Source organism: Panicum virgatum, chromosome 5K (assembly GCF_016808335.1).
Source record: "Panicum virgatum strain AP13 chromosome 5K, P.virgatum_v5, whole genome shotgun sequence".
Lineage (NCBI taxonomy): Eukaryota > Viridiplantae > Streptophyta > Magnoliopsida > Poales > Poaceae > Panicum > Panicum virgatum.
In genome coordinates this window covers 41,375,933-41,516,288 of record NC_053140.1, presented here as the reverse complement: position 1 = coordinate 41,516,288, position 140,356 = coordinate 41,375,933, and the positions used below count along the sequence as shown (strand labels likewise).

The 140,356-nt window shown below is 47.1% G+C and overlaps 11 protein-coding genes and 2 pseudogenes across 12 annotated transcripts; 7 read left to right on the top strand and 6 right to left on the bottom strand.

The window, feature by feature from the left end:
• Positions 1–17,733: 17,733 nt before the first annotated feature.
• LOC120709971 (indole-3-pyruvate monooxygenase YUCCA1-like) lies at positions 17,734–20,583 on the top strand. The gene is made up of 4 exons (XM_039995596.1): positions 17,734–18,624; positions 18,968–19,216; positions 19,473–19,595; positions 20,279–20,583. The coding sequence occupies exons 1-4, from the start codon at positions 17,974–17,976 to the stop codon at positions 20,504–20,506; spliced, it is 1,251 nt and encodes a 416-aa protein (XP_039851530.1). The 5' UTR covers positions 17,734–17,973; the 3' UTR covers positions 20,507–20,583.
• A 2,545-nt stretch (positions 20,584–23,128) lies between these two features.
• Positions 23,129–24,198, bottom strand: LOC120709972 (formin-like protein 18). The gene has a single exon (XM_039995597.1). It carries the CDS (start codon positions 23,819–23,821, stop codon positions 23,432–23,434), a length of 390 nt encoding a protein of 129 aa, XP_039851531.1. The 5' UTR covers positions 23,822–24,198; the 3' UTR covers positions 23,129–23,431.
• An 8,543-nt stretch (positions 24,199–32,741) lies between these two features.
• LOC120709970 lies at positions 32,742–33,291 on the top strand (annotated as a pseudogene).
• A 2,485-nt stretch (positions 33,292–35,776) lies between these two features.
• On the bottom strand, positions 35,777–39,867 carry LOC120709969 (2-oxoglutarate dehydrogenase, mitochondrial-like). Its single transcript, XM_039995594.1, has 8 exons — positions 38,369–39,867; positions 38,017–38,243; positions 37,503–37,835; positions 37,160–37,406; positions 36,854–36,982; positions 36,533–36,748; positions 36,329–36,452; positions 35,777–36,199 (listed from the first exon to the last, which is right to left on the bottom strand). Exons 1-8 carry the CDS (start codon positions 39,572–39,574, stop codon positions 35,964–35,966), a joined length of 2,718 nt encoding a protein of 905 aa, XP_039851528.1. The 5' UTR covers positions 39,575–39,867; the 3' UTR covers positions 35,777–35,963.
• A 12,061-nt stretch (positions 39,868–51,928) lies between these two features.
• On the top strand, positions 51,929–52,799 carry LOC120709968. The gene has a single exon (XM_039995593.1). It carries the CDS (start codon positions 52,019–52,021, stop codon positions 52,481–52,483), a length of 465 nt encoding a protein of 154 aa, XP_039851527.1. The 5' UTR covers positions 51,929–52,018; the 3' UTR covers positions 52,484–52,799.
• Positions 52,800–61,563: 8,764 nt separating this feature from the next.
• Positions 61,564–67,174, top strand: LOC120709967 (mitogen-activated protein kinase 16-like). Its single transcript, XM_039995592.1, has 10 exons — positions 61,564–62,418; positions 62,522–62,581; positions 62,742–62,891; positions 64,072–64,227; positions 64,314–64,451; positions 64,523–64,596; positions 65,290–65,391; positions 65,675–65,876; positions 66,370–66,454; positions 66,546–67,174. The coding sequence occupies exons 1-9, from the start codon at positions 61,849–61,851 to the stop codon at positions 66,442–66,444; spliced, it is 1,527 nt and encodes a 508-aa protein (XP_039851526.1). The 5' UTR covers positions 61,564–61,848; the 3' UTR covers positions 66,445–66,454; positions 66,546–67,174.
• Positions 67,175–83,916: 16,742 nt separating this feature from the next.
• Positions 83,917–88,039, top strand: LOC120709966 (homeobox-leucine zipper protein HOX3-like). The gene is made up of 4 exons (XM_039995591.1): positions 83,917–84,083; positions 84,348–84,577; positions 85,299–85,378; positions 87,400–88,039. Exons 1-4 carry the CDS (start codon positions 84,011–84,013, stop codon positions 87,704–87,706), a joined length of 690 nt encoding a protein of 229 aa, XP_039851525.1. The 5' UTR covers positions 83,917–84,010; the 3' UTR covers positions 87,707–88,039.
• A 5,311-nt stretch (positions 88,040–93,350) lies between these two features.
• Positions 93,351–97,540, bottom strand: LOC120709965 (auxin efflux carrier component 3a-like). Its single transcript, XM_039995590.1, has 6 exons — positions 96,225–97,540; positions 95,812–96,142; positions 94,665–94,750; positions 94,321–94,478; positions 93,971–94,047; positions 93,351–93,725 (listed from the first exon to the last, which is right to left on the bottom strand). The coding sequence occupies exons 1-6, from the start codon at positions 97,348–97,350 to the stop codon at positions 93,650–93,652; spliced, it is 1,854 nt and encodes a 617-aa protein (XP_039851524.1). The 5' UTR covers positions 97,351–97,540; the 3' UTR covers positions 93,351–93,649.
• A 5,924-nt stretch (positions 97,541–103,464) lies between these two features.
• On the top strand, positions 103,465–106,225 carry LOC120709964 (single-stranded DNA-binding protein, mitochondrial-like). The gene is made up of 4 exons (XM_039995589.1): positions 103,465–103,803; positions 103,908–104,134; positions 104,630–104,730; positions 105,695–106,225. Exons 1-4 carry the CDS (start codon positions 103,540–103,542, stop codon positions 105,766–105,768), a joined length of 666 nt encoding a protein of 221 aa, XP_039851523.1. The 5' UTR covers positions 103,465–103,539; the 3' UTR covers positions 105,769–106,225.
• Positions 106,226–106,433: 208 nt separating this feature from the next.
• On the bottom strand, positions 106,434–107,506 carry LOC120709941 (annotated as a pseudogene).
• Positions 107,507–108,036: 530 nt separating this feature from the next.
• On the bottom strand, positions 108,037–111,341 carry LOC120709963 (G-type lectin S-receptor-like serine/threonine-protein kinase At2g19130). The gene is made up of 2 exons (XM_039995588.1): positions 111,133–111,341; positions 108,037–108,809 (listed from the first exon to the last, which is right to left on the bottom strand). The coding sequence occupies exons 1-2, from the start codon at positions 111,314–111,316 to the stop codon at positions 108,052–108,054; spliced, it is 942 nt and encodes a 313-aa protein (XP_039851522.1). The 5' UTR covers positions 111,317–111,341; the 3' UTR covers positions 108,037–108,051.
• A 2,486-nt stretch (positions 111,342–113,827) lies between these two features.
• Positions 113,828–121,846, bottom strand: LOC120709962 (G-type lectin S-receptor-like serine/threonine-protein kinase At2g19130). 2 transcript variants are annotated; one of them, XM_039995585.1, is made up of 2 exons: positions 121,630–121,846; positions 113,828–116,253 (listed from the first exon to the last, which is right to left on the bottom strand). In XM_039995585.1, the coding sequence occupies exons 1-2, from the start codon at positions 121,817–121,819 to the stop codon at positions 114,041–114,043; spliced, it is 2,403 nt and encodes an 800-aa protein (XP_039851519.1). In that variant the 5' UTR covers positions 121,820–121,846; the 3' UTR covers positions 113,828–114,040. The 2 variants fall into 2 exon arrangements, with proteins under 2 accessions (XP_039851519.1, XP_039851520.1); XM_039995586.1 differs by lacking the exon at positions 121,630–121,846 and adding an exon at positions 117,124–117,283.
• Positions 121,847–137,824: 15,978 nt separating this feature from the next.
• LOC120709961 (protein MIZU-KUSSEI 1-like) lies at positions 137,825–139,430 on the top strand. The gene has a single exon (XM_039995584.1). The coding sequence runs from the start codon at positions 138,060–138,062 to the stop codon at positions 138,945–138,947; it is 888 nt and encodes a 295-aa protein (XP_039851518.1). The 5' UTR covers positions 137,825–138,059; the 3' UTR covers positions 138,948–139,430.
• Positions 139,431–140,356: the final 926 nt, after the last annotated feature.

The window sequence follows — 140,356 nt, the reverse complement described above, 5'->3', positions numbered from 1 at the left end:
AAAACGGACCAAATATCCTGGCCAAAGGTACCAGCTGATGTTGCAACCGGTACTAATGTCACACATCAGTACCGGCTGCTTAGTACCAGCTGCAAAAGCAGCTGGTACCTTTGACCAGCGACGATCAAAGGTAAGAGGTTTGGTACCGGGTTAAAGCATCACCCGGTACCAAAACCCCAGTATAGGCACCGGTTGGTGCCACAAACCGGTATCTATTAGTGCCACCAACCGGTACTAAAAGAACAAGAAGAAATAGGTACCGGTTGGTGGCACCAATCGGTGCCTAAAGAGCGGACAATGGCACCGGGTTTTGCCATGACCCGGTGCCGCCACGTGCCCACCACAAAGGCACTGGTTGGTAACTTCAACCGGTGCCTAAACTTATTATTTGGCACCGGTTGTTGAGCACCAACCGGTGCCTTTGGCCCACGCCTATAAATACCCCAACCCCTCCCCCCTCCAAGCTGCCGTGAACTCACTGTTCATGGCAGCTGAGTGAGGGGAGGGGGCGATTTTTTTGTTTTTTTTTCAAAAAAGGTTAGTTATTTTCAACATAACTTAGCAATTGGTTTTTAGAAGCAGTTATCATTTAATTTAGTTTATATATATGGTAATTATTTTTATTTGTAGCATCTTATTGTAGTTATATGCGTTATCAATTTATTTGATATGTGAATACTATCAGATTATTGTATTTATATGTTTTATCAATTTATTTGATAAATGAATATTATCTATTTATTATAATTATATGCATTATCAATTATATATTTGAATTCAAATTTTGTATGGAAATATTATCAATTACATATGCAAGGGGGCTTTATTTAGTTCCCTTCAAAATTCTAAAACTTTACAAGATTCCACATTTGAGATGCATGATGTGCCAATTCGAGACCTGCAGCTCAGCTAGGCCTACTGCTGTTGCGCTGCAGCGTGCGCGTCTACAAGAAAAAAATATTATCATGCCACTTCCATTAATACAGCCAGAATTACCGTGCCAAAGAGAATCATTGCACAGACGATGATCCCAAATCCTCAAGGCTCTAGGCAAACAAACCAAGGTCCATATATAGAAATAAAGTTTTTTTCCCAGTCATGCAGCTAGAAGGCCACATGCGTCGTTTCTTGTACAAAAATATAAAGTTCCATATAGAGACAAAGGTTTTACACAGTCATGCAGTCAGAAGGTCATATGCATCGTTATAATTTTGTAGTTAAGTTTTATTAATAGCGTATTCAATGTTAGTTATAAATTGGTAGTATGAATGAACTATTTGTACACTACAATGATGTATATAAATGTATTGTGGACCCAGATGAGTCGGCAATGGATGTACATGGCCGACCGGCGTTCAAAGGAGTTTATTGATGGCGTGCATGAATTCATAGAAGCGGCCGAGAAATACAAATATGGCGGTTTCGTTCGTTGTTCATGCAAATTCTGTAAGAATGAGAAGGATTACTCATCATCAAGAACCATCCACAGTCACTTGTTCAATAGTGGTTTCATGCCGAACTACTATGTTTGGACCAAGCATGGAGAAAGAGGAATTCTGCTGGATAATAATGTAGAATAAGAGGACAGGATTCCTGACTTTGCAGCCAATTATAATGTCTTTTTCAATGACACTGCAATGGGTGAGCCTGAAGAAGATACCGAAGGATACGTTGTAGAAGATGATCTTGGTCAGATGCTGCACGAAGCTGAGGAAGTTTGCCAAATAGAAAAGGAATCGAGAGATCTAAAGCGTATGTTGGAGGACTACAGAACATTGTTGTACCCAGATTGCAAACAAGGCCAAAAGAAGTTGGGTACCACATTGGAATTGTTGCAATGGATGGCATCAAATGGCTTGTCTGACAAGGGATTTGAGGAGTTGCTGAAACTTATAAAAAACTTACTCCCTGAGAGTAACACCTTGCCGGAGACAACATACGAGGCAAAAAAAGTTGTTTGTCCTTTAGGATTAGAGGCACAGAAGATACATGCTTGTCCTAATGACTGCATCATATATCGAGGTGAGTATGAAAATTTGGATTCATGCCCTGTATGCAACGCATGCCGGTATAAGATCCCTCGAGATAATCCAGGCGATGTTGAGGGGATGCGTGTCAAGAAGAGGGTGCCTGCCAAGGTGATGTGGTATTTTCCTCTAATACCATGTCTGAAATGTTTGTTCATGAACAAAACGAATGCTAAATTGATGCGATGGCACAAAGAAGAACGTAAGCAAGACAATATGTTGAGACACCCCGCTGATGGGTCGCAGTGGAGAAAAGTGGACAGAACATTCCCAACATTGCAAATGATGCGAGGAATATAAGGTTCGGCTTAAGTACAGATGGCATGAATCTTTTCCGTGAGCAGAGCAGTGGCCATAGTACCTGGCCTGTGACACTCTATATATACAACCTTCCTCCCTGGTTGTGTATGAAGCGGAAATTCAATATGATGCAGGTGCTTATCACCGGCCCGACGCAACACGGTAACGATATAGATGTGTATCTGAAACCACTGATTGAGGATCTTCTATTGTTGTGGAAAGAGGAGGGTGTTCGCATGTGGGATGCGCACACAGAGGAACATTTTAACCTTCGTGCATTGCTTTTCGTAACCACCAATGATTGGCCAGCACTAAGCAACCTCTCCGGACATTCCAATAAGGGTTATAGGGCATGCACCCATTGTTTAGAAGAAACCGACAGCACGTACCTCAAGCACTGTAGGAAGATCGTGTATATGGGTCATCGTCGATTTCTTCCGATCAAGCACCCATTAAGGAGGAGGCATGCTCACTACGATGGAAAGGCAGATCATCGTACCAAACCTAGGCACCGTTGTGGGAAAATGGTGTTTGAAATGGTCAAAGATATAAAAGTAGTATTCAGAAAAGGACCCGGCAGAAGATCAGTGCAGAGTGATGACGGACGTGCACCTATGTTGAAGAAGAAGAGTATTTTTTGGGAGTTACCTTATTGGAAAGTTTTAGATGTCCGCCACGCAATTGGTGTGATGCACCTAACAAAGAATCTTTGTGTGAACCTTCTAGGCTTCCTTGGTGTCTAGAGTAATCCAAAGGATACATTGGAAGCGCGGCAAGATCTTCAATGTATGAAACAACGGGCCGCCCTACATCCAAAAAAAGGGATAAAGGACATCATTACCTAGGTCCTGCGTGCTATACTCTTAGTAAGGAAGAGAAGCAAAGTATGTTCGACTGTTTGAACAGTATCAAGGTCCCATCAGGCTACTCTTCGAATATAAAGAGGTTACTGAACTTGAAAGAGAAGAAATTCGCACACGTAAAGTCCCATGACTGTCACGTGTTGATGACGCAATTGATTCCAGTTGCACTTAGAGGTATTCTACCAGCTAATATTCGAGCAACAATCATAAAGCTATGCGCCTTTCTCAACACAATTTCTCAGAAACGCGTTGAGAAATTGTGTTGAGAAACGCACAAAGCTTTATGATTATTGCTCGAACATTAGCTGGTAGAATACCTCTAAGTGCAACTGGAATCAATTGTGTCATCAACACGTGACAGTCATGGGATTTTACGTGAGCGAATTTCTTCTCCTTCAGGTTTAGTAGCCTCTTTATGTTCGAAGAGTAGCCTGATGGAACCTTGATACTGTTCAAACAATCGAACATATTTGCTTCTCTTCCTTGCTAAGAGTGTAGCATGCAGGACCTAGGTAATGACGTCCTTTATCCCTTTTTTCTGGATGTAGGGCTGCCCGTTGTTTCAATCATTGAAGATCTTGCCGCGCTTCGAGGGTATCCTTAGACTTACCGTAGACTCCAAGGAAGCCTAAAAGGTTCACACAAAGATTCTTTGTTAGGTGCATCACATCAATTGCGTGGTAGACCTCTAATACATCCCAATAAGGTAAATCCTAAAAAAATACTCTTCTTTTTCCACATAGGTGCGCATCCGTCATCACTCTGCACTGATCTGCTGCCAGGTCCTTTTCCGAATACTACTTTTACATCTTTAACCATTTCAAACACCATTTTCCCACAACGGTGCCTAGGTTTCATACGATGATCTGCCTTTCTACCATAGTGATCATGCCTCCTCCTTAATGGGTGCTTGATCGGAAGAAATCGACGATGACCCATGTACACTATCTTCCTACAGTGCTTCAGATACATGCTGTCGGTTTCTTCTAAATAATGGGTGCATGCCCTATAACCCTTATTAGACTGTCCGGACAGGTTGCTTAGTGCGGGCCAATCGTTGGTTGTTATGAAAAGCAATGCACGTAGGTTAAAATGTTCCCCTGCGTGCGCATCCCACATAGCAACCCCCTCCTCTTTCCACAACAATAGAAAATCGTCAACTAGTGATTTCAGATACACATCAATATCAATACTAGGTTGCTTGGGGCCGGGAATAAGCATCGGCATCATATTGAACTTCCGCTTCATACACAACCTAGAAGGAAAGTTGTATATACAGAGTGTCATAGGGCAGGTACTATGGCCACTGCTCTGCTCACCGAAAGGATTCATGCCATCCGTACTTAAGCCAAATCTTATATTTCTCGCATCATTTGCAAATGTTGGGAATGTTCTGTCCACCTTTCTCCACTACGACCCATCAGCGGGGTGTCTCAACATATTGTCTTGCTTACGTTCTTCTTTGTGCCATCGCATCAATTTTGCATTCGTTTTGTTCATGAACAAATGTTTCAGACATGGTATTAGAGGGAAATACCACATCACCTTTGCAGGCACTCTCTTCTTGATACGTATCCCGTCAACGTCGCCTGGATCATCTTGAGGGATCTTATACCAACATGCGTTGCATACAGGGCACGAATCCAAATTTTCATATTCACCACGATATAAGATGCAGTCATTAGGACAAGCATGTATCTTCTGTACTTCTAATCCTAAAGGACAAACAACCTTTTTTGCCTCGTATATTATTTCGAGCAAGGTGTTACCCTCAGGGAGTAAGTTTTTTATAAGTTTCAGCAACTCCTCGAATCTCTTGTCAGACAAACCATTTGATGCCTTCCATTGAAACAATTCTAGTGTGGTACCCAACTTTTTGTGGCCTTGTTTGCAATCTGAGTACAATAATATTCTGTAGTCCTCCAACATACGCTTCAGATCTCTCGATTCCTTTTCTGTTTCGCAAACTTCCTCAGCTTCACGCAACATCTGACAAAGATCATCTTCTACAACGTGTCCTTCAGTAACTTCTTCAGGCTCCCCCATTATAGTGTCATCAAAAAAGACACCGTAATTGGCTGCAAAGTCCGGAATCCTGTCCTCTTCTTCTTCATTATTATCTAGCATAATTTCTCTTTCTCCATACTTGGTCCAAACATAGTAGTTCGGCATGAAACCACTATTGAACAAGTGACTGTGAATGGTTCTTGATGATGAGTAATCACTTTCATTCTTACAGAATTTGCATGGGCAATGAACGAAACCGCCATACTTGTGTTTCTCGGCCGCTTCTATGAACTCATGCACACCATCCGTGAACTCCTTTGAACGCCGGTCGGCCATGTACATCCATTGCCAACTCATCTGGGTTCACAATTCATTTATATACATCATAGATTGCCATAATAATTCATTCATAATATCAGTTTTATTAGTCAATTATTATAAATAGATTTATTAAGAAATTAACAAATTTATTAGGCATTAATCAGATTTATTATTGATTTAACTAATTTATTAGGAAATTAACTGATTTATTAGTCAATTATTTAAATTTATTAGACAATTATTTTAATTATTAGGAAATTAACTGATTTTCTAGGCAAATATCAGATTTATTATGAATTATCAGCCAATTAATAGATTTATAAGAGAACAAGAAATATTATTACAACATGTACAACTATAAACTAAATAACTACATCTAAGTAGAACAATAAACTAATTGCAAGGGTAATTAATATAACAACTATAAACTAAATAACTACATCTAACAATTAATTTCTAAATCATGAAGGAAAAAAATACTAACCTTTCAAAAAAAATTGCAAAAATTTCACTCCCCTCCCCTCACTTGGCTGCCATGAAGGAGCAAAGGCACGGCTATTTATAGCAGCTTGGAGGGGGGAAGGGGGGCTATTTATAGGCACGGCTAAAGGCACCGGTTGGTGCTAATGACCCGGTGCCAAATCATGGGCACCGGGTCATATTACCAACCAGTGCCTAAAGAAGGAGCAACTTCCGGCACCGGGTCGTGGCATCACCCGGTGCCTTTACCTGCACCATAGGCACCGGGTGATGTCAAGTTGTGACATCTCGAAAAATCTACCAAAATAAAACACGCACTAAAAATAATTTTCAAAATTTTTTCATCGTTGAGCTCGATCATCCCTAAACCCCTAATTCCTTCCCAGAAATTTACGCCGTCCCGACACCAAATCCAATCGCCATTCCGTCTCCCTGTTCCGCACGTCACGCCCGATCGGCGCGCGTGCGCGTCCAGCCGCGGTCGCCGCCACGATCAGCACCGGCGAGATCTCCCTCCCTCTCTCTTTCTCTCTCTCTCTCCTTTTCCTTTTCCCCCTTTTCTTTTTTCCTTTTCATTTTCTTTTCTCCCTCCTTCTCCCTTCTCCTCTTTCCTTCTCTTCTCCCCGGCCATGCGCGCGCCTGCCCAGCTCGGCGCCGACCACGCACGCGCGCGCGACAGCTCCCGGCCTCTCCACCTCAGTGCCCTGCTCGCCTGCCCCGCCCGCGCGCCCCGCCTTCCTAGCCGCGCTGAGCACCCCTGGGCCGTGCGCATGCGCGCGCGCACACACGCGCTTGCCGCGCTCGGCGCACCGAGCTGCGCACGCCGCGACGCCTGTGCCACGCCACGACCACTTGCTCACGCGCAGCACGCGCACGCCCTGTGTGCCCATGCGCACCACGCCACCACACCGCTCGCCGCTGCTGGACCGTCGCCTGTGCCGCCTTGGCGCCCGAGCTCGCAGAGCCGCGCACAGTGCCCGCCTTCGCCGCCGGCTGACGCCCTACTCCCGTCCTCTCGCACGCACTGCTCCCACGTGAACCATGCGCCGCGCCGCCCGCCGTCAAGCACAGCACCGCCTGCCCGAGCCATCGTGTCGCTCTGTGCTGACCTCATCGGCCGCGCAGCCGCGCCGCGACACCGAGCGGCATTAAAGCCGCCCCACCGGCGACCACCGGCGCCTCTCTTCCCCACCGCCTTACTCCACCTATAAATAGGCTCCACGTCGCGCTCCACCACCACCACAACCACCTCCGCTACCTCTAGCCTCCTCCCTAGCTCTGCTGCGCCGCCGCCAAGAGCTCCGCCACCCGCCGCCACCGGTCCCCGTGGACAGCTTCGCTCGCTGCGCCCTAGCCCAAGCCGAGGTGGGGGATAGAACCCTCTTGGTCCCCTCTCGCTTCCCCCCCCCTCCTTGATCGCCGCCGCGCCTCTAGGGTGCCGGCCCATGGCCACCGCCGCCCGCCTGACATCGTGGCCAGGCCGCCTCGCTCCACCTCCGCCTGAGCTGCGGCCAGGAATCGAGCCTCCTGACCTCCCTCTCTCTTTTCCCCCTCCCCACGGCCGCCGCCGAACCCCCAGGGCCGCCAGCCTAGGCCGCCGGCGCCGCCCTCTCCTCCTCCCCTGTTTTGGTCGCGGGAGAGAGGAAGGAGAAGGGCAAATATGCCCAAAACCCCCTGCCCTATTTCCTTTTCATTTAAGAATCCACCCCTTTATAACCCTTTTTCAAAAAGGCCCTTCCTATTTCCCTTTTTGCAAACAAACCCTTCCACAAATGAAAATAATTCTAAATAGATCCCTGCTCTTTCCAAGAGTGACCCTGACATTTCTGAATTTTATAAACAAGCCCCTGCCATCCCAAAATTATTTACATATAGGCCCTTGGATCCATGTTTAGACCCTAGACATCCCGTTAACCTATCATTTCATGCACCAAAAATTCTCGGTTTGCCCCGAAACTTTACCACACCTTTTCTAACATAATTTTGGCCATGCCATTAGAAAACCGCCCAAAAATATTACTCTTATCCACATATCTTAATTGTTTCCGATTCGAGCTCATCGATAAAACCTTTATTTCTTTTCTTGATTGTTTGCTTGCTTGTGTGCGTCGTAGATCGCGGTGTGAACGAGGGAGAACCCATCGACGAGTAGTACTGCGAGCATGTGAACGAGGACCAGTACTGCGACCCCGAACCCGAAGGACAGTACCTCGATCAGGACTTCCCGGAAGGATTTGAGAACGGCAAGTTCAATCTCGCCCTTTGATGCATACTTTGTCCCAGTTTTTATAAGCACGACCTATTGGCCTGTTTTATAAAACTGCATATATTTTGTCTGCTGAAAACATGGTTGGATAGCCACCCTTTGATTTGTTATAACCATTCCTTGACCACCTAGATTAATGTCTGAATATGATTTATTCTATTTGGATGTTAATCGCTGCTAGAACGCTTAGGACCTTAAACACGATACAACTTATTTTATAAAGCAAAAATGTGTGAGTGTGTGGGAAGGAAAAAATATGGAATTTTTGAAAGATGAGTTTAGATGGGATGGATGGCACTTCTGTGTGAATTGCCGAATGGTGTGCTCTAACCTGTGTGGTTGGGCAGGGAAGGGAGATATCCATCTTATCACAATTAAGGACCGAGTTGGTGTGTCATCTTGCCTAACTCCACTATCGTGCAAACCACTCGACCGTTGTATGGGCAGCGGCTTAGCATAAACCCCACTAGTTAGTCTAATAGCCATCAGGAGAGCTGAGAGCAACGGGTGACCAAGGAGAAGGGATAAGCTCTGTGTGACTGATGCCCCGGTTAAACCTCGGTGATAGGTCGATGACCCCTTGGTGGATCTCGTGGTGGCTAGTCAGGTCTAGCTAAGGTGGGTAATGGCTTTGTTGCGATCTGCACCGACACTAAGGTGATCGTGCTGTGGTACCCCGCTTGTGGTTAAAGTTGCACACCTCTGCAGAGTTAAAATCTATTCGAATAGCCATGCCCACGGTACTGGGCAAGTTACAGTTTGGTCACACAACTAGTGTTTCTTCCGGGAATGGATGGGTTGGCGTGAGTTATTTTGGAAAAGTGTCCGGCAGCTGTGCCGAGTGCTACAGCGGATGAGGAGTCCAATAGCAACTTGAAACTGGGATCCTGTGTGGATCAACCCTACGTGTTACTCAGTGCAAGATAATGGCTTTTAAAAACCCATTTCTTTCAAATAAACCCCTGCATAAAAATTAGCTTTCCACAAACTAAATCCTAGCTTTATCCTCGATTTATCCAGCACATTATATTCTGTTTACACCCCCTCTGTGGGTGTGGTTAGACTTGCTGAGTACGTTTGTACTCACCCCATTCTTAATTTTTACAGAGGAAGATCCAGACTTCGTTCCCGAAGACGTTGAGTAGAAGTTCCGTCCTGCACCCAACCTTGCCTGTGGATAGGGTCACCTGCAGGAAGTTCCGTATGACGCAAGACTCTGATGACCCACTCTTCGTAGTTAATATCGTTGTGTGGGTGTTAGTTGTTATCCTCGCGATAGTGGCGCTTCACTGCCCACTTCCGCGTAGAGTTGTACGGTGATATACCATCTGATGTAATAAAAGTGTTATCAGCCTTCTGGGACTAATATTGTATCACTTTTAAGTTTTCTCTCATGAGGGGACGCTTCACAAGTGCCAAGAACCGGTGCCTTTGACGCCGTCGTCCTTTGGTACCGGTTGGGGGCACCACCCGATGCCTATGCTCTATTATTGGCACCGGGTCGTGTCATGACCCGGTACTAATATCCCTCTCTTGCGCCCAGTCCAGGCCAAAGGTACTAGCTGCTGTTGCAGCCGATACTGATGCAGTATCGGCTGCAACAGCAGCTGGTACCTTTGGCCTGGACCTTTGTCCCATTTTCCAGTAGTGAACAGTGATTAGATCTAATTTTTCACCATACATGCACCCCCACAACTCAACTCTATGCACCCACAAGGCTATAGTACACCCCCCTTCAATTTTCTCTAGTTTCGCCACTGTTTTTCGGGCTAGGCTGGGGCTTCCCATTCTTTTTCAATAGTAAATAAATAAATGTGATAAAAAGTTCTTAATTAGGTTTACTTGGGAGATTAGAAAGGCCGGGACACAACGCATGCTAGATATTAATTGCCAACAAATCTGCAAATGCACTCCCATGGTTAGCTAATCAACCTGATCTAGGATGACCCATGAGTCGCACATCATATATGTTGAGTGGACGGACAAAAAAGAATTCTTCTGGGTTCGGTACCGTAGCATTTCGTTGTTATTTGATAATTAATTAGGAAGGCCACCCACGCATTTGCGCGGCTAGATATTACCATTTCTAATGTTACATTTTAAATTATTTAATTATTTATATTTATTATTTGTGCGGCTAGATGTAAATATATTTAAGGTTACACTTTTTTAATCGGCTTTAATCAAGATCTATTAAAGCTATTTTGAGGATCAATAATTTGATTTTATTTTCATACTTCTTCTAGGTTTGAATTGGATACCATTTTGAGATAGTTTTATGTTTGTTGTTGTATACATTGATTAAAAAATATTTAGTTTCACTAAAGTGTAAATATTTTATTAGTACTCAAAGTTGTGTTTTGAGGATCGCGTCAATGGCAAACAGATTATTATTCATTTGGAGGTAGTATTATTTCTAACATAAGTAATTTTTTAAGCATTTTTTTAGGTTTATGTGTTACAATTAATGTTGTAGCATAGTATTTTTATTTATTTAATTTGGATTCTAAGTCAATGATTCGCGGCAGCTTCTTGGTGTCTTCCTGGTACTCACCTGCTGGTGCTGCTGCTTCTTGTTTGCTGTTATCTTTGTTGCTCAAGGGGAGAGACAAAAAGGAGGGGTTTACTCTCTCATTCCCAGCTTAATTCATAGAATTGATAGAGCGTGTAAATCCTATTCACCCCAACCATTCATTTCTTTGTTGTTGCCCCTAATCCAATAATAGTTCCTCCACACTTCACACTCTACTCCTCCACGTTGTCCACTCTGTATCCGTGCTGGCTTATGGCCTTTCCTTTTTCTCATTTTCCTTTCCTTTTTTTCTTATTTTTTCTCATCCCCTTATCGTTTCCAACGGAATATGAATTTAGTGCACATTTTTTTCCTCTCTTAGCCTTGGGTACTCATTTAATCAATTCAAATATGTTGCAACTGATTTGACTAAGACAGTGAGATAAACAATGGTTGACATATGGTTGTTTCTGGTTTTTTCAGCGCCATTTATTAGTTTCAACATGACTTTTGACTGAAATGTTAGTAAATAGAACACATATTAAATTTGTCTGTACATGTTTTGATTGTATGCTAAAAAATATTACAATTAATCAACTAAAATGATAGTATTTCTCAGTAAACTATGAGGCTACAACTTTTCTAATTTTTCCAGCATCGTGCTGTGGTGTGCAAATATTTTTTTGAAGCTTGTCCGGAATTTTTTTTATCAATGTTTATGCTTGTAGAAAAAATGAATTAAAAATTATGATAGTAATTTGTAAGAATCTCCTAGCTTACCCAATGCTAGTTGTTTGAAGTCTCATTACTATGTTACATATTGGATTAGTTTCTTTATAATGGCATGATGGGCTATATTTAGTCAAACGCAGTGGTATTTTGGGCCGATTTTTATCGTAATGGTAGTGGTGGGTAATTTCAATTTCTCATATTTTCTCCGATTAACGTGGAAATTTTTAGGCCTCGAGATCCAACGTGGAGGCTCCGTTTGTTGGCCTAATAATAAGATATATCTCAGTATACTATGAGGCTACAACTTTTATACTTTTTCTAGCGTGGTGCTATGGTGTGCAAATATTTTTCTGAAACTTGCCCGAGTTTTTTTATCAATGTTTATGCCCATAAAAAATGAATTAAATATTATTATCGTAATTTTTAAGAATTTCCTAACTTATCCAACGCTAGTTGTTTGGAGTCTCATTACTATGTTAAATATTGGATTAATTTCTTTATAATGGTGTGGTGGGCTATATTTAGTTAGACACAGGGGTACTTTGGGTCGATTTTTATCATAATGACAGCGATTGGATTAATTTCTTTATAATAGCGTGGTGGGCTATATTTAGTCATACACAGGTGTAGCGAAAATGGCCTCTCGTGCCATATTTCAATATAATGTTTTGGCGATTGATGACACACACAACACTTGGACTAATATGATTGTTAAGATGACCATTCTCAGGCTTTTAGGTTCAAGTGATGATAAAGAGAAGATAGGCATAGCTAGACCCGAAGGGCCGCCCCTACCTACGGTGGACGAAGAATTGAAGAGACCGTGAAGAAAACCAAGTCAAAGAAATCAAGACAGAGATACTTTAGTATCACCGGTTAAACCGACGCTGAGAAAATCATATACGTCGGTGCATTGACTTGGAGCAAACCTAGAAGTTTTAGTATCACCGGTTTATCCGACGTTAGGGAAGTTGGATACGTCGGTGCAATGGACCCAGAAGCTGAGGCAAAATCTATACACCGGATGAACCGACGTTAGGGAAGTTGAATACGTCGGTGCAATGGACCCAGAAGCTGAGGCAAGGTCTATACACCGGATGAACCGACGATAGGGTCTTGGTGAACGTCGGTGCAGTTGTCCAGAGAGTTGGTTTTTCAGAGTTCACAGGATAACTACACTCACCGGTTAAACCGACGCAGCATCGGTTGATTGCCCGTGCACATAACGGCTAGTTTTTGAGGCGGGCAGTTTAGTATCACCGGTTGAACCGACGATGGCTATTGGAGGTGCGTCGGATTAACCGGCGTTAAGTGTTTTTCTGGCAGCTTTTCTCCAACGGCTATATTTGCTTGGGCTGCCTATATATACCCCCAAGGCCGGGTCATTTAAGAGTGCTGGAGTTGCTGAAAGTTTACTACACTTGAAGAACACCTCCAACCACCATAGAGCTTCATTGTACATCATATAGGCTTAAGCACACTTGTGAGAGTGCTTAGTGCTTGATTAGGCTTAGTTCTTAAGAGAACTAGCTTGAGTGAAAGTCTTGCTACAGCAAGCATCTTGTGTACTCGTCGTGTGACCCTCCGACTTGGTGTGGAGCGGCAACGACACTTTGTGCGGGGAAGGAGACCCCTCTTGGTGAGAGGCTCCAATAGTGAAGACGGTGCCATTGGTGACGCTTCGAGAGAGACGGTGGCGGTGGCCTTGTCTTGGTGACTTGGGGTCACTTAGCCTTTGCTTGCTGGGAGCCTTGGTGGCGAACGCAAGACGGTGATCATGCGAAGAGACTTGGCATCACACTTGTTCGTGTTGGACAAGTGGCTGTGGACGTAGGGAGGGACTTGGTGTCCTAACCGAACCACGTTAAATCGTTTGTCTTGGTGCCTTCACGGGAGTTTGCATATTCTCTCCCTTACCTCTTTACTTACCGTATTACGTTTCTGTATTTACTCTATCTTGCGTACTTTTACTTTCCTAGTTAGTTTGATTAGGATTGGCTATAGGTTGCAAGTCTTTTAGGGGTAAGTAGAGAGTATCATAGATAAACCTTAGTCATAACTAGCATGTGTAGGACGTGTTAGGTTTATCTCATGCAAATAGATTGAGCCCTAGGATAGAAAGCGATTAGCGACCCTATTCACCCCCTCCCCCTCTAGGGTCGGACACCCCGGTGATCCTTACAACAGGGGTATTTTGGGTCAATTTTTATCATAATGGCAGTGGTGGGTAATTTTAATTTCTCTTATTTTCTTCGATTAACGTGAGAATTTCTAGACCTTGAGAGCGAACATGGAGTCTCTGTTTGTTGGCCAAATAATAAGATAATAGATGTCCAATCATGGACTAATTAGGCTTAAAAGATTCATCTCGTATGAAACAATTATATTGTATAATTAGTTATTTTTCAACTAAATTTAATGCTCCATGCATGTGTCCAAAATTTCAATGTGACGGATACTGTAGAAATTTTTTGAAACTAAACAAGGCCTTAGTTTCAGTCCTGTTTTCTTGCCTATCTCTCTTGACCTTGGTTGGGGTGGGGAGATTGGAAGGGAGGTGAGACTAGCTGTGGCAGCATCTATCGGTGAGGTGGCGGGCACTATCAGACGTGGTGGTGGCCGCTGATGCTGGGTAGAGTAGTGACCGGAAGTCATGCCATACCAATAGAGGTGAAATCGGAATCTCGAAGCAGCGTGGATGTATAGAATGCAAAGCAATGGAAGAAAAGACGGGGGTTAGGGGGAATGTTGTGATATGGGGACTAGAAGAAGATTATGAAGTCCATCGGGTTCTTCATAGGGATGAGAACAAACAAACAAAGACACGTCACGACCACTGAAGTGGGTTGAACCTTGATTTGTGAGGTGATCTGCCTCGAGTTATCGCTATCTGGTTCGGAGGGTCCTTGCTATGTAGTTGGATCCCTTAAAAAAGCCGTTGGCACATAAATGATAAATCTTGTTTGGCAGGGCTTTAGTAGAAGCTGTGTTGAGGGAGCTGAAGTTGGAGCCCGTGCCAAAGGAGACCAAGGCCTTGTTTGGGAGGGATCGGTGGGAGGGTGGAGCCGGAGCTAGAACAGGTGGAGTCACGTTTTGTGGCTCCGCCGGAGCAACCTCACAAAGCGGCTCCGGCTCTCACAAAACTCATCTGGTGGAGCCGCCGATGGAGCACTCTGTTTGGTGCGGCTCCTGCACCGGCAGCCATGAGCCGTACCAAACGGGCCTCAAATCTCCTGCTGCCAACAGGGTGGGGGCTCATTGGATCTCTAGTACGTAGTAGGTACACAACACCTCAAGATTGACAAACCTAGCTACTAGGACGCGCAATTAATCATGAGCGTATTAAACCACTTATTACACGATGGCAGCCCCGGTAACTGTCGTCTTAGTGTCCTACACGAGGTGGACCGGTGTCTAGGTACTAATGTACCTTTGTACGCAGGCTCGTACTTCCTCCATACTAAAAAAGAAAGTCATTTTAAATAAGATTTTGGTCAAACATTAAGAATATAAACCATAAATAACTTTTAAATTATTGAGTTTGAAAATACAAAAACCACATGAATAGATTTGTCTTGAAAAATACTTTCATATAAATATAAATATTTTACTTTGCGATAAATATCTTTATAAAAATTAAAGTTAAGTTTTGAAGACTATATCGCTGTCCAAAATAACTTTTTTTTTTGGAATATGAAGGGAGTACATGTATGTATGTACTCCTTCCGTCCTAGAATGTACGTGTACTCCGACGCCGAGGGCCGAACGAAGCTTTGTATAGCGTGGAGATCGAGCCGAGAGGCGGGCGAGCGAGCGTGACCGATCCCGGAGGACCACGACGACCAGTTGCCCACTTGCCGGGCGTGATTAGGACGACGGCCGGGGGCCCACGGCGCAGTGGGCCGTGCAGCAGAGAATCATCATCATCAATGATTGAGCCGAGTCGAAGAAACGACGACGCGGGGCCACGCCCCACGAAGAACGCACTGGCGCCGGCCGCATGCGGCATGCCCGCGACCCGGGGAACTTGCCGCCAAGGCGTGGCGCACCCAGCGCGCGCGGCCGGGCTCGGGCTAGCGGAAAGGGGTCCGAGCCGCCCGGCCCCAAGCTAGCCTCCTTACCTTACCTTCCAGCGTGCGCTAGCTCTCCTCTAACCCTAGCCGTGGGGGCCATGGCCGATCGAGCTCTAGCTAGCTTCGTGCTGAATGCTCGCAAGAGCGGAGCGGCTTGTCTCTCTGCATGCGCTGCCATGCATGCCGCATTCCTCGGCATGCTCGGTAGCCGCTCCAGCTAGAAAAATTACTCCTGATCGTCGTTGGCACGCACAGTGCCTGACAAACTGATCAGATTCTTCAAATCTTGATCGGATGGCCTCTGCTCTGCGCCTGCGCCGAGCTGCCACTGCAAGGCATGGCGTGCAGCACTGCGCAGGCCATGCATGCAGCGAATCCTCGTCCGGATCAGAGTAGCAACATTGTCACCAGGCTAGGTTCCAATAAATGTTCCCATCAAAGCCCCGACTGTAGCTTGTAGGTGACCGGCAGGCCGGCCACTGCCAGCCGCCCGGACGCACGCATGCAAGCCTGCTGGCTCGAGCTCGACCTCGATCGAGCTAAAGCCGGTCGTCATTTTGAACTCCATCATCAGATCGACTCCGAGTTGACTTGTACCCGTCGATAGGCAATCAACGTATCCGCAGATTGCTCTCACTGCTCGACCAACCGAGCCATTGATGCCTGGCTCACTGCTGCTAGCTGCATGCTATGTGCCTAGAACCCAGCTCGCAACAGCCAGCTGTATGCTGTATCCTGTATGCTCAAGTCTCTGCATGCACCGCTGGCTCTGGCTGCCCGTTCCATTTACTCCCCTCTCTGACCACCCTGATTTTTCGTCTAGAAAACGCCGAGCGATTGACTTGATCGATGGAGCCTTTGATTTTGTTTCGAGTACCCAACATAAGGGTGAGTTTCACCTAAAAAAGAAAATTGAGAGACTATATATATTAGCCGATTTAAAAGTTGAGGGACAAAATGTCTATTTTGCCAAAAAAAAACTGAAACATTGTACAACCGACAGAAACATAGGACGATGATGATGATGTAAGGATGATAACGACAATTGGGGAGGGTGGCATCAAGCGGTAGGGAGAGACTTGTGGGGAGGGTGGGGGAGGATGGCGCAGTCGGCTCGGCGTGAGTGGGATGGGATCATGATATTAATTGGATAGGGATGGAGCAAATCTGGATCATTCAGTTAACCTTGGATGGTTACTAAAAATAACTGATTTTGGCGTTACAAAATAGTGATGTGTTATACATTTATTGGGCCTTTAGTTAGAAAGAATTCTAATTTCTACTGAACATCTTGACATACCATAGCAAAAATTGTATATATGGTTACAATAATATCTAACTTATATGCTCACACAAACGCACTTACGCACTATGAAGACATCAGAGAGACAATCAAACACATCTTATGATTAACGATATCACCTCAAACGCATCGCCATCGGTGTGCACGTCACTTACCTCTAAAAGGATAATAAAGTAAAAATACGAGCACCTGTGCGAGTCAGAAGGAGCACAAATCAATTGAGGTACGCTTCATATGTACAAAAAAAAGCAACTGATGATCAGAGCCTTGCTATGTTGACCTATGTTGACCAAAAAAAGCAGCTGATGTTTGTTGCTTCCTCGTTTGTACCATCTGTTCTATCTTTGCTCCAAGAACCTTTTGTGAAAACGAATAGTACTCCATCTTTGTGTTTACACACAACGCGAACACATCATCCATCTTCGGACCATTTATCCACTCACCATATGGAGTGTCACTTGAAATACAGGCGATAGGGGTGTAGGAATGCTCCCACTCTCCCACACCTCGCAAAGCACCCCCTACATTTGAATCACGCAAACCACTAACAATGATCTTGCATTGGCATGCGCGCGCGAGCCCCCGAGAGTGACAAGTGCTACTCCAAATTTGTAACCGCAGACGACGATGGACCTCAGCTAGTAACACCCACCCACCTACACGGCAATGACTAGCTAGCGTGGAGGACCATGCCTCACCACGAGGCACGGGCATTGGAGCATACACTCACATTTCGTTTTCCAAACGGAAAACCCCATGAACTCGCGTCACACGGCTCCATCCCACTACCATGTACAAGTAGTAGGAGTATTGGAAAACATGCTAGTCCCCTGCTCCTACTAGCTACGAGCTCGCCGGCCGCGGCTGCAAGAGCTAGCTTAGCCTAGCTTACAAGTCTGCAGCCGGGTCGGGTGATGAAGCTAGCGTAGTACTACGTGCTCCTCTACCCGGCAGACGGCCAGACCCCGGCGGCCCTATAAAACCCCTCCCACAGTAAAACCTCAAGCACTCCACACGGTAAAAAAGAGAAGAGAAGCGGCAGCCACCCAGCCCCCAGCCCCCAGGCTAGCAGCTGCAGGCTCCAAGGCGATGGACGACGGCGAGGCGTCGGCGTCGCAGGGACAGGGACGCCGCGGCGCGGCGTGGGTCCCCGGCGCCATCATCGTCGGCGCGGGCCCGTCGGGGCTGGCCGCGGCCGCGTGCCTGGCGGCGCGCGGCGTCCCGGCCACGGTGCTGGAGATGGCCGACTCGCTGGCGTCCACGTGGCGCCACCGCACCTACGACCGCCTGACGCTCCACCTCCCCAAGCGCTTCTGCGAGCTGCCGCTGCTCCCGTTCCCGGCGGGCTACCCGGAGTACCCGTCCAAGGACCAGTTCGTGGCGTACATGGAGGGCTACGCCGCGGCGGCGGGCGTCGCGCCGCGGTTCGGCGCGCGCGTCGAGGAGGCCGCCTTCGACGCGAGCGCCGGCGCGTGGGCGGTGCGCCTGGCGGGCGGCGGGGAGCTGCTCCTGGCGCGGTGGCTCGTGGTGGCCACGGGGGAGAACGCGGTGCCGCGCAGGCCCGACTTCCCCGGCGCGCGCCTGTTCGAGGGCCCCGTCGTGCACACCTGCGACTACAAGTCCGGGGAGGCGTTCGCCGGGAAGAAGGTGCTGGTGGTGGGGTGCGGCAACTCCGGCATGGAGGTCAGCCTGGATTTGTGCCGGCACGGCGCCAAGCCCTCCCTGGTGGTGCGCAACACGGTAACCAACTAACTAACAACGATCCCCAGCAGAGCAGCCTTTAGCTCGCTTTGGGCAGCCAAAGTACAACAAGTGCTGCTGCTGCCATCCTGCCGCTTGAGCGCTTTCCTTTCCCCCTTGGATTGGATGATTGTCTTTGTGCGCGCCGCACTTTGTTTTTCGGGACATGCTTCAATGTGCATGGTCATATTTGGCCACGCTAAGCATAATTAGACCTGCTTTACTTGCTTGCCGTACGTCTCTGTCCTGTCCCGAGCAATGAAGCAAGCAAGTCATTCATTCTCAGCACCAGCAGCTGCCTTTGCATCGACCCGGCCTTACTCTTGTTGGTTTCGTCCACCAGGTCCACGTGCTTCCCAGGGAGATGCTCGGGCTCTCGACGTTCGGCATCGCCATGGCGCTGCTGCGGCTGTTCTCCGTCGCGGCCGTCGACCGGATCCTCCTGGCGGCGGCGCGGCTGGCGCTGGGCGACACGGGCAGGCTCGGCCTGAGGCGGCCCAAGACGGGGCCCATGGAGCTGAAGAACCTCACCGGCCGGACCCCGGTGCTGGACGTCGGGACGCTAGGCCACATCAAAACCGGCAAAATTAAGGTTAGCGCCGGCCCTGCTTTCACTTTCACCAAAGGAGAAATCCAATCACGCGCGACCGGTCAAACCGTGGGGGTTTGGGCCCCGGGCCGGCCGGCCGTGGGCCAGCGGCCGGATTTATGGCTCGCCTCGCCTTGCTGAATCTCAGGCTCAGCCCTGTGTGTGTGTGCTAACCTTTCGTCCTGCAATGCAACCTACCCACACTGCTGAGCTGAGCCTGAGCTTCAGGGTTGCTGATGATGCGAAACATGATCGCCAGGTAGTGGGAGCAGTGAAGGAGGTGACCCAGCGCGGGGTCAGATTCGCGGACGGCAAGGAGGAGCAGTTCGACGCAATAATACTGGCCACGGGGTACAGGAGCAACGTGCCCTCCTGGCTCAAGGTAAATTTCTCCCTTCCTAGTACTGTACTGAAAAAGATGAAAAGGACTCGCTTGTTTGTTGGCCGCGCGCTGGGGCCTGCTGCGCGCGGCTGCCGCATCATGGCGCATCACCCCCTGTCCCTGTGTTCGGCCATCCTGCTGCCCCCGTTGCCCTTCTCGTGTATGCCGGCCGCGCAGGCGCAGCTCCTGCCCCGCGCGTTCCTTTCTCCCGAAGTGCCACCCGCGCCCAAGTGATCGAGTCAGTGAGTCACCAGGCCCGGGGTATGGGCGCGGGCACAGGACGCAGCAGGGCCGGACCCGGGAGACCCCCCCAACGCTAGCTCTGGCTAGCTGCTTGGCTCTGATACGATCCAAGGACGGCGAGGGCAGCCGAGGACGACGCGCGGCCGGCCGGGTATGCGAGCAATGCATACGGACTCGAGAGTTTGGATAGACACTCTTCAGTTTGGGTCCAGCGGACACGTACTTGTCCATAGCTCAATCAAGGTGAACGATCGATTTCCCAAGCTGCTAGTCTATGTGTAGCTAGCTGGTGAGACGACAAAGGCTATCAAGCGCGGCGATGTCGAACAATAGGAGAACTCAGCAGCTTATTAGTAGCCTGCTACATTTGATCATCGCCATCTCTTCCGATCCATTCTGTCTGCTGCTTGCTTTGCTCATGAGCGAGCCTCGTTTTGCAGGACGGAGGCGAGGTGTTCACGAGCCAGGGCATGCCCAGGGTCCCCTTCCCCGACGGCTGGAGGGGGAAGAACGGGCTCTACACCGTCGGCTTCTCGCAGCGCGGGCTGCTGGGCGCGTCGTCGGACGCCCTCAACATCGCCAGGGACATACACGCCCAGTGGAAGGACATGGTGGGCAGACCCGCTTGTTGTAATAACGTGCCGCTTCAGAGTGACGAAACTGTTTGACTCCCCGTGTGAATGTACATACGGTACCCGAGTGGCTGTATTAATGTCTTGGAAAGGTACTAGTACTCTAGCCAGCAGCACTGTGTGCACACGACGGCATGATGATTTTTTGCTAGGTTGCCCAAGAGCCCGACTTTTTTTATAAAAAAAAAGGCCTTTGCACGGAATCAATCGGCGACGCTCAATATAACAGGGCAAAGCCCGTGGTATCATGTTTGAGATGTTACGGACAGATTGATGCCCTGCTCTGCAGACTGTTGTTGCTAGCACCGCAATTCGCAAGCATCGCAGTGCAGGGTAGAACGGCCCAAAGCAGACTGTTGTTGCTAGCCCAGCGGGCCGGTCCAACGCCGCCGAGCGTGGCTAGCTAGCTTCCATTTTATCAAAACTAATGATTGAAAAAAAAGCTAACCAACGACGGGTCACGCTTCCGCGGCAGCGCGCGACCTCGCTCCGGCCCGCTTCTGGCCTATTTTGAATTCGCGGCCCAATAATCACATGTACCAATATTTTAATCTACCTTTGCTACGGCCCAACAACCCATGCATCATGTGTTGTTGAATAACTTGTATCTTATATATGGGGCAACTCATGTGTATAACACGTGCTGTTGTGGGGCAACTTTTTTTTATACATGTGGAAAAAATTTATAAGTGTACGACAACTTACTCTTCTTTTACTACTAAAGTGTATGACTTATTATGTTTGCCACAATTTATGCATATTACTATTCTATTTTTGTGACAACTTATGTTCATAACAAATTATGATTTTGAGCCAATTTTGTTTTTGTAACAACTTATAAATATTATTTGTAACTATTATCTTATATGTGTGGTAACTTATATCTTATACGTATGGCAACTCATGTGCACAAGAAAAATTCTGTTTTTTGGCAACTTTCATTATACGTATGTGACTACTCTTATTTCTATGACAATTTATATATAAATTTATGAATTCGATATTTACTCTCTTTTCTACTACTTATATGCATTACATTTTGTGTTCGTGACAACTTATGCATATGATAGATTTTGTTTGTGGCAACTTATGTTTATAACAGATTAATTTTTTGTGGCAACTTTATTTTTATGATAATTTATAAATACTTTCTTGGAAAACTTTTGTCTTATATGTGTGGCAACTTATATTCAATATGTGTGGCAACTTATGTGTATAAAACCTCCTATTTTTGTGGCAACTTATGTGTATAACATATAGCAACTTACTACCAGTTCAAAACATCTTCAAAATATATGCAAGTGGGATCTAGTTTTGACCGTCTCATCACGTAGAACATAACGATGCAATCGGTATTTCAATCGGAGCTCGTATGAAGGAGATAATATATTTTTTAGAAGAATACTTTATACTAAAAAGGTTGAAAAGAACGCTGAGCTTAGGAGGAAACAAGACATTGATTTGCTAAAATAGTACTGCAAGTACTGTGCGTGAAAGGCAAAAACCCAGAAAAATGGTGTCGCGCGCTATGCTCTTGGCACGACGGGTCGCGCTTTAACCTCGTCCCTAATGATTATACTTTCCACCACTAAAAAAACTAATGATTACTTTCCTCTAAAAAAACTGAAGATTACTTGGATTATTTTCTTTCTTGGGGCTGCCTTCTTCTGAGCCAGACTTGTTTGATTAGATTTTATGCGCCTTCCATTGTTTAATTATTTGATTATTTGTTTAAAGCATATTTAGCAGCGCAAATTATTTTTCCTTAGACTGTTGACTTATTCAATCAAAACCGGGAATAATTGAAAATGTATTGGGGAACATGAACATCTCATTAATACTAGTTCAAAATATGGACTATAAACTAAGAGTATATATAGTCCCTCTATCCTGAAATATAAGATATTTTAGTTTATCCTAAGTCAAGCTATTCTAAGTTTGACCAAGTTTATAGAAAAAATAATAATATTCTAAATATCAAATGGGAACAATTAGATCATTATAAAATAATATTTTCATAATTTACTTATTTGATGTGCTGAATCCATAGATTTGGTCAAACTTAGTCTACTTTCACTTAGGACAAATAAAAATGACTATCTATTACATACGTTGCTATTTTTTTTCTAGTTTTGATTTGTCAATAAAAAATTATGAAGTTTTGAATCTTTTTTCTTTTTATGACTAACTATTACATATGTTTCTATTACATCTGTTGATTTGTTGCATGCTTGCCCTGATTCCGTGCTGAGAGGCATGTGAAGTGTTCGGTTGAAACAGTTGGTGGTGGCGTAATTCTGCCAAACGCTCTTTGTCATTCTGTAACAGAAGGATCATGGGGGAGGATAGATGTAATAATAATTGATCAGATCATGGCATGGCATCTGTACCAGCTGGCGATACATGCTTGCTGCTAAACAGGTCGCAATCCATGGAAACCTGAGCTGTCTGCTACTATACGCAACGCGCGCGATCCTGACCCATGCAGATGAGCCTTAATAATTGATTAAGATTTGGAAAGTGAGCATGGCAGACGGATGCGCCAAGTTGCTCACCGCACCGGCTTGATCGGCCTGATCCCCTCCCCCATGAGCAGAGGCAAGTTGCTCGCAGAATAAGAGGATCACACGATTAATTGACGACGATACACGCCATGAGTTGACCATGAGAAAAGAAACTGAATTCAAGAATGACCTCGTCTGCGTAGCTTTGCGTTCCGTTTCTTACAAGTGATTGTTCTAAAATCATCAGATTTAAAAAAAAAACTAAAGAAAAGAAAACCTTCATACATTTGCAACAACTACAGCCCATGTATAGGATGGCAAGTACAAATTATTATCGAAAAGGAGCATGCGTAAATACACTGGGAAGCCCTTAACTGGAACGCCGGCAGGATCGCCACCGCGCGTCGCCCTACTTACCGGAGGAGCCCGCTGTGTCGAGTGGCACTGCGGTTGCGGATCACAAGAAGGCAGCCCACGCGCCCGCCAGGGCGGCAAGCACGCCGGCCGCGAGCGGCGCGGCGCGGCCGGGCCCGGCGGACGGCATGAACCCGGGGTCCTGCGGGTACAGCGGGCCCTTCCCCGGCGGCGTGCTCCCGATCTGCATGTACGCGCCCGGCGGCGGCGGGCAGCCCGACCCCGGGTAGGGGTAGACCGCCGGCGGCGGCGGGCTGTAGTAGTAGTACGGCGGGGGCGGGGGCGGCGACGGGTACAGCACGGGGCAGTCGGCGCCGACGCACGGCGCGCACCCGCCGCACTTGACGTCCCCCCGGGCCGCGGCGGCCGCCGACGCGAGGGCCGCCACGATCGCCAGCGCCAGGACCGGCGCCACCGGCGGCCTTCTTCCCATGGTTGATCGCGAGGCGAGGCGAGAGCTGCTGGAGCGCTGCGGCTGACTAGGCTATCATTAACACACGCTACGCTACGAGCCTACGGGGAAAAGGAGGGAGGAGGCCGTGGAGCGCGCGTTGGCCCCCCTCAGCCGAGCCGCCCTCTTATGATGGGAGCGTGTCCATCTGCTCCCGTTGTTTGCACTCGCAGGACTCGATGGAATATTAGTTGGGGCTCCTAGCTTGGATCGGAGCAGCGGCAGGTACATACGCTGGCAGTATAACTACCGGAAGGAATAAGCAGAGTTGTGATTCAGAATTCGAGCAGCAGACTAGTAGGGTGTGGTGTTCATTGGGATCGTTGCTTATTGGGAAGGGTGGACGCCCTTGAGGCCGGCTGAGCAGCGAGCGAGGGCGGCCATTCTGGGGCCGGTGGTTGGCTCGCCACCTTCCCCTGCTCCGCTCCAGTACGGCTCGAAAGCGACGGCGCATGTGGCGGCTCCTAAAACGGTGGGTCAAATTGGCCGGCCACATGCCCGGCCGCCGTGCACCCGCATGGCATTATGGGCGACGGGCGGCGCGCACCCAGATAACGCGCGCCGCGCCATGGCCGCGCCGAGGCGAGGGCGCGCGCGTTCCGCTCGGAAGCAGAGCACCGACGACGCGGCCGGCGCATGTGCGCCCTGCCTCCGGCGCCCGACCGCCCATGCGGCGGGCGAGTCCGTGCGCGACGACGCGTCGAGCCCTGGCTACCGTAGCGGCGGCGAGAGATCATGCTCGTGCTCGTGCACATCATTGAGGTTAGGAGCGGGGGTCGCGTAAAGGTGGCTTCACCTGCGTGCGGTGCCAACTGCCAGGTATAATAAAAGCGCTAAGAGAAGCTTCCGATCTGCTCCGGGCTGTCCTGCTTGGGCGCGCCATGTGAGTGACCACTGACTACCGGATCCACTTCACCAGTTCACCTATCCCCTTGCTTGCTGGTTGCCGCCAGTCCCCACGGCATGTTGCGTCTTGACGTGCAAATTCTGCACAGCGCAGCCTTCATCCACGGAAGATTGGAAGTACACGCTACTTCTGTTTAATTTACTATTACAACATACTGCAAGTAGCATGGAGTGGTAAAAGTTTGTGGAAGTTGATCTGCTACATATGCACGAATAATCTTAAAGCATTTCGGTAAGAGAGCTAAGAGTAGCGCTGCAACACATGTGCTGCATGTGCAACTGGTTTTGCATTTCCTTCTTTTCATGATGCTGAGCGTTATTCCAGCTAGGATAGCCCGTGCCATGGCCTCTCAACCGGTGGAATTGGCGCCACCAATTTCCTGTGCGAACAAAGAAGCGAGCAATAATTTAAACGTGCATCAATTGGGAGCAAGAACGACACAAAAGCAGGCGAATATACAACTGTGCTCATGGAAACTGAGTTGGCGCAACTGGGTCTTGTTAATGATCCAATGGTTCGTGCCTTTCTTTAGCGCAAAAGGTTCCAATGATTAGGCATGTGCGGTAGGCAAAAGCTAGCTAATCAATCCGCGAGCCAACAGACGACCGAACCTTCGACTGTTCACGGACTGCTAACTGCGCAAAGACACCGTGCTAAACTGCAGTTCACAACGGTAGACATAAACGATCATCAAACCTGCAAGTAAAATCGGTAAGTCTTGCCTATAGGATTCCTGCAAGTGCGTGAATTCCATTTTTTTTTTGACATGGCACTAGAATTTACACTACCAAAATTTGAAAAAAAAGTACCATTAGCCCCATCTAACAAAAGGAAAAAACAATCGAATTTCAAGCCTTGATCACTACTCCCTCTGTCCCTAAATAACTATTGTTGTTGGTGTACGTGCCATAAATTTGAGTTGATTTGTAGAAAATACGTGCAAATATTTATATATTCAAATAAATTTATTAGAAACTAGATTCAAAAATCTCTCTAATGATACTAATTATGTACCATAAATATTGATATTTTTTAATATATTTAGTCAAAATTGTTTCATGGGAAACAAAAATGACATATATTCAGGGATGGAGGGAAGTAACAAAAAAAAAAAAGACTCATGCACGACACTCATTCCAATCTCATCATTCTTCCATGCAGATGTCTTTTCTTCATTTCCCCCCTTTTCCTAAGACAACGCATGCACGCGGAATTGAGCACAGCTGCCTTGCTAATCAATTTTGCTCACCCGAGCTATCAAGCGCCAGTCACTGTCGAAGTCAGCATCTTTGCTACAATAATCAACTTAGAGAGGTCCGGCGATCAATTCCTCAAACAGCAAGATTGCACAACAGTGCTATAAAAAAATTGTTGGCTTAGCTCACTGCTTTTTCTTTTCTTTTCCCCCTCATTAACGGGAATCTTTCCCCCCTGGTCAAGGCATATTTGGCCAACAAGCAGGTCCCAGTTTTCATTGTGGAAAATCTAGTTCAATTCAATGCTCCGATGCAAGTTGTCTCTTTAAGACGAAATCAGGATCCATGTTGCAGTCTGAAAACTGTTTGGCTAAGAAAGACAAACATCTAATTTTCGTTACGTGCAAAAAATATTTAATTTTCGCTTTTTAAGTTTGTACCCATCATATCTAACCTTGATTTACATGCAAGGCCGAACTGGAAGATGGTTTAAGAATACTCCTCCAAAACATATACTAAATGAGAAAAGTAAAAACATAAAATTATAAAAAAATTCCTTTGAATTTTTTTAATGGAATCCTTTTCTTCTCTTTTTTTTTGGTAAGAATTGCTAGAATCCTTTGAAGTTCGTAGGCGGCAAATGCAAAGGTGGGAGAAATGGATTGCGAGGGGAACCTGCTAGCAGCCCACTTCCCCTAAAACTGGGCCAAAACGACGGCCTTGGGCCTGGCACTAGTTGCACGAGGTTCTAATTTGGGCTGGATCTGCGCTTGCATGCTGATTGGGCCTGAAGCTAAAAAGTTGTGTATCCACTTGGGTTTAAATTTTAGAATCCCAGTATATGTGCTAATGTTAAATATCGCGCGCGTGGGTGGGTGACGGATTTTTTACGGTCCACGCGCGAGGTGTGATGTAACTTTTTGGCCCATTTACTCAGCTTCTACCCTACTACCGTTATGGTTTCGTGATAACGTAAGGCTCGTAAGCGTTGCAGCACGTGCTTGGTACATTTCTACTAAGGGATGAAAATAGATCGGATACGGACGGATATCACTGATATCGTCTTTGTTTTCATATTTATGTTCGAATACGGAGTCGGATACGAATAGTGTTAGTTTTTGTCGAATAAGATTATAATGGATATCAACATCACAAAAATGTAATTTTTGAGCATTCGAATACGGATCGGTTATGGATAATGGATACTCGGAATCGGATACGGACGGATAAAAACCACTACAGATCGGATCGAATCGAATACGGTCGGGAAATATCCGTGTCATTTACATCCCATTTTCTATTTTGCTTTGCTCTTCTTGTTTTTTCTTTTCTTTCTTTTTTACTATTCCTAAAATTAATTTTTTTTTCTTTTCACTTACTGTTGCTTCTATGTCAATATTTTGCCCAAGCCTTTTGTTTCATGTGACATCTATATTTGTTTCACTAGTTAAATATATTTTGGTCCATACTATCAGATCATTCGTTCCACACAATACGAGTCAGTGTTCTACGCATATCTACATTTGTTCCACCATATAAAAATATTTGTTCTACATCTCACATCTTTTGTTCCACCAGATATGAGTTCTTGTTCCATATGACATCTATTCACATATATGTTCTTTTTTTTTGTTTCACGTGAATTTTCAATTTCTGTTCACTAAAAACAAAAATCATATCTTTTTCAATATGGCTCAGTCCTACTCTCACGTTGAATAAAACACGCACTCACATCAACCCCGCTTATGCTTTCATCCTCACTTTGCGTAAAAAGATTAACCAAGAAGTTGAAATGCACTTGGCACTTGAGTTTATATGTTGATGAGACTCACTCTCAACTAACTCCTCCCACATGCCATGTCACTCACACTTGGACTACTAGTGAGCTCAAATTCATCTTTGTTGGGTCGGAATGTCACACACAAGTTCAATAAGTCCCCCCTAATCAAAACTTTTAGTTCCATATCAAGTTGAGAATATTTGTTCCAACAACTTAGAACATTTGTTCTTTGTAATCAGAACTTTTTTTCCATTTATTGATTTTAGGATTTGTAAATGTCATCTATGTTATTTATTTCTACATTTGTTCCGGCAGTTCTAAATATTTGTTCCACCTGTTTAGATCTTTTGTTATATGAGTTAATCATATTTGTTCCAAGTGGTTTGATATTTTATTCCGTGAGTAAATCATATTTGTCTCTTGAAATTGCATATATTATGCAGTCAGCTCTTTTTTCTTTTGCAATTTGTACCAGATAACTTGAACGTTAACGTTTGTTACCATATTTGAATTCTTGCAAAGAATTTGGACTTATACACTCACATTCAACGGAATGCTTGGCTACAAATTTATACCAAAATAAAGTGACCAGTTTTTTATTAGCACCGAGACCATCGCAAAAAATATGGAAAATAATAAATGATTGCCCGGTACGTGCGCATGCGTACCTCTTTTACGCGCTCATCAAGAAGCAAGTTGGGCCTCAGACATCGGCCCAACAAGCCGCTCGCCCGTGATGAATCCAATTCGCAAAGTCTACCTGGCGACGGATTGCACCAGCAACCCAATGCACTACCCCCATGGCCCAATAGGCCGACACGAACCCATGCTTCCTTTCCGGCCTGTTTTGACTGCCCCACGCGAGCCCAGACTTCCTTTGCCGTCACTCCTCGGCTCCTTTTGACGCGAGCCCAACGGGCAACGGTGGCCTCCTGCGGCAGTAGGGCGAGGAGCCGTGCGGGAGCCGATTCCCCGTCGCCGGCGAGGAGCGGTGGCAAAGGACTGGCCGGCGAGGAGCAGCGGCAGAGGACTGGCGAGGAGCGGTGGTAGTGGATCGGTGTCGCTTGCCCCTCGTGCCGCTGCGGATTCAATGTGAGTCGCAACCCCCCTCCTCTCCCCCACCTTCTCACCCCTGCCCTCCTCCCCCGCCATGGTGCCGCAGCCGAGCTCGCGCAGGAGGCGCATGAGGTAGAAGGGGGGCCCGACTGCGCGCTATCATCGTGCCCTCCACCCGTAGTTGGCTTTGCTGTCGAGGTAGAAGGGGGGCTCGACCTGCTGCCCGCCATCGCCGCCTCCACTCGCACCCCCCGTGCTGTACAAGTAAGTGGCGAAGTTGCGGAGGACCCGCGGCGTGCTGTAGAGGTAGAAGGGGCTCCGTGATGCTGCCGCCATCACCGCCTCCACCCACACCCCCCTGCAGTACAGGTATGCGGCAAAGTTGCAGAGAACCCGTAGCGTGATGTAGAGGTAGAAGGGGCTCTGCACTGCCGTCGCCATCGCGTCGTCCACTCGAACCCCCTAGTAGCACAGGCACCCGTCGGCGCCATGGCGTAAGCAGTGCTTCGGCGACGCACCCGTGCCGCTTTTTTGCCGCTGGCTGCGGCGGCGGGGAATCCTGAATTTTTTAGTGTCAACTTATGTTAATTTTTTGCATACAAATAGCGTCTGGATTCAGCTATTAAGAACTGTAATAATGTTCTCCATTAGGAATTTATGAAAACCGTAGCAAATCAATTGTTTTCAGATTTCATTTTGTATGTTTCCTATGTCTGGTGCCCCCATAGAACCTAATTACACGACTTGGAAAAATCTAATGAGTCATTTTGACATCAGTCATATTTTAGTGTCAAGTTGTGTGAAATTTTGTATGCAAATAGTGATGTTTTAGTGTCAAGTCAAACATTCCTGTATCACCAAATTACGAACTCAAATAGCATCTGATATACTCTAACTTTTTTGTGTGCCTGTTTTCTTTAGCATGGCTAAGAAACGGAAACTTGAAATGTAAAGTCTAATAAGCGACTAGTCGCGCCAGCGATGGATCGCGCGACCCTCACGGCCCAAAAGGCCAACATGGGCCTGGAGGAAACAACCAGCCTAGAGAAAAAAGAACAACTATGATAAAATAAAATAGATCCCTCCATTCCTTCCATTTCAAGCAGAAATATTGTCTTGCAGGGGAGGAGGGGGGCGACTTGGGAGGCAATCGCGGCGGTGATCGGCGGCTAGCGCCGCGGAGCGGCAAGCGACGGCGGCGGCGGTACGGGAGGCGACCAGTCATTGATCCCTAATGTGTGAGCCCTCCACCAACATCTCTAGCTCCTCCTCACCAAGGTTCTCTCTGCAGTGCGCACAACAAGCTGCAGCGGCATGGCGGTGCGCGGCATGCAGTGGTCCGCATGGGGGTGCGCACGTGCGGGGACCGCGCGGGGCTTGCTGGGTGTGTGGCTTGTGGGCTTGCTGTGTGTGTGATGTGCTGGGAGGTGCTGCATCTGTATCTGTTGCATTTTTGCTGCTTCTGATCTGTGTGCTGCTGCTGCACATGCCGTTTGTGATGTTTTTTCCTACCTGGCCCTGTGTTGTTTTTCCTTAATTTCTGAACAACATGTGGAATAGCTTTTGATGAATAGCTTGACAGCCACATGATCTGTGGGTATTATGGAATTTTTCGTTAGGTGCCTAGGGTATTACTGGAATACGTACAGGATTAGTTCCTGTTTCTACAAATAATAATTTAGTATCTCGTTATTTGCGATGTCTATTTTAAAAGCAAGTTCTACCGTGAAACTTATTTTTTATGGCAAGTAATATCATGCTAAAAAGTGTCAAATTACTTGTTTCAGTAAAATATAAAGTGTCAATGTTATCATTATACAGTGTCAACTTATATAGTTTAAACTGCCAAGTAAATTTTGTGTCAAGTTATGTAGGCACTTTTTTATCTGCAGTGTCAAATTATGAATACAAAAGTGTAAAGTTGCATATTACTAAGTATTAAGTTATTTTTATTGGAATGTGCTACAATGTATTAGGGAGGATTTTTTAGAATGAGAGTGGCAAGAACAAGTTCAAGAGATATTAAGGGGAACACCAGCATGGGCGATGAAGAAAAGAGAAAATCAAAAGAAAAAGAAACAATGGATGAATGGAACAAAACTAAGAAGCAACCAAATAAGGTAACCTTTTAATTTTTCTCTCAATTTGATGAATAGAGTTCAACGGTTGCCAGCAAAATAAATCAAATGCTAGTCTGTCCATGTATTCATATATTTTGAATAGTTGGTAACTATAATCAGTTTTTTTCGTATACACTATTCTTTTCAGCATGGCAAAGAAGTGGAAATTAAGAAGAGTTTTTTAAAAAAAATAGATTTGAACAATAAGGTTTGTATTTTTTTATCTCAAGTTAAGTTATCTGAGGTATCAAGTTACTATTTTTCTACATGTAGTTATTATGGTATACCTAGGTTTGTGCTTTTTTATACTGCAATTGAGATCTCGAAGTTACGGTACACCTGTATCAACTTAATTATTTTTGTAATCTCAAATTAACTTTTCTGAGATATAAGTTATTTCATATGTCGTGTATCAACTCATGTCAAATATGTCACACCTTTCTTTTTTATCACAACATTTTATTTTTTATCACAACCTACGTGTCTTTTTTCTATAACCAATATATTTCGGCATATTTACTAGTTTTTTTTTTGTTACAGCATGGCAAGAAAGAGAGAACTTAAAATGTCAGAGCTGCCTCCTCTCAGTGGAGGAAGATGAGAGGAATGTGTGGGATGGAAGTTGGAGGAACTCAACAGACCCGACAAGATAAAAAAAACAAAGGCAAGTCATCAAATATAAAACAAATTCAATAAATAAAGATGCAGCAAACTAGTGTAGGACTATCAAAGAAAACCTGGAGATGCCAAACCTTCCTCATCTTCAAGGAGGAAGACAAGTTCAACTTCTATAATTGAAGGAGTGTGTTTTAGAGCTCGGTCATGCCTCTCTCGGTCGCGACGCGATAATACAAAGTAGCAGAAAAATCTTTCTGGGCATAGTTAGACCATTTGCTTGGCGGCCTCCACTTAATTATTTCCAAGCTACTACACGATTACCGTTACTATAAGCCACATGGGCCTGCGCCACGTAGCCGAGATGACCCAAGGAGCACCGAAGAGCGGCAAGCCACAGCCACACCCACACACACAGCTCTTCTGCTGGAGCTGGAGGAATGGAAGTACCAGAAATTTTAATCATCGGGCGCGCGCAGGCACGTGTCGGTTCCAGATTCGTTGGCACCCACCCTCGCGGCGCGTGGCACGCTAGAGCGCTGACGAGTCACCGCAGTCCTTTCAGTCGAACTGGGCAAAAACAAACTTGTGGCGCACCCAAGGTTAACCTAACCGGTGGGAACCGGTCCGGTTTGACCGGTTACCAGTCAAACTGGTCCGGTCCGGTTCCGGTTTCGGCCGGTACCCAACCGGCCAAAATTCAAATTTTAAATTTGAATTTAAAAAATGAAAAATTTTCAAAAAATTCCTAAAAATACTTCAAGGTGTGATGAATCTAATGGTGTCAAATTTTCTCAAAAATTCATTCATTTAGTATAGTTTGTGGGAATTTAAAGTTAAATCAAAAAAGAAAAAGAAAAAAATGGGCCGGCCCATGAAGGCCCACCAATCAAACCGGTCAAATCGGCCGGTAAACCGGTCAAACCGGCCGGTAAACCGGTTGCACGGGAGCTTTTGAATTTCAAACCGGTCAAACCGATTGGTAAACCGGTCGGAACCGGTTGCATGGGAGTTTTTGAATTTATTTGAATTTGGATTTGAATTCAACCGGTTTCCACCGGTTACCAGCCTAACCGGTCCGGTAAACCGGTACCGGAGGGCGGCGGTTAGGCCGGTCCGGTCGGTTTTTAAAACCCTGGGAGCACCATGTACCCTCTCCTTCCGCCCAGCCACGCGTCCCCGACCCGAAGCTTTTATATACGCGCACAGGGCGAGGTGACTTGAGCACCCCACCGCGTGTTAAAATCTTTCCCAAATTCGACCCCCAGCGCGTCCATCCATCAATTCACAATCTTTGGTCGCCTGCTTGGTCCTCTCTGCTAGCAGCAGCAACAAAGGAGGAGGCAGCGATGGCGTTCGTGCCGGTGTGCGTGCAGTGCGGGACGCGGAGCAACCCGTGCCGGTGCAAGGTGCTCGGGCCGACGGTGGGGTTCGTGGCCTTCGTGGTGGCCGGCGTCATCGAGTGGCCGCTGGGCGCCGCATCATGGCGCACCCGGCCACCGTCGTCTACCCGCGGGTCACCAGCGCCATCCCCATCTAATTCCTCATCGGTGCCGTCTCCTTTCTCTTACTCCGTAACTCTTCAGGGTTGTGTCGCCCGCGTATTGAGATGTCAGTCGGTACGGTCCCAATGTGTGAATCCTTTATTTTACATTTTTTTCTCTCAATAAGAGTGTCAAGCGTGTGGTTTCGGTTTGTACATTTGCACTCCGCTTGTAATCATCACCGTGAATGTACGTAACATCGTCAATGTAGCTCCCTGGAGCATACTGTGCTGACGTGCTTGTCTTAACTTGAAAGTTCCAACTCCCTTCCCAGTGAGAAAGGATCATACGATTATTATTATAGATGGTGCTGTTGGGCCGAGTAAATTGACGCTAACAGCACGCATCCTCAAGGCCCAGAAGGCTCAAATACATCCGAAAATAATCTAAAAGAAATAAAACGCGCCAGTCTTCTTAAAGTACATCCATCGTCAAGTTTTTTTTTTAATAAAAGGCCCATATTAGTACGGGCAGGTGCCGAAGCCCATTCGTCAGGCACAAATTTATCGACGCTGCCGTAATTGCGCAAATTCGGAAAGATTTGGTGTTCATGGCAACAGATACTAGAATCACATGTAGGCTCTGTTTAGTTGGTGAAAGTGTTTGGGTTTTGATGCTGTAGCACTTTCGTTATTATTTGACAAATAATATTTAATTATGAACTAATTAGACTTAAAAGATTCATATCGTGCTAATCAATTAGACTGTGTAATTAATTGTTTTTTAACTGTATTTAATGCTACATACACTTGTCTAAATATTCAATGTGACAGATACTGTAGAAATTTTTTTGGGAACTAAACATGGCCGTAGTATAATTGCAGCACCTCCAACAATAACGGCGGGCTCATTTGATGCCTACGAATACGAAGATATATACGCCCCCACGAAATTTCGCCATCCTTATTTCTGCCATCAATTCCACAGTTTGAACTCCGTATCGGAAACTTACTCCGGAGATCCGCCGTGGTCAGCGGGGTCGTACCCGACTCGCCCTGCGCGTACGCGCCCGAACCGCTCGCGGGCTCCGTCGCGGATCGCAACATATAGCCTGCGCGTACGCCTTCCTCCTCCTCCTCCGATCATCACGACGGAGATGGAGCCGCCGCCTCGTCCGGAGAAGCGGGCCAAGAACGAGCCCGAGGCGGAGGCCGCTGAGCCGAGGCAGATGCTCCCCGACGACCTCGTGCTCGAGGTCGTCGCGAGGTGCCCCACCATCGCCGCCGTCATCCGCTGCGCGGCCGCGTCCAAGCCCGTGCGCCGCGGCATCCTCCACGCGTCCTTCCTCCGGCGCCTCCGCGGCTTCCACAACCGCAGCGGTGGCGGATCGGCCCCGCTCCCCGTCCGGAACCTCCTCCTCGGCCTGTACCACCAGAGAGGCGACCCGCGTCGGCAGCCGGCGTTCGTCCCGGCCTCCGACGCCGCCGCGAGCTTACGCTTACCAGCGTCGGTGGCCGCGCTCCCGCCCGCGCCGGGCCGCGACGGCGCCGCCGATGATTGCGAGTTCGGGCCCTATCTGCCTGTGGCCTCCCGCCGCTCCCTCCTGGTCATCCGGCGGCGGTGCAGGAGCCGCACCACGGACCACCTCGTCGCGCGCCACGGCCTGCACCCCGTGGAGCTGTCCGTGTGCAACCCCACCACGGGGGAGCGCCGCGTGCTCCCGCCCCAGGACGTGCTCGACATGTCCCACGCCCTGCTCGACGTCGACCCCATCGTCGCCCCCTCGTCGTCGTTCAAGCTGCTCGTCGCGGAGCTGTCGTACGGCGACCCCTACACGCTCTACGTGCAGATCTTCTCCTCGGAGGCCGGCGACTGGGGCCCTCCGCTGGCCTGCCCCATCACGAGCGGCCGGGGCGACCGGGAGGCCTCGTGCGAGTTCGCCGGCGCCGCCGAGCGCCCCAGGCCCGTCGTCCTGGGCGACACCGTCCACTGGCTGTGCACCACGGATGCCGGGGACCGCATCCTCACGTGGCGGTGGCGCGGAGGCGCGGCGGAAGATGCGTCGATCGTCAAGCTCCCGCGGGGCTACAAGTTCGGGCGGCCGGAGAAGTGCCTCGCCGTGCTGCCGTCGCCGGCGGGCGACGCGGCGGCGTCGCTGAGCTTGATCGTCCTGGAGCGCGGCGAGATTGAGGTGTGGGCGCGGGAGGAAAGCGGCGCCGGGTCCGCCGGGAAGTGGAAGCTGTGGCACCGTGTCCAGGAGGCGAGCATCCCCCGGCCGGCGGATTTTTGTGACGGGTGGTTGTGCGGCGCGGAGCTCGCGTGGTTCTGCGAGGGCAGCGGCACACTCTTGTTGCAGGCGGGAGATGAGACCGTGAGCCCTCTGCTGCTCGACCTGGAAACCATGGTGGTGAGCAAGCTCGAGGCCAGGAAATGGGAACTGAACCCGGAGCCCGAGTTCTGCCCGAATCTGCTCTCGTACATACTGTTCGTCATGAAGCGGTTCTGATGGCACCTTCTTCTTGGTTGTGTATTCTGTTTACCTTTCCACTTTTATTTTATTTAAGGTAAAAAAAGACATGCTACCTTTCCACTCATTTTTATGAACAGCCAACCTTATGAAGGCTGGATGATCTACCAAAATTTTATTTCTCTTTTCAAGAGTAAGAAGACAGATAGGCTGTTATAGCTTCTAACTGTGTTTAAACAAAGCTCAAAATTTTGAATGAAGCTCCACCAAAATCAGAACAAAGTTCAACAGCCACATTAGGGGGAATCATCAGATCAAAAGGAAGAGGAAGTAAAGCCCAGAAAATAGAAAAGTTACACTGTTCAGCTACATGATTAAGGTTTCCATAACTGAACCACAAGATCAACGATGTGAGTTGTTCACGACATTGAAAGTATAAATACCCCCAAATGAAGTGAATTTATACAGTCCACGGCCGGACAAAGTGAGTCAGGATTGTTCACCAGTTCTTGATCGGCTCTGGCTCCAACGCTTTCTTCAGCAGCTCCGACTGTTCTTGCGCATGAACGGACGGGAACCCTGTGGCTGCAGATGCTGAAGGAGCCCTGCCTACATACTTTATGTCTTCAAATGAGCCTCGCCCAAGGGCCCTCATTGTTGTGCGCAGCCGGGGAGAGACGTAGCTGAATGCACCCATGTTCATGGGCTCCTCTTGGCACCACACGATCTCCGCATCTAGGTATCGCAAAGATGATCGTCAGAGCACCTCTAAACATGCTAGGAAACAATGCACCATGAAGCACATGAATAATGAAACAATGGTGTAGAAGCAGAACATCTTATCGAGGAAAAAAAGTTCCATACTTGGATATCGTTTTAGCTCTCTCTGGACAAGATCATATGGGAATGGGCAAAGCTGCTCGACTCTGCAGATCGCGACATCAGTACGGCCTGAGTTTTTACGCTCGTCATCAAGTTCACAGTACACCTGCAAATGCTCAACTGGTTCATGCTGCTCCGAATCGGAATTTCTTAAATCGTTTTGTTAAATATAAGAGTGCTACTTACTTTCCCAGAGCACAATATCAGACGATGGACACTTTCCTCGGTTGAATTATGATTGTTGCAATCCTCTATCAACCGTTTGAAGCGTGTTCCCTGGCTATCAGATCCTGTATGGCCTTCAACCTCATCGAACTCGGCGATATTGGACTTGCAGTCCTTGTGCCAGAGTAAGTTCTTAGGAGCCATGACGATCAGCGGCTTCCGGAACTCCCTGTGTATCTGAATTTTCCCGGCAATAGGCATGCATAGAAACGTTAACTCACATGCTAGCATTAGAGGAGAAGAAAAAAAAACCCAATATAGTCTGATAGCATATGGACTGACCTGACGACGCAACACATGAAAATAATTTGCAGGAGTTGTCACATTAACGACTTGCCAATTACACTCCTGGATCTGCCTGTTGAGCGTTGGTTCCATCTCAGGTATGACGAAGGGATTGTCATCACACATCTGAATATCAAATTTGATAGTCTCATGTAAGCGCAAATGTTCAGGATCCAAACCTGAACTAATGATTGGAGACCACTTGAACTCACTTGAACTAAAGATTGGAGACCAACAAAGTCTCCGTGAAATGGGGTGATTAATTGGTTGATTTTGTGGAAAAAAAGTCCATCTGATAATTACCTGGAGGAAGCGCTCCAAATGGGCCCCAGAATGATCAGGGCCTTGGCCATCATAACCATGTGGCAGTAGAACAACAAGCCCAGTTTGGCGCAACCATCTTGCCTCCGCGCAGCTCAGAAATTGGTCAAAGATCACTTGCGCACAGTTGGCAAAGTCACCAAATTGTGCTTCCCAGAGAACCAGCGAGTTGGGGTTCTCCATGCAGTAACCCATTTCAAACCCAAGAACAGCATATTCTGAAAGTAGACTGCAGAGCAGAAACATAATAACAATAAATTTTGACTTTAAAATTTCATGCTTATAGACCGTAGCTGACAAAATACAAATCCGTAAGCAAACTTACCTGTTGCTAACTTTAAACAGCCCCTCATTCTGATTCATCACAACATGGTCGAACGGGCAGTATCTTGCTCCAGTTTCTTGGTCATGTAGAATCGCATGCCTTTGGTTGAAATTCCCTCTCTCCACATCCTGCCCACTTAGCCTAACATGATTGCCTTCCTCTACTAGTGTCGCAAAGGCAAGCGCTTCCGCAAACGCCCAATCGATTTTCTCACCGGTTTCGATCATCGCGACACGCTGCTTCAGAAGCTTTTCCACTGCTCTATGGGGCTTGAAGTTCACAGGTAGTCTGGTAATCGCCCGTCCAACAAGTTTCAGTCGGTCCTGCTTAACCCTGCAGCAGGGGAAGGCGTTCCATGATGTCAGATGAAAATCGTTGAAATGTATAGAAATACTAAAAAAAGAGCTAGTCTTGGCACGCAGCGGGATCAACCTAAAATGAACGGAACACAATTGCTAGTAACAATTGTTTTTTTCTAGAACTAAAAGGGGAAAATGCTGTATGTTATTGTTACCCTGTATCAAATACGCGAGATATCTGCTCGGGTGGCTTGAAGCCAGTCCAAGAAGCCGAGAGCCAGTCCCTCTTGCTGAGAACAAAATCTTTGCTCTTCTCAAACTCTTCGTCTAAGAATATGTTCACTTTGTCATGGATCTTTTGTACATCTTCATTCGAAACTTCGCCTGTCCCTAGGAGTTTTTGTTCATAAAGGTTCAATGAACTGGGATGGTTCTTAATCACCTGCCACATCATGCATAAACAATGCTAATCAGCAGTGGAGTAATATTAAAATAGCATCAGCAGTATCAAATTCACGTGGAAATGCTCAAAGATATGGTAGAATTTAGCAGTAGCAGTAGAATCACCTGGTACATTTCTGGCAGCGTCAAGGTGGGATCGTCAAGTTCGTTGTGCCCAAACCGGCGGTAGCAGACCAGATCAACCACCACATCCGAGTGGAACGTCTGGCGCCACTCAGCTGCAAGCCTGCACACGCGGACGACCGCTTCCACATCGTCGCCATTGACGTGGAACACCGGGGCACCGAGGGCCCTGGCGACGTCGGTGCAGTGCCGGGAGGACCTGCCGGCGCTCCGGCCGGCCGTGGCGGCGACCCGGTTGTTCAGGACGATGTGGACGGTCCCGCCGGTGGTGTAGTTCTTGAGGGCGCTCAGGTTGAGCGTCTCGTAAACCACGCCCTGGCCGGTGAAGGCGCCGTCGCCGTGGACGAGGACGCCCATGGTCCTCGTCCTGCCGGCGTCGCCGGAGAAGAACTGCTTCGCGCGCGTCTTGCCCATGACGACGGGGTCGACGGCCTCGAGGTGGCAGGGATGGGCGACCAAGGACAGGTGGACGTTCTTGCCACCTTGAGCAGGCCGGTCGCAGGAGACACCCTGCTGTAAGTAGAGTTCGCCGGAGCCGGTGAAGATCCGGCCTTCGCCGTCGGCAACTTGGACAGGCCTCGGCCCGACGGTGAGCTCGCTGATTATCTGCGATACGGGCCTGCCGAGGACGTTGGCCATGAGGTTGAGCCTACCCCTGTGCGACGTCCCTATGACCACGTTCTCGACGCCGAGTTCGGCTGCCCTGTCGAACAACGCCTCCACGCCGGGGATAAGCGCCTCGCCGCCGTCGATGCCGTATCGCTTGGAACTCGGGCACCGGGCGGCGAGGAAGTTCTCAAACAGCGTGGCCCGGATGAGGCTCTCGAGCACGATGAGGCGACGGTTCTTGCCGTCGTCGTCGCGGGGCTTGCCGATCTCGATCCTGTCCCTGAGCCATTGGCGCTTGTCCCTGTCCGGGATGTGCATGTATTCGTAGCCGGCGCCGCCGCAGTAGCACTGCCGGAGCTTCCGGAGGATTTCACGGAGAGTGACGACCGGGCTGTAGTAGTCAGAAAGTAAGCCCGGGGTCGTCGAGAAGCCGAGGAAGAACTTCCTGTCGAGGTCGGCCTCCGTGAAGTGGTAGAGGCTGAGGTCGATGTCATCGGGGACGTCGAGGCCGAGTGGGTCGAGCCTGGCCATGGTGTGGCCGTGGGTCTGGAAATCGGCGACCAGGTGGAGGAGCTGCATCGTCTCTTGGATCGTTTGGCTTGCGGCGACGGCAGAGGTGGAGGTTTTTGCATCCAAGCTGCCGAAGAAGTTGCTCCATAATTCATCAACGGAGGCGGGATCGGCCTGCCAGGCATGCCAGAGCTCCTCGAGGTCATAGGCGACGTCGCTGGCGGTGTACACACTGTGGGGGTGGGAAGGGTGACGCTGACGCCACAGTGGGTGGTTGCCGGACGCCGGGTGGAAGCGGTAGGCGCATCGATTTGTAGCCAGCGGCACCGAATCGACTGTTCCGTCGCGACACCTTGCCCCATGCGAAAACTGGGTAGCAAAGATTAGTCGGCTTGATCAGCAATAATAGCAGCAGTTGTTGGGTCTATAATATTTTCTAAAAGGTCAAAATTCAATTTACACCCTCAAACTATCATAAAATTCGATTTTAACCATTTAACTATAAAATCAGATAACTCGTTTCAAAAATACAAAACTAGATAACGAGAGCTATCCAAATGTCGAAACCTGGCAAGTTTGGTTCTTAAGGTGGTTTCAAAGATGGTTTTTCATTTTGTAAAAAATAAATATGCAAATTTAAACTGAAAGTTCATAAGTAATCCATTTTAAATCAGAAAAATATGGAACTAGTACATAAAAAATTCCAAAAATATAATCTATCAATTGGCACTCTACTTCTCAATTATTTAGATCTATTTTTTATATTCTAGTATTTGTTTGCTTATAGTTATAGCTCTTGTTTTTAATAAATAAGATCTAAATAAATTAATAATAGATATGTTTTTTAGGAAAAACTATGGCACTCGTTTCATATTTTTATAATTTAAAATGAATTAATTCTGATTTTTAGATCTAAATTAGAATCTTACAAATTAAAAAAATATAAAGCCACCTTTGAAACCACTATAAGGGCCAAAATTGTTGAGTTTTGACAATTGGATGGTTCTCGTTATCCAGTTTTGTAGTTGAATATCAAACTTTTGTGATAGTTCTAGGGTGTAAATTAAATTGTTTTCTATCTGAAAAATACTCACCCTGTCATTGTAGAGAGAGAGAGAGGATCGACTTACTACATGTTTCGGACGTGCAGCTTGGCGAATTAACAGGAGGCGACACAATGGTGGCGAACCTCTAAAAGTGTGGGGATACATGTGTGCCCCTCGGTCTCCTTGTTGGCGACTTAGTTGAATCGTCCAAGTCTAGCTAGGCACGTAGTGCTGAGAAAGCTAGGAGCTACTAGTACTCCAAGTTAATTCGTAGTGGTAGCTTTGCTCGTTTCTTGTGCTATATATACACCGCGGTTGCTTGTTAATTTGACCCTAGCAGTATGATGGCGTCGGCAATGATAATAGCTGATACCTACATAGTTTGCTGGTGTGGAGGTGAGATATAAAAAAAGGATTATTTTATACTACGTGTTCCTCTCACGTGTTCTTGGGCTACGTGAAATAGACCAGTTATTTGCTCGTCGCCAGTGACTACTCTCTCTCCTATTTTTTCATTGTCACATCAGATCTAGATAGCTAAATAGCTAACTATTGCGGACACTCCTGAAGGATATAACTAAGTGCACATGTCACCATGCTTTTTTTTACCTAGTGCTCATATTGTTTGTTTATTTGGCAACATGCATATAGCCATTTTATGTTTCTTTCGTAGGGCAGCGAGCCTTTTCCAAACATTATGTGCAGTACTGATTATATGCATGACACAGGCCCACAGGCTCTGACATTCCTAGAGAACTATAAATCAGAATATGTAGTACGTCACCATACAAGTAGTAGCAAAGAGGCGGCCGGATGCAGCCATACAGGCATTATATTAATTTCTCCCTCCACCTAGTCAACAAGATATGATGTGCATCTGGACTGTATTCTTCTATCCAGCTAGCTGGCGTATTTCTGTAAGTTTTTTTACTAAGGCCCCCAAAAATTTTCCTACACTACCTATCACATTGAATCTTCGGACATATACATGTATTATTAAATGCAGTTGGAAAAATAACTAATTACACAGTTTAGCTGTAAACGACAAGACGAATCTTTTTAACCTAATTAGTTCATGATTGAATATTAATTGCCAAATAACAACAAAAGTGCTACAGTTCCAAAATCCAAAAAAATTTCCCAACTAAACAAGACCTAAATATCAAGCATGCGACCACACATCATGTCTTTGTCTTTTGTACGTCCCAAAAGTACCTCGCGAATCTAACTTGCGAGCAACATGGCATGTTCTAATCGATCTAGATCTAGATCCAGATACTAGTTAGATATGCACAACCACATCCTAATCCATAGGTAATAGGATAGGAGTATTGATAAAGACTTGTGATATAGTGGTTTTGTTCAAGCACATAGCTAGCTGGTTCTTTCGTTAACATTAAGTCACTTCAATAAATATAAGGATATTTTTAAACATAGCATCAATAGGGTTAGTAATTTTGCTAGGGTGACGTAGGTGATTTGATCAGCTAGTTACATGTCATCACCCGGATCTTTTTTTTTTGAAGAAAACGGCAAGAGCGCTGCCAAATCATATAAGGAGAAGCAGAATTTTACAGTTCACTAAGGAGAAATCACCCAGATCCATAAGGGCGTGATTGGTTTCCTTCCCAGCTGAGCCGGGCTCGCACCAAACGAACCAGACCACGGTTGGCCAGGGATGCAAGATAAGTCTAATTGGTTGCAAGCTTAATCCAGCCAGGCTACAAGCATAATGTGATTGGTTGCATGGACTCAAACCAACAGCAAGCTTTTTTTTTCAAAAAAAACAAGCAAATTAGACTGGGGTGGCATGCTTCCTACACCCGCACGAGCCAGACGGCACGGAAATGTCGGTTTTCCTCACACCACGTGAGCCAGGCTAAGAGGCGCCGAATGCATCTCGAAAGCCTGGCCTGCAGTGGCGAGCCCCCGTAGACCTCAAAAAACTATGGAGCCCCCCTATTTTTGAGAAGAAAGGAAGAAGAAATCAACCCCACTTCAATCATTTCTGGATCCGCCATTGTTGTCCCGGTACATGATGATTGCATCCGGTGAACCTCGACGAGGCCGAACACAGCCACCCAATCATGGCCTAAGTAACTCACTATTGATAAAGACCTAAGATAGCTAGTTCTTTCATTAAATCACTTCACAAATAAATATAAGGATAATTTTTAATCGGGTCAACTATAGGGTTGGTAATTTTGCTAAGGTGAGGTAAGTGATTCGATCAGCCACTTAAATGTCAGCACTGTGGCAAGTGGCAGCCAATCATCCAGTCATATGACATAACTCGCCCGTGTTCTTTAAACATGTTTTTCACACAATTGGTGGATGGTGATGTACTCATATGATTCAACGCACCAATAATCGAATGCTAGTTTAAACAGGATCTTTCTCCACTATCACATTCGTATGCATTCGATACCTTTGTGCTCGCGACAGCCGACAGGCCGGGCACGGGGTGAGCTGACCCAGTCTATAAAATTATGTAAATGACTCTTTCCATTTTAAATTATTAATCATTTTAACTTTTCTAGATTTATAATTACCCTATTATACCAGCAAATTTGTTGATGTAGCATAATCTTTAATACGAGTACATAAAAAACTTCTTATGAAACCTGCACTGAGACCAGCAAATTGTCGGTCACTTGTGAAAAGAAGTTGAAAAAAGTAACTGCTCTTGTAATAATTATGGACCGATTCCATCTCTTTCAGCGAATTCTGGACGCTTTTCCATTATATAAAGTGGCAAGGATTGGATCAGAACTACTCAAATTCTATCTTGATGAGTTGTATGTATATGTAGGTTGTGTACTGCTCTCATGAAAATGACTTCCAAACTACTCCCCCTGTTAAAAAAGAACGCAACACTAGCTTTAAATTTGAACAACATCGTAGAAATAAGTGTACTATTCAAAATACCTATCCGGTACCATAAGTATTGTCGTATTGATACTTTTATATAGACGCACTTAGGATAAAACTAGAATTGTTTTTTATAGAGGGATTAGTTCCAAACGTAATAACCACAAAAGACAATTATAGGAAAATAAAGCACAAGAAACTTGCTAGTAAATATCTGTTTCATTTCACTCAAATAATTGATATGTGCTCTGTCTGTCTTTTCTTTGCAACCAATGCTCGTGGGCCGAGCGTTGCTTGTTATTTTGTTGGTGTGGGGAGATTCGGCCCGTTAAACTACACCTAATAGTCTTGTGTCCCGCCAAAACAAACTGCCAAATGGACAATTAAACAGGCTAAACGGCGAATCTTATCTTACCCTACGATTCGCGGCCAATTCCGAGGTCAGAGAAGCAGGCCACTTCGCCAGTTTTTTCCGGCTGTCAGATCATCCGGGCGGACGGCCCGGATCTTGCGTTTCCCGACCATTTTGCAAACAAGTCCTTGGACTTTACAGAAATCAACTCGCGGTCCAACCTCCTCTCTCAGAAAATTTTGCAAAAGAACACTAAATATTTTTTAAAATCAACCCACGGTCCAACCTCCTCTCTCAATTCTTTTTGCAAAAAAAACCCCAAACTTTTCAGGAATACAACCCGCCGTCCAAACCTTCTTGGGTTGGCTTGCCACTCGCTCCGTGGGCCTCAGCGGGCCGAATTCAGTCCCATGCTAGTTTGCATTATCTATTATTCTTTTTCAATTACGAATAAATTAGCTCAAACTTTGAAATTACTCAGCAAATAAAAAAATCATAAAATAGAAAATCAAATTGTTTCGGAATATTCATGAATATATCTATGTGTTGGATCCATAATAGAGTATGTTTTACTATAATTTTTTAAACTGTACACTTTTGCCTATGTTTTTAATGGGCAAATGTGAAAGCTTAATACTAACTCCTCTTTCCCACCTTAACACATAGTTACCACTATTCTTCAACCACAACAAACATAGCCAATAAACATAATACATATATCTCAATAAAAAAAATAGTACTTATATAATAAAAGCAAGCCAATTTATCTCTCAAAATATATACAGAACAAAAAAAGAAAAAGAAAAATCCACGATTGACATATATAATCACCGGTAAACGATAATTTCCAATTAATACAAATAAATACCACTAATATAATACATAATGGATAATTTAGATAACATTAGTCGTGCTCATATACCTAACTACAAAGGGAAAAAAAAGAAACACTTTTATGATACACAAAGCAATAGCTCAAACAATGATTTGGAGTATGCAAAATTTACCTTTGGCTGAACTAACCATCAACTTCAGTAATACAACGGGCATGTCCACTGATTTCCAATTAACACAAACAAATACCACTAATATACTACATAAAGAATAATTCAAATAATATTAGTCGTGCTCATATACCTAACTACAAAGGGAAAAACACTTTTATAATACACAAAGCAATAGCTCAAATAATGATTTGGAGTACGCAAAATTTATCTTTGGCTGAACTAACCATCAACTTCAGTAATACAACGGGCATGTCGGCCGTCCGATCGGTTGGACGGATGGCCCAGATCGGGCCAGTCCCGGCCATTTTATAAAAAAACCCTTAAACTTTAGCAAAATATGACCCGCCGTACGGCCTCCTTTCTCAATTCTTTTTTCAAAAAAGACCCCAAACTTTTCAGAAATACAACCCGCCGTCCAAGCCTTCTTGGGCTGGCTTGCCACTCGCTCCGTCGGCCTCAGGGGGCCGAATTCGGCCCGATGCTGGTTTGCCTTATCTATTATTCTTTTCCAATTACGAATAAATTTTCTCAAACTTTGAAATTGTGCAGCAAATCACAAAAAAAATCGTAAATAGAAAATTAAATTGTTTCGAAATCCTCATGAATATATCCATGCGTTGGATCCATAATAGAGTATGGTTTACTATAATTGTTTTAACTGTACACCTTAGTCTATATTTTTAATGGGCAAATATGAAAACTTAATACTAACTCTTCTTTCCCATCTTAACACAGTTACCACCATTCTTCAACCACAACAAACATAGCCAATAAACATAATACATATATCTCAATGCAAAAAAATGGTACTTATATAATAAAGCAAGACAATTTATCCCACAAAATATATAGAGAACAAAAAAAGAAAAATCTACGGTTGACATATATAATCACGGTAAATAATAATTTCCAATTAACACAAACAAATACCACTAATATACTATATAAAGAATAATTCAGATAACATTAGTCGTACTCATATACCTAACTACAAAGGGAAAAAAACACTTTTATGATAAACAAAGCAGTAGCTCAAACAATGATTTGGAGTATGCAAATTTATCTTTGGCTGAACTAACCATCAACTTCAGTAATACAATGGGCATGTCCACTGCCCATAAGCGGCAACACCGCGATTTTTTCTAGTTAAACGGAATACGCATAAACACTGTAGCATTCAATAAGGAAGCAGCTGGCATCATGATACATGAGTTCCGTAAAAATGCTACAACAACAAATTCATATCAGCATTGCCATCAACATGAAGGCCCAATGGACTAAGGATCTTTCATATGGAAGCCTCGACCACCGCAGGAGGGATCAGCAGGTTCGCCGGGGGCGGCATCTCCTTGCCGGTGGATCCGTTCTTCTCCTTTGGGCCCAGCGCCTTCTCCCGGAGCTTCTCCAGCTTCTCCATAGCTTTCTTCTTGTTCTCCAGCCTGGAAGTTCTAGCTTCAGCTGGGCTAGCCACTAGGAATGCAGCCAAGATGGCACATGACATGAATGATAGGGTATCTCTGCGTGTAATTTGGTTTCTCAACCTTGTTCGTCCATGGGCATTGGCTGACTGCATTCATCAGAGCAGAGAACCATAGTGAGATATGGTACAACTAGTGTCAATTACGGACTATTCTCCTTCACAATTTTAGTACGCACAAGCAAGTTTAGTTTTTGACTTTTCGTACTCGTTCTAGGATCAGTATCTGAATCTACATGTTGTAGATGGGAATTCATGGAGGTAGAGGTCATGTAATCAGGGAGTTCGGTTCGTCACTTCATCAACAGTGATCTAACATTGAAGCTTGGATCTGTCAGTACATGGAGGGAAGTTACTCTTGTCAATATCATGTGGATTGGCAAATTAATAGAAGCTTACACGAAGGGAATTAAATCAGCCCGTCCTTGCCTGAAGAGTTCATTCAGCACAACTGCATCCACAGAAGCAAGCTGCTGATTGACCACTCCGCTCATAATTCACTATGATACTAGTGATTTCAAGTTGCTGATTCGGAGTGCAGAGTAATAGATTGATGCTTAAAAAATGCCACGCCTTGCTTGCTGACAATAACGTCCTTGTGGCAAGTTTAAGCAGCAGACCATCCAATCATACAAAAAGTAGATCTAACTCTAAAAGTTCTTATGGTTTATGAACTCGATTCCCCAATCTATCAACCTATCCCTGGCTCCTCTGCCCGCTCGGAGGTTTTTATTCTTTCTTGGCTGGTCGTAGATGCCATAGAGAGTGGAAATACTAGATCCGTAGCGAAATTGTAGTCAGGGATTCGGGTCGATACCAGTTAGCGAAAGTAGTCCGTACCTGATTGTATCTGCAGGTCAAGGCGCCCAACCGCGCGCCTTGTGCTGGCGCAGCCATTTCTCGCCGGAAGGAGAGGAGGGAGTGAGGGCACCCAGAGACGCCATGGCCATGGTCGATTGGTCGTTGCTAGAATCCTGCTCCTCGCTGGTTAGCTGGGGAAGGTGGTAGAGCCGTAGAAGAGAGGCACTTCCTCGCTTTCTTGACCCTTCTGAATAGTTGCGCTCTTGGACAAAAGCAGTGGGACAAGATGTCAAGCAAGGATTCGTTGGAGCACGGGAAGCCTTTCGAGAGTTGTGCATCTGTACTCTGGCGGAAACATCAAACGGACTGCACTCCTCCTTGCTAAAAAAATTGCGCTCCTTGAGTTTTTGTTTTATAAATTATGTAGCTTATTTTTTGAAGAAACAAAATTGTATTTTTCAAACGGGCCAAGAAATTATTTCTGTTAGTGGAGCCAAGAAATTGTATGACCTCGGCAAGCAAGTCAGCAAACACCCTGGCCAGGCCAGGATAACGAAAAGTCTAAGTCCTCCTCTCGGCCCTTAAATCCCCCCACTCATCATATCCACTCCATCTTATTTGATGGGCCCTAGGCCGGCACACTCGCCTCCCTGGGCCAGAGCCGGGCCTGAAAGAACCTTAACCCAAACATTTCCACTTACAATTAAAGGTGACTGATCGTCCTTATCTTCACAGCGTGCTGGCAGACATTCTGAGTGATATTTTCTTTCTGCTTTTGGAATGTACGTTGTTTGGCGACAATGGTTAACACATTCAGATGAAAATTAGCTAGCCTACGAGTCACTTCTCCTACATGTGACGTTCAAAGCGGGCTCAACTTATTTACAAGGGCGGATCCAGGAATAAAGTATAGGGGGGCTGAAGCTTCTTCTTCCTCGAGCTCTTGAAGTCCTGAGCACCCCTTCCTCTGTTGATGGCGCAAAAAAATCTTGGGTGGGGGGGCTCCACAGGGGCGCCATGGTGTCCCAGGCGGTAGGGGGAGGGCCTAGAGCCCCCTTAAGATCCGCCACTGCTTATTTATTTTTTTTTTCTGATAATGTCTGCTTATTTATACCCACTCGGACGCACCAGAAAGAAAACCCCAACACACAAAATGACTAAATTTCTTGAAAAATCCCAACATCAAACGAACTGCACTCCTTACTTAAAAAAATTGCGCTCCTTGAGTTTTTGGTTTAAATTGTGTAGCTTTTTTTAAAGGAAACTAAATTATATTTTTTCAGATAGGACAAGAAATTATTTCTGTTAGTGGGGCCAAGAAATTATATGACCCCGGCAAGCAAGTCAGCAAACACCCTGGCCAGGCCCGGGGCTCCTATCTATCTTGTGGAAGATAGATAAGGCATCCATCTTTAAAACCCACTTTGGCTCAATTATGTGCTGCAAACATGATTAACATTATGGTAGAATTAACTCAACATTTTGCTAAACATGTTCAATATTTGGCTTTCGAAATGTCGAAACTGTAAAGACAAAATGTTGAAATTGGAAATATTAAATGTTAAAAATATTAAAACAGAAATATTAAAGATTTCTTCTTCGGCGTGCTGGGCTTTTCTTCTCCGGCAACGTCGTGAGCGGCGCGGCGCCAGCAGCAACGCGCGGCGCAGCAACGCTGGCGACAGCGCAGCGCAGTGGCCGCCGGCAGCTGCTGGGGCAGAAGAGCAGCAGGCGGGCAGGCGAGGCGGCGGCGCAGCAGCAGCCGCAGGAGCGCGACAGGCGGGCGGGCGGGGCGGCGGAGCAGCAGGCGGAGCAGAGGGCGGCGGCGATGCATGGTCAGGAAGGGGGCAGGAGGATGGAGGAGGAAGAAGATAGTGTTGAGGAGATCCAACGGATGAGATGATTTGCACGAATCTCAGACACTAGAAGATGTGGAAGAAAAAAATCTTCCAGAAGATGTATAGGATTTTCGGGCCAGGCCAAGCTGGTGAAAAGCCCAGACAGGCTGGTGAAAAGCCCAGATCCTCCTCTCGGCCCTTGAATAACTAGCCCACCAAACTTATTTGGGCTTGTAGATTTCGGACCGGGTCAAGCCCAGTTTAGGTTGGGCTTGTAAGGAACATGACCCCATTAGGCTATTGTTTGTGATTTTGGTGATTATATGACAATGCAATAAATGGGACTAACAAATTTGTCAAGTGAATTTTTATAGGTCCCAAAAATATAGTAAAAATCAGACAAGCATCGGTTTAACCGACGCCCAAAATTTGTTCAAATGAGATGGACTTCAGCAGAATCTTGTAGAGAATTTCACAAGCTTTCCATAGAGTACAAGATCATCGAAATCGAAGTTTAGGGTAAAAAAGTTATGGTCAAAACACGAAGAAGCTGATTTCAGTGTGGCACCGGTTAAACCGATGCCTATCACCGGTTATTCCGATGCTCAAAAGTTAGTCAAATGAGATGAACTTTAGCAGAATCTTGTAGAGAATTTCACAAGCTTTCCAAAGAGTCAAAGATCATCCAAATCGGAGTTCGAAGTAAAAAATTATGGCCAAAATATGAAGCACCTTGAAGTTGATTCCTATAAGCACCGGATATTCCGATGCTACAAAAAAAAATCGGTGAAATGTACCGTACTATTGTCCAGAGAGCATGTTTTTTACTCCAGAAAGTTTCTTTAGCACCGGTTAAACCGATGCTACCACCAGATATTCTGATGGTGCCATATTTCAGCTGCAGAACTCGTAAGAAAGGGCCAACTGCTAGTTCAAACTATTAGTGACCGGTTAAACCGATGACTAGGCACCAGTTAGACCAACGCAAAAATGTCCCCAACGGCTACATCGAATTTGTGGGCTATATATGGCTTCTCCCGGCCATTTGAGGCTTGCTGGAGTTCCTAGAAGTCTCGTACACACCCAAAAATACCTCCAAGCCATCCAAAGAGCTTAATGATTAAATCTTTAGTCCTTAGCACATATTTATGAGTGTTAGTGCTATATTAGCTCCTTTAGAGAGTGTGAGAGCAAAGTGTTGTGCCTTGTGGCTGGTTTTAGAGTAAACCAAACAAGCATTTCGGTGTGTCGGCCCCTTGGAGCATTTGGTGGCTCGCCGGCACGTCATCGACCTTCCGGTTTGGTGTGGAGCGGCGACGACAACCTTGTACGGGGGACGTGGAGACCCCCTCTCCTTTATGGGCAAGCTCCTTAGTGGAAAGCGGGATCAATGTGACCGTGATTGTATTCACGGAAGAGACTTGATTGTCGGAAGCAATACTCTTCGTGAGTGCTTCAACAACGTGAATGTAGGGGTAGCGCCTTTGTGGCAATCCGAACCACGGGATAAATCTTCGTGTCGAGAGTTTGCCTCCTCTCATTCGTCCTTTAAGCTTCCGCATTTCATATTGCAATATTTGTGTCTTTACTTTTTTAGTGCAGTTCTATGCTAGGATTGGCTATAGGTTGCAAAATTCTTTTGGGATGAGGGTTTGACACTAGATAAACCATAGTTGCACATCTAGTTAGTATGATCTAGTTTATGTTTTGTGCAAAAGTAGTTGGAGCCATAGGTTAAGATTTTTAGAGTGCCTAGTTCATTCTCTTCCCCTCTTAGGTTAGAGCACCCGATCACTTTCAGGACTTCCAACATGTTGGTGTTCTCAAGAGTGTCATATGTGATATGAAAGCATTTAATTTATGATTACGATAGTCTTAAATGCATAGGCAGTGCTTCTGCCTTGTTGTTCAAAAAAAATTACGATAATCTTAATACATTTTTTTTCATTTTTCATGTCCTTTGGATCTTTCTCTCCTGCAACGTTTGCATTCGTCCCCTAGTTTCTTAATCAGATTTTTTGCGATATTTTATTAATTAGAAAATTCTCTCCATTTGCCCCTGGAAAAAAAATGAGACTATTTACACTCGCTCGTTAACAAAGGTGAACGACTGAACCTCAACCAACGAGGTGGTTAGGATGCCATTGTCCACAAACTTGGCAAAGAATGAGCGGAAGTGGCAAACCTGATAAGCGATGTAGGTAGCGTAGGTGGTAGTAGGAGCAAAGAGGACATCAGCTGAAGTCGGGGGAGTCATGTTAGCGTCAGGGCGTTCACCTATCCATATGATATTATTATACTCTTTGAATTTGTATTTAGATTTATATTTTTGAATTGCGGGGTTTTTTTTTACTTGAAGCCTTATGCTTCTACTTGTCTGCTACTACCACCCCATGCAAGCATAGGAACTTCACAAGAACAAACTATGAATAATGGATTCTTTCTGGCACCATTTTCATATAGGACCCTACTAGTCTATATTTAAAAGTTCAAATAATATTGTACCGTGGCATTTTCATTCTGTGACACTTCCTCCATTTGAAACTGCAAGGGATACTTTGTTCCATAAAAGCAAACTTTTGACCAAAACTACTTTATTAATATATAAATTTTGCACAAATTTAATTCTATTATTATATTAGTATATTAAGGCATTATCATGATTTGTGTAACATAAATGATAAATTAATAGAGTAATTTGCAATCAAAGTCTTGTATAATAGAACAAAATATACCTCATAATTTGAAACTGAGGGAATATTGCACGTCCTGTTCGTTGGACTCATTTATTGGGCTAGTATTTTCTTACTGTTCTTATTTTAATTTTCTTTTGAAATGTGACCATCAGCACAAATTAGTTTTCCAACGGTACAGATTACTTAATTCCTGTAAGTGTGGTCAGCACTTTCAAATCCATGACACTAATGCGTAATTGACTTGTTAATTTCATCTAGCCAGGTGCCAAACGGTCCACCAAACAACTGCCAACTGGGCGGTCGCTCCCCCATTTATTATAGCCTCCCCAATTCTCGTCCCACACTACTCCAAGAAGCCATCACTCCATTGAGCTCGAGCTGCTCTTGCACCCGACCGGGCCTTGAGCCCTTGACGGCTTGACGCCATGTTCAGCGCCATGTCCGCCCTCCTCTCCTCCCTCGCCCGGCGGCTGGTGCCGCTCCGGCGCCGGAAGAGCATCGCGTCCTCCGGCTTCGCCGCCAGGCGGCCCTTCTTCCCGTGCGGCGCGGGCCGCCGCGACGTCAGCGACGACGGCAGCCCCTTCGTCGTCAAGCGCGGCAGGACGGCGAGGAAGGCGGTGAAGCCCAGAAGTGTCGGCGAGCGGAAGCGCGGGCGAGGCGGCGGGCATCACCTCCTGGACGGCGGCGACGACGGGGCGCCGTGCGTGTGGCGGCGGGCGATACTGCTGGGACGGAGGTGTCAGCCGCTGGAGTTCACGGGGGCGATACACTACGACTGCGAGGGGCAGCGGCTGTGGCAGCCCCGCACGCCGCCGCAGTCCTCGCCGCTGCTGATGAGCCCCGTCCGTCTTCTCCACCCTTCCGAGCTCGGCTACATGGATCGCGCCTAGGACGATCGTCGGCACGTTGGCACACGTCGCATATGTATGTGTATGACTACGGATGGATGACAGACAAAGTACGTAGTTTGTGTTTCCGTTTGGTGACTTCATTTTTCTTTCGTCCTGTATTTACTATACTACTACTGTGTGGTCGATCGAGTCCATCATGTTCGATCTCGATCTGTTCTCTTGCGGAACAGAGGAACGGGCATGACTAGCTGTTTCAGTGAAACTGTGAAAGTGTAGTCTAAGAGTTTGGTCAGTCTCCTGCGTCGTGTCAGATTTTGGCAGATGAATGACGAACCCGTTTCGAAAAGAGATTTGGTAGATGAGGGTCGTTCAACTATTTGTCGCTCACATTTTGGACGCACGCACACTTGCGGCCCTCTCACTTTCGCTATCGTTGCTACTGCCTACCATTCTGTTTTTTTTTTTGAAAGGAACATTCTGCTGTTTCCCTTCTGCTAAAAAGTTCAGAGAATAGTACCCCCACAAGGCACAAGGGTCCAACCAAACTCGGGCGAGGTCCGGGACCCTCGTAGGGTTCAGAGCATAGTACGTCCGGTGAACTGAACTAACTGTCGCCGCCGCATGCTACAAGAATTCCAGAGCCATTCCATTTTTTAATAAAAAGCCATTCGAATTTCCATGTCCAAATAGCCTGGCCCAAACCAGAACGCTTGCACTGAACACGGCTGCTACAACGACACATATGAACACGCGCGCAAAGCTGCCCGAGACCGTGCTCCGGCCGGCGCGCGCACGGCCTACGCCCCGGGGGAGGCGTCCTTGACCCGGGCGTGCGGGGGGCGCGGGAACCCGCCGTCCTCGCGCGCGTACGCGTCGTAGTACCCCCCACACGCGGCTCGCCACCTCCGCGACCGCCGCCGCGCCGCTGGACGGCTCCGCCACGGGCTCCGCCACCGGGAGGCGGCGCGCGGGCCGGGCGTCGGCCGGTCTGCCATGGCTAGGCAGGACGACGGGGCTGGTGGAAGGGGAATCGGTTGGCCGCTAGCGCTAGGGGATGGCGGCCTGGCGGGGGTCCATTCAGGGGTTAAGTGCGAGCGCTCGGAGGTCGGAGCGACGTGTGGCGGCGCTCGCTGTGCTGCGTGGCATGCCTGGCGACATGTGGCGCCGAGCGGCGCTTTACAAGTGTGGCAGACGACTTGTTTCTCGCCACGGAAGAAGGTCAGCAACACGTACAACAAAACACTCGCGTCACGGGAGGAGGTAAACAGAAAGGAAACGAGATAAAACCAGGGTATGTGCAGTTACCGTGTTCTTTTGGTAACACACGACACGAGTTGTTTGCTTTCCTATCAAAATCTGGTAATGTACAGATTCTAAACTAAACTGAAACTCCATTAAGTTACAGGTTATTAGTTTGTTTTTGTTCCATCACTCCATCAGTGTGACGTCTTCTTAGCTCACCAAAAGCATCCAAGCTATCAGCAGTGAATCCTCCTGCAAACTGAGATCGAGAGAAACTGCTTGCTTAACTGCATTTCACCATGAACATGAACTACCTCTGTCTGTGAGGAAGAGGGACGAGGGGACAAGTTTCTCTGTACCTGATACTGGCGGAGCTTAGCGCATTTGAAAGGGGGCCATGGCCCCACTGACTTCTGAAAATCTACACTAAATGAACAGTAAATCAGCTACTGTTCATTGATTTTCAAGATAAAGTATCATAGCTCCCCCTGATTACTTGCACAAGCTCCGCCACTATTACCTGATGAACCCGGAAGGCGAACCTGACGCCCTGATGGAGCAAGACCTCCCTGTTCTGCTCTTTCAGACGCTTGAAAAGTGCGGTTTCCCTATTCTGCTCGTCGTTTTTGCTTCCCAGACCGTCAATCTCGGACACCACCCTCATGTAGTGTGTCAGCTCAGCCGAATCGTGATTTCTAGGCGGAGCCGAGGAGAGGGAGGCACTCCGGGCTGCCGTCCGATCTGCTAGGCAGACAGATGGCTGGCATCGGGATAGGGCTGCACAGGCCACGCTTTGCAGCCCTGCTGCACCGAAATTTTTTTTCTCATGTACTGCTTCGCAAGGTTGACGCATGCCAGCTTGATCTGCCACACAGTCACATAGAGGCGCGCAGGGCGAGAATTGAGACCGAGATGCAGATGCAGCAGCTGCGACAGAGACACTGTCTCAGATGAGAGCTTGCACTGTGTTCCCGACGCGCACCTTGACGATTACACCCGTGTCCGACATCCAGCCTACCGGGATGTCTTGCTCCTTGTACCGCGACACGAGATTGGTCTTGGCAGTTGGCATCTGCAGCATCGCGTTCCTGCATGAACCTGTACACGCTCTTCTTTGTTCTGCAAAGAAACAGAGGAACGCGGCCGGTCAGTGCTCGCATCGGATTCAGGCATTCAGCACCAGCCAGCCATGAGGAGAACTCGCACTTTTCGAAGAGGGAGAACATCTTGCCGAGGGCCGCGTCGCGGTGGAGCGCGCGATCATCGACGAACGACGAGATCTGCTTCTCCAGCTGCTGCAGCCCCTGGTACCTTGCCGCCGCGTCCCGTAGCGCATCCGCTCGTTTCTCCGAGTCCGGCCGTGCCAGCCTGCTCATGGAGAACTTGCTCCACTGACCTCGGTGCTTCCGGCGCCCAAATAGTTTCTATGATTTCCCCGGATCCTGGCCACCATACTCTTGCCTAGCTTGCCGTGTTGGTCAACTGTCAAGACGCGGGATAGCTTTGACTTTGTGCCATAACATGGTCAACTCTACCTGGAGCCACTTGATTCCGTTGATAAATATGTTCCGGAGTAAGAATTAAATATAGGAAATAGTATGAGGTGCTTGCTCGCTAAGGAAACAAATAATGGCATTGGAACAGGTTTACATGAAATTGCTCCGATGAAAATGATTGCATTCAAGAAACATAGCTTTTTCTCTCCTTTTGACAGTAATGAATACAGTGTTCTCTTAAAGGACAGCCGACATTGTGGGTTTTCTATACGAGGAATAGGGTAGTTCATCAACTTACCGTTTCTTCTTTTTGTTTGGTTAGTAAAATAAAATAAGCTGATTCATCAACACCTCATCTAACAAGATAATAATTAGTATAAGACTGTTCACACTCATTCTTCCCTAAAACAATATTCTCATCCTGATCATCGAGATTCTCTCTTCTATCCTCATTTCTCCCACACTCGTCATCCTCTAAATCAATTCACTATACCAACTACCATTTAGCGGGCCCACACGTCATATTATTTTTCTCTTTTTCCTCCCTCCCTCCCCACTCTCTCTCCTCCCTCCCTCCTCTCTCTCCCACCCACGGCGCCCCCCTCCCCTGCTCCAACCAAGCGGCCGGGCGAGGTGAGGTGGAGGCACGGCGGCTCCCCTTCTTCTCCTACTCCGGCGAGCCGGCCCGCGACCCCGCTGCGCACCCTCCAGCCCCATGCGGTCGTCGTCCAGGCCCACTCCCTCCCATTCTCTCTCTCCCCACCGCTCTTCCCCGCGGTCCCCGCCGGCCCGCCCGCCCCCTTCCTCCTCCCCGCCGGCGCCCCCAACATCCTCCCTCTCCGGCAGCGCGGTGGTGGCACGCCATGGCTGCGGCGCGCGGCCGTCCTCCCTCTCCCCCCCTCTCTCTCTCTCCCTGCTCCCACCCCCGCTCGCTCCGCCGGCCTCCCTCCCTCCCCGCGCGGCCGCCGGCCCTAGCATCCTCCCTCCTACCGGGCCGAGCTGGGCCATGGCGGCGGTCGGATCTCCGCTCGCCGCCGCGTCCCTGGCCGCCGGCGCCGGACTCAAGAAGGGACGGCACGAGCCCCGCCACCCCTCCCCTGGATCTCACGGCCTCCACGAGGCGGCGGCCACCACGGGACGGCGGCGCGAACGAACGCGCGGTGGCGGCTTCCCTTCCCCCTCCCCTGCTGCGCCGACACGGGGGCGGACCAAGGCCACGATGGCCGGCCGTGGCGACGTGGCGAGCAGGGCCGGGTGCCGACGGCGTGGCGGGGCGGCCTCGGCGGGGCGGTCTCAGCGGGGCGGCCATGGCGGGATGGACCGGGCCCCGCGGGGCAGCTCGGCCCCCTCCTCCCGAGCCGGGATGGGGTGCGCGGGCCATGGAGCTCGCCGCCTCCCCCTGGACTCGGTCGCGGCGGAGCAGGGCCCCTGCGGCGGCGGCACGGAGGCCGGTCTGCGGCATCCATGGCGGGGCAGAGCGGAGCGGCGGGGCGGAGGGCGCCGAGCAGTTGGGGTGCGGCGCGAGCGGTGGCTCGGTGGGGCCTACGCGGGCGTAGAGGACGTCCCTAGGAATGGAGGATCCCCCATCATCCCGGACGGCAGGGGAAGCCGTAGGGGACGCCGCTGCAACCCCATCTTCCCGTATCCGCATCCTCCAGGACCTCGTTGAGGACGCCAGTGCGAACAGCCTAAGCATAAGGGGTTGAGTGAGTTCATCCGAAAACACGGATAGACTATAGACTGAAAGCGGTTACACAAACCAGATGTCCAGATCATCAAACCCCCCCCCCCCCCCCCCCCCCCCCCCTTTCCGGCAAGATGCCGCTATACTATTCAAACTCTAACAAAGAACTATAGCTCGAGACCATCATAACGGGGAAACAAAATCACTGCTGATTTTTTTCCTTAAAAAATATCTATTAAATTTAATAGACTTTGGGGGTTATGTATGGAAAATCCAAGCATATCAAATCAAAATACTCCTAAAGTAGATATGCTTGAACAAAAAATGGCGGGGCCTTGCGCCCTTGCCCCAACCCAATGGGAATGGGCCAAATGGCTGATTTCCGATGGATGTAGGCTCATTGTGTGGGCTAGAATATAGCCCTCTGGACGCACTCCATGTCGTTATTTGTAAAAAACGAAAAAGGCATATGCTGAGAAAACCAGCCCATGCCAGGGCCTGTCCTGTCACAGAAGCATGATTAAATTTTGGTGAGCCGCTAATTTTTCTTGAGCCTGCCGGCTCCCAGCCTCCTCATGATAGAACAAATTATTTTACTAAAACAAATACGGAACAAATTAAATTATTCCACTAGAAAGAATTGTTTCGTTAAAATAAAAAGGTTTTATTGGAATAAAAATTAAAATTCATTCAGTTGGATCCAATTTTACTACTGGAATGAAAAATATTCCACCAAAATAAATTATTCAACAACAACAACATAGCCTTTTTTCCCAAGCAAGTTGGGATAGGCTAGAGATGAAACCCGAAAGAAAAAAGTTCAAGGTTCAGGCACATTGATAGCTAGTCTCCAAGCGCTCCTATCCAAAGTTATCTATTTAGAGATATTCCAATCCTTAAGGTCTCTTTTAACCAACTCATCCCACGTCAGTTTAGGTCTACCTCTACCCCTCTTTACATTATCGACCCGCTCAAGAACCCCATTACGCACCGGCGCCTCAGGAGGCCTTCGTTGGACATGTCCAAACCATCTCAGCCGATGCTGAGTAAGTTTCTCCTCAATTGGTGCCACCCCGACCCTATCCCGAATAACTTCGTTCCGGACTCTATCCCTCCTTGTGTGCCCGCAAAACCACCGCAACATCCACATCTCTGCTACACTCAGTTGCTGCACATGTCGTCTTTTTGTAGGCCAACATTCAGCACCGTATAACATCGCCGGACGAATTGCTGTCCTATAGAATTTGCCTTTTAGCTTTTGTGGCACCTTCTTGTCACAAAGGATGCCAGAAGCTTGCCGCCATTTCAACCAGCCAGCTGAAATTCTATGCCTAACATCTTCATCAATGTCACCATCCTTTTGTAGCACCGATCCTAAATACCGAAAAGTATCCTTCTGGACCACCACTTGCCCATCTAGACTAACGTCTCCCCCCTCATGCCTAGTCGCGCTGAAATCGCACATCATGTACTCGGTCTTGGTCCTACTAAGTCTGAACCCTTTCGACTCTAACGTGCGTCTCCACAGCTCTAACTTCCTATTAACCCCTGCCCTACTCTCGTCAACTAGCACTACATCATCAGCAAAGAGCATACACCAAGGGATCTCACCTTGGATATCCCTTGTTACCTCATCCATCACTAAAGCAAATAAATAAGGGCTCAATGCTGACCCCTGGTGTAGGCCTATGTTAATAGGAAAGTCAGTGGTGTTGCCATCACATGTTCGGACAAACGTCGTCGCATCCTTGTACATATCCTTAATGAGGGTAATGTACTTAGTTGGGACTTTGTGCTTCTCCAAAACCCACCACATGACATTTCTCGGTACCTTGTCATATGCCTTCTCAAGGTCAATGAAGACCATGTGCAAGTCCTTCTTCTGCTCCCTATATCTCTCCATCAATTGTCGTATTAAGAAAATCGCCTCCATGGTTGACCTTCCAGGCATGAACCCAAATTGGTTTTGGGTCACACTTGTCACTCTTCTTAGGCGATGCTCGATAACCCTCTCCCAAAGCTTCATCGTATGGCTCATCAGCTTAATCCCACGGTAGTTAGTACAACTTTGAACATCGCCCTTGTTTTTGAAGATAGGTACTAATATACTTCTCCTCCATTCTTCAGGCATCTTGTTTGACCGAAAAATGAGATTAAAAAGCTTAGTTAACCATACTATTGCTCTATCTCCTAGGCATCTCCACACCTCAATGGGAATACCATCAGGGCCCATCGCTTTACCTCTCTTCATCCTCTTCAAAGCCTCCCCGATCTCTGCCTCCTGAATTCTCCTCACAAAACGTCTGTTGGTATCGTCAAAAGAGTCATCTAACTCAAGGGTAGGGCTCTCACTCTCCCCATTAAACAACTTGTCAAAGTACTCTCTCCATCTATCCATGATCTCCTCATCCTTCGCTAGCAGTCGATCTGTCCCATCCTTAATGCATTTGATTTGGTTGATGTCCCTTGTCTTCCGCTCGCGGATCCTAGCCATCCTATAAATGTCCTTCTCCCCTTCTTTCGTGCCTAGCCGCTGATACAGGTCATCATACGCCTTCCCCTTTGCTACACTCACAGCTCGCTTTGCAACCCTCTTCGCTAATTTATAGCCCTCGATGTTGGCTGCACTCTTGTCAAGATGGAGGCGCTTGAAACACTCCTTCTTCTCCTTAATAGCCCTTTGCACCTCGTCGTTCCACCACCAGGTGTCTTTCCCCTCCTGTTTGCCTCCCCTACTCACGCCAAACACCTCTGAGTCCACCTTCCGAACACATGTTGCCATCTTTAGCCACATGTCATCTGCGTCTTCTCCTTCTTCCCAAGGCCCCTCACCTAGCATCCTTTCCTTAAACGCTTGTGCCGCTTCCCCTCTAAGCTTCCACCACTTTGTTCTCGCAATCCTGGCACATTTGTCCCGGTGGACACGTACCCGAAGACGAAAATCCGCCACCACAAGCTTGTGTTGAGGGACAACACACTCCCCAGGTATCACCTTACAATCTAAGCAATCACGTCTATCCTCCCTCCTAGTAAGGATAAAGTCGATCTGGCTCGAGTGTTGTCCACTACGAAACGTCACAAGATGGGATTCCCTCTTCTTAAACACGGTATTCGCTATCAACAAGTCGTAGGCTAATGCGAAGTTCAACACATCCTCCCCCTCTTGACTCCTGCTACCATACCCAAAATCCCCGTGCACTCGCTCGAACCCTACATTAGTCGCACCCACATGGCCGTTGAGATCTCCTCCTATGAAGAGTTTCTCGCTGGTAGGCACGGTACTAACCATGCTATCTAGATCTTCCCAGAATTGCATCTTGGTGCTCTCACTAAGGCCTACCTGAGGGGCATAGGCACTGATCACATTCAAAACCGAATCTCCAACTACCAACCGGATTAGGATAATCCGGTCGCCTTGCCTTCTAACCTCTACGACTCCATCCTTAAGGCTCCTATCAATCAAGATGCCTACACCATTCCTACCCGGAGTTGCTCCCGTGTACCAAAGCTTGAAGCCAGTATCCTCAACCTCCTTCGCCTTCTGGCCCTTCCATTTAGTCTCCTGAACGCATAGAATATTTACACGCCTCCTAATTGCTACATCAACTAGCTCTCGCAACCAAAATAAATTATTCAATTAGAAAAAATGAGAAAAATATTCCATCGCAACTTCCAGAAGGAGAAGAAAAAGAAAAGAAAGAAAAAATTAGCAAAGCTGAACCTTAATGACTGATGGGCTGGCAAAAAAAAACCGAGTGGACCGTGCACCCGCGCGCGTGACTGATACTATTTGCGCCAGCACCGCCACCATGCGTCCATGCAGTCCATGCTCTGCCCGCAATCCACCATGTACCCCCCCCCCCCCCGGCTTACCACCTTCATCTATCACATGAAGACATAATTTGTTCACTTTTCAGAATAATTTGTTCATGATGTGGTACATTTGTTCTCCGTGGCTGTTCGAGCCTGGATCCATCAACTTATGCATACTAATTTCCTTGTAACATTAAATTCTTTTACTAGATATAATAATTTGTTTGCATATGCAATAGACGAAATTGTGGTGCTCAAACTATACTATTTGTCCTATTTTAAAAACTATTTTCAATGTTTGTATTTTATTTGCAATATAATATTATTTGTTCACTATGTTTAATATTTTAGTTCAAAGAAATTAATAACTTGTTCTCATTGCTTAAGTATTTGTCCGCAATGATAAAAATATGTAACGTGATGTAAAAATGTGTTAACAAAAGTATTATTGAAAATATAGTCATGTATGGTCTTGTTTTAAAGGTCTTGTCACAGTAAACATGATGGTGCAATCATAATTTAATTTAGATGCATGGTTTAAGAGTTATAAATTTTTTTTGCTTGAAATGCTCATTTGCATGTGGATGATGTCATCAATATTATCTTCTTTTACATGTATACATGCACCACATGAATTTTCTTCATAGAGTTTATGATTTGTGCGGTGCAGGTGCACTTTAGCTAGCAAGGTCCAATAATTAATTTTAGCCCATATGGAAAAGAATCTTCCACACCTCTTCTGTTGATGATTTGGAAATCTATCACCTCAAAGTGACATGTCACCCACGCTCATCCTCCCGTCCGTGCTCACCGCCCACTTCCGCTACCAGCGCCACATGCGCCCGCAGTGATCGGGCGTCCGCTGCTCCCTCGCGGGCTTCCCCGACGCTCCCTCGCCACACGTAAAATGTCTCGCACTGGCTTCCCCGGTGCCTTCCTCTCTTCCTCCTCCCTCATCGTCACCGTACCCTCCAACCATCATTTCTGGCAGTAGCATGGTTCCCGCGCGAGGGTGACACCACCGAGGATCCTTGTCCGAGGGGGGTAGGTAGCACGGCGTGCGGCCCCATGGACGCGAAGAAGGTGCGGCCTAGTATCGAAATCTCCCCCTTAATCGCAAATATGTGCTTCGATTGACGCCTACTCGGATTCCCTGGAGCGTGGATTTGATGGGCCCAGCCCCGTCGTCGTGGCCTGACCAGGGCTCTGAGGAGGCGCCGTTCTTCACAGACTACAGCGAGGCGAGCCGGTACGAGGTCACCGAGGTGGTCGGCAAGGGCAGCTACGGCGTGGTTGCCGCCGCCATCGACACCCACACTGGCGAGCGCGTCGCCATCAAGAAGATCAATGACGTCTTTGAGCACATCTCTGACGCCACCCGCATCCTCCGGGAGATCAAGCTGCTCCGCCTCCTGTGCCACCCAGACATTGTCCAAATCAGGCACATCATGCTCCCACCTTCGCGGCGTGAGTTCCGCGACATCTACATCATCTTCGAGCTCATGGAGTCCGACCTCCACCAGGTCATCAAGGCCAACGACGACCTCCCGCCCGAGCACCACCAGCTCTTCCTGTACCAGATGCTCCGTGGCATGAAGTACATCCATGCCGCAAATGTCTTCCACCGGGACCTCAAGCCCAAGAACATTCTCGCCAACAGCGACTGCAAGCTCAAGATTTGTGACTTCGGCCTTGCTCGGGTGTCTTTCAGTGATACACCTTCAGCGATATTTTGGACGGTAGCCAATCATTCTAATAAAGCTGAGCACATACCTTGTTTATTATGCAAATAGCCAATTAGAGCTTGAATTTCATTATTCTTGCTACGTCTTTCTATCACAGGATTATGTAGCAACAAGATGGTATCGTGCTCCAGAATTATGTGGTTCTTTCTTTTCAAAGGTCCGACAATTTTCATACTCAACAACTAGCCCACATTATTGACAGATAATGTAGATAGGAGCACCGTTATCTGAATGTCAAGTTCATAAATCAAATGTGTCATGTAGGAATACAACACAATGAAATTCTTGAATTTACATCTAAACATTTGATTTTGTAGTATACTCCTGCGATTGATATCTGGAGCATAGGATGTATATTTGCTGAAATGCTTTCAGGGAGGCCTCTATTTCCTGGCAAGAATGTTGTTCACCAATTGGATCTCATGACAGATCTACTTGGCACTCCTTCATCAGATTCAATTTCCAGAGTTAGTTCACTGTCCACTTTCCCTACTTCTGAATTAAGAAAATCTATTGAAGGCTTGGGCAGTTGGAGCCTTATCTTTCTATTTTAGAATCTAAAGATCGATTGATATATATGAGGACAATGTTCCTCCCATAACAGGAAAAAGATTAAACTTGCCTCATCTTAATGCTAAGAGAACTATTGTTTCACCCTTCGCATTATATTCCAGACACAATTGGTTGAGAACATATAGAATTATCTGCACATAATGAGTTTATTATTTTCCTCGAGTGTAAAGGTCAAGTGCTTACTTATGTCATAACTTTCTGCCTACAACCATTTCCCTCGGAACTTTGAACTTGTGAAGATACATAGTGTTTGTTCAATTACTCCAAGTTTGCATTGCATTTTGCTAATGCATCTAATTACATAATTACTTCCATGTAATATAATAGTTAATTAGCAGCACAAGTATTTGTTGGAGAAATGGCCCAGCCCATGTTGAAAATGGGCCTCATGTGGCAGCCCAAGGGCTTATTTGTAAATCTTGTACTCACCAGGGAGCCGGAGGCAAAATGCCACCTCCCTCCCCTCCTATAATTATGGTTGACCCAAGGGGTCAAAGTGGGGCTCGCTCTTGTTTAAGCTCTTCCGGCCAGATCTGTTTTGTGTCTTCGATATGCTTCTTTCTCTACTGCTTGGTGGAGTTCTCTCCAACAGTATTATGTATGTTTTGAACATAAAGACACATTCGAACCCACCGATAGTTGCCAACTTGGCATGCATATTATTACTATCTAACATAACTGTTAGGACAAATCTGATTTATTAAACGAGTATAAACTTTACAGTATGCATGTTATAACATAGTAACAATATGGTTTGGAATATTTTCCTCTTAGTTGAATTCATTAGCTCTCAATTATGTTTGTAGTGATATTTAAGCATTGATAATTGTAATTGTTTTTGTTCCATTTTTGCTAGTCTCATGCATAGCTTGAACCTACCTCATTTTGAAGTTAGTATATCTGAAGTTTCAGAATGACTATACAAGTCCATACAACTGTCTATACAACTGCATTTTAGTTTACACGAGGTGCATTTTTATTTGATTGTGATATAGTATGTTTGTTTAGGCCCAACAATGATAGTGCATTTTTTTGCCAGACTAAACAATTTTTTCTCACTTTTACAATTTGTAGATTCGAAATGAAAAGGCCCGCCGATACTTGTGTAACATGAGAAAAAAATATCCGATTCCTTTTACACAGAAGTTTCCTGGTATAGATCCAATGGCTCTTCATTTGCTTGAGCGTCTACTTGCTTTTGATCCAAAGGATCGACCAACTGCGGCAGAGGTAGTAGCAAAGTCTAAAAAGCAATAGTTCAAAATGTCGAATGATTTATTGTGCTCAACACTTATATTATATTAGTCGACTTCAAGGCCTTGACAGATCCATACTTCACTGGATTAGCAAATCCTAAACACGAACCTATATCACAACCTATCTCGAAACTTGAGTTTGAGTTTGAAAGAAGGAAGTTGGGCAGAGATGATGTTCGGGAACTAATTTACAGAGAGGTACTGTTAGTAAGTTCTATTGTGATGATTATGGTATTTTGTTTACTAATTGTGATGATGCATCTTTTTAGATTTTGGAGTACCACCCTCAGATGTTGCAGCAGTTTCTTTGTGGTGAGGATAAGGCAAATTTTGTGTATCCAAGGTCTGTGTGCATTGTTCTCTTGCTCGTCTTGAATGCCAATTAAACTATCTTTGAAAACTATATATGGTTATGCATCATTTGGTCAACCATTGTTGCTAGAATCGAGAACCACACAACAAAGAGCATAATTCTTTTTTCTGAGATATGTGTGCTATCTGTCTAAAGTTCTCTTTCCTCACTTGATAAAGTTTAATGTTTATAATAGTTTAGGCAAATATCTTTTACAATTGGTACTACATGAACATCTCTACTCAACATGCTGAAAGGGCATTATAAAGTTGCACTGATTGGGAGAACTTCATCATATTATATTATGCGAGTACTAGATGGTTAGTCCCAATCACTACTATTAGAGTTGCAAGGATGAAATATGAAAACTTTATTGATGCAATACAAGTAGTGTCATGTTGTCTGAGTTATGAGGCACTGTTAGATTATTTACATTAGAAAACATATTCAAACGTATTAACTATTCTTAAATAAATTAGTTTTCTATCCAAGTTTCTATTCTATATTCTTCTATGCATTGTATACTCACAACTAAATATTGTATCTTGCCAAGCATGATATAAGGGTATTCTTTTAATTTGTGAAGCTCATTGAATACAAAGCATCTAATAACTTATAATAAACTTGTAAATAGTTGAGGGGATGTTGCAATTGTGCTAATGATACTTTATGCACTATTGACAGTGGGGTGGATCGTTTCAAGAGGCAATTTGCTCATCTCGAAGAAAGTGCTGCTACGGGTGAGAAAACTAGCCCACAGTTGCGGCAGCATGCTTCCCTACCAAGGCAATACTTTTCCCAATATTTTAAAGAACATATTTTTTTTGTGATTTGCAAAGTAGTCTCCACATATGCATTTATTATTTTACTGGAGCCAAAAATGATGATTTGGTGGTTCTAGTTTTTTTCTGTATGGCTGTGAGTTAAGTGTGCATCACCTATGAGATGGTTAGGATTGAGTTCTTCATCTTTATTATTATTGGAATGTGCAACGAGGGTGTAAGATGTTCAACATATATTGATGCCAACTAAGTCTTGCACTAATGGTTCTTGCATCTTATCTCCTCAGGGAAAGAGTAAACGACATTGGAGACGACCTTTTGAAACCAAGTGCTGATTATTGCATAAGATTGCATGTATGTGAGCAACCAGCACATGCATCAGAAAGAGATGGTCCGAACAAGCCACTCTCAAGTTCTCGTAACTTCTTGAAGAGCGAAAGCATTAGTGCTTCCCAGTGTGTTGTCAATAAAAAAAAGCGAGACAATGATGTAAGTGCAATGGCAAAGTCCAATTGATTTATGTATGGTGTATCAAGATTATCAAGATGGTACCTGGTAGTTACTAATTAATTTTCAACCAATGCGATATGAAAGGGGACTTAAAACACTGTCTATACTCAGGTGTAGTGGGGAACTAAAAATGAGCTACTATTGATTATAAAATAGAGGAGTACTCTCTACTTTGCTAGATCACCTTAATATGAGAATACTGGGGTGGGTGTTTTCACTCATATTGTTAAGCATAACCAGTTAGCTATTGCCAAAATCAGCATTGCTGATCAGCTGCAACATTAACCTGCAGCTAGTGGTTGCCCTTCCTGGCTTTTTGTTTCATGACACCACAAGATCCATGGCTCCACTAGGGGTCTAATGATGGCTCCTAAAGTTCAGAAATATGTTTCTTCCATAGAATCTTTGGCACTAATCAAATGCTCCAAATTATTTCACATGATAAATGGTGTATCCATCTCATACTTTGCAGGAGGACTCTATATCTGAGCATATGAATGACGCAGTTGATGGTGTGCCACAAAGGATTGCGCAACTCAAAACCTGACAACCTTGAGGTACATGCAAGGACAAGACCAATTTTTACATTGAGGGCGGATCCAGAATAAGTTTTAGGAGGGGCTTATTTTCACCTGTAGATAATTTCAGCCTCTCCTCGCAAGTGCATCCATGGCAAAAAGTTGTAGGAGGGACTTAGGAGGGGCAACATGGGTCCAACGAAAGTAGGAGGGGCTGGAGCCCCTCTAGACCCACCGTTGGCTCCGCCCCTCTTGAGATGTCCATAGCGGAACTTCAGAAGGCGGATGCTATGATTTTTGAGATTCAGTAGCCACAATTCCTTTTTGATAATTGTGTCCTGTTGTAATGTTTTCCCCCCTTCATCCTTCTCTTGGAGCTAGATATATTTGACACAAGTATAGATTAACCATCAGTAAGTGATCGCATGGTTGTAATATGGTTTTCGATACATATTGGTAGCAAATACTATAGTGAACATATATACTGATATACATAAATCTCACCTGCTTTTATTGGCAGGCGAGAAATTCAAGAACCTCGGAGACTTAAGAACAATGTATGCCTGTTTCATTTCACACATTGGGAATGTATAATAATGGTGCCTTTTCTGAAGTTTATTCCCTTCAGTAATTAGTAGGGCCAATCCCCAGGTGTTGAGAAGTGGCCTTGCTCACGTACGACACAGTAGTGGTGAGCGTGGAGCACACATGCTTGCAGGCAAGGAGCTATCGCCATCATGATCAGCATCATCATTGTGTTAAGAACACATGTACTCGATACGCATGCATGTTTCCAATTTCCATCCTCGACTAGGAAAGCCTGCATCCATATTCATGGAACACCCTGTGCCCTTTTTGACCAATGAGGAAAAGACTGGTCATCTTTTTTTTTAAAAAAAAAGACTAGTCAAGTAGCTTGAGAGTATTGGAGATTCCCATTCCGGGGAGGAGCATATGGCGAAGCGGCACATTTTTGAACCTACTGAGTCCTGATACCCGAACAGCGGTGGCAGTGCAAAGGGATCAAGTTTAACGAATCCACATTAGGAAACCACTGTCAATTGATTAAATTTATCAAATTCAAACTGAGCTCCACTCCAAAACTTCCAATCAAATATTCCACCTCCTTTCCCTGCTTTAACCATTGTAGATTCGCTACATGACGAAGGACATGCTTGGTTGGATATCAAAATATGGGCATGCCAAAAAAATTTTATTAAAATCTTAGCAAGTTTGGAATAACACTTGGTTAGGTGGGATACTTTCTTAGCCTTCAACTAAACGAGTACCGAAATTTATGGACTTGCCCATATTTTAATACGGCATATTTTGGAAGCAAACTAATTAATCAGACCCGAAGTTTCTGAGGTTGAGCTGATCTGCTGGGTGGATTGGATTAATCCCAAGCAGAAGTCAATGTCAACTACTGAAATCGCCCCATAGCTGAAATCTAGGAAGGACACATTATCTAACCCTAGATTAACACGTATGTGGGTCTAGAGATAGGTGCATCGATCATGGACCCACGTAATCCAGACATGGTTGCACACGTTCAGCAACAATTTCAGAGACTTTTGTCGCAAAAAAAAAACAATTTCAGCGACTTACAGTGACCCACCCACAAGTCGCTCGAGTACGTGCTACGATGCTAGCTAGCATGATTGGACCTGATGCACAATGATCAACATGAGTGTCTTTGCTACGTGTGCTCTCTCCTTACGCTTGTGTGCAATGATTTCTGAAGGTACACCTAGCCATCGCATTCGCACCTCACCTATACATCATCTAGTATTCTAGTAGTTGTAGTTCGAAGGCGAAGACGTGCGTGCACGTCCTCAAATTCAGTAGCGTGTTGAAAACAAAAACAAAACGCATCAAGTAGGGTGCCACGGCCACCCGACCAGCCGCTATCGATCGGCATGCATGCGTGCAGAACAGAACTGTTGGACACGATCAAGCCGTGCTTTCTTCCTCTCCTTTTTGACCGGAAACAGTAGCGGAAAGGTCACTTTGGGCAGCTCTGCTCAAAGTTACATTCTCCAGGTGGCCAAAGAACAGCCGAAAATCAGATTGCCTTGGGTATCCGCGTGCAAGTACTGGACGGTGTTTCACGGGTTCCTGCAAATGCAAAAGATGCGTGCACCTCCTTTTCCCAACATTTGCTCTTCTTCTACTGGGAATATAATGTACTCCTACTAGGGTAGCGTAAAGAGTGGAGTAGTGAACGTTAAAAGTTCCTGAAACAGGCGTCCAGCAACGTTCATTTCTTCCCTTTTTTCCGTTCAAGAAAAGGCTACCCGTGCCATGCAGATGCAGCAACGCTGCTGCATGCTTCTTCACCAAGCATCCCCGTCCAGTCCTGTCGTCCTACGAAAAAAAACATGCGAAGACCGGTTCATTAGATTCGTCTCGTGATTTACAAGCCATTCATGCAAAAAAATTTATAAATAAACTTCATTTAGTATTTTTAAATGGCAAGATTCTGTTTTCAAAAATATTTGGGAGAGGAACTAAACACGGCCCAGTCGAGAGACACGGGAGGCCGGACCGAACACCTTAAATGTCGACAGGATGAGAGGAGAGAGGCCGTACGTGACCGGTTACATCCATCCATCATCAGAGAGGAGAGACGCAGTTTTGCAGTATGCAAAGGCCAAGGCAGCAAGGTCCGGCGCTCCGGCTGGCCGGCAGCCGGGCATTCACTCGAGGGGGGGGGGGGGGGGGGGGGGGTTGGGATGGCAAGCGCATGCATGCACGCCAGACGCAGAAGCGTTTGGTGGTGGGTGGTGGTTTTGGTGTACCCTCGCGGCATGCAGCAGGAGGCAGGCAGGCCACTACATTATTGTGCAAGCAGAAGCAGCAGCCAGCACCCAGTAGTGAGCTAGCACTTCATGCAGAGGGGCGACGAGACGAAAGCAAACAAGCAGCATGGAAGGGGAGGTCGCCAGGCCGCGGCATACTACCCATGAACACAGCACACACCACACAGGCAGGTGCAGGGCAAGGGTGCAGAGCAGAGAGCACTGCACGCAGGCGCATGCAGGGCGGCAATCGCAGAGGGATCGATCGATCGGAGCGTGCCGCAACTGCAAAGCCGAGAGATGATGGCAAAGGCAGTGGCAATGGCTTGGTGGGAGTGGACTGGCCGACTGACTAGTGAGTAGGAGTACGTACGTACAGAAACCGCAAGCAGCAGCGCGAGAACACATGCATGCCTATGGACGGGCCCTGCTGCAGGCGGAGCGCGACAGCGCCTGGGCTGGGCCTGGCCGAGGCCGACCACCACGGGCAGAGCCACTAGCCGGCACTACTTGTGCTCGCGCCATTGGTAGCTGCGCCGGTGTCGCCGAGGCCGGAGGCCCGCCTTTCCGCTCCATGTACAGTAGGAGTAGTACGTCTGTACGTGGCTAGCAAGGCGCGCGTGCGACGCAATCCAAACCCACTGATGATGCCTGCTACTGCTAGGAATAGTGCGTGCCCGTGCCCATGCTGTCCACTGATGAGTAGTGCCGCTGCTTGCTGCCTGCTATACAGCGGATACTATTTACGGAGCGCCATGTCCTTCCCTTTTTTGATAGTAGGACTGTACAGTAGGATAGAAGAGTGCAATCTTATTAATTTTTTTCTTCTTTTCTTTAAGTTTTTTTCTTGAGAAGTTCGTTCTTGCGGACAGTTGAGCCGTCAGATCTCTCCTGGACGCAACGATGGCGGCCATGGAGATGAGTACATACAGCCGGTCGCGTAGCGCGTAAGAATCATTGCCATGCGTGTCCATGTCATGCTTTAGCTTGGACTGGCTTGGCACTCTTAGGCCCGGTTTAGATCACACCCCGTGAACGCAAAAAAAATATCACATCGAATGTTTAGACACATGAATGGAGTACTAAATGAAGTCTATTTACAAAACTTTTTACATTGATGAGCTGTAAATCGCGAGACGAATCTAATGAGCCTACGTAATCCATGATTTGCAACAGTAATGCTACAGTACCATCCGCTAATTATAAATTAATCATGGATTAATTAGCATCATTAGATTCGTCTCGCGATTTACAACCCATCTGTGCAAAAAGTTTTGTAAATAGACTTCATTTAGTACTTCAAATTAGCAAGATTCCATCGCAAAAATTTTTTGCGTTTCATCTAAACATGACCTTACTATTACATCGAAACACGCAGCGGGAGCACTGTTTAGAGATGGTTAAAGAAGATCTGCAGGTGGGAACAGAAACAGAATCTTAGCCTGCACGAAAGGCTTGCCCCTTTCTAGGGATCAGACGGCCGGACGCGGTGTGGTTTCTGGCTTCTGAGCCAGGCACACCGGCCCCCGGCCGGCCCAGGCTTCAGTCTTGGCTTGGCTGGCTTGCCCGGGTCGACAGTCACAGTCTCCGAAGGAAAAGAACGGGCGCCTGCAATGCAAGTATGCAACCAGACACCCTGTTGGTTGGGCTGGAGCGGTTGGACGGGGCTGATTTATGCGAGAGGGGAGTACTGTAGCGGCTGATTACTGTAGCAGAAAGTTACTATAAATTTTCAAATATTGAGAATCTGACAATATGTAGTGGCAGTGTAGTAATGGTGATACTGTAGCGCTAGTCGGCTGGACAAGCCAAGCGGGGTAAGAGAGGCAGCAGCAAAAGAAGACAAACGACATGATTCGCTGCGGACGCCAGCCGCGACAAAGCGCGGCCCTCACCTGTCCCCTCCGCCCGGCGCTGCCGCTCTGCACACCCGGCCCGGTCGAAGCACCGTGCTCACGGCTCACCCCCGCCCCGCTCGTCCCGGCTCCAGCCGGCCGGCCGGCATGGCATGGCATCGCCTCCTCGCTTTGCCATAGCCTTTACACTACTGTGCTCGGCGCTACGGCGCGCGCGAGGAGGGGAGGCCCGGCCAGGAGAACGGGACGCGACGGACGGGGGCCCCGACCAGTCGACCGCCCACAGTGTGATGTGATCATGTGATGCGATGCGATGCGATGCTGATGGTAATGGGCTGGCGGCCGCGACGATCTCACGCCGCCGGGGAATCCGGCGCCCGGACGGTGGGGCGCGGCGCAGTCGAGTGGTGGCGCCCCTATCATTTCCGTTCGTACGTAGGTACGTACGTATCCCTGTACCGCTGTCATGTACAGGGATACGTATACGTGACGTTGCCCGTCAGGATACGATTTTGCTGCTGCATGATTGAATGGCTTTGTCTCGGGCGACAATGCACTCGGGACTAATATGTCATATACTAGACGTATACCCATTTTTTGCGAAGAGTTCTTTGTGACTGAAAGTTACGAAACAAGTATCATTCAAAGGCACGCTAATTGGTTCTTGCACTAATGGTTGTCACCATTTTGTCATAATTTTTTTTATAAAAGTTGACTAAACTCGGTACGGAGCTCAAAATCTTTGCCACTACTTAGCAAATCTCACTCTGTTCTGCTAGCTGCTTCTCCAGCCAACCAACACTATTTTTTCTCGCACTAAACCAGCACCAGCCACCAGTCAGTCAGCAGTAATTTTCTCTCACAGCAAACCAACACCAACCACTACACTACTGGAATCAGCTTGTTTCCCTAGGGTCAAAATCCTAGGGAAATGCTTAAAAACAGTAGGGACCTCGTTTTCCTAGGATATTTGGTAGGGAACGTGGCCTAGGGCCAAATTCGACGGGAAATCTCCATTGCCCTACGGTTTTCGTGGGATACCCTAGGGAAAGCTTTCCCTAGAAAACTATAAACACTAGGGAACCTTTCCAGAAAAAATAAAAAAAACAATCGACCCACCCCCACCCAGCTGGATGCCGGCCACTACTGTGCCCATCACAGACTCCGATCCAACTTCTCTGACTTCATGAAGCGAAGTCACAAAGAGGAACAGTATTCTGAGGCTGGATGAACTGTAGCAGGTACTGTAGCGATCGATCATATCCAACCACCTCAGATCGGACGGCCCACAGAGGCTCAAAAGTCACGGGAACAGTGTTCCCTGACTTGCCTTCAGCAAGTCAGGGAATCCCGATTGCGTTGACTCGCCGTCGGAGATGTGGCGCCGCGCAACACGACGAGCACAGAGATGCGGGTGCATCTCCGGTGTGAGATGCAGGACGACGAACTGCCAGGCGAGCGCCGTCCCCGGCCGCGGCCACCGGCACCGCGTATGGCCCCGGCGAGCTCCGCCCGCTGGCCCGGCGAGCCTCGCTGCCCCTGCGCGCCCCTTCCCCGGCCACCGATGCCGCGCTGGCCCGGCAAGGGTTGCCAGGGCCGCAGGAGCCCCGCTGGCCCGCCGCCGACGAGGGAGGGGAAGGGGGTGCCGGGCCACTGGCGGGAGCTGGTCCCCATATCCAGCGCCGCCTACTGCCTCTCCACGCCTTGCCGTGACGACCGTCGCAGAGCCACCGCCTAGGAGCCTTGACACCCGTCCGCGGCTCGCCGGAGCCGCTCATCACCCGCGCCGGTCCCCGGCAAACGGGGCCGCAGCTCCTCGCCCTGCTGTGACATCCCAGAATTTTAAAATGCTAAGTAAGAAATATTAAATATGATATCATGCATAATCAATCAAGAAAATGGAATCGAATACATTTATGTGTGCATGCATGTGTATGTGTATAGATGCATAGGTCAGAAACCGTAAATAATTTTTTTAAACTAATGTAAGTCTACATATGAAAGCGAATAGGCGTCTCTCTAAAATCATGTTAAATCAAAGTCTTGTTGAAGTCAAAGAGAGAAGATAAAAGTTTGAACATAAAATGACAGGTCCTTTGAACTGTAGTGTTCAAAGATTTAATTTATCTGTCAAATTTCAAACTAATCTGCTTTGAAAATAATTTCTAAAATATAGCTCAAATGAATTTTTGTCAAAAACCAAAGTTGTAGGTTTTCAAAATACGAACAACTTTCGTGTTCAAAGTTTTTCGAGTTGCTACACAAAAATGGGAGAAAAATGTGATTTCCGAAGCGTATACGATGTTTTCAAATGTACTCAAGTTTCAAATTTTATCTTTCCAACGAAGCCTCAAATGAACTTTTGCCTTAAACGAAAGCTGTAGATCTCGAAATTTTGAACAACTTTGGTATTCAAAAGTTTTTCATTTGAGGCCATGTAGAAGGAGAAAAACTGAAATTACAAACTGGAGTTTTGAACTTCGCTCTATTTACGAATTTGCCCTCACTCCATCTTCCTCTCTGTTCCTCGCCGTGAAGACGCCGTTCGCCGCCGGCGCGGCCACTGGCCGCCGACGCGTCGCGCCCCCGGCCGAAACCACCTTCCCCGTCCCCGGTTTTGCCCCCATACCGGCATCCCTGGCGCCTTCCACGCTCGCCACGCGCCCCGGTCGTCCTTCCGCTCGACACGCCGTGGACGCCGTTGCCGTTCTCGACGTCAGTGCTACACGCGTCGCCGCGCCGTTCAACCACCGTCGTCGTTCAAGCCGTCCTCATCCAGTCACGATCCAAATCGCTCTTCTCCTCTTCCCCCTCGTCCCCTCCCCGAATCGAGCTCTGCTCGCGCGTCATTGCCGGCCGACGGCCGCCCGCCATGGCTGCCGGCCGTCCCTGCGCCGTCGAGCTCCCACCTCCGCCCTTCCCCGGCTCCAATTGACCCCGGGAACGGAACCCTCTCGCCCCATAGAAGCTCCTGAGCCCGCTCACCGCCGCCCCAAGCTACCGGCGGGCTGCCGCCGCGGCACCCATGGCCGCCGTCGCCCTGCTCCCGTGGAGCTCACTCCTCCGGCCTCCATCCTCAAGAACCGACCCGCCCAACAGCTTCCACGCCCTCCAACGGTGCTCGCTGACCCCTCCGCGCCCCTGTTCCCTCGCCGGAGCGCCGCCTCCGCCTGCACAGTCCGTCGCCGGCCGCCCCTCACCGCGGATAGGCCGCCTCTGGCCATCTTCTCGCGACCCGAGACCTCCTAGAGGTGCGCCTCGACTCCCTCCTCCTTTTCCCCAACCTAGCCCCCACCTCCGGTGCCTCTCCTCGCCGGAAAACGGCGCCGGAGACCCTCCCCTGTTCTGTTCCCTCCGCCAAGGGCCTCCTGTGAGAAGAAATAGAAATCCAGGGGCCTAGATGCAAAAGTTTGTTTCCTTTTTCTTTTGTTTTCAAAAACAGCAAACTTGTAAATTCCATATAAAATCGTAGAAAAATCATAAAAATGCAAACTAATTTTTTTGGAATCCTTAGATCAAAACCTACAACTTTTGTTACAGTCACATGTTCATATTATGTTTATATTTTAATCTAGGATAAAGATTAGATTAAATAGCACACAAACGTATCTCCTGTTGTAGTCATGATCTAAGGCTAGTTTTTGGAAAGTATTCTACACCATATATGGATAGCTTACTGTAAAAATTTTAGGACATTTTGACAACTCTAGCTATAGGTTTCATTAGATCTTGGTTTATGCTTGTGTTAAATAGATTTAAATCCACAGGTTTCTATACTAGTTTTCTTGAGCTGAAATTTTTATGACAGTCTTACATTTGTTTCTAGATGCTATAGAAAAGTTTTGGGAATTTTTAGTAATGTATAACTAGTTATTTTGTTTTATTCATGGATAAACTTTGTAAATCAAAAACCCTAGTTTCTTTCATTATAAAAATCTCATAGTTTTACTAGAGCTTGAGTTTTAGTAGATGAACCTGCATGCCAAGTTTGAGAATCAACAACTTCCTACTTTGTCCTGTAAAAATAGATCTTTAACCCAGCAAAAGTTGTTTAACTTTTATTCATGTTTAATCTGCTTCATGAAAATAGCTGAAAATTTTATTGTAAGTTGATACTTCAGTTTTGCTCCTTGCATCAAAATTTTAACCCCATGAGCTATGGGTAATTATAGTTTTGGACAAAGCATGTTACCTTTAGTTTTGTTAGAAGAAATAACTTTTGTATGTTTTGGTATATAATGACAACCCCACCTTGATTTTATGAACTAAGTTGTGTTAAATAACTACTCTATAAATGACTGCCCAGGAAATATTAATTTAGAAATATCATGTCCAAACTCACTTAGGTGGACTACAACTTTATCGTGAAGAAAAAAAATAATAACATTTACATTGTTGAGCAACTCGAAACTGTGCATTCATACATATGCATTGTCGCATTTCATTTAGGTACGATAGAAGAACCGCGTGAATGACGTGATATCGGAGACGAGCCGGAAGACGATGAATGGTGGACACGTCTAGAACATGGACGGATGGATCCCGATGTGCACGACCGAAGGAAGATGTTCGCCAAGCGAGTTTTCTCTAACTAACACTGACCTAGTGTTATTTCCAAGCAAGCCCCGGAGCATGTCCTTCTATTTTAAATTATGCAACTTATTATTGTTCCTATCTACTTGTGCATTTAAGTTACAGGATTTGACTGAAACCTTAGTTGCATGATCCTAGGTACCGATGCTTGAACACTAGTATGTATAGGTCGCTAGTTAGCTATGCTAATGGTTCGGTAGAAGTCGAGTGATTTCCGGTCACTCGCGAGAAATTATAGGAATTGGTTGTTTACTACTTGCTACCACTATAAGGTCTACGGGCGGGGTCGTGATACTCTGGATGCCCCGTCTGTTTAGTGAAAAGTGATAAGGCCGCAGTGTGTGGTAGTGGTGGTTAAGCGTTTGAACGTACTAATCACATGACGAGAATATGGTAATCGGTAAGCTTAAGTACTGGATTGAACCGCAGCCGGAATATACTCCCCACCGTCTTGAACTCGTTCACATCTAGCTAATGGCGAGTACAGAGTCGTCGTACTGCTGTACTTGAGGGCGGTGGGCCTGTTCCGTGAAGCGGGAATTGAAGGGAAGAGTTGCACGTGTGACTCTGTGAGTAACCACGTGACGTGTGTTTAGGTCTGCCTGGCCAGGTTAACAAATTCGATTCGAATCGTCCGCTTCTCACGGTTTGGGACTGCTTAACCCTTCTGCTACATAGAGTAAGAAGTGAAAGATGGTGATGATGAATATGGTTGATTGATGAAAAATAATTGTTCCCACCATGTATGCTATTGGATAGATACTTACCTAGAGTGGTTAATTGAACTAGAACCAGAAAGCTAAAACCTAAGATTAAGGATCTACTCTGTACTGCTTTTCGGCAAAACAAACCCCTCAAGCCAAAAGTCTTGCATGTCTAGATAATGGGCTAAGTATACCCTTAGTCGGGTAAGCCTTGCTGAGTATTAGTATACTCAGCCTTGCTTGTGGCTTTGTTTTTCAGGTGGTACATCTGAGGATGTGGTTGACGTCATGTACGGGCTTCATCATGACGTCTTGATTCGTCGGTAGAATATCGTTCATTTCTCCGCCGCACTTAAACTCTGTTGTCTTTTTATGAATTCAAATTTGGTTTGTAATATTAATTCAATTTCATACTCTGTGCTGTAAAATTTGTGGAATGTTGCATTATCTGGACTGCTTTGTCGATCTTGTTCAAGTGGTTTAATCGGGATTTTACCCGACAGCACTGCCGGGTTACTCCGTTTTAAGTGCGTGTTAACCCTAGTTACTGTTTCGATGATGGTTAGCGCACTTAAGCCGGATTAATTTAGGCGGGGCTGCCACACCTGCACGCGGCCACCATGGAGGAGGGGGGCGCCGCCGCACGGGCCTACATCCGGCGGAGGAGGGGAGCCGCGATGCGCTCCGCAGCTCCAGGACGCCGCCACGACGCGGGCCCAGATCCGGAGCCGCCGCTACCGCGCGCCCGAGGTGGGGGGCCGATGACGCCTCGGCCCCAGCACGAAGAGGAGGGCCGCTGCCATGAGAGAGGGGGGGAGAGATGAGGAAGAGAGAGGTTGAGAGCTGCAGAGAGATGGAGAGAGCTGCGAGAGAGGGGACATGGCTGCCATGAGAGAGAGGGGGAGGGATGAGGAAGAGAGAGGGATGGAGAGAGCTGCAAGAGAGGGGACGGGGGGAGTTGATTTTGAAATAGAACGCTAGAAAGGTCAAATTTCCTAGGAACACTCCCCATGTTCTAGGGAAATATTTCCCTACGGATTTTAAAGGAAACTCTAGGGAATCAATCTTTCCCTAGGAAGCTTTAGGAAACTCAAGGGAACAATAAAAACTCTAGGGAAACTTGTGGATTCCAGTAGTGCTAGCCACGACTAGCAGAATAGAGTTTCTAAAGAGAACCTTGACATGCAATTCTTCCCACAATTTACATGCAACCAAACTGTTGCGTAAGCAGGTCAAGCTTTTCTAACATCAGTCGTGACAACCTTTGACGATCGACCACAAACCCAACACGCCCGATATATATATGGCGTATCTTAACCAGTACCGTTGTTTTAAGGCTACACTTTATAGTTAATACATTTTTTTAGAAAACGTCGTACCCATGCCGATGGTCATATAATATTCGAGGAAAAAAAATACAGGACTAAGTATTGGTTAAAGGTTAAAATCATAAAATGTCAATATAATTGGTTCCATACGGGAATATTTTTTGCATGTGGTACATGTAAAAACTAGGCGTATAGCCCGCGCATTTGCGCGGCTAGTATTGAAAATTCAAAAATTTGCATGTCGTTGTATCCTTACTTAAAAGTTATACTATTTTTTTACCATAAATCATCATGTTTATTATCGCAAACTATGTCTTATTGTTGATTAAAATAATTCAACTATGATCTACCTATAATAACAATTTGATTTGTTGAGTTTTAATAACATTATGCAGATAATTATTTTTATTTTTATTTTATTTTGATTGATTGTTGTTAGCTTTAGTTTTATTAATGATATATATTTGTAACTGATACAAAGCTAAATGATATTTTATATTTAATTTTTCATAATGGCATTGGTGGGTGATTTTAATTAGGCATAGGGGTATTTTAGGCTAATTTTTATCGTAATGGCAGTTGTGGGTAATTTTTATTTTTCTATTTTTCTCTGATTAACGTGGGAATTTTTAGGGCTTGAGAGCGAACGTGGAGGCTCCGTTTATTGGCCAAATAATAAGATAATAGATTTGTCGGTACCCTGCAACTGAGGTACCCACTCCTACTGTGCCAAGACTCGCGTAGTTATCCGTAACTACGCCATAAGGAGCTGAGCAGCCGAACCACTAGGGTCCGACTCCATCTCACCGGACCAACGGTCCCGGACCTACTTCCCGCTCGGGGACGGGTCTGGTGTCACCACGTGTCCCAGAGGTGGAAATGCTCAGCACCTGTGGCCGTGGACCCGGACCCCCGCAGGTGGGTCCGGGACCTCCACGTGTCTATCCGGACCCCCGTGAGCTCTCAGCTCAGCTAGCTGCTCGGGAGAGGTCCGGAGCCGCCACGTGTCACGCAGACACGGGCGCGGGCGCAAGCCTTCCGCTGGAAGCTTCCTCACCCACCCGCATTAAGTGTGAACGGTTGAGGCGTGCTCTGCTGCCGCTGGGCACGGGGCAGCTTTTGTCAGTCCACACTGTGGATCGCCAGTTACCGAGCCAGCTCGTCAGTTACCAAGGCAAGCATTAAAGACTCAGCGCCGTGCGCATGGGTAACGAGTCATGATGACCAGCTACTAACTGGAGCAACAGTGCACGCTGCCACAGCGGACTGAGTCAGTAGTTCGGCGCTTCATTATGACCTCGACGCACGGCTCCAGAGGCTAGACTCTACTTCGACAGGACAGCTCAAGACCATCCCTGGTCAGAAGCTACGCACGAAAGTCGACGACAAGGTCTCCGGATCTGAGGCATTGAAGGCCAAAGTGTAGTTTATAATACATCGCCGGGCCCACCTGTCGGGGCCCCGCTCAGTGTACGTGCTCCGCTTGGACATATAAAAGGGAGAGCACGCCCGCTAGAACACAGGTTCACACGGACACAGACACGAGGTTCCAAGTTTTCACACATGCAGAGACAGACATAGCTCCTTCCCCAGCTTGCACACAAGCTCAAGCAATACAACACACAGTGAACGTAGGGTATTACGCTCCGGCGGCCCGAACCACTCTAAATCCTTGTGTGCTTCCGTGTTCTTACGCCTCTAGATCGAGCATTCCTTGACTGCCCCAAGCACATCCTACACTGAGGATTTGGCGGGTGCAATCCGCCACCCGGATGTGATTTTCCACACCACGACAAGATTCTTAGAGTTAGTCAAAATCAAAATTTTTGAATATATATATATCTTACCTTTTATTTTTGCGTGTACTTGTGTATCACCCATATGTCTGCGAGCTTTGGGCAAAACGAGTACAGAAGGGTGACGTGCACAGCTGACAATTATGTCGACGTCCAGGACGCTGAAAGATGCCCGTGCGCCGCTTTACCCGCTGTGTGATGCGCTGCTGTCACTAGAGTCGCCTTCATCATCGAGGTGGTTCCCCGTTTGGTTGCCCGGTGTAAAAATTTTGAAAAGGCATCTTTCTATATTTGAAGTACTAAACATAGACTAATCACAAAAATAATTACAAAACTCGTCTGTAAATCGCGAGACGAATCTAACGAGCATAATTAATCTGTCATTAGAGGTTGTTTACTGTAGCATCACTGTAGCAATTTAGCGTCTGATTACAGCTTAGTTAGGTTCATTAGATTCGTCTCGCCATTTACAGACAGCAGTCGTAATGCGTTTTTTATTTCGTCTAGATTTAAGTCTCCATGCGGGTGCCGGAAAAAAAATTTGGAATTTTGGTTTTTGGAACTGAACACGGGCGTAGTAAACGGTCAAGGTGTCTGCAGTGGCAGTGCGTGCGTGTCACATCTATCCATCCCGTCGTCCCTGGATCGAAACTGGATCAAGGCCCCGTTTGGTTGCGTGGTGTAAAAATTTTGAAAAGACATCTTTCTACATTTGAAGTACTAAACATAGACTAATTACAAAAATAATTACAAAACTCGTCTGTAAATCGCGAGACGAATCTAACGAGCATAATTAATCCGTCATTAGAGGTTGTTTACTGTAGCATCACTGTAGCAATTTAGCGTCTGATTACATCCTAGTTAGGTTCATTAGATTCGTCTCGCCATTTACAGACAGCAGTCGCAATGCGTTTTTTATTTCGTCTAGATTTAAGTCTCCATGCGGGTGCCGGAAATTTTTTTTGGAATTTTGGTTTTTGGAACTGAACACGGGCCAAGGCGTCTGCTGGCTAGCTAGTTTCCGTGGTGTATGCCAAAGGATGTGGAGACAATTGGTTCCGGCAGTTTGGCGGCACTCCGGAGGTTGTGGGTTCGATTCGGCGAATTTCCGCCTCCGGTTAAAAAAACTCCTCGTCTGCCTCATGTCCAAAGCAGTGTGGAGCCCGGCCTAACTCACAAGGCGACGGGCCCCGTGTACGGGTGGGGCAGGGGTTCGGGGGTTTTCTTGGCCTGCTGTGAGAAGGTCATTCTACCTCTCAAACAATGCCGTGGGGCGGTCTTACCCCCGCAGGTCAAGTTTTTTTAGTTTCCGTGGTGTATCCAGGTGTTTAGATCCGTAAAATAGTGGTAAAAAGGGTCACATCGGACACTGTGGCACACTGTAGTACTTTTCGTTTGTTTGTGGTAATTATTGTCCTACCATGACCTAACTAGACTCAAAAGATTCGTCTCGTCGTGTACATCAAAACTATACAATTAGTTTTTTATTTATCTATATTTAATGCTCCATGCATGAGGTAAAAGATTTGATGTGATAGGTGAATAGTGAAGTTTGGAGAGAAAAATTTTGGAGGTGAACACAGCCCCAGTAACAAGAAAGTTGAAAACGGGATCGGACATGCATGACTCCCAACAACTCCATTTCACATCGATGGCACGCCTGCCGATCCGGCACGCCGTTCCTTGGGCCGCGCCGCTTTATTCGGGCTACGACGCGAGTCCACCAGACCACGACTTGGGCGGGCACCTGGCTACACGCTAGCAGGCCTCGTGGAGCGCAGTGTGGAAAGAAAGGAGAAGCGATGAACCCAGCCTCGCTATTCTTCTTCTATTTGCTCTCTTCGCTAATCGCGTACTGCTCCATACGCCCAACAAAGAAAGCACTCTACTACAGTATATTCTCAAAGGGGGAAAAAACAAAGCACTCTACTCCAAGTCAAAAGGGCGACGCGCCAATCATGTGAACATGATGGATCCACCGCTCCTCCGCCCGACGGTTCAGCCACGAATTCAGAGCCTCGGCTTGACCAAACCCAGCAGCGGCCAGCGCTGCAAAAACAAGTGAGTTAATTCCTTGAATGCCATCAAAATTTATATCAATCCCTTCAATACCACTGAAAATTAAGCTATCCCTTTGTTGCCATCAAAATTTAATGTTTTATCCCTTCAATGCCATTCCGTTCAATTCTGCTGTTAATCTAACGGAATCTACTGCGGACCCCACGTGTAAGTGAAAGGGAGGACTAAGGCCTTCCTTTTTACCGGCGCCCTCCCTGCTCCCTCTCCGCGCAGAGGCACGACGCGGGCCGGCCGCCGGCGCTCCTCCCCCTCCCTCGCCGGCGCTCCCTCACCCATCGCCGGGGACGGTCCTCCCCCTCCCTCGCCGGCGACTGGATCGGGGCGCCGCCGACCCTCTGCCCCCTCCCTCCCTCTGCCCCCTCCCTCCCTCTCCGCCCACCCTCGCCGGCACCGGATCCGGAGTGGCGCGCGGCCGGCCCCTCCTCCTTTCCTTCCATGGCAGGCGGCCGGATCCGGAGCGGAGCAGCGGCCGGCGAGCGCGCAGAGGCCTGCTTCCGCTCCCCCCTGGCCGTGGCCGCGCGACGGTGGAGGCTCTTTGCGGCGGCGGCACCCGGCCGCGTCCTCCTCCGGCGAGCAGGGCCATAGCGCGGCGGCCCGGCCGATTCGGAGTGGCCTCGACGGCAGCAGCGCACACGACGCCCTCCCTGGAGCTCGGGGGCGCTCGAGCTCGGCCTGCCTCGACCTCTGCCCATCGGCTCGCCTCGGGGCGCCACGGCCGGCTCACCTCGCCGCGCCGCGCCTCCTTCCTCGGCGCCGCGCCCCCTCTCTGCTCCCTCCGCCAGTGACCGGAGCTCGGCGCGCGTGCGTGCGGGCGGGCCTGCGCGAGCTCGGCTGCTGGCGGTGGGGCAGCTAAGGCGGGCGGAGGCCACACGACGTGCGGCGTGTGGCCCTCCTCCTCCGGCGCGCGTCCATGGCGGAGCGGCGCGGCGCGCCGGGGGGAGGGAGGGAGGAGGAGCAGGGGCCATGGCGCGGCGGGGCGGAGCGAGCGGAGGCGCTGTTGGGGAGGAGGAGCAGGGGCCACGCCGCCGGGGTAAAAAGGAAGGCGCTGCGCGCACGGCCATGGCGCTGGGCGCCGGGCGGAGGCGAGGTGCTGCGCGGGTGGGCGGCGGGCGGAGGGGCGCGGCGCGCGCGTCGGCCTGGATGGGGGATAACGGAGATGTAAGAAGTGGGGCCCACCTGTCAGCGACTGAAACTTCACAGAACTGTGACGGAATGGCACTGAAGGCATTGGAGTAAAATTTTAGTGCCATTCAAGGGATGGTCTAAATTTTGATGGCATTGAAGGGATTGGCTAAAATTTTGATGGCATTTAGGGAATTAACTCAAAACAAGTCACGGCACTCTTGGTCCTGGTTCGTGACCACGCGGAAACGAGAGATTACGAGCACCGGGGGTCGACCAGACGAGGGCGGCAGTTAAGCCCATGCCCGATGCCCGTCCATCCACGGCCAGTCGGCGGCCACGGCGACGGGCGGTGGAGAAAGCGAGAGAAGCAGCGAGCGAGCATAGGTAGGTGGCGGTGCAATGATTACGGCGGCCGAGCTGCGGCCCGACACCCGGACTAGCCTACCCCCGAACCGGGGGACCTGCCGGCGGTTCCCCTGCACCTGCCGCGCCCATGCGCCGCTACACCTCCTCCTCCTCCTCCTCCTGCTGCCTCGCGGGCCACCCTCCTACTACGCGGCGACTAGCCCCAGGGCCCAGCCAGACACCCAGCCGGCCCAGTCAGTTCGACATGACGAGTCGAGTCAAAGCCCGCGGGGCCCGCTCCAGCTAGTCCCATGCAACATTGAACTCTCGTCCTGTGCCGTGCCGTGAGGTTGAGGCTGGCACACCCTCCTCTCCCAGTGATGGCTGCCACAGCATCTCGCAGCTCGTCCATATCTGGAGCGCCCCACGCACAGCACCGTGAAATGCTAGGGGCACCACCAACCCGGTGCTCAAGCACAGCACTGCTACTCGTGTTTCACTGTTCCGTTCTTTCTCTTTCTTTTCTACGAAGGCAGTAAGTATGCGAAAGGTACATGCTGCTAGCCTGCTATGGGTACATATTACTACTGCTACTAGTACTAACTGCGGCTAAAATCATCAGAGCAATCAAGAACCAAAACCATTCCCGAAACAAACCTCAGTCAAAGAACAAGAAAACCCCATCATCTCTCCAACAGCGTGGCCCTAATAATTTCCTGGCGGACAAAGTACACCACCACCTGCAACCAGCATTATTTCTTTTACTGCCACTGTTAAAAGTTCCCAACGCATCCCCCTTCCGTCCCTACCGGCGCCCGGCGCTTATATAACGCGCCCCCAGGCTTCTACTCCTTTCCAATCTGTGCTTGTCTTTGCTTGCCCCCTCTCCTCTCAGGCTCTCACCCGCTTGGCCGCTTCGTCGTCTCTCCCTTTTTAATTTCCTGCTCCTGTGCCTGCATTGGGTCGCGATGGGGTCCACCTCTCCCTCAGGCCTGGAGCTCACCATGGCTGTCCCCGGCCTCAGCTCCTCCTCTGGCTCAGGTAAGCCCAGGAGACCACCTGCTAGCAGGCAGAGCTCTATCTAATGTTCTTTCAGCATCAATGGTATACACAAAGTTATTTTGAGTCCATTTCTTCAAATGTTCTTCCAACTCTCGCTCATCATCTGGGCGAACATACATGCTCGTGATGCTTGTCTCTAGTAGACGTGGAAAACTTGCTTGGGGTTTGCGCAATTTCTACAACAACGTAACTGAATATCATCACTGTGGCCTGTGGGTGGGTGTATATGTGTTGTTTTGGCAGAGGGCGGGTTCGGATGCAACGCCGGGCACGGGAGCAGGAACGCCGCCATGAGGGACCTGGACATGAACCAGCCGGCGAGCGGCGGCGAGGAGGAGGAGTTCCCGATGGGCAGCGTGGAGGAGGACGAGGAGGAGCGGGGCGCCGGCCACCGCCCCAAGAAGCTCCGGCTCTCCAAGGAGCAGTGCCGCCTCCTGGAGGAGAGCTTCCGCCTCAACCACACCCTCACGCCGGTCAGTCGCTGCCCCCCTGCTCCGCTCTATTCCTCTGACGACTGAACCAGCGATCCCGCCGCCATGGCGTGCGTCGTGACGGCTACGTACGGCCAAAACGAATGGCACGGTGTACGTGCGTACTCGCGTAGTACTAGTACCGTATCTGGATTCCGAGAATCGGATTCTGGTGGCCGTCCCATCATTTAACGGCCGGCCGGTGTCCCATAGTTCTTCCCTCTTCGAGGTGTGATGGTATGCATGGCTGGCACATGCGTAGGGAATCCAGATACGCAGTAGAAGTCCTTCCAGTTCCACTAGTACGTACGCAGGTGGCCGTGTGTGAGCTTCAGCTCTAGTTAAGTCCTTGTAAGGAGGAGGAGGATCGACGCCAGTGCAAGATCCCTGATCGTGTGATCCGGTACATGTACATAGCTTGCCGTAGAAAATCTAGCTACTTTTGTACAGCGGCCGTGGTAGACTAGTAGTGGCTCTACTTTAACGTTTGTCTCGCTTGTGCTTGTACCTCTATACATGCTGTACTCTCCTAGCACTGTGCCACTGTGTACTACGATGCCAAGTAAAAGCAGTTAACTACGAGCAGCTGCTACTGTAGGTTTGACTAGCAGGAGTGTGTGTTGCTACTCCAATGCAATTAACTTCCTGACATTGCAATACATAGTGATGCTATGTGCAAGAAATTTAATGGCGTTGGAAAATGCGAATTTTCTTTTTCCTGCAGAAGCAAAAGGAGGCCTTGGCTGTCAAGCTCAAGCTGCGGCCCAGGCAGGTGGAGGTCTGGTTCCAGAACCGCAGGGCTAGGTACGAACTAGTACTATACTGCTGCTCTTCCATGCATTTAGTTCGGTCTGCAACAGACATGCCGCGTTTTCATACTGTACAGTACAGGTGAAGTACTGTTAGCTAGTTGCCTCTGGTCAATAAAGAGGCCTCGTTTAGATGGACCGTGTGAAATTTTTGAAAGAGAATTTTTCACATTTTAAGTATTAAATATAGACTAATAATAAAATTAATTACAGAACTTGTCTGTAAACTACGAGGCGAATCTAATAATCTTATTTAATTCATCATTAGCATATATTTACTATAGCTTTAGATAGCAATTTAGTGTCTAATTGTTGCTTAATTAGGTTAATTAGATTCGTCTCGCAATTTACAAGCAAATTGTGTAATTAATTTTTATTTTGTCTAAATTTAATTCTCCATTCAAATGTCACAATATTCTTTTGCAATTTTGAATTTTGGATCTAAACAAGGGCCAAGGCAAACCGCTGCCTATAGCTACGTGTTTTTCTCCTTTGGTAAACTAGTGTACGCATTTGCTGTATCAGTCAGTACGTCCACGGCATTTATCATTAACTATTTGTGAGCCCTAGTTGTCTTGTTTAATCAGATTACTACTATTGCTAGTATAGGATGGGTAATAAAACCAGGCACAACATGGAGTATGTCTGCTCAGTGCCCAGTGGTCACGTGAGGCTAGTTGTAGTTACTGCTACTTTACCGTAGAAGGGCTTGCAATAAGCTTCTTACATAGGTTGAAAAAAATGTGAATGTTTTGTTTATGTTGTTAAAGTCTAGTTGGCAAATCTACTGACAGTAGTTTATAATAGAACAAATGGAGCCTTTGCTTGTCAGACAAAAATGGCTGGATTCTAGGTTTCCGGGAGGTATTTTGACTCGTGGAAAGACTTTATCAGTCCCTGCCATCCATAAGACATTTATGAACACGGGTCATTTATCCTAGCTGACATCTTGTAGTCATAACAATAGCTTTTCAAATGGTTCACGTGCTCACATGAACACAAGGGACCATTTGTTTGGAAAAACCAAGCTTTTTGTTTCATGTTATCCATATAGAAAATTCAGACCAACTTAACTTGTTATTTGGCCGCTGAGAAAATCCATACCAACAGGCTCTTTGTTCATGCTAGATGAAACTCTGAAAGGAAAATAATCTATTGTGTCCTATACAAACTTTGCATTAGACTCTACATACTTTTATCGATCTCACAAGTAGAGTGGTTACTTAACGTTGATGCAACTCAGATTTTATATACTACTATTAGTCCCAACACTAGAACGAACCCACTTCCTTCCAAAAAAATCATGGGCCCTTCCCTCAGTTAAGGTGACAAGGATCATTAGGTATCCATCTTGAAACTTGGACTGCATCCGAGATGTGAGACAACAACAGTCAGCTAGATTCTCTAGCCAAATAAAGTAGGGAGAGCTTTCACCATAGTGCACTCCATTGTCCATTGAGCTTGACGGAATAGATTACTCCACGGTGCTCGTGCAATCAGATTGTCTCTATCTAGAGCAAGAGGCCGAGCCGGTTTGCCCCCAAAGCACGGGCACGTGGACTAATCGGCATGTGCTAGGAGCATTAGCTACCTGTAGCTTGCTGACCCTAGTTGTGATTGTGAGTTTGTGATTGATGGATGCATGGCTCAGCAAGCCACGTGAGGAACAAGTGATTGAAAGGCTAATCCAACTTATCCCTGCAAAGTCTCATTGGCCTCCACCCTTTTGTCGGGGGTGATAATAAGGGTCTCGGAATGGGGGCCTAAAGGTCAGATTAAGTCGCTTCTGGTACTCGACTCGACGCTACTTTAACATCCATTTAGTACTACTAGTATGTCAGTACTAGAAACTTCTGGCCGTTAGAGACGTGAGACGTGTCGTGCATGTCAGGACAGAGACCTTGCTAACTCTTAACAATCTTGTTGAATGGACGGATCATGATGAGACATGTGACAGTGAACTTAAGTTGTTTCCGTAGCCTAATTAACCTGAAGACGTACGTGGTATATGTGCAGGACGAAGCTGAAGCAGACGGAGCTGGAGTGCGAGTACCTGAAGCGGTGCTTCGGCTCACTGACGGAGGAGAACCGACGGCTGCAGCGGGAGGTGGAGGAGCTGCGCGCGATGCGGGTGGCCCCGCCCACCGTGCTCTCCCCGCACACCCGGCAGCCGCTCCCGGCGTCCGCGCTCACCATGTGCCCGCGCTGCGAGCGCATCACGGCGGCCACGACGACGGGCGCCGGCGCCCCCGCCGCGCGCACCCCACGCCCGGCGGCAGCCGCGGCGAACCCCTTCCACCGCGGCGTTCCGATTAGGCGCTAGAGAGAGGCAAGGAAAGTTTGGTTTGCTACTTGCTCTATCTAGCTACTAGGGGAAAAGAGTCGTGTAAATTGGTGGTGCCGGAAAAACAGCGTGGGCGCCCGTAGCTGTAGGTGTGTAGGGGCTTGGATTGGACCTTGGAGAGGTGGAGTCGCTTCGCCCGCCGTCCCCGTGTTCCTCAATCCCACCACACCATGCCATGGTTCAAGAGTTTGTAGCTTGGTCGTGTCTTGTCTCTTGACCGACGGACGCACGGATCGGTCGGTGGTCCGTTCGTCCGTTGCGTGTATTGCCTTCTACTAGGTATCTGAATCTGATAGTGATGGGCCCAACACTGTAGTGCTAAAATTTGTTTAATTTGGGACTGGCCCAGCAACTACGGGAATTCCTCCACGGCCGGGCCGATGGCCATATATACAGAGATGATGCATGGTCCGTGCATGACGACTCCATGTAATTCTGGAAACAGTTTACATGCACTATGCAGCAATGTAGCATGATCACCACGACGGGCCCGGCCGGCCGGCTTGCATTGCATGGGATGGGACCAAAGTCCAGCTGTTGGAGAAGGTGCCACCACCCTACCAGATGGCCTCAGGGGCCTGCTGCTCGCGTCTATGTGGACCAAGCCTCGCTACTGTGCAGCTGCAAAGATCAAAAGAGTTGGAAAGCGTAGCCCTGTACGTGACAGGAGCCATGCATGCATGTCGCCAGGAGGCCCGCTTGCAGCAGTAGTTCCACGCGATCGAGCTAGACGACCCGGAAATGGTGGCAGCTGATGGCGACGATCTAGCTAGCCAACGAGACGAGGAGGACACAACGGGTACTATAGACTACTAGTTGTACGTACGCCCAGCCCTGCAGCTGCTAGCCGGGTGTGATCCACGCACCGCCCGGGCGCACATGGCGCTGTCCCGTGCCGTGCCATTGCGTGCTCTACGTAACACAACCTAGCTAGTAGCTACTGGGATGGTCGTCTCCTCTCGCTGTTGCATTATTGTTCCTCCGATCCGAACCCTTATATATGAGATGTATTGATCTCGCTCGTCCATTAAACCGCGCGCGGTGGTGCACGTGCGGTGACGCGACAGGGGAGTTTAATGGTCCGCACTCGTGCGACGCAAAATAAAGGAGAGAGGAAGCGACTCGCACTGCAGAAAACGACCACACGTCCCCCCACGTACCGGCCTGCTTCATACTGTACGTGCCCATGTGGTCATGCACGTGCACCTCCAACTCGGCTTCTATCAACAAAGCGTACGTGGCGGGCCGGCCTCACGCATGGCTAAGCTTATAGTTGTCTGTACACTCCCGGCCGTAAGTAATTAAGACGCACACATTCAGTCTTCCAGAACACAACACTGTGAGAGTAGTGAAAAGAAGAAGGAAACCCAAGCAGGAGAACAAACTCAATGCTTTAATTTGCGACTGAATGTGCGGTCAAATTAAGACGATCGTCGGTAGTAGTATATGCGCTTCTTTTGCAAAATTTCCAAAGCAGTAAAAAAACTAACACGCGCGCATGCACGTAATAAATATATATATCTACGGGGGACATCGATCGAATATAATCCTGCTAGCTCTCGTGCGCGGGCGAAAACGAAGGCAGCATAAACACATCTCTCGGAAAAAAAATACAAAAAGAAAACGAAGGCATAAAGCCACTGGCCAGGCAGGAGGAACGAGCAAATGAGACCGATCCCCGATTCCCTGCCGCCTCACCGCACCGGCAGCAGCGACGACGCGGGCGCGCGCATGGGCGTGGTGGCGTACGAATTTCGCCGGGCCGGCGCGGCGCTGTTCCGAGATGCCCGCGTGCCAGGTGGGGGTACGACACGACGACGATCGACGGCCCCCCTGGCCTGGCCACCGCGCCGCCGCTAGCGCGCGGGGGAATGGTCGCAAAGGCGCCCGCGCCGGCCTCTGGCCGATCGACACCTCGCGCCCGGCGGGGGAGCCTTTTCCACCGCCCCGGGGTCCGGTGCAGCCGGCCGGAACGGTCAGGGTCAGCGGCACGTACGAGCTAGAAAGGAAGCCTTGGTGGTACGGCGGCGGCAGCGGTGGGCGCGCGGACACCGACTGGACACTGGACCTTGGCCGCGGCCGGCACCACGGCCGGCTGGGGTCGGCCAAAGCAGAGCAGATCGTCGCCAACTTGCTCGTAGGTGTCTCTGAATCTGATGAGGGCTGAGCCAGCTCTAGCTAGCTAGCTTAGCACGCCCGCGCGCGGGGGGGGGGGGGGGGGGGGGGGGGTGCCGTGCGAGACTGTTGGTGGATTCTGATGCAAATTAAGCGGCCCATCTCGCTGGAATCGGATGCGGGCATGCGGCGCTCGCCTGCTCGGCAGGCCGAGATCCTTGGTTTAGTCGGTGCATGGACAAGACCTGTCGCCGGCAGTAGCAGCATCTACGCAACGCAAGTCGCGACTAGTAGTAACAAAAGCGGTAAAGGACACCCTGGCTGCTGGCTCCCAGTGCCCGTGGCACTCCGATCATCCGATGGGACTCGGTGAGGCAAATGCTCTGTAGTAGTAGCCTGCACGCACTGCTGGGCAGGTGAGCTGCCCTGTGTGTCCCTTAGAGCGAGTATTATGATGGGCTGAGAGTGAGCGGCATCCGACGTGGAGGAAAGAGAAAGAAGGAGAGAGAATGGAGCGAGCGTCTAGTGATGCGCCGATAAAAGATGGGCGAAGAGGACTGTGCTGCATGCCTCTCCATTTTCCATTGGCTCCCATGGCTGCATGTTGCGTCGCAGGAGAAAGAAGAGCAGGAGTGAGAGTCTCATGCCTGCATGGCTGCATGTTGCAGTCCCAGCTATTTCGTCCGCAGCGGGCGAAATTATTGCTCTTGCTCTTACTCGCTTGACGCATCACCATTTCCAAATGCATGTGAGAACAAATTAACGCTAGTACCTAGACAGACAGTTGAAGCTACTAGGTCTAGCTAGGCGCTAGCGACATGCATGAGGCTGCATCCTGTGAACCTTGCGGCTAAATTAATCCACGCCGCCATCACCAGCGGATCGAAGTCGACAAGATAGCTAGCGGAACGTGACGCGATTTCCGACAGGCAAAGCACCTGAAATCGAGCCCGGAACCACGACGGTCCGGTCACCGCTCGATCGGGTCGCCGCCGATGGACTTAATTTTTCGCGCTCCCCGATCGATCCGGCCGGCAGATGGACACGGGGGTCTTAGGTTGCCCGAGATTGCCGTAACATTTCCGTGGCTAGACGGCGAGCTAGCTACGCCGGTGTCGGCTCTCGCTCACTCTGCCCCTGTGCGAGTAACATGGGCCCATTTAAGACGTACTACGGCCAATTGAGCGGTCAAACCGTGCTGTCAGTTAGTCCCCTGTTTGCGTCGGGAGAGAGCAAAGATTACTAACAAGCTAGAATTCTTTTTGATGAAAGATTAACGAGCCACATTGATGAAGTTGATTCGGTTTACTTTGATGGATCCTACAGATTGAAAGCTTCGTGCGTGCATTTGTTCTCATGTGTATGAGTTTGAGGGCACGTGCCTAGGATGTGAGAAGGTGACTTTCACCTCACGCAGCTACCTATCTAGCTCATTCATGCAGGCGTGTGGCTATAACCCCTAGAGCTCCAGCTATAATACTTCTGAAAACCGGACCTTCCTTTACAGAAGCGGACAAGCGATCCCGTTGTGTCTGAGTCTGACTGTCTGCACACAATGACGTTAGTACTCTTCTATGGATACGTGCCAATTTAAAAGTGTATACATATATCTTCTTTGAGGAGAAGTTTGTAGGTATATATCCTGATCTCCTATAGATTAGCCTAGGTACTCAGTGCTATGGGGGTGCTTGGATCCAAATATTAATATCCAAAAGTGCTAGCACACTCCATTAGCACCTCGGCTAAAATTAGCCAAATTTCAAAAACGTTGGCATGGATATCAGTGCTAATAGGTGCTAAAGTTTAACATTAATTTTAGTCCATCCAAACAGGACCTAATGCTTCTTGCCCCATCAAAAGAAAAAGAAGAAAAGACGATGAGGTATATTGCTTCGCACTGCTATATATGTTGCAAATCAATCACTTAGTCAATGTTGTATCATCAAAAAGAAAAGTTCATCACCACCACAAAGGCAATAGGTTCCTTTTGGAATGAAATATTTGATTTTTTTTAATATTAGTACTTTTTTTAAAAAACTCAATGGTTGATGCATGTGACAACAAACAAAAAGGACACGGTGTCATGGGGTGATCATGCTAGCGAGTTATGTTGTTTTTTTCTCAAGGAACACGTTAACTACACGACCCACTGAACATTGCCACCTATATAAGAGATAAAGTTCAGCACATCCCATATTTGTGAAGGGTTATGGATAGAGTGAAGAAGAGAATAAAGAGACTACCACAACGACATCAGACAAGAGAGACTCCCCCCGCTGACCCAGTAAATACCATGGCAAATTATTGAGTCACACAATGTTCACATGGACCACAAAGAAGCATTATAGCTCGGTCCTTCCTTTGTACTATCCAATGCCAAAATAAATTAATTGTGTGTAGAGTCAGAACAGTCCGTGTGAAGAAAGGGTGAAGGATGTACCACACAAGATCTCTCTTGCGAATACATGGAGAGCTGCATATTTTCTATATTAGGAAGAAATATAAGGGAGTTTGTTATATGTTTCTGAAGACAAGAACTTTATGGTAGAGTTGGTACAAACTAGCAGTAAAGTCGCCGCTGCTGCTACAAGGATGGATACCACGCGAGACGATTTGTGATTGCAATGAGCAAGGTGTATCGAATGTACTTCCTTTGAACTCACTAGAATTAATATAAAATTAGATTTTGCAGCTAATAATTATAATTATCTATTAAATATTCTAACACATACTTAAAATAAATATTTATAATTATCTAGTTACAATAGATTTTATTTTGCATCACACCTCCATGTACGTTTGATATATATTTGATTGAACCACATATTTGTGAATTGATATTCTTATCTCTTCCGTCATACATGAATACATGGTGACACATATCGTAGGTAATATTTTATATAACAATAATATAAATAATATATTAATAATGATAGAATAGTAATCTATAATTTATTTTGGTGCACTTTAATACTTTGTTTAATTATATAATTTAGATTAAGACTTAGGGGGTTACTTTAACTTTTAATAATAAATTATTTTTTATAATGGCATAGGTGGGTAATTTACATAAAGATTAGGGGGTTACTTTAGTCTATTTTTATAATTGCAGATGTGGGTAATTTATTATAAAAGATAATAGATCCCCATAAAAAGTTACTTTAGTCTATTTTTATAATTGTATATGTGGGTAATTTATTAGAAAAGATAACAGATCCTCAACAAAAAAAGTTAATAGATCAATGACTATTATGATTGAAGTTATCAGATTGATGGCGGATGTTTTTGATTTTTGTGAGAATTTCTCTAATATGCCGTAGGTGATTTTATGTAATGCTTCAAAAGGAGCCTTCAATTAATAATAGTAAAATAAGATAATCGCGTGGACAGTAAACGACATTCCGTTTTTGCCCGAATGTATTTCTGTCTCCCATTGCAGCAAACACATCCATATACTAGTTCATTTGGCACTACAAAGACGAATCGATCTCTCCGGTCAAAGCCTCTTAAAAAATTCTTAAACTAGGGGTATAAATGGGTATGACTACAATATGAACACTATATAATAATCCTCAAAAGACCAGAAGGATTAGTGATGACATATTGAACACAAAACCGCAAGCCTAATAATCACCCCAACGGAATTCCATTTGGCTGGAGCAGCACTCAAAATTACAAGCGTCCAGCCATGCATGTGGGCGACGCCCGGCTTGAGTACAACCCGGTCGATCTCCGCAGCTCGCGTCGTCCAAAAGCTCCATGCAGATGCAGTCATGTGAGCGCAGCAGCCGCTTGCTAGCTAGCTAGCTATACTGGTCCCAGTCCGAGAACGATGTAGTAGAGCAGGGTGATCGGCAGGGCTACCAGCATGCCAAAGATTACCCTGCAAGATTCGGAGTCAATTTCAAGTACTACTGTGTAGCCTATGCATGCATCATAGTGGCAGATCCAAGGGGGGGGGGGGGGGGGGGTCCAGCCCCCCTACGGGCTGCAACCTCCATTGGAACAAGGGGAGCTAGAGGGGGAGAAAGTGAAGGGAGAAGAAGAAGAGGAAGAAGAAGAAGGCTTCAACCCCTCTATTGCTGTGACCTGGATCCGCCATGTATGTAGCTGATGAAGATCACTTACATGGTGCTGAGGATGGCCGGGTGAACGTTGTATTCCTTGGCGAACACAAAGGGCACGATCCCTTGCGGTAGAGCCGCCTGTCGTCGAACGCCAGGAGAAATCATTATAATTATACAAGTAACTCGCGGAGAAATACTGTATTGTGCTGTACACTGGTAGGTTGAATCTAGTAGTAGTAGTACTAGGAGTACAATGTTGCCTTGAAGAAGCTGATAAGCCAGGAGCAGGGGCCTGACGGATGGGTTGGCAACTTTATCTAACCGAACCAATGATTTGGTTGGCAAGACGAGAGCTCGCGGCCAGCAGATCATAATCTCCATGTATTATGTATATATGCATGGTTACCTTACCTGCACAATGGCGATCTGCAGGAGCGTCCCGCGGAGGCCGATGGCGAGGGACGCGGCGGCCATGACGGCGGGGCCGGCGAGGAAGCGGACGCCCATGGAGATGCCGGCGGCGCGCCACCCGCAGGCGATGAGGTTCGGCTGCAGCGCCATAAACAATCCTGGGCACGGGCGGCACACACCACACAGGAGCAGAGCGTTAGAGCTAGTAGTAGTAGCTCGACCGGGCGCCTTGGGGGGGGGGGGGGGGGGGGCAGCGTGTGGGCGCGGGGACTGGCTAATTGATGCGGTGCAGGGCTACGGGACGACAGGAGCACAAGGGGTGCGGGAGCAGGGACGGTACTCACCCAGGCTAAACATGGCCATCCCCAGCCCGGCGTCCGAGAGGATGGAGATGGACTTGGCCACGACCGCCGGCATGGAGATGTGCCACCTGCAGCAAAACCGTGCACCACCCGTTATATATTAGCAGTTCCAACACAGCAGTAGCAGCAGCAGCAGCAGCAACAACAGCGGCAGCGTAATATCCATAGTAGTACGGCGAGAGATCGTTAGCCATTAGCAGCAGGCGAGACAAATTAAGCACTGCTCCTGCTCAAACGGCGATGATCATTAGTAGCCCGAGTAAACAGTTGCGGCCTAGCTAGCTAGCTTTAACAACAAACTCCAACCAAAAGGGGACGATGATGAAGATGAGATGAAGGCGTCGCGTCAATGATTGGTGTGCTCCGTGCTCGTGCGCCGTGCAGGCTCCCCCCTCGACTTTCCGGCTCCGTCCACAGTTCGCGATTGGAAACTTGCCGGCGGGCGGGCCCCCGCGGTGTGGTCCGGCCGCGGGAACACTCAGCCGCAGCCCACCGCCACCGCCCCGGCGCCCGTAAAAGCAGCTTTCCGCTTATTCCCGCACCGCCGCGGCTCGTACGCCGCCGATCCTGCCCAGCATTTAGGCCTCGCCTGGAATGGCAAATCCTTTCATCTCCCGCTTATCGCCGCCACCAAACTAGTAGCTGCGACGAGCAATCAGGAAATGGTTGGTTCTCTCTGCAGTGCACGCTACCGTCTATCCTTGCTGAATTGAACCTGAAGCCTCTCTGTTATGTAAAGTCATTCAGAGATTCTGACCCTACCATAATCAGAGATACCGCTACCAGTAGTTACCTCTATGTCAAGGAATTGACCATTTACACAGGCCATTGATCCTTGCCGAAATGAAAAGTGGCCGAAGATCAAAAAAGAAGAAGAAAAGAAATGAAAAGTGGCCTGTTGTGTACAGCCACGCACACCATAGCAGGAAAAGCTGTACTAGTCTAGTACTGATCGCTAAGCTTTGGTGAAGAGATGCTCTATCTGCATTACCCATTGATGCTTGCCTGATTGATCGCACTCTGATGTGCAAACCGTTTACACCCCCAGTACTAGTCTAGCAGTAGACAGTAGTAGCATGGGCAATGAGTGAGGCAGGTCACGTGAAAAGGTGTAGACTTTGTAGCATACCGGAACGCGATGAGGGACCAGGCGAGGCCGATGAGGCTGGAGTACGTGTTGGGGTTGCGGATCAGCTTGCGCCACACCATGATGAGGATGAGCCGGGTCATCACGCTCGCCGGCGGCATCTGGTGATGCGCCCCCGGCCGCCCGCCGCCGTCCGCCGCGACGTCCACGTCCTTCACGCGCCGCTCGGCCGTCGAGCTGGACCCAAGCTTCGACAGCCCGTCCGGGCCCCCGGCCTCCCCCGCCTCGGCGTCCTCCTCCGTCTTGCCGCCGCTGAAGCGGAACGCCTCGCCCTCCACAGCGGCTGCTGCCTCTGCATCATTGTTCTCGCTCTCTGAAAACGGGAGAAAAAAATTGGGAATCAGAGTGAACGAGAAAGTGGATGTACGATGGCAGCCATTAGTGTTGACACGGACCTTTGCCGGCCGAGCCGTTGCCGTTCTGCGGCAGGTCGGCGGGGACAACCATGCGGATTTCCTTGGCGCCGACGTTGACGCCGGCGCCACCGACGAACACCGGCAGGCCGCTGACCTCCGAGACGGGGGAGGTGCTCGAGCTCCACACGAACATGTGCAGCTCCTTGGCGTCGTGGCAGCTGCTGGGCACGGCCGCGGGTTTCGACAACGACCGCGCCGAGGCCGAGTGCTCGTCGAAGTTGGACTGGCGCGGCGTCGGGCCCCGGGACGAGTGCATGGAGTACACATCGCCGGCGCCGAAGCTCGAGCCGCGCGCGCCCGCGGGAGTCGTCGGCGGGGGCGGCGCGCCGTCGACCATCGCGAAGAAGTCGGCGTGGTTGAAGTTGGAGCCCCGCGGGCTGTGCTGCCGCGACGAGCTCATCGAGTAGATCTCCGCGCCCGTCAGGTTCGACGGCCGCGGCGTCGCCATCAGCAGCGAGAGCCGCGACGCGGACGAGCGGCGCACCGTGACGCGCAGCCGGCCGTCCTCCGCCACCTCGGCCTCCGTCTCGGCGCGACCGCCCTCCAGCGACACCACGTCGGGGTCCACGCGCAGCGACGCGATGGCCGCCGCGGTGTCCGGGAACTGGTCGGCGATGAGCATCCGCGCGGCGCGGAACTCGAAGAGGAAGAGCAGCAGCGTGTACCAAATGATGCACTGGAGCACGACGACCTGCACCATGAGGGAGCCGGCGTAGGGCCCGTACATGGCGACCAGCAGCGGGATCCCCATCACCAGCGTGTTGGGCAGCGTGGACACGGAGAAGAGCGTGATGGACCAGTCCAGCCGCGGCGCGCCGAGGCCGGAGGGCAGGCGCGACCACGCGGCGAGCGCCGCCAGGACGAGCAGCTTCTGCAGCGTGTCCGCCGCCAGGAAGCGGAGGTTCATGGCGTAGGGGTCGTTGGTGGAGATGAAGTGGAAGGACAGCAGCGGCACGGCGAAGATGGCGACGAAGCGGTTGATGCCGGAGCACTGGTCCGGCGTGAAGATGCGCCACCACCGCACCGACCCGTACGCCAGGAACATGGCCACGTACAGCGGCACCATCGCGGTCAGCACCGTGTAGAAATCCTTCCACGATATCATCTTGGGCTCCTAGCCTGGCCCACCGCCGGCGCCGGCAGCTGACGGAGGAGGAAGAAGGGCTCGGTCGGGATCCTCCTACCTCTTGTCCGGCTTCTTCTGGAGTGGAAGGCGAGAGGAATGGTCGCGGACTCTGGGTGGAGTATCTGAGTTACATGCAGGAGTGGGCTCTTCCTGTCTTGTGAACTCGGCATCGCCGGGGCCATCCATTTATATGGGAGCAGTGCCAGCCAGGCCACCGTCCAGATCGAGCGATCCATTCCGGGGGGCTGCCCGCTGCCGTGCGCCGCAAAAAAAAAAAAAAAAAAACCCGAGCCGTGCAGCCCATCGGATGCAGTTCAAAACCAAAGGGGGATTGAAATTAAGGTTCATTTGCAGGGATCCTATCTTGAGAATCAAGGTTGATTTTGTTAGAGGTCAACTCAAAATAGATTTGAAACGGTTCATCAATTGTTTAGGCCTATATATACACATGCGTTTATGATCTTGAATATCATGCTGGATTTACTTGAAGATCAAGCTGGATTTGCGCGACTACTCATGTGCTAATTTCTGATCTTGAAGATCAAGGACATTTACTGAAGTTACCAAATTAGCAGACCACACATGATTTTTTTTTTATCTTGATAAGTTACAACTGATTAAAGCAACCTATAAGTATGATACAACCACAAATGCCGAATTGAAGGCAGTGGATGCCCTTTGTCGCCAGAGAAACAGAATCAAGTATATCAACTAATGATGAAGATAGACTGCATCAGACAGTTGTGCAAATGTTGATTCACATTTCTTTTTTTAGTCTCGAAGATTGAGAAGGATTAGCATCTGATCAACAGGGCATCCGTACTGCGCATGAGTTTCTGATTCTGAAGATGTATCACTAATCACACTATGATTTCGTTTGCATGAAAAGGACCAAATGGCTGGGACAATATTGTTCATTTCATTGGGCCCGGCCTAGCTTAGATGACATCGTAAAACCCAACCCAATCCCAAAATGACCGGTGACAAAAAATCCTTCGGTCTCATAGTCTTTACATTTCCTTTTAGTTGTTGTGACAGTAAATTCTTGCAAAATCGCTTTGAAATTAGCCATCGAGTTTTTAGCACTTACTCGCAAAACGGGTTTCCTTTAGCACGTGAAAGTTGAAATTTTTTATTTCTACTTGACTTATTACTTGCACAATCCTAGCTAGTAGACCTTTGGTGCACAATATTGTTTTTAATTAGTTTTTTGGTGTTCTTACCCCTGCTTTGAAATGCAATTGTGGTTTTGCCCTCATTTTTTTAACTTTGTAATTTTGCCCTTTATTTTTCACAACTCATTATGATTTTGCCCTTAATCTTTGCGTATTTGCCCCTATTTTGATTGTTGACTAGGGGCAAAAACACACTGAATTGTGAATAGTAAAGGGCAAAATCACAATTACACTCGGGATAAGAACACAAATGCCCCTTTTTAATTTTACAAGGAAGGTTTAACATGAAAACCAAACGAAAACTTAAAAAAATATGAGACTAAGTTTAATATACCAAATCTCTGTTAGGACATGTAAAGTGCAATACTTTGTTCCATTGGTGCTTTGGCAGTAAATTTTAACATCGTTGCTCGAACATACTACCTTTAGTAAAAGAGTAAGTGCCATTTTTGTTGTTGTGTGTAGTCATGCATTTTAAACTTTGATTACAAATAACTTAGTTTTCATATATTGAGTTTGGATATATAATTGAAAATGGTACGAGTAGATTTGTCCTAAAAAGCAGTTTAATTACAATGTAATTTTGTTAACGATATAATTATGTTGTTCCCTCTAGCCTCAAATGCTTTGTTCTTTGTCTAAAATCCAGTCAAACTTTTAATACTTTGTTCGCCTGTGATTTTAAAAATAATTACTTTAATATACATTCACATGCACAACTTTTTCTTGAAAAAAATTTCAAGCTTCATATATTTAATATTGTAACTCTGTTCTAATAAGAAAAATAGAGATAAAAATGAACTTGAAGACAATAAAAAAATAATAGCATCAATGAGTGATAATAAAAAAGTAGTTTTACTTTAGGTAATAAATTGTAGCTACATCTTTTGAATTAACAATCGAATTTTTAGCACTTACTCGCAAAATGGGTTTCTTTTAGTTCGTGAAAATTAAAAAATTTATTTCTACTATTTGTTACTTGCACAATCTATTTTTCATATCTAGAAGGCCTTTGGCGCACAATATTGTTTTTCTGAAAAGAAGGTTTAAAGTACAACTTGAACAAAAAAAATGAAACAGAGTCTAATATTACAATGCAATATTTACCTGGTTGCACAATTGCATTGGTGCTTGGACAGTAAATTTTAGCATCGTTGCTCAACTAAAGGGAATATACTACGTTTAGTAAAGGATTAAGTGTCATTTTTTGTTGTTGTGAGTAGTCACGCATTCCAAACTTTGGTTACAAATAACTTAGTTTTTATATGTCGAGTTTGGATATATAATTGAAAATTATATTAGAAGCTTTATCCTGGAAATTAGTTTTAGCACTATATAATTTTGTTAATGATATAATTATGTTGTTTCCTCTGGTCTCAAATATTTTACGGTTTTTGTCTAAAATCTAGTCAAACTTTTGAAACTTTGTCCGCCAATGGTTTTAAAAATATTGACTTTGGGAATATACAATCACATGCACATTTTTTCTTGAAAAATAATTTCAAGCACCGTACTTATTAAATTTTGTAACTCTGTTCTAATAAGAAAAAAAAGAGATATAAAAGTGAACTTGAAGACCGCAAATTCATTGGCGTCAATTAATGACTATGTCAATGTCTAAACCGATACTATGTCATGATCGGAGAGATTAATGTGTATGCATTTATTAGTGCTGCCAAGTGTCCTGTGTTTCTGTACAAACAAACTGCAGGCAGTTGCTTGGATGACGATGATGGATTGATGGTGCATGCTTCGTTCCCATAACCTTGAAGCGGACCAAATAAAAATGGAGAACGAAGAAACAATATACATTTGGGGTGTGGCTATTTTACGGTCAACCGTACGGAGGAGCTCCGTACGGTCGATTATCGGACCGCTCGTTTTTTTCCTATTTTACTAAATTTTTGTCGTTTTCTGATTTCAAGAAATTTTTTCAAGAAAAAATTTTTGAGAAAAAAAAGCCAGAAAATTTTGATGAGAAAAATTTTAGAGAGAAAAATTTAAGAAAAAAATTTAAGATGGAAAATCAAAGAAAAAATTGAAAAGCAGAATTTTTTTTGAAAAAAAATAGAAAACAGGGAACCTTCGAGAGAAAAAAATTTTGCAAAAAAATTTTACGATAAAAAAAACTCAAACCTGGGGAGCTCCGCCGCGCCTCCCCGCCGGCGCTATGGGATCCTCCACGGCATGGGCCGCTCAGCCACTGCAGAGATCAGGGGGCGGCGCTCCGGGAAGGTCAGAGGGCCGGGGAGGCCGGGCAACCCACCGTCGCCGCTGAAGACCACCGCACGCACCAGCCTGGGAGGTGGGCCCCCGTCAGCGCCTCCATCGCTGTAGAGAGAGGGAGGGAGAGATGGATGGATGTCCCCGTCGCCAGACGGCCGCTCCGCCACCAGCCAGCTGGGCCTCTCCTCCGCTCGCCTGGGGAGATCCAGAGACCAGAAGCCGCTCGCATGGGGGAGGTCAGAGAAGGAGGAAAGAGAAACAGTGAATGGGAAAGGAGAGGAGGCAGGGAGAAATATCGTGTGGGCCCCGCACACTTTGTCGTCAACCGCGAGTTTGCTTGCTTGCGGGCCACTGTAAAATCAAGATTGCGATACATTTGGCGTGCGCTGTCTCCAGCTCTTTTGGCGAACATTTCCTACGTACTGCTGCGAAACGGTTAGCTGACGATGATCCAATGTGGGAGACCAGTATCGGTGTCACATTCAGGTTTCATCGTCACCCCTGTCAGTCCAGCTGATAGCTCAGTCGAAGTTCCACGCAGAGACATCAGAGTGTCCAGCCGCCCTATGCTACAACCACAATTTGCATTAACCACTCACCAGACTTGCCAGACTTGCCAGTTTCACTTGTAATGGAGTATATCAGCTAGCGCTCACTGAATGCATGGCCCGGAGACATGCCAGCGAGGCAGCGACGACCGGTTCTCGCGCGCGTCACGTCCACAAGATCATCCAGGGAGATTCAGATTGACACGCTGCTAAGTGTCAGCATGTCATCAGTCTCTGAAAGTCTGAATAAGCTCTCGGGTTCGGCGTTCCCCACTTCAATCTTGTCGCTCACCGATCCCTGCCCTGAATCTGTACTGACCGTCACGCGTCTCGTCAGTTCAGTCACCAGCTTCTGAGACCGAGAAGTCGGAACTGGTCTGCGAAATTCTCACGGCCAAACTCCAAATTAAACTCTTGCTAATACCGTTGATCGGTCGAGTGAAATGATCAAGAGGAAGAACCGTGGTTGGTAGCCAATGCAACAAGCCAGGCATGGGCGCGCATGACACAAGGCCGGCGGCGGGGGACCAAAATCCACCGCATGACAGGAGCCCGGCGGGGCGCGCCCGTGCATTGCATGCATGGCGTGGCGTGGTCCGGCCGGCCGGCGAGGCCGCGGGCCGTGGATCGTCAGCGGGGAAACACGCAGAAAAAGGTGCGGGTGATTTGTCGCCCGAGGATCTCCCGGCCGGTCACATGGCCTGCGGTGCATGCCCTCCGTCGTCGTCTCCCTAGCGAGTCCCACGCGGGCGCAGGCCCACCCGATCTGGCCGGGCGTGGCCGCCGTGGCGTCGTGACGCTCTCGTGTGGTGTGGTGTGGTCTCCCCCTCGCTCCCACTCGCTGATCGATCCGATCTTCCTCTTCGGAGCAGGAGCGGGAGCGGGAGCAGGAGCAGGAGCAGGGCCATGGACCATGCACGGCGTCTGGGCCTCTGGCTGGTGGCGACGCACGATCCGTTCGTCTCAAGACAGTGCCGCCTGCGGCCGGCCTAGTTGAAATGCGCTCAAAGCTCAACGGAGAAGCTTCATGTGGTGTCCCTGGACCATGCGCGACATCATGGTGTCGCGCGCCCGGATGCACCGCACCGTCGGCGTCGTTCCAGCTTCTGCATACCAAGAAGCATTTGCACGCATGTACTTGAAACATGTCATCCGTGCCCCACCAGGCCACCAGACCGTATCCACACAAGTACGGCGGCATACGCCGCCGCCGCCCGTCGTCCGAGTCGTCCCGGCGGAGGTGGCGGCGGCGGAGTCCGTGCGCGAGATCGACAATGGCGGCACGGGAGGCGGTTGGCGAGGCAGATGTTCCCGGATCATTGGATGCAACGTGACGAGCATACATATACATATATAGGAGGTGCATGTATGTATTATTAGTGCGCCAATTACTCAGGGTTGCAACTGCAAAGCAAGCGTACAACTCCCCATGTGCCATATGTTCTCCATATCATCAAGGAAGTTGAAGACAAATTCGTCCGTGTTTAGTGGCGAACTGCGCCTTAATGCAAAGCAGTCCAAATTAAAGACGTCCCGCGACGACTACCGTAACGTTATGTTCCTGAATTACCATGCGGTAGGGGGTACTACACTTACACTGCACCGACCTCCGTTGGCCTTGGCTAAGCGAAGGTTCGCTGAAACAGGGAGGCAGCAGGAGGAGGGAAGATGGAGAACCACCAAGACGATCGAGACTGCTGCGTTTTGTCTGCACGTACGCCTACATAATTCTCGCCACTGTTCGGCGAGGAGCGAGCCATGCGCTTATGTTCAGCTGCAATCCTCTCCCACGGAGCACAAAGGTATAGGCAGCACATGGAGCAAATATATACACGAAGCTACTCCCTCCATTTCAAATTACAGGCCGTTTGACTTTTTTCAACCTCAGATTTGACCACTCATCCTATTTAAAAAAATTGTGCAAACATAGTAAGATTTAAGTTATTTTTAAAAAAATTATATTGATAAAGCAAGCCATAACAAAAGAAATGATATTCTGTATAAATTTTTAAATAAGAATCAAATTTGGATAAAAAAATGTTAAACGACTCATAAGAGGGGGTGGAATGCGGCCCGGCACATGTAGCGGGCCGGCCCATGTGGCCCATGAAATAATTAGGGCTTTGCCGCTTTGCAGAGCGAGGGTTTAGCAGCGCCGGGCGGCGACTCCTCACTTCCCCTTCCGCTCCACTCTGCACCTCTCCTCGCGGCGAGCACCCATGGCGGCTTCCTCCGCCTCCCTCCTCGCCCGCCGCCTCCTCCTCTCCCGCCGCTTCCTCTCCTCCCCACTCCGCCCCTTCTCCGCCGCCACGACACCCTACTCCTCCTCCCCCTCGCTTAACGGGTGCCACGCCGAGTCCGACCCCGAGCTCGAGCGCGACCGGGCCCCCGGGGATCAGGACCGCCAGCAGGCGCCCAACAGACCGCGCCCGCCCAACACCACCCGCCCCCTCGAGAACGGCCTCGACCCCGGCATCTACAAGGTTTGATTGGAGCTCTTGATCCCCCCTCCTTCTTTCGGGTTTGTTTTCGCGCGAAATGACGCCATGCTTTTTTCCTTCTATGGCGGGGGGTGGGGGATGCGAAGGCGATAATGGTGGGGAAGGTCGGGCAGGAGCCGATGCAGAAGCGTCTGCGGAACGGGAGGACCGTCGTGCTCTTCTCGCTTGGCACCGGTGGCATCCGCAACAACCGCCGCCCGCTGGACCGCGAGGAGCCGCACCAGTACGCCGACCGGTGCTCCGTGCAGTGGCACCGCGTCTGCGTCTACCCGGAGCGCCTCGGCACCCTCGCGCTCAACCACGTCAAGACCGGGTGAGCTCCGCCTTTGCCTCCTTGTAGTCGTAACAAGTTAGAACTTACGTTATAGACATATGTAGAACGAACCGAATGGTTGGGAGGTGAGCTCACCTCTGGTTGCTTCCTTCATCTTCATGGTTAATGTGCCATCTTTTGAAAATTGATTGATGCAAAAAGGGAAGAGGATCATCGAAGTCCTTTAACATCCGTTTCCACCTGCAACTTACATTAGTTGATTCTGCCCCATGAGTGTTGGGTTTTCTTGTAGATAATTGCATGTTGCCATTTGTTTTTGCTTCACTTGTTAGGTTTCCATTGGCACGATTAGTGGATACTTTTTATGTTTTAGATGGATTTCGTATCTGTTTGGTGAAGTGCAACATTGTTCAGTTTTGTTTATTGCTTTATACCCAATATATGCTCCTTTTGAGATTTTGATTAATTGGTTGATTGTTTTTACCCTTTGGAAATACTGATACATGCAAATATGCATCGATTGCAACATTTCAGCACTGTTCTCTATTTGGAAGGAAATCTTGAGACCAAAGTGTTCTGTGATCCAATTACTGGTCTGGTTAGACGCATAAGAGAAATAGCTGTGCGGGGAAATGGTATGCTTCTTACACTACTGATTTACATTGATAACTTGCATTACCATTTACCAGGTCATGAGTGTACTTTCAACCTATTTATTGCCCATCCTCTGTTTTAACTAGTTCCCTATCTCGGTTCAAATGGTGTGCTTCTTATACTATAGATTTACATTGATAGCTTATATTAACAGGTCGTGAGTTCATTTTCTGCTTATTTACAGTTCCCTATTGAATAGAAGGGGCATAATTTAGAAGCCTCAATGAACATAGTAAAATTGAGGATTTTAAAGGCTATGTGCAATCCACCACTTACTGCTTTCACAGGTTCATCTCCATCATGGTTTATGCCAGCTGCAAGCACAGTATAAGCATTTTCTTCGATGCTAAGTTAGCTTCCAGCAATAATATAGCAATGTTGAGGTTTTGGTGGTATCTCCTGTCACAGATGTTAAATAACCAAGACATGGTGAATACTATACTGCTAGGAATTGTATGTTTAATTAATTGTGTGGCATGCCTCAATCTGTGTCCCAAATGTGGTGGTATAAGATCTTAGACCAATGAATCTGTTTGTAATAGTGCTCCAGACATAAATCTTTTGGAAATGTTTCCCGCTTTCAGTTTGTTAGTTTGATGGCACTCCTGAAGACTATACCACAGAAACGCGGAATTTGAGCCCTTCTGAACTTTATTTACCTGTTTCACGTGGAACAACTCTTAATACCATAGTCGATGTGAATTAATACCATAGTACCATACACATGTTCCATATCCAAGTTAACATTATCCTCCATTTTTTAATTATTCATAACAAAAAACCCTTGTGTTTCCATAGCATTCAGAACTTAGGTTTATTTGATTCTCTTTTATTGTGTTTTTGGTTTCTCCGTGCAAAGTAATGTTGGATGCCATGTGGATAGATTATAATGAGCATTTGTACTGGTGTTTATGTCTACCGGATTATGACTTGGTTGTGTAACAGGTCGTCTCTTGTTTCTGGGTAATGACGCCAATGCTCCCAAGTTAGGTGAAGTCAAGGGTGTGGGCTACTTCTGATACTGATTTATGTTTAACTGATGACACCAGTTGTATGTCAACTGGGATGCATCTATCACAATGGTGCGGCATGTATGTCATTGAAATCTGAGAGTGAACCAACAAATATTGGCAGCGATTTCAAGTCTTCTGCTGCATTGAATTTTATCATATTCCTGTTTTCGTCAAGCTCTCAACACCATGTACATGCCTTATAATTGTTGAGCAGCAGCATATAGGGTGTGTAACTTAACCTCAGACATGTTTTACAGAGTGTTTTCTTTCTACCTTTCCATTCTTTTTAGTCTCTTTTTTCTAGGGATGTTTTGCTATTGGATTTGTGCTGTAATAAAATCCTAGTGTTCTCCAGGGATGGTGATGTATTCCAGGTTCAGTCCCATAACAATTCCTGGAGCTTCACACTTATGCATTTGAGCGGACAGATCGATCTCCTGGAACATGAAGGTACCTTTGAACAGATGGCAAGTATGTGTTAACTATTCAGTTGCACTTTCTACTTTCCTTTATCCTAATACATATGATCTGGAGAAGCTATAAGCCTATAAAGCATAATACCGTAGAGTAACACTATGCTCAGTGAAGCAGCAAGTCGCTTTATGCCATTGAATCGTCTGTCTACGGCCGTAAACTTTTCCAGCAGATAGAAAAATAATATGTTCGCCACAAGTGCACTTTACTCATTAGTCATTATTGCTACAAAAGTGGAAGTTTATATTGTACTCCATACAACCCCTGTATACTTTAAACAACAACCACTATCTGGGAAGAAAATAACTATGATATATAATGTTGCCAATAGCTGCCCTTCATCAACTGAACTATCATCCGAGGTCGACCTAATAATGTGGTGCCTCATCTGAAGAGGACTTGAAGCTGTCGGCAAGATCTTGCAAGTAGTAGGGAACAGGTGGTAAGTTGATATCTAATAATCCTTCCAGGATCTGAACAATTTCTCTCATCGTTGGCCTTGTGTTCTCATCATACTGGATACACCAACAGGCGATCTTGCATGCCTTCACCTCTTGCAAGTTAGCATCTCGCATTATTTCAGAATCGAACAAGTCCTTGATGTCACCTTCTTGTAGTCTTGTTGCTACCAGCACAGGGAAGAACGTCTCCGTTCCTTGCTGGTAGCAAGCTGAGTTCCTTTTCCCTGACATGATCTCGAAAAGCATCATACCGATAGCTAAAAACATCGGCTTTTGCAGTGATAGCCGTGCCACTTATCCATTCAGGAGCAAGATAGCCTATGGTTCCCCTCATGGTCGTCAACACCCTGCTGAAATCCCTACCAAAAAGCTTGGCAAGCCCAAAATCTGCTATTTTTGGTACGAAAGAGTCGTCGAGGGGCACATTCTCTGGCTTTATATCACAGTGTACAATGCAGCTTCTACATTCCTCGTGCAGATAAGCCCTTTGCGACCCCGAGAGCAATTTGGAACCTAATAGTCCAGCTAAGTTTTGCTCGAGTGCTTCCAAAAATGTTCCGATCCAAGGAACCATTTGGCATATACTCGTACACTAGCACCTTTATTGACTGCTCGGAGCAAAAGCCAAGCAATCGGATTAAATTCACATGTTGAATGGTGCCTATTGTACTGACTTCACCACGGAATTGTTTCTCCCCCCGTGAAAGACCATCAAGCTTCTTCACAGCAACTAGGGTCCCATCAAGTAACATTCCCTTGTACACTGAACCAAAGGATCCTTTGCCCAGCCTCTCCGAGAATTTTTTTTGTCACAGATCGTAGGTACCTAAATCTGAATACAACCAGAGAACCCTCAATTTTGTTCGTCTTACCATGGAACCACTTTGTGAGAAACAAAAGTACGCCTAATATCACAAGGACAGTTCCACAAGTTAAAGCCCAGACAGGCAAGGCATTGCCTGTCTTTGTTGAGACTGACAAGAACTCCGATGCAGCAAGCCGTATATAGATAGTATGTCCCGTTGAACCATCAATAGAGGCCACCAGGTTGATTAAATCTCCATACCATAGAGAACAGTTATCACCAGCATAGAAATAAGCAGCACATGAACAATTGCTCAGACAAGCATGCTTACATCCATCAGCAGTAGCAGCTACGGCACTCCAGACCTTATCAGGCATCTTAGTAACAGCAAGAGCATAAAAATCATCAACTTCTGCATTTCTGGATCTATTTGCAACACATTCCAGTCTAGCATTTCTCCTGCACCCACCTCTGGGATTACCATACAGCCAGTTTCCCTCATACTGCTTGTTGAAGCCCCGGATACAGCTGCAGAAAGTGAATGCATTTTCAGTACATATGGCAAAGGAACCACAAACAAAGTACACGCTGCACTGTGCTTTTGGCATTGATAAGAATGGTGCCCAATCTTGCACACTCTATCCATGTTACAGCCTCGACCTGACCTGAGACCTCCATATGAAACATGGCTGTAGTCGTGGTTACATTAGTATGGTACATGAAGTAGCTCTCCTGATCATTAACCACAAATTCATAGGTTACTTCGGCTTTAGGGTATGACGCCATCTCAGGAACTCCAATAAACATAGTGCCAGTCCACTTGCCTGTTGCCCAGTAAACCTCAGAATTGTTCCACCGTTGGATATACTGGTTGCTGTCGTCTGGGTCCATCTCAAGTGTATAATACCCTGGCGATGGATCAATGGAACTCTCCCATGATATGATGCGTGTGGTGTGACCAGTGACCTTGTTCCATCCAAACTTTGCCCCAGGAAGCCACACATTGGTTGGTTCGTCAAAGCTTTGCCAGAGGAAATAGGTGGTGTTGGATGCAGGTGCTAGCACAAAATTGTCTGTGTCAAGGATGACACCGACCGTAGAGTTGGAGATATTCCTGGTGATGTTTGTGGCCCATATAGGGGATTCGAGGCGGTCCAGCAAAACCATGTTTCCATCTTCTGATATTGTTAGCTTTGATGAGTTTAAATCAGAAATAGGCCTTCCACGATTAGCTATCCAGACAGGTGTGTGCTTTGAGATCTTGTTGTACCATATGGCAAGGTACCATCTGTCAGGTGCGGTGACATCTGAGGGAAAAGAACAGGTCAAATTATCCACCATCCAGATATTAATAGGGTTCAAATTCAAAGCATGAATACGTGTGCCAAGTGCCAATATCCTCGGACTGCAATACGGATACGGAATCTTTCATGGTGGCATCGCATGAATATATATATTTGCTAGTATCTAAGGTGTTTGGGTGTGCTAAAACTTGGGTGCTAAAGTTTAGCACTAGATGTCCTAATGGGGCTAAATATGAGTTAATGAGAGCTAATCAAGGGCTAATGGATTCTAACGACTAATTAGTCATCATCTGTGTAATTAGATCAACAATTAGCTCATATTTAGTCCTACTATTTGGTATTTAATGAGTGGGCTAGAGTTTAGTCCCTTGAATCCAAACACCCCAACAAAGTTTCACGCATCAATTCATACCAAGTGTCACTGTCCTCGGATTGCGTAAAACCCTTGTTCGCACACGTAGTGACATAGATGTGCTTTTTTGCCCTTTTTCATGTAACTAGTATAGTGCATGTGTTGCTACGGATAATATAATAGATCTAGGTAATACCATCAACTTTTGTGTTCATCACTTAATGTAAGGGTCGTGCCGTGATTGTGCGAGACATTAATTGCCCGTGTTTCGATTAGAATTCCGATTGATTTATTCAGGTTCCGAAGGATTCAGGTTGATTTGTCCAGATTCTGATTGACAGACCAAGAAAACATTACTTGCTTTAGAAATAGTATAAAGATATGCGTGCCCAGTGCCTATGAGGTACCTTGCTTAAGACAGTGTCCAATGCCTAGAATGAACAGGTATTCCTTTTTGAAATGAACTGATAATATTAAAAAAAAGAAGCATATATGAGGCAATCAATAGTACAATAGACCAACTAAAGTAAGGGCTTGTTTAGTTCGTGAAATTTTTTGGGTTTTGGCACTGTAGCATTTTTATTGTTATTTGGCAATTAATGTCCAATCATGGCCTAACGAGGTTTAAAAGATTCATCTCATCGTTTACCGTTAGACTGTATAATTAGTTATTTTTTCCAACTACATTTAATTTTCTATGCATATATCCGAAGATTTGATGTGATGGGTACTGTAGAAATTTTTTTGCAACTAAAATGGCCTAATATAAGGTCGAATACAACCAGGGGGTTCCGAATCCCAACACCGGCATTACCTCCTTTCACCCTCCTTGGCACTTCACCGCTACCAGAGCGGCCGCGGGAAGTTCGGGCATGTGCTAAAAATGGCAGCGGCGCGGCTCCTTCCAACCTCACCCCATTGTTGGTCCTTCCCACCACGTCGTGCTATCCCGTTGTTGCTTCCCCTCACAATGCTGGGCGGCCATGCCCCGAGGCTGTAGCGCCGGATCTAGGGCCGGTGATTTCGAATCCGGCCTCGCCCGAGGAGCCGGCATAATAGGGGGATGGGTGACAGCGGCAACTTCGGCTCGCTTTCGGCCCTCAGAGGCGGATCGCCGGCAGGCGCTCTGGCCGGCGGCACGTAGTGCAGGCTGCGGAGGTGGCTCCGAGGGAGCGCAGGAAGAAATCCCAGCTTGGTCTCGCGTCGGCCGGCAATGGCGACTCATCTTGCACCGCTTTTGTCCTTGGACGCTTTTGCCGATGTGCTAACTACATGTTTGTGTTGGCGCCGGGTGCTACGGGAAACCATTTGAGGGCATCCTTATCCGGCATTATGCTGGAGTCTACAACGGTGACACCTCGTGGTGCCACTCCCTCCCTAGAGGCGATGTTGACATCTCGTCACGCCATGCGCTAGGCGGAGGTTTATTTGAAAAATTTTGGCAAGCAACCGACGATTCGAATATTAAGTTTCTAAGCAAACGAGAGATATGATGGATTGGTACTACGTGAAGATGTATAACAAGGTTGATGCTAGAACGAAGAAGAAGATTAAAGCTTAGTCTTTTAACTTTTTTTTTATTTTATAGTTTTCTTTTTTATGAAGAATCCTCTCATTTGAGCTTTATTATAGAGTCTAAAAGCTCCAACATTTAGCTGTATATATCCACAGGATAGATATAGAGGTCGATTTATTTATTTTTTTTAAAAAAAACAAGGTGTCTAGCAAGGACGATAGCCAACCGCAAAACTAACAAACACAAGCAACAACAACGGAAAACCTTCCAAAACTATGTAAATAATTTTATGTCACGCGGAGCCTAACCCATCATCTTCGTGCAAGACACCTGAAACTGCAGCATTCGAAGGTTTGGAACTAAACAAAAGTCATTTAAACTCCCAGACAGATTGAAAATAGCCAAAAATCCTAATCTAGCAACCGGATTGGACGTGCAGCTCATGTATGAAGACGTACCCGGCTGAAAGAAGCCAAGGGCGAACCTGCCGCCCTGAGACACCAGCCTCTGTCCGCCGGAGAGCGGCTGATCCCGGGAAACGGTGTCCAACGCCAGCGACGGCGGCCCGTGGATGCAGAACGCCAGCAGGAGACATGGCAAGAGCACGCCGACGGGGCGACTACGAGGTCTCGTAGGCTCCATGGACGATGATACCAAATTCACGGAGGGGCTGGCCGCTGTTGTCCTGTTGATCCTAACTGTTAGCTAGTAATAAGCTAGAGGAACACAACAGCTATGTCGGTGTCTCTGACTGGGGTAGGTACGTAAGTGATGTGATGCGCATAATTATTCGCGCAATCGACAGAATGTCCCCGTCGAGGCGTCAGTAAGGCTGACTAATTTACCATACCCAACTCGCGTTTAGACCGACTTCAACGAGGATATGCAAATGCATATATGCCTCGCGAGCGGTACTGTGCATCGCGAGCGGTGCTCCAACAGCACAGGCAAACGGCGAGGGATTTTGCTTCGCGAGGAGAGAGGAGAGCTAAAAATGAATCGCCTCTCTCCTCCGATGCATTTCTCCACGGCGCGGCTACGGGCGGCGCGAGCGCGGGCCGACGAGCGCTGGCCGCGGCGGCGGGCGAGATCGGAGGCGGACACGGGCCGCGGGCACGACTGGCGCCCCCCTGCTTCCCCTCGGACGCGGGCCGCGGGCACGACCTGCGGCGGAGCAGGGGAGGAGGAGACCGTGTGTGCTGCCCGCCGCCGCTCCACCCGACCGAGCTGCTCTGCCCAGCCGCGTCGCGACGCCGGAGGCTCTCACGCAGAGGGCAGCGGCGCGGAGGGAGGCGCGCTCGCGGCTGCCCGCGGCGGCAGGAGCGCCCTTCGCCCCTTCGTCTCCTCCTCTGCTCCCTGCTCATCCGCCTTGGACCACCCGCCGGTCCGCCGCTCCTACCCGAGGTCGTCGTCCTTCTTCACGACGGCTGCGCCATGGCGGCGGCTGCTGTCGGAGCGGCGCGCGTAGGCGGGGAGGAGGGTGCCCGGGCCGGCGGCGCCGGGCCGGGGGAGCGGCGGCGGCGCGAGGGGTTCCCGCGGGCGGCGGCCTCGCTGGATGCGGCCTCACCAGCCGGCGCGCGCGCTGGGATAGGAGCGCGCGGAGCTGGTCGATCTCGGCGGCGTCGAGCGCCATCTTCTCGTAGGCGAAGCGGCGGAACTGGCGGAGCTCCATCTGGACCTCGGCCTTCTCGCGCTGCAGGCGGAGCATCATGGCCATGGTCTCGCTGGCGGCGCTGGCCGCGGCGAGGCGCTCCTCCTCGACCTCGGCACGCAGCGCCGACGCCGTGCTGCGAGAAGCAGAGCATGCGGCGTGCGGCGTGCGGCGTGGAGAGACGAAGGGCGTGAAGCAGAGCGTTTGCTTTTCGCTGTTTGAGAGACTAAGATTTTGCCTCTTCAATCTCTACTGTTCACGCGAGGCAAATACTAATTTGGCTTCCAATTTTGCACTACCTTATTTGAGTCAGTCTTACTTGGAGTCTTTGGTGTGCTGTGGCATCACTGCTTATTGGCAATTCTAGAGTTTTTTGGACCAAACTTCTAGATTTTGTGTCATAGACCCATAGTGCTTGCTTGCCGTACGTATAGCTAATAACGACTTAGACTTGATCCCGACTTAGAATTGATCCTGTTTTCTTTAACGGTTGACACATGAGCACGGCGAAGATTTTTCATCTTTTCTCGGGACAGAATTGGGCAGCAAGACGGCGACGGCCGCCATTGTTTTTTCCTTTGGTTTTAACGTTTTAGTTGGGGTCAATAATTGGGCCAAGCTGGCGAAATATCAACTGTGGTTGCGAGTCAGCACTGCACAATGCTTTCCTTTTCTGGATTTCGGATGGCTTCTTCTGTTCTTATCAGGGATAATCATGGTGTCTGTTATAAAACAATCGGAACGCCATTGTTGAAGAACTCATTATATCTTGACCCCCTGTAGAGTCTTGGGCTCTTGGCAGATCATTTTACTTTCAAACCTCTTATTAATTCTCATCCAGAGCCTCCGGTCCCGGTACAAAACTTTCATGAAAAAAGTCCATAACTTTGTCGATGATCTAGCACCAAGTGTTCTTTTGGTTGCTTTTAAGAGATAGACTCGGTACCAGAGAATTATTACGGCGAAGAAACATGCATCTGCCGTCCTATGACTGCTTGTTGCACACTTGATGTGGAGGAAACACTCTCTCACTTGTTCCTAACTTGTTCGTTTGCACAAGATTGCTGGCTTAAACTCAATGTGATTTTTGTGGAAACTGATCCTTTCTTAGCTTTGGAAGAGATCAAGACTCAACTTCATCTTCCATTCTACATGGATATTATCATTTTATTTTGCTGGAGCATTTGGATGCAAAGGAATGATTTCATTTTCAAAGGAATTCCACCATCTCCAGAAAGGTGTCTTCAAAATTTCAGGAAAGAATTTGCTCTTGTTATTCTCCGAGCAAAGGCAAGATGAAAAGATGTGATGTCAGAATGGATAGAAACAATTGTGTAATTGCCTTAATTTTCTTCCTTTCTTTCTTTGTTTCTTGAGCTCCTTTTGTAAACACTTTCTTGGTTGTTTCTTTTTAATATAATTATAATCAGTAGGGGGAAACCCCTCCCGTTGCATAAAAAAACCAAGTAAATTGGCAGGGGATGAAAATAATCAAGAAAATATTTAATAAATAACCCGTTTGCTTTAACCTTTGTAACAAATTTCCATGAAAAGGACAACAGGATTGCAGGAGCAAAACTATTTTCAACAAGTTGCCAAAATAGTCATGTGTTTGTAACATGCCCCCTAGAACTTGTAGTTTTATCAACAGATGTCAAAATACTTGCCGGGTTCTTAAATCTATTCACAGTACATAGCTATCTCCCGAGATTGATCTAATACGATGCCTGGTCTGATGAAGAGAACTTGGAGCGCTCGGCAAGAACTTGCAAGTAGCAGGGAATAGGCGGCAGGTCAATGTCTAGTAATCCTTCCAGGATCTGAACAATTTCTCCCATCGATGGCCTTGTATTCTCATCATCCTGTATGCACCAACAGGCGACCTTGCATGCCCTCTCCAATTCTTGTAAGTTAACATCTTGCATCAGCTCAGAATCAAACAAGGCCGCGCTGTCACCTTCATGAAGCCTTGTTGCCACCAGTACAGGGAAGAATGTCTCGCCTTGCTGGTACCAAGCTGAGTTCCTTTTCCCTGATATGATCTCGAAAAGCATCATACCATAGCTAAAAACATCTGCCTTTGAAGTGATAGCTGTGCCGCTTATCCATTCAGGAGCAAGATAGCCTACAGTACCCCTCATGGTCGTCAACACCCGGCTGAAATCCCTCCCAACAAGCTTGGCAAGCCCAAAATCTGCTATTTTTGGCATGAAAGAAGCGTCTAGGAGCACATTGTCTGGCTTTATATCACAGTGTATGATGCAGCTCCTACATTCCTCGTGCAAATAAGATAACCCCTTCGCAATGCCGAGAGCAATTTGGAACCTAACATTCCAGCTCAGTTCCACTGGAGTGCTTGCAAAAATGTTTCGTTCCAAGGACCCATTTGGCATATACTCATACACTAGCATCCTCATTGACTGCTCCGAGCAAAAGCCGAGCAACCGAATTAGATTCACATGCTGAATGGTGCCTATTGTACTAACTTCAGCTCGGAATTGCTTCTCTCCCTGAGAAAGGCCATCAAGCTTCTTCACAGCTACTAGCGTCCCATCAGGTAATATTCCTTTATACACTGAACCAAAAGACCCTTTGCCCAATCTCTCCGAGAAATTTTTTGTCACGGTCCGTAGGTGCCTAAAACTGAATACAATCAAAGAACCCTCAATTTTATTCCTCTTATTATAGATCTTCATGGGAACCAAATATAAACCTACAATCACAGTGATGACAATAAGGATAGCTCCACCAATTAAAGCCCACACAACCACTGCCTTGCCTGTCTTTGTTGAGGCTGAAAACAACTCTGATGCAGCAAGCTTGACATGGATAATGTGTCCCGTTGAACCATCAGGAGACACCAGGTTTATTAATTCTCCATACCATAAAGAACAGCTGTCATCATAGAAATAAGCAACACAAGAACAATTGTCCAGACAAGCCTGCTTACATCCATCAGCGCTAACAGCTACAACACTCCAAGCCTTGTCAGGTACGTTTGCAATAGCAAGTGTATAGAATCTATCGGTTTCTGCATTCTTTGAGCTATTGGCACCACACTGTAGCCTAGCATTTCTCGTGCACCCAGCTCTGGGATTGCCATAAAGCCAGTTTCCTTCAAGCTGCTTATTGAAGCCCCTGATACAGCTGCAGAAAGTGAATGCATTCTCAGTACACATGGCGAAAGAACCACAAACAAAATACACACTGCACTGTGCTTTTGGCACTGCAAAGAATGGCACCCAGTCTTGCACACTCTCCATCCATGCTACACCCTTGACCTGACCTGAGGCCTCCATCAGAAACATGGCTGTAAGCATGGTTTCATTAATATGGTATATGAAGTAGCTCTCCTGATCATTGTCTACAAATTCGTAGGCTAGTAAGGCTTTAGGGTACGACGCCATCTCAGGCATTCCAGTAAACATACTGCCAGTCCATTTCCCTGTTTCCCAATAGATATCAGAGTTGTTCCATTTGTGGATAAACTGGTTGGTGCCATCTGGGTCGATCTCAAGGGTATAATACCCTAGAGATGGATCAACAGAACTGTCCCACGAGATGATGCGTGTGTTGTGACCAATGACTTTGTTCCGTCCAAACTTTGCACCTGGAAGCCACACATGGGTTGGTTCATTGAAACTTTGCCATAGGAAATCGGTGGTGTTGGATGAAGGTGCCAGCACAAAGTTGCCTGTGTCGAGGATGACACCGACCGTGGAGTTGGAAATATTACTAGTGATGTTAGTGGACCAGATAGGAGGCTGGAGCCGGTCAAGCAATACCATGTTGCCATCTTTTGATATTGTCAACTCTGAGGATTCTGGATTGGAGATTGGCCTTGCACGATTTGCTACCCACACAGGTGTGTGCTTCGAGAGCTTATTGTACCAGATAGCAAGGTACCATCTGTCAGGTGCTGTATCATCTGAGAGGCGAAAAAAGGTTCATTTATCCTTCAAGGGCAAAGATAGAAATGTCTAGAAAAATCTAGTCAAGAGCAAAATAAATTGATGCACACAAAGCTAAAGATATAGAGTATAACTTATAGTTTTTGGTTTCAAAGAATTGTGTAAATGGAATGATGAAACAAATGAGATAAGTGTAGTATCCCTCGTGAGGCCTTGTACGTAACATTCAGAAAACACCCAGCTGGCATATATGTGAGTCGTCTGGAATTGTATTTGTTTATTTGGAAAAGTGGTACAATTTCAGACTTTGCATCATCCAATGCATGCAGCCTGGGTTCTTATCACATCAAACTGAATCATGTTATAACTGCATTTGCTTTATGGAAAAGGGAAAGTGCCTTCAAAATCATTTGTTTACCAAAAATAGAAAAGAGGGGGAAACCAGCCTGCTAATAGTTCAACAATTTATAGTCTTCTTGTTGTTTGTCTCCAAATAATTCTTCATCAATATGTTTATTAGAACCTACCCAGACCTGAAATGATTCACTTAATCTCTTGAAGATGGTATCTGCGATTCAGGGGACTTCATACTGAAACAAATATGTCGCACATAATAACATTACGCATCAAGCCAGTAGACAACTAATCTGAACAACCTATGGTTTTATATGTGCTCAGTTTCCAACTGAACAACCCCAGAAAAATGGTACCACATAGTATGCAGCAACTGATCTGGGAAGAATGAAAACTGCAAATGATGGATAACGCCTAGCGAGGTTTTGCAAGATGCCACCAGATCGTGCCAGTTTCTATGGACCCTATCTACCCTAAAGCTTGGAATCCGAGTGGACATTCCTATCATTCTATCCATGAATGAGAGAACTCACCTCAGTTGACAGCGCAAGAGCCCCGTCGAATCAGGGGCGCGGCGGGCATGGAGGCGTGAGTGGCGCAGCGAGCAGGCGCTTGGAGCTGGAGAGGGGCGGGTCACGGGCGGCGGCGCCCCCCCACACCCACCCTCCCACCCAGGTTATGGGATTTGGAGATTTTGATAGCAGGATTCAGGATTGGGGACCCAGTTTTCAATTTAGAGATTTTAGCGGTAACATTTGAAGGAAATTAGGTCCACCGGATATGAGATTTTTCTCGTCAAGTAGCTTTTCTCGTCACACCTTTGGTTTAGGATTTTGCCACCGCTATTTTCAGGTAGCCGCAGCCTTGGCGTGGTGATGTAAGGCTGGCTTCCAAACACGCTCCAAATCTATGTGCAACTTTTATATGGTTGAAGATGCTTCTAATTTTGAATACTCTCTCCATGCAAAATCATACATTGTTTTAGCTTTCGTATTGTAAATGGATGTGCTTGCATTTATTATTATTTTACATGTAACATAGTTATTTTCATGTAATCCTTACATTTTTTATATTATTTATTTACAAACAGAGGCCGTCTGTATAATGTTGCCCTTTTTTAGTTTGCTTAAAAATACATCCTACAAAAGGAGAGAGATCAAAATTTAATATTTAGTGAAAAGTATATAGAATAGTGGTACTTTGGCTTAATTTTTCTATAATGAAATGGTTAACTCAGAAATAATTTAGATCCACTGACTATAGTTGCCATTTGTGAATTATGACCAGGTGTACTAAATCAATGATTGAAATTTATAGAATTCACCTTAGTATATGTTTGGTTTGGGGACCAAGCAGGATGGCTTGGATTCATCCCTGCTTTTCTGGGTTGGGTTCAACTCATCTCATGTTTGGTTGGGAGAGGGATGAGATTGAGCCAATTTAATACAATTAACTACCATCATGGACGGGCCCTACTTATTATCCTATTTTATCTTTTTTTTCGATGTCCCTCGTCTCCTTCGTCGTGCCTCCACTCCTTACGCCTCCTCTCGCGATGCCCCGCACCGCACGGGCTCCCTACCACACCGCCTCAGATCCCCGTGTGGGCTCGAGCTCCCCGCGCCGCCGTGAGCCGACCTCGCCTGGCCCTACATCGGTACTCTGCCCGAGCTCCCTATGGCTCCGCTTGCGACTCCCTATGCCGCTCCTCCCCCACCGCGTCCTGAGCTCGGTTGTGCTGCCCCCTGCCGATCCTGGCCTCGCGTGCTACCGCTTGGCTTGGCGTCGGAGCAACCCCACGCACCGGCGCTCGGCTCCGCACCAGAGTGGTCTTCTGTGCCGCTCACCACCGTGTGCCCTCGCCCCTGTGCAACTCGCCGCCACCTGCCTTGCGCGGGCCGGCCTTGCTCTTACTCACATGAGACGGAGCGCAACAACGTCGAAGTGGGTTGGGATGGATTGTCCGCTATTTGTGCGAACCATCTCGATCTGCGTCTATGGGGAACATTCCCTTAAGGGATGGGCCCGTCCCACACAAAAATGCCACCAAACGCGGGTCTAGGTGGTCAAAACCATCCTGACCCACTTCGACTCACCATCCAAACACATGCTTAGCTTTTAGTATGGGAAATAACATGGAGATTCAATTGTATCTCTAATTTCTCATTAAGATGAGTAGTGTTTCTGATAATGATCGAGTCTAGCAAATCAATAGCCTCAATTTATACCTAATTATTCTTTCAATGGTTGTTGACTATAGTTGATAGCGACGTGCCTATAATGGGTTCGTCAATCTCAGATACCGTCTAGTTTTGTCATATGCATTTTTAGGATTATGCTATGCATACTTACATGTTGATGAATGTTTGTGTATGTATTGTGTTCTAAAAAATTGACGCTGGCATTTTATTTCATTGTTTAAGAACTTTTCTACGATCTCTCCATTCCTGAGGGTGAGGATCAACGTGATTCTAATTGGTAATAGTATTACAGTATATGATAGAAATATTGTCATTGGGTTTTCACTTTTTCTACAACGATTCTTCGTAGATTTGTTTGGACTACTGCAACGCCCACCCTCCTCAAGACCTTGTTTGTTTCTAGAGACTTTTTTAAAGTTCCTATCACATCAAAAAGAATCTTACTATTTTAGAGTATTAAATAAAACTTTTTATTAATTTTTTTGACAGCTGAGTGCTAGACGAATCTAATGAGTCTAATTAATTTATAATTTGCTACAGTGATGGTACAGTAACCATCCGCTAATCATAGATTAATATATCTCATTAGATTCGTCTCGCAGTTTAGCCCCAGGATTCTACAGTTAGTTTTATAATTAACTTTTATTTAATACTTCTAAATACTAAAATTCTTTTTGATGTGACGTAGACTAAAATTTAATCCCTAAAACCAAACGAGCCTGATTCCGCCGCCACCCGTGTCTTGCCCACGAGAGCTAGCACTTGAGATCTGTCACGAGACGCGACAGCGCCGTTCACCCGCCGTACGTCTCCATCTTTGCTAGATAATTAACAATTGAACAAGAGCTTGTGTTAGATTAGTTTGGTATTGGGATCGTTGGTTTTCTGCTTGGGTTGCCATGTAGCTGTAGCCAAAGCTTTTAGCTAGTGGTTGTACGTGCTGCTTAAGTACGTAGTGCTGCCTCTGCTAATGCTTAGGCAGTTAGCCACCAAAGTCTTCGGAAATGTGTTTGGCGGGCTAAGGAGACCGGAGTCCAATTTCGCGGACTTCAGAAATGCATCTTTGACCTTTTATTACTCTGACGGTGCATTTGAAGATGATGAATTTATTTGAATGTGCCCAATATCAAAATGATCGAAAAGCCCTTATTCATATAGCCATAAAGCATTGGGACAATGTACATACAAGAAAGGACCTTTTGAGTTTTGACTTTTGAGTAAGACTGAAGAAGAGTTATGCGAAATTGACAGTTTTTTATGGAAAATGGGAAAATGAGATTGGACACCCTAGACTTCAGAAGCATCTCCCCTTTTTTTTTGAACATGAGCATCTCCCAATTGATTCACCTAAAAACGAGTTTTCACTTAAAATCCATTGCACTATTTTTTTTTCTCTTCTTATTTTTTGATTTAGAATAAAAGTAATTAAACAGAAAACAATGTTGCATCTTTGGCATACCTATATTCTCATGAAATGGATCATAAACAAAATAGGTATATATTAGGTATATTATTTTTGCGCCATGTTTCGTGTTTTCGTCAGTGCCGATTCTGCATCTACAATACTCTCTCCGTCCTCAAAATTAGACCCCCTTTGGCATTTCGGAATAGCTGCACCTGAAGCTATACGAGGCATTTTTGCAAACGACTTCATGCATGAAGCACCTCGTGAAGTCAGAAACAGCTTACACTATGTGGGAGGAGCTAAAAAATACTAGTTCACCGGCTTCACCTCTTCTATCCACTCATGAAGAATATGGATAATTTGTTTCGCCAAACGTTTTTCAAAACAACTTCAACTTTACCAAAAAAGCAGCAGCTGGAGCCGTTTTAGGAGAAGTTAAAGCCATGCTAAATGGGCTTAAGTGTTCATTTAGAGCAAATCCAGCAGATCCTCTAAATAGCCTCCTATATCAAGTTTAGATGGTTAAACAAAAAAGATGTACTCTAGCAAACTCTTTACTAGGCCCTATATTTTGGGAAAACCTCCAAATCCCCTCCTTCACCCTCCATTCCTAGGGGGTCTCCAGGGAGTCCTCTATTATAAATAAGATTTGAGTGCTATACTAGAGTTGAAGCAAATTTGAAAGTCCTAAAAAGTAAAGGCAGTTCCTAATAAGCACTGGAGGGTCTGATTTAGAGGCTATTGCTAGGTTGCTCTTAGAATATCTCAGATACATAACTAATTACTTGTAGTGAAAAATGATCGTATTACCTCTAATTAACAATAGTAGTTGTGATAAAAAAAACTACGTTGTTTATTTGATTCCCTAGATCCTCAACAAATGCAAATGCATTGGAACAAAAAGTAACATATACTTAGAGAAAGGTTAATAATACAGCCGACTACTGGCTGTAAAGATCTTTGCAGTCTATCTCTCAACCCAATCGTGTAGTAGTTAGCTCTTCACTGTTAATACATGTCTCACTTGTCTCTCTTACAAAGCTTCTTGGTTCTTATATCGAAGCTCGTTGTATGCATATAGTCTGCTTCTCATCTCTTCTCTAACTCAGCATTCAACCTGCTTACAACCCTGCTCTTAAGCATTTGATTGACGTTGTGCCCTTCTTTATACATTCTTTCTTGATATTTGATATGGTTTTCATTAGATGGACTTCATAGTAATCTAAAAAGCACTCTTTATTGGATAAAATTTAAAATCTAAATGAATACTTATTTTAGGACAGAGGAAGCATGTCTTAAGAGAAATAAGATAATCTCAAAGGGAAATTCTCAATACCTCACATACTTGAAAGAATTCCCTAAATTAAGTACAGTACCAAATTAAGTATACTAGGTTTTGGAAGTGGATAACAAATCTGTTTATTAAAGCATACCCGGCTGAAAGAACCCCATTGCGAAATTGCCGCCCCGTGAAACCAGCCTGCGGCCGCCGGAGAGCGGCCGATCTCGTGACACGGTGTCGGGCGCGCGCGCCGCCCGCGACAGCTGCGGGCGCAAGCAGCAGATCATCACCAGCAGGAAGCACGGCAGGAACACGCGCGGGGAGAGCTCCGCCATGGCCATGGTCGACGATCGTCGGTGATGCGCGCGGTGAACACACGGTGCGCCCCGTCCCCGGCCGCCGATATATACCGCTGGTGCGAGCGGTCTCGATGTAAATTAAATGCGCGAACCACTCGCGATTATGACTGCCATTTACCGCGCATGCATGCTGAAATTATTGACTGCTGACCCTTGGTGACAGCGCGCCCGCGAGACTCGGTGTGTGCCTGCGCGGCTGGGGCACGCAATGCATCCGATCCGCGGCCGCTCGGTTCACTCCGGGCTCGGCGTGCGAGCGCCGTCGCCGGCCCGGTCGCATTGGCCGGCATGTCGGCGGCTCGCGGCAAGCAACAGCAACATTCGTGTCCTTTTGCAGTTGGTGCGCGCCAGGTTTTTCCCCATCGGCGCGGCCACGCTTGTCAACCAGCGAGTAGTCAATCGTGGGTTAGGCATGCCGCGAACTCGCGATGCGCTGCTATTCCTCGAGGAAGCCAGTAGCCACGAAGTTGTGACTTGTGAGGGCAAGAAGCAAGTAAAGCCGTGATGTGATCGCTTCCCCGGACGCCATCCATGTCGTTGCCGGTTGCCACAGGGCACAGGCTCCTACGGCTCCTAAGTGTTTTTTTTTCTCTCTCACCAGTTTAGGCATTTTTCAGTTTAAATTGGCTGGTGCCCGTCGAGTTAGTACCAAGTGTATGTAAACGGGTAGGCTACGCTAGCATCATTACCGCATATACCTAAGATGCTTGCGAGTAGAAGATCATAGATCGTTACCACTAGACGCGCAGCGCAGCGGAAGAAGTCGCGCGTCGATGTAGAGGAAGTAGTCGATCACATCCCACGAACCGAGCTCCTCTTACTTGATCCCAGCAGCCGATCAGCGCAGCAGTCGCAGCAGCGCCTCCACGGAGTCCACACGTACGGAGATGAAACGCCATGCGTCGGTCTGCTAGCACCGCACGCACGGCATGGGCGGCGGCCGAGAGAGAGGGAGGGGCGGCGGCTAGGAGATGGTGTGGCTCACAGGGTTTTCGCCCCCCTAACCCCTCCCTCGTATATATAGGGCGTACTAATGGGCTTCTATCTCATATGCCCATTAATAATCCTAATCCCTCTTGGATCAATATTCTCTTGGGCCTTTAAACCGTATTGTGATTATGGGCTCTTGGGCATATCACCAACACCAAGCCTCTTGTGCAAACTTTGTAAAGTCCAATCAAGACCCTAGGATTCTCATCTGAAGGCTAAGAGCAACTCCAAGAGTTTAGCCAAATCTCACTCTCAATATTTGAATTTAGCTATCCATTTAGCTAAGATGTCCTCTTTATATTTGGGTATACTCCAACAAATTAGCTAAATCTCATTGCTTATATAATTTTTTCCTTTATCCTTTTCCATTCGGCTTCTTCCACGTGGGGAAGCACATCCGCAGCGGCCTCATGCAGGACGGCTGCGCTGGCGCATGTACAACAAAAGCAACCAAATCTGGATCGGCGCATCGAAACGTCTGCCCTGTCCTAGACCCAGATCCGATCCCAAAGTTCCCAAATCCGTCCCCACGCTCACCTCGCGATGGAGCAGCCGGAGCTCAGGGGCACCCTGGCCACCGCTGGCTCGGCGAAGAGCTCGGCAGAGGGCCGCGCGACGGTCGAGCTCGACAGAAAGTGGGGAGGAAGCGGCCGCCGCGGGCCATGGGGGCGGCGCGAGGACGGGATCCGGGGAGGATCGAGCTGCAGGGCGCGGGAGAGGGACGAGGGCGCCATGGGTGCGAGGAGGAACGAGGGCGCCATGGCCGCAGCGGCTGTAGTGGAATGGGACAAGGGCGCCATGGGTACTAGAGAGCGACGAGGAGGAGGGCGGAGCAACAGTGCGCGGGAGAGGGTGGGACCGCCCAGGAAGAGGGGATGGCGAGTGCGACTAGCTCGGCATAGATTCCGAGCGCGCGCGGAGGGTGCGATGGCGTGTGGGATAGCTAGCGAAGCTATATGGAGAGGCCGTTGGATGGTGACTTTTAGCAAGTTTATCTATTTTTACAAATCCAATCTAATTTATATAGTCCATTAGAGTTGCTCTAAGGGCAGAGGTGGGTTAGTTTAGCACTTAAACCCCCACTCATCCCATCCTAATTCTATCTTTTGCAAATAACCCCCTCGCTCAACAGAACCAGGCTCGGGACAGGCGACGTTTCGTTCGCCCGCCGCAGCCGCCGCCGCCGCCGATTCAACATCGCCCACAGATTGGGAGGGTCAGACGCCACCGCCTGCCTCGATGTCGCCCTCCAACAGCTCGGCCCCCGCCTCGACGACGCCGCCCTTACTTCGTCTGCGCCGATGCCCTCGTGTTTACGTCGCGAACGTCCGCCTCGCCGCTCCATCGCTACGGCCACGATTTCTATCTTATCTTGGTATGTAGAGAGTATACTTGGTTCTGTGATTCCCGTCGGAGTACACTGGTTCTGTGATTCCACGATCTTCTGGATGATCTTAGGGTTGGTCACCTGCTGGAGCTTGGTGCCCATGTGTAGCGCATCTAGGCCGATAGATGCTATTGGTAAGTTTCGGTGATTTATGACAACCGTATGTGACTAACGTGTGTTTTAAAGGAAAGCTCAATAACTGGATTAGTCTCATATGAAATATGAAAGGAGACCCCTCAATTCGAAACAATCATGCGTACTAAGGACTCGATATGAAAGATTAAGGACATTTCTAGTCTCAAGTGTCACAAGGAGTTGAATGACACTTGATTTAGTTAGGTTTTATAGTTTCTAGTTCTTGATCGTACTATTAAGAGGGGTTCATGAGTTAGTAGCTTGATCAAACTTGAGTTGGCCTTAGAAATCTTGCACACTCACTCAAAAACAAGCAAAATATGGTCAATAGAAGTCAACACAACTCTTGGAAGAAGAAACAATCAAAGTCACATTCAAATCCAAGTCAAAACAGCTGAAAACAAAGAAAATCAGCAGCACCGGTTGAACCGGTGCTCTAGCATCGGAGCATCCGATGCATGGCGGAAGGACCGATGCCCTGTCGGTCTATCTTCTCTGGATGAAGGCAGAAATCAAGTATAGCACCGGTTGAACCGATGGTCAAAAGATAAGCACTGGTGCAATGGAAGTTCTTTGTTCCAGAGAGCATGTTTTGGTGGACTTCAACTTCTCTTCAGCACCAGTTGAACCGACGCTTCAGAATCAAAGCACCGGTGCATTGGATGTACTTTATTCCAGAACGCTTGTTTGAGTTGATCAGTGAACCTCTTCAGCACCGGTTGAACCGATGCCCCTACGGAGCATGCACCGGTGCAAATGACGCAAGCATGGATACTGTGTCAGAACTCCAACGGCTACTTCTTTGACACAGAGAGACCGGTTGAACCGATGCCTATACTTTCTATACCGTCGGTTCTTCCGGTGGTCACGGTTTTTCTGCAGAAAACTTCCAACGGCTATGTGACCTCCTCCACTCTATATAAGGGTACCCCCTGGCTCATTTCAGTTGCCTTTGACACCTTGAAAACCTGAGGCCACCCTTGAGAAGAAGAGAAAGAGCTTTGAGCAAAAGAGAGAAAATCTAGTGCTTTGTTTGTGCTTCAACCTTGAAGATTTCATCCTTTGCAAGTGTAGCAAGTGTGCTTGAGCTAGGGCCAACTGAGTGTAGGTCAAGTGAAGGCTTAGGAGCTTGTTACTCTTGGTGTTTGGCAGCACCTAGACGATCTTGGTGATAGAAGTGTTTCTCGCGGAGCTTGCCAAGGATTGTGGGAGCCCGGAGAAGAAGATTGTACGTGGTTTGAGCTCCACCACGCCGGGATGGTGAACGGAGACTCTTAGTGAGCGCCCAAGTCTCGGTGATATGGGAGGTGACAAGACTCTTAGTGAGTGTCACAACGTGGATTAGGGGTGTGTGCCAACACATCGACACCACGGGAAAAAAATACAGTTGTCTCTTGCACTCTCTTTCATTTCAAGCACTTACTTTCATGCATTCTTTCATGTGCTTGACCTTAGAGATCATAGCTTAGCTCTACCTTGCTTAGTTTCATATCTTTGTTAGCTTGTGTAGTTTGCTTTATTTAGCCGGTTGGTGAATTGAGCCTTACTAGCATTGCATAGGTTAAAGTTGTTTTATCTATCTTAGAAATTTGAAAAAGGCCCAATTCACCCCCCCCTCTTGGTCCATCGATCCTTACACCATGCTCAACAGCACCTGTTAGTATTGATCTCCACAGACTAGGTCCAACGACTGAGTCGGACCCTTGACTCAGCTCCCTGGTCGAGGGAGCCCAACCCAACCAGGTTGTGGGCCCTTGTCGCACCGGCACCATATAGAGGAGGTGGGAGCCGTAGAGGCACGCACGCCAAGAAGGTCGCCCCCACTCGCCCACCTGACGACTGATAGGGTGCCGGAAGTGATGGGAAGTCCGCAGCCTCTGCGTCACGCCGCTGCCGCCATCCTGTACGACACCGGCAACTCGCGGCGTCCACTGCACCGACCGGCACCGCCACCACAATGTCTGTGCGCTGCGCGTCGCTGCCCTAGCGCAGAACTTCACCGACGAACCAGTGGTGGCTCCGCAAAAGGAAAGTCTCCATTCGACCTACACTCTAGTCGATCCATATGAAATAACAATAGTATCAAGAGCCTACTCTAGTGAGTAGATCGAGATGGGGAAAATGGATTCGACCATGAATCGAAAGAAATCAAAAAAGAAAAGATAGATTTTCGATGCAAATCGAAGAACAGAAATGAAATCCTAACCCTAGCAAAGTGGTGGCGGGGCTCACCTGGACCTCGCCGCCGGCACTACCACCTGCAGAAGCCGCACGGGATCGAGCTCCATCAGAGCCGCCGGTTCGCCGGTGGACTACCACCACCTCCGCGCGGGAAAGGCCGAGCCTCAAGAATGCAGCCGCATCCTGTGGGCTTTGGGGCAAGGGCCCCGTCGCAAAGCCGCTTGATGGCGGCCGCTCGACGGTGGCGCGCTCACGCTCGGGCGAGCGCACGCGCCGGCGAGGGGGCCTGCGGCGGCGCCGAGGCTCCTCCGGCCCGCAGCAAGAGAAAGAGGTGAGGGGAGCCGACCGGATCGTCTCCGGGGCGCCCTCATTCACCGGCTCCATCGGCCTCCATGGTCGCCACCGCTGACTGTAGGTTCCCTGTGCGGCACAAAAGAGAAAGAAAAGAGGGAAAGAATGATTGGGCTTCGGGCCGCGCCAAGGCACGGCCATGCCGGCGGGCGGACCTGGCAGCGCGCCGGCGAGAGAGCCCACGGCGGCGGCGCCACCGTTCGGTCTGAGGAAACAGGGAGGAGAGTCCTAGGGTTCTGAAGGGGGCGCCCGGTTTTGATGCAGCGATATGGACTGGCGGCCGTCGGATGAGATCCGACGGCTAGGAGTTGCCCAGTCGTTTCCAGGCCGGATACGGCCCAAGAGGGAGCCAGGCGGGCGCCGTTTCCCCGGCCCACACCCACGCTGCGGCCTGGGGCGCGGGGAGCGTATCGCGCCGAGTGGGCCATGGGCTGATTTCCGGCCCGGGCCGCATGAACAGAGACAAAAATTTATACTATTTTATTAATATCAGAAGCATTTCTTTGATAAATTCTGTACAGTTTTGATTCTCTATACAAATTTAAATCAATGGGATAATTTGTTTCGGAGAACAATAAAGTTTTACAGTGTTGTTACTTCTGAATAAGTGCTTTTGTCAAGTTTTCGCTGCAAAGTAGAAGTTTAATCCTCTATTTAAATTGGAACGAACGGGAAAATTTAAATAGAGGAGTAGAAATATTATGGTTTAAAGTTAAATTATGGTATTGTTATTTTCTGACCAACATTGACGATGACAATACTACAATTTTATATTATGAGTTTAAGCTAAATGTTAAATCTCTAACAAATTTTACATCAAAATGATCAATTTTTCAGAGAATAGAGAAAGACAAAGAAATGCTTCTGGATTGAAGATGAGCTTATTTCTCAAGTTTCTGCTGCAATAAAGAAAGATAACCTCATATGAGTTTTTCCCTGTGGGGAAAAGGTGTCTTTAAGGTTAAGAAAAGCTTCTGTTGTTTTAAGTCAAAGAAAGGTTGATTTTTGGCATTATTTTGCCATTGTAAAGTGTCAAGTTGAGCATTATTTTGCTCTTAAAGAAGAGAATTTTAAAGTTTATTATGATGTTGTCATTTTCTGACCAAAGTTGATAATGACAATATTATAATTTTTTGTTCTAGTTATTTGTTCTATTTCTGCCCAATGGTGATATAGAATTAAAAGTAAAATAAAATTGTATGTTTTAATTTTGACCAACGTTAAATTAAGACATTCAATTCTTCACAGTAGAGAGAAATCAGCAGAAAAAAGTTGATTTCGATCAATGCTACAGATAAAGTTTTGAACTTACTCAGCTGCATTGTTGAGGTTAAGAAAGAAAAGAGCTCGCGCAATTCTGACATTTGGTTGATATGGAAAAAAACGCAACTGTTTCATAAAGTTCTTGGTTTTTCTCTCACTAAAGTTCTCATGATATTGAGATTTGTTAAATTTTCTGATTAAATTAGAACCAACTGGAAGATTTAATTAGAAAAAAAGTATATATGTGTATGTTTTAAGTCATTGTGACTAAAATTTTATCACTATAAAGTGTTTTCTTGTCCTTCCACAGTAAAGATAATGGTGACATAAGTCAGACGCATGTTTAATTTGACCAACGTTGAATTAAATATGTGTGTTAGCATAATTTTTGGATTTATTTCTGAAATTATGGCATTGATTGCTACCAGTGCATTTAAAGTTTACACCTCATGTCGGGAAAGGTTTTGGCACTTGTGTCGTTCATATCCTGCATGAAAAGTTTTTGTGATGACACATGTGCTACTTGAGTATCACATAAAAGTGAAGAAGTTTGGGGGAGTTTTTAAAGCTATTCCACCAATTCACATGCACTACTATAATAGCATGTTGAATAGTGATTTGAAAGAGTCGAAGGACAAAAGAAAGTTGAGTTATATACAAATCAAAAGTCGAGATTCCGAGTATGACTTGCAAAAGTATAGCAATATAAAGAACTTCGGTGAGTTCTTGAAAGTGCAACAATATGAAGAACTCTGATGAGCTCTTGAAAAGGAACGAGGAAATGGTACTCCCATTATTTTGTATGACTTGGTCATATGAATAAAGTTCAAGTAATGAAAGGCTCCTCATTCACAAGTGTTAAAAATAGTTTCGAAATTATGGCAGCGAAGATTGTGCCATATTTCGAGGGGGAGAAAGATTAGAAAGACAAGAAATTTAGAGATAATTTCCCCGCAAAGTTAAATGCGATGCATTTTTTTAAAGTAAGAATGATCTATTAAAAATATGACCGAAAAAGGAGTACAACGGTCATAACATTGATACCCCAATTACAAAAATAAGTGAAATTCCTCGAGTTTTTCAGCTCCAAATAGGAAGAAAAGATAGTTGAGCCTCAAAGCAACCGAAAAAGGTGGTGCTTAAAGCACCATATGGGGCTTGTAAAGACTGAACCCAAACAAAAGCTTGAAGATATTTCATTTTTACAAAGATGGGATAATTTGGGGGAGTAAAGTATAACGAGAATTAAGGCTTCAAGAGAAGTGGGACTGTATATTTACTCCTATGATTCAAGCTCAACAATTGCTTCAACATATATTATGGCGTTGTATGAATGGCAGAAATTGAGGTGTCTCATTCATCGAGGTGGCAAGAAGCCATGAAAGATGTCATGAAACCTAGAAGTTTCAAACTTGTTTTGGAACATAGAATAAGTTCCTAATGGAGCCAAGACAGTAGGCTATAATGGGTCTACAAGACTAAATGTGACTCCAGAGGGAACATGAAAAGTCGCTAAGCACGACTTGTGGCCAAAATATTTATGCAAAGAAAAGGATAAGTTCTAACGAGACATTTTGTATGATCTCATGAAAGGATTCTTTTAGAATCATAGTGACATTGGTGTATACTACTTTTAGAATTGGATCAGATAGATGTTGGAGAAATATCTTTCAATAAAAATTTGTACGAGAAAGTATATATACATGACATAACCAAATATTTTTTGTTGTGGAAAGAAAAGAACATCATATGATGAAATCAGATCACATAATAGTGGTATCTAAAGTTTTATGAGAACAAAAAAAGTTTTGGATTTTAAATAAAGTTCAAGACGACAAATTACAAATATGCAAAGCTCAAAGATGGAAAATTCTTTTTCCCGCAAAGTTTAAAGAAGGTTATTATGACCTCTAGTTTTGATAAGAATAATCTCAGTGAAGAGTCATTCGCTCTAGGAAAGTAAATTCACCGGGATAAAAGAAAAGGTGGTATCAGGACTATCGTAGAGAGCGTACTTAGAAAAGAGTTCTAAAGATATATATAGTATGCATGTGAGTAAGTCTACACCTGTCATATTGTTAAGGGTAATAGTTTTGAAATTTTCAGGATTCCAAAAACCGTTATATGATCGATCAAAAGAAAAAAGTTTCATGTGCTTCAGCAGTTGAAAGCAAAATTAGTGCTCAAAAGAATTTACCTTGACATAGCGCAAGTATCCGGGACATTTTGACAGAAGTCCAGTCCATCAATAGATCTCTAGAATGGAGTTATAGAATATTTTTGCAATTTTGCAAAGTATTGTCAGCCTCATGCTAAGTAAAAAAGGAACATGTACTCTCAAAAGGTTGAGTAAAAAATTAAGTTTTAGCGAGATGTTTAGTGAAGCCCACAGTAGTAGCTAACACTCGTGCTTGGAGTTTTATTGTAGAAAAGCTCCAAAGCAAAATAGTTGTAATATCATGGGTTATATATACCCAAAGTTTAGTATAATATGAGGCTACAGGACGGGCAAATGGTTGAGTAAACCTTTACCCGGAATCAACAATGGTAGACAACAACAATATACCATTTGAATGTTTTCTCTCCTATGACAACATGTCAAGTGTGCTGCCAAACACATTGACGGTGAGTTATATGTTGCCAAGGAGAAAATCCAGAATCATATAAAATCATTAAGCATCAAAGTATCAAGCAAGTGCTTGTGGATCCACTTACCAAAGGTCTACCGCCCAAGTCGACATGGGTATTATGGGAGGCCTATGATTTCTGGATTACTAAAGGGCCCAAAGAAATATTAAGGTCTTCTTTCAATACAGAAAGGTGCATTGTGGCTGTTAATCTGACAGTAACTGATAACCGTCATGATGAGACACGCCTTACGTACTGATCTGCAATGAGATGAGGCCAAGAGCAAAGCAAGTAAAAATAAAATAAAGAGTTAAGTTCTAGTTGAGAAGTTTAAAGTACAAAGGTGAGATAAAGGGGGAGAATGTTAGTATTGATCTCAACCGACTAGGTCCAAGGACTGAGTCGGGCCCTTGACTTGGCTCCCTGGTCGAGGGAGCCCAACCCAATCAGGTTGTGGGCCCCTGTCGCACTGGCACCATATAGAGGAGGTGGGGGCCGTAGAGGCACACACGCCAAGAAGGTCACCCCCACTCGCCCACCTGATGACTGAGAGGGTACCGGAAGTGACAAGAAGTCCACAGCCTCTACGTCACGCCGTTGCCGCCATCCTGTACGACACCGGCAACTCACAGCGACCATTACACCTACCGGCACCGCCACCACGATGTCTCTGCGCTGCGCGTCGCTGCCCTAGCACAAAACTTCACCGATGAACCAGTGGTGGCTCCGCAAAAGGAAAGTCTCCATTCGACTACACTCTAGTCGATCCATTTGATCTAACAGCACCATCTCCTGCTTGCACTTCTCCCGCTCCTCGCAGACGTGCTGCTCCAGCGGGATCGCAAGTTGCGACGAGGCGGGCGATGTTGGAGGGCGACGTGAATCGGCGGCGACAGCAGGTGAGGCGGGTGAATCGACCGCTGGACCTCTTGACGAAGAGCCCCACGAGGCCGCTGGATGTCGAGGCAGGCGTCGTCGTCGAGGCAGGCGCCGAGCTGTTGGAGGGCGATGTCGAGGCGGGTAGCGGCCCCTGACCCTCCCAGACCGAGGGCGACATTGAATTGGCGGCGGGCGAGCGAAACGTCGCTCGTCCCGTGTCTGGTTCTGTTGGGGGGAGGGGTTTATTTGCGAAACATGGAATTAGAATGGGATGAGTGGGGGGTTTAAGTGCTAAAAATAACCCACCTCTGCCCCTAGTCCTCGAATGGGAATCCTGCGGTCTTGATTGGAGTTTTCAAAGTTTGCACAAGAGGTTTGGTTTCCATAGAATACGGTGCCCTAATAAAAAGAAGGAAGTGGCCACTGGTCGCCTTTCCCTAGCCATCGTCTCGCCGCAATCCATTTTCAGCCGCTTGATTACTTAGGATTGTCGCTCGCTCAACGAGGCCAATCATCCCACTCACACTACCGTCACCCCCCTTCCCCACCCCACACCCTGTCCCAATTTTGTGATCCGTTTGCCGCCTCAAGCCCACGCCTATCAACGGTTCCGCATCCCATCGCCATCCCTCTCCTCTCTGACCACCACGAGCCGCAGCCCCTCCACCGCGCAACCAGGGCACTAGCCAGGAGCAGCCTACATCACCCTCTTCCCGTGGCACCCCATTCGCCGCCAGCAAAGTCATGCCATAAACAGGTCGCCACCCACTCCTTATCAAGCAAATTTCGGCCGCCATTGTGCCCCTCCTCCATGGGTAGGAGGTAAAACGGAACACCCTCGATGTCCTCTCTCAGTTCCCCTCTCCCCGCCATCTCACCCTCCATTGCCATCGAAGCCCTCTGCTCCCTCTTCGACCCCAGCCCCCACCCCTCTGTTTTGTCCTGGTGAGAAGATAAGCTCGAGCTCAGCCCTATTCTGTGTTGCTATTTTTCTTTCTTTTCAGCTGAACCCGAGTTTTGTATCTCCTGTTTCTCCAAATTTTACCTGCCAACTTCGAAATCATCCAACAGAAAAGTTGTAGAAGACACTTTCCTTTACAATTTTGGTTACACACACTTTTTCTAATTCAGCATGTATCATACACAAATATTGTTCTAAATTGGGTTGTATAGTTTCACTCTGAATCTTTCTGAAGCTGAACTTTGCAGTCCATTTATCTCCAAACTTTACTACTGAACTTTGAAATCTTTCAAAATATAAATTTTAGCCCCAACATTCATCTACAATTTCTATTTCAGGTACATTCTAATATTTAGCCCATAACATGGTCAAAATTTGCTCCGAATATGTCGGGTTCTAGTAGGAACTTGGACTTTTCATTACACTTCTGTAAAATCTGCCAACTTACATTTAATTATCTCCAAAATTCATTACTAAATTTCAAAATATGTAAACACCAAAATTATAGAAGGAACATTCCTCCACACTTTTCATGTTGGGCACAGTCTCTAATTCTTCCTCTATTATTCTCAAAAATATCCTTGAACAATAGGGTTTTGACTGACATTAAATGTTTCAGCCGTCTACCCAGACCTGCCACCTTTGAATCCAATTATCTCCAAAATTTGTTACTGAGCATCATTATTGGCCAAAAGATAACTTGTACATATGACATTACTCTACAGTTGTTCTAATATACATCTCCTCTAATTCAGCCTCTAACCTAGTCAAAAACAGCCCTAAACCTTATTGTTCAATCCATTTCGGAACATTCAAACATTCAATCTATCTACTTAAACCAGCAGACTTTGAATTTCCATTTGAAGGCTTCAAAGAGCATGTCTTTGTTGTTGTATGTAATTACAAATATTTTATATGATGAAAAATGATGCTCATTTTCGATCGAAGAAGGGAATGGGTATCAACCTATTCTTAGAAAAATAAACATATGATTATACTTAACTGCACACGAGTTATCAAGTTTGGTCTGAAACATAAATACATTTGCAAGATTTTTATATTTAACAGGAAGTTTTATCCGTAGCAACAGACTGGCACGATCCTAGTCTAACAAAAGAATTATTTCCCGCTCCTATTCAATATCTAAATTCTAATGCCTTTACCTACCTACTCCGTAGGATAATAGGAGCAACCCAAAGTTTTATAACGATCACATGTTTGGATAGAATTTCAAAAACATATTTTATTTTTACCCTTTGCCTTTTTGGAAGCCTTCGTGTGTTTTCATGGATTTTTATAGACTTTGATATTGCTATTTGTTGGATTTATTCGATTTCTTTTCCAGAAAGAAAGTTTAAAAAAATTATAAATATCTATACTTTTCTAGAATGCTCTAATCTCAGAATAGTCGTGGGTTAGGGTTAGTCATGCTGCTCTGCTTGTGAACAGTGAACATATATTTTTTTATAGATTAAACAGCGAACATAGATGCATTTACCGTATTTGGCTGGCCCATTTACGGCTGGTATGGGCTGATTGTGCTAGAGAAACCAGCTCAGCCGTTTGGCAGGCCCAATGCAGCCGTGGCCAGGGCCACTAGGTTGTGACTTGTGAGCTCCAAGAAGGCAAGAAGCAAACAAGGTCGTGATGTGATCCCGTCGCGAGAGACCATCCATCGTTGCCGGTTGCCACAGCGCACAGCCTCTCCTACGACTCCTAAGTGTACTTTTTCTTACCAGTTTAGGAATTTCAGATAAAGTTTTCTTATTAGTTTAGAAATTTCAAATTAATTATATTGGCTCACGCAAGTATTGTTGAAGTACTGACTAGCACAATTTAACAAAAGAATTGTTGCCCTGAGGCATTTACCCTCCTACTAGATAGGATAATAGGAGCAGCTTAGAGTTTTAATGATCAAACTTTTGGAGGGAATTTCAGGAAAAAAACATTTTAGTTCTGAACTTTGTCTTTTTCAAAGCCTTCAGGTGTTTTCAAGGATTGTATAGAATTTTATTGTATTATTTATTGGATTTTCTTTATTTATCTTCCAGCTAGAAAGTCTTAAATAAATTAATAATGTGTGTATCTCTTTAGATTGCTCTAATATCAGAATGGACTTTGGCCCATTTATTTATCCAGACCGCGCGGCCTTTGCTCAGAATTATTGGGCCGTTCCTTGTCCCAACTAAACCTTAGGACTGAGGTGCTGTTTCTTTACAAATACTTTTTTAAAGTATCTGTCACATCAAAAGAAATCTTATTATTTCAGAGTATCAAATAAAATATATTTATAAATTTTTTTGACAGCTGAGTATTAATTCGCGAGACGAATCTAATGAGCCTAATTAATTCATAATTTGCTACAGTGATGCTACAATAACCATCCGCTAATTATAGATTAATATATTTTATTAGATTCATCTTGCAGTTTAGTCCTAAGGTTTTGCAGTTAGTTTTATAATTAATTTTTATTTAATACTTCTAAATACTAAAAATTTTATTGATGTGACATAAACTAAAATTTAGCTCTGAAACCAAACAACCCCTGAACCTGCTGGACCAGTGTTTTCCGGTGTCCACGCTTTGAGCCCTCAAAACGCCAAAACCGCCGCGGTGCCCACGCCCACCTGCTTCTCTGGGCTTAAAGGCCGCTGCGGCGCTCCATCAACTGGCCCATTTCCTTTCCAATCCGTTGCAAACTTGCAGTTCGCCCAGGGATGAAAACGAGCTCGAAAATGCTACTGACAATAATTCTACTATGCGGTTCACATATAGCCTCTTAGTTATAAGAGTTTCGGCAGCATTTTCAGTTTCTGGATTCAACTTCCTATGGAGTAAATATTCTAGAGTTTGACGGCATTGTGCTTTCAGTTATTGGCACTCCTCTGTCACAATTATCAAAATCGTTTACTCCCATTGAAATTGAGTTAACCATCTAAGCTTGGATTAATTCTTCGCTAGTATTTTTTGGCACGGGAAAAAGAACACCGAGCTCCCCCTTCTCCCTCTCACTCAAAAGAAAGAAAGACAGAATAAAAGACATGGACACAGGGGCAAACCGGAGAAGAGTGGTATCAGTGTATCACCCAGTCGGAGCACGGGAGCAGTACGCTTGGGTCGTGCTACAGTAATACAGACGCAGACCAGAGTGGGAGCGGTACTGGGAACAGAGCAGCGCGGCGAGGGCGGCCAATCCGCCGCCCGCCGGAGTGCCATGCTCGTCGCGCTGCCGCTGCAATCCGCTCCCTCTTCTACAGGTCACGGCGCCCGCCGCCCGCCCGGCAGGCAACCTTTGCTTTGTCTGACCCCTCGTCGGCGGGGGCGCCCCAATCCCGAGGGATGAAGAAAACAGCGGCCTTTGTCTGTCCTTCTGCTCCTCTAATTTCCATCTTATTATCGGCGGCCTTGTTCGGCGGTAAACTTCTCATCAGTTAGACAGTTAGTCAGTTACCATAACACTAGAAAGATGCTTTGCAATAGGCCGTGAGAATGTGTCCTGAATTTTAAGCAGCAAAATCTGCACCCAAAACGGCTACTAATTACTATACATTATCCCCATCGAAGCTCCATCCAGTCATGGTTCCGGCGCCCCTGTGCGACAAGCACTGTCGTACTCTGCTGGCTGCTGGCCCACGCCCCCATGCCCTGCCTACCCTTTTCTCAGGGGGCAGCTTGGACGCACTTGGGCCTCCAGACACGGGCAGGCGAAATTCAACCTGCGCGTGCCTTCGGAACGCCAAGGGAATCTCCATCAGTTGCTCGCACTTGCATTACCTACTGTATTACTACTTCAGGGTGTGTTTAGTTGGTAAAAAAGTTTGAGTTTTGATACTGTACTATATTTTGTTATTACTTAATAAATAATGTCCAATCATAAATTAATTAGATTTAAAAGATTTATTTCGTGGTAATCAGTTAGACTGTATAATTAGTTATTTTTAATTATATTTAATGTTCCATGCATATGTGCGAAGATTTGATGTGACAGATACTGTAGGAAAATTTTTAGGAACTAAACAGGGCCAGTAATATTTGTTTCAACTGATGGCTGCCGAGGACAATGACAGCATCTGCTCGGTTCTAACCTTATTAGTTAAGTACTAGTAGTTGTCAGCCTGATGCTGCTGCTGCTGATCGGAACTGACAAGGAATCTCAGCACACTCGAAGGCACCATGTGTGGAATTGGCTTTCGGAGAGCGACACATGCCTGCATAATTACGCCCGTACCAGGATTAAGGAGTGTGTCCCCTCCCATAAAGATACAGCTCGAACGGCCGAATGCGATAGTCAGCACCAGGCCACCAAACTGATGCAACTTGGGCCGTGTTTGGTTAAAAACAATGAAATTACGGTAGCACCTTTGACCACTAATTTAGAGTATCAAATGAAGTCTAATTACAAAACCACCTCCACAACCCCCCGTGTAAATCGCGAGACGAATCTAATGAGGCCTTTGACCGCGCGACTAGAGGATGGTTACTGTAGTATCACGGTAGCAAATCATCAATTAATTACCGTCATTAGATTCGTCTCGAAAAATTACACTCATCCCTAAAAAAGTTTTACAAATAAACTTCATTTAGTACTCCATGCATGCGAGATTCTCTTCTCGAGAAACGTGCGTGAAAAAAACCAAACACGGCCCAGTCACTCAATGCTCACCTGGAATTCACCTAGGCCCTGTTTGGTTGTAAATTTTTTGAAAAAGTATCTTTCTACATTTGAAGTACTAAACATAGACTAATTACAAAAATAATTATAGAACTCGTCTGTAAATCGCGAGACGAATCTAATGAGCCTAATTAATCCGGCATTAGAGTTTATTTACTGTAACATTACTGTAGCAATTTAGCATCTAATTACAGCCTAATTAGGTTCATTAGATTCGTCTCGCATTTACAGACAGCAGTCGCAATGCGTTTTTTATTTCGTCTAGATTTAAGTCTCCATGCAGGTGCCGGAAATTTTTTTTGGAATTTTGGTTTTTGCATCTAAACACGGGCCTACTACATTCTTAGCCCGATCGTTACTGTTATTCTATCTTACTCCACCGTTCATGAAAGTTTTCGTTTAGTACTTCATACATGCATTTGTCTTTTTTAAAAAAAAAATTTGACGATGTAAACCAGACACGGCCCGAAATTCTCTTGCCGGCCCTGCCTGTCCTCCCTGCTCACACTCTGTCAGAATCTGCAGCTTGTCTTCCATTTCCAGTTCCTCATCAAACACGACGCTGCAGTCCAGCCGAGCAGAGCCAGGCCGGGAACAAGACAAGGCCGAGAAGCTCTCGCTCTTCTCCTCTCCCTTCTCCCCTGTCTGCTGCTCAGGTTGGTGGGTTCTGCTCACCAGTCTCCCTCACAGCATACAAAGCCCGAACCCCTCCATCCTCCCTGCACTCGGAGACCACTGGCCACTGGGAACACACTCCCCTTCACAGCAAGAAACCATGAGGACCATCATGGCGAGGAGCCCCCACGAGTCCTCCTTCTCCTTCTCCCGGAGGAACTTCAAGTGGCCGGTCCTTGGCAAGAGCAGCAGCCACGGCGCCACGGCCGGCGTGGAGGACGGCTCGGGCAAGGGCTCGGAGGCCGACGACGAGGACGAGGCGGCCATGGCATTCTCCTCCAGCTGCCCGTCGTTCCACTCGGAGGACTTCGTGTCCCCGCCGCCCAAGCCGCCGCAGCCGCCACCGAAGCAGCGCGGCAAGAAGGGCCGCACCGCTGTCTCCCGGCTGCGCACAGCGCTGGCCGCGGCCATCGCCGGCCGACGCCGGCAGGTCGGCCTCGGCGCGCGGCTCACGGGCACGCTCTACGGCCACCGCCGCGGCCACGTCCACCTCGCGTTCCAGGTGGACCCGCGCGCGTGCCCCGCGCTCCTGCTCGAGCTCGCCGCGCCCACGGCGTCGCTGGTGCGCGAGATGGCGTCGGGCCTCGTCCGCATCGCGCTCGAGTGCGACCGCGCCAAGGCCGCCGCCTGCGCGTTCCCGAGCGCCGCCGCGGCCGCGACCCGCGGCGGCGGCGGCGGCGGCAGGAAGCTGGTGGAGGAGAAGGTGTGGCGCGCCTACTGCAACGGCAAGGGCTGCGGTTACGCGGTGCGCCGCGAGTGCGGCGCCGCGGACTGGCGGGTGCTGCGCGCGCTGGAGGCCGTGTCCATGGGCGCGGGCGTCATACCGGCGGCGTGCGGCTGCGGCGAGGGGGACGTCATGTACCTGCGCGCGCGCTTCGAGCACGTCGTGGGCTCCCGCGACTCGGAGGCGTTCTACATGATGAACCCGGACAGCAGCACCGGCGGCAATGGCGGCCCGGAGCTCAGCATCTACCTCCTCCGAGTTTGATGCCACGTTCAGCTACGCTGCGCCAGCCACCGTGATCTCGCATCGCATGCTTCAAGCTGCTGCCTTCTGCTTGTGCTATCTTTCATGTTTACGGTGTGGTTGTTGTGAAAAAATGATGTCCGTTTAGACTTTGGACCGATGGAACGGAGTGCAAACTTTCTTTCTAGGGGCTTTTTGGGGGTGGTTTGACGATGGTACTTGCCTTCTTGGTCACTACTACTAGCTAACCTCAAGTCCTCAACTCTCTTGTAAAACCATAGTGAGAGTGTGAGCGTGCAAGTGTTGAGGTGAGGGTGAGGGTGGGGGTGGGGGTGGCTTGACGATGGTACTTGCCTTCTTGGCCACTACTAGCTAACCTCAAGTCCTCAACTCTCTTGTAAAACCATAGTGTGAGAGTGGGAGAGTGCAAGTGTTGAGGTGAGGGTGTTGTAAGGCGTCTTTTGGTTTTTTAAGTTGCTGTAATATCGAATGTTCAGATGTCAATTCGAATGTTCAGACGCCAACTTAATATTAAAAATTAATTGCATAAGTTGCAATTAGGGATCTAAACGAATTTATTAAATATAATTAATGCATGATTCGTAGATGATTATTATAGCAATTAGTGATCAAATTATAAACTAATTAGACTTAATAGATTCGTACTGGAGTAAGTACTGTGTTCTCCCTTGTTTTACTAACGAGCGCATGTCACTTATTTATTGACGTGAGTGGAGAACTCACAACTGAAAAAGGGTGAAATAAACTCGTATAAACCAACTGGTTACGCAAAAGTGCATAAACCCAACCCGCACTATTTAATGGTCACAAATACTATATAAAAACGTCTAAACAAATCTAAAGCTCCAGAATAATCAATGGTATTTATCTATGTTCTCATTTGTTCATTTTCTAACACAATTTCATATAGATATCATGTAGTACTAGCAAATATGCTTGTATGTTGCTACGGCACGGTATAGAAATATATTGATTAGCATATAAAAGTATATAATCTATACACCATATGTATTTTATAATAACATAGTACATATCGTACTCGCCAAATGCTAATTGTAAATGATTTTCGACCCTTAACTCAACATAAAACAAAATCTGTCTAAAGTTACCAATATGAGTTAGTCTATACTTGCTAATTCTTGACGATTGAGGACTTGCTAGAACCTTGTGATGGGCAAGATTAGTCTGGTTAGTACGATAAATATGAGTTATCAATTACTCTACGTTTTTCCTAAACAAATTACTCTATACGTTTTTGCAAACCCCACCCCCAATTGTTCTTTTACATACTCATTTTAGTTCGTTTTGCAGCCTTATGCATCATGACTTCGTTACCTTTGCTTGCTACAATGCCATAAATATATACTACCGTACCTCCATCCTAAAGTATAGCAACTTTTAGACTTGGC

What these genes read in the sequence shown, in the direction of transcription:
- LOC120709971 (XM_039995596.1), top strand. Translation starts at nt 17,974, where the DNA reads ATGGACGACGGCGAGGCGTCGGCGTCGCAGGGACAGGGACGCCGCGGC. An exon ending in TCAAAACCGGCAAAATTAAG is followed by an intron (nt 19,217 to 19,472) that starts GTTAGCGCCGGC and finishes CATGATCGCCAG; the next exon opens with GTAGTGGGAGCAGTGAAGGA. An exon ending in ACGTGCCCTCCTGGCTCAAG is followed by an intron (nt 19,596 to 20,278) that starts GTAAATTTCTCC and finishes CTCGTTTTGCAG; the next exon opens with GACGGAGGCGAGGTGTTCAC.
- LOC120709972 (XM_039995597.1), bottom strand. Translation starts at nt 23,821, where the DNA reads ATGGGAAGAAGGCCGCCGGTGGCGCCGGTCCTGGCGCTGGCGATCGTG.
- LOC120709969 (XM_039995594.1), bottom strand. Translation starts at nt 39,574, where the DNA reads ATGCAGCTCCTCCACCTGGTCGCCGATTTCCAGACCCACGGCCACACC. An exon ending in CGCTGCCAGAAATGTACCAG is followed by an intron (nt 38,244 to 38,368) that starts GTGATTCTACTG and finishes ATGATGTGGCAG; the next exon opens with GTGATTAAGAACCATCCCAG. An exon ending in ATTTGGAGCGCTTCCTCCAG is followed by an intron (nt 36,983 to 37,159) that starts GTAATTATCAGA and finishes TTTGATATTCAG; the next exon opens with ATGTGTGATGACAATCCCTT.
- LOC120709968 (XM_039995593.1), top strand. Translation starts at nt 52,019, where the DNA reads ATGTTCAGCGCCATGTCCGCCCTCCTCTCCTCCCTCGCCCGGCGGCTG.
- LOC120709967 (XM_039995592.1), top strand. Translation starts at nt 61,849, where the DNA reads ATGGGCCCAGCCCCGTCGTCGTGGCCTGACCAGGGCTCTGAGGAGGCG. An exon ending in CAGCATGCTTCCCTACCAAG is followed by an intron (nt 65,392 to 65,674) that starts GCAATACTTTTC and finishes TTATCTCCTCAG; the next exon opens with GGAAAGAGTAAACGACATTG. An exon ending in AAAAAAAGCGAGACAATGAT is followed by an intron (nt 65,877 to 66,369) that starts GTAAGTGCAATG and finishes CATACTTTGCAG; the next exon opens with GAGGACTCTATATCTGAGCA.
- LOC120709966 (XM_039995591.1), top strand. Translation starts at nt 84,011, where the DNA reads ATGGGGTCCACCTCTCCCTCAGGCCTGGAGCTCACCATGGCTGTCCCC. An exon ending in CAGCTCCTCCTCTGGCTCAG is followed by an intron (nt 84,084 to 84,347) that starts GTAAGCCCAGGA and finishes TTGTTTTGGCAG; the next exon opens with AGGGCGGGTTCGGATGCAAC. An exon ending in TCAACCACACCCTCACGCCG is followed by an intron (nt 84,578 to 85,298) that starts GTCAGTCGCTGC and finishes TTTTTCCTGCAG; the next exon opens with AAGCAAAAGGAGGCCTTGGC.
- LOC120709965 (XM_039995590.1), bottom strand. Translation starts at nt 97,350, where the DNA reads ATGATATCGTGGAAGGATTTCTACACGGTGCTGACCGCGATGGTGCCG. An exon ending in GATGGCCATGTTTAGCCTGG is followed by an intron (nt 94,479 to 94,664) that starts GTGAGTACCGTC and finishes GCCCGTGCCCAG; the next exon opens with GATTGTTTATGGCGCTGCAG. An exon ending in TGCAGATCGCCATTGTGCAG is followed by an intron (nt 94,048 to 94,320) that starts GTAAGGTAACCA and finishes GTTCGACGACAG; the next exon opens with GCGGCTCTACCGCAAGGGAT.
- LOC120709964 (XM_039995589.1), top strand. Translation starts at nt 103,540, where the DNA reads ATGGCGGCTTCCTCCGCCTCCCTCCTCGCCCGCCGCCTCCTCCTCTCC. An exon ending in CTCAACCACGTCAAGACCGG is followed by an intron (nt 104,135 to 104,629) that starts GTGAGCTCCGCC and finishes GCAACATTTCAG; the next exon opens with CACTGTTCTCTATTTGGAAG. An exon ending in AATAGCTGTGCGGGGAAATG is followed by an intron (nt 104,731 to 105,694) that starts GTATGCTTCTTA and finishes GTTGTGTAACAG; the next exon opens with GTCGTCTCTTGTTTCTGGGT.
- LOC120709963 (XM_039995588.1), bottom strand. Translation starts at nt 111,316, where the DNA reads ATGGAGCCTACGAGACCTCGTAGTCGCCCCGTCGGCGTGCTCTTGCCA. An exon ending in CCTTGGCTTCTTTCAGCCGG is followed by an intron (nt 108,810 to 111,132) that starts GTACGTCTTCAT and finishes CTTTTCCCTCAG; the next exon opens with ATGTCACCGCACCTGACAGA.
- LOC120709962 (XM_039995585.1), bottom strand. Translation starts at nt 121,819, where the DNA reads ATGGCCATGGCGGAGCTCTCCCCGCGCGTGTTCCTGCCGTGCTTCCTG. An exon ending in AATGGGGTTCTTTCAGCCGG is followed by an intron (nt 116,254 to 121,629) that starts GTATGCTTTAAT and finishes TTCGCCTCTCAG; the next exon opens with ATGATACAGCACCTGACAGA.
- LOC120709961 (XM_039995584.1), top strand. Translation starts at nt 138,060, where the DNA reads ATGAGGACCATCATGGCGAGGAGCCCCCACGAGTCCTCCTTCTCCTTC.